The sequence below is a fragment of the Poromitra crassiceps genome (assembly GCF_964638095.1).
Source record: "Poromitra crassiceps genome assembly, chromosome: 2".
In the NCBI taxonomy this organism is placed as follows: domain Eukaryota; kingdom Metazoa; phylum Chordata; class Actinopteri; order Beryciformes; family Melamphaidae; genus Poromitra; species Poromitra crassiceps.
In genome coordinates this window covers 51,211,762-51,355,940 of record NC_139624.1, presented here as the reverse complement: position 1 = coordinate 51,355,940, position 144,179 = coordinate 51,211,762, and positions in this window count along the sequence as shown.

Sequence of the window (144,179 nt, the reverse complement as noted above, 5' to 3'; positions counted from 1 at the left end):
AGGGGCGTGAGATTTAATATATATTCATATTCCCCACGGTAAAGCCGTCCTTTAAGAAAAGTCTTGTTGTTTGAGTTTGAAGAAAAACTGAAGATGCATAATGAGAATTTATACTGCTGAGAAACCTTTTAGTTCAAAGTAAATCTAAGTGACGGTGTAACTCATTCTATTTCAAGATAAGCCTTATCTCCAATCTCATGTTTTTTCTAGTTGTTATTGTAATAACAATTTCCCACAACAGCATGTTTTGTATTTGTGCATTTCAAATAAAATACTACTTTTCCAGTCATATATTGTCATTATTCAAGTAAAAAAATATTGTTAAAATCGTATCGTTATCGTGAACCCAGTATCGTGATACGTATCGTATCGTGAACTGAGTGTATCGTGACACCCCTAATGCCGACACATGAAAGCAGTGTTATCAGGATGTGAAACGACTCTCCCTGCATCTTTTAACTTTCCCTGACTCGTGTGTCCACGGGGGTAAATCTCTGTCTCTCTCCTCTCTCGCTCTCTTTACCTCTGTAATAACTTTCTATTCTCGCTCTTATTCCCACTGTATTAATTCCCTCTCTCTCTCGTCCTTTCTGTGTGCTGTGCTGCCTTCCAATTAAATTCCCCCTCTCCTGATTCAGAACGCATATCAATCTCCACGTCTGTCAAAGTATCCCGGGGTTATGGAATGACTCAACTCTCCTTCCCTTATTTCTTCCCATCTCTCTCTCTCACACCATCTGCTTTTCTTTCCACTATCACATCTCCCACGCTCCTCCTTTCCTCATCTTCTCTTTTTCTCTTCCACCGTCTATCAGTAGCTTCATCCACCACTGGGTACAGGGCAGATGATAGAAGACTTCCAGATGGCAGGGATGGAGTTTTGTGCTGGTGAGCACTTGAAGAGCTGCCAGAAGACCCCTGAGAGTTTCTTGTAGCAGGTCTTCAGGGGGAGGCCTGGTCTGCTGTCCAGTGCCTGGTTGCATAAAACCACTTGCCCATAGGTTGCCCATACATTTTCATCTAGTATCCCTTAGAAAAAAATTAGTTTAATAAAATCACATAAGGATTCCCTTAGAATCTTAGATATTGAAAGGGAAAACGCTTAGATCTCTAGTGTTTGCCCTTAAGGATTCCCTCATGCGTTGCTAGAAGGTCCTTAGTAGTCATTTTCCACAGAAAATCTTAAGGGACACATAACCGTCACTTAAACGTGAATCTGTGTGAAATTATTTGTTGAACATGGCTGAATTTATGGTGATTCAAGAGGAGGAGATACCACGATGCATTTTTCGGGACAGGCAAAACCCACTGGACATAATGAATGATGCACAACTTTTGAGGGAGTATATGACACGTAGATTTTACTGTCAATCCATCCTCAAAATAGCTTCAAAACTTGAACCGGACCTCGAGCACCAAACCAGGAGGAACCATGCGTTGCCAGCTGTCCAGCAAGTGTTAACTGCTTTAAGGTATTTTGCATGTGGGACTTTCCAGTCAGTTGTGGGAGACAACACAAAATCTTTGTTCGTTCACTCGTTCCCTCCCTCTGAAGATCTGCGCTCATGGTAGCATACGTGTTCGTTGTGAATGCCCGCACTGATACATTTGTTTGTGTGTTGTGTTGAGCACGAGCAGTCGGAAGAGTGAAGCGTAACCATGGCAACTGAAGTGCTCTGTGCCGTATTCTGACAGTAACTACCATAAAAGCCTCAGTCTAAACACTTAGGCAAGGAGAAAACAAGGATAAAAGGCTTTATGCAACACGCCGAAGTGAATCCCTCAGCTTAGGGAAATGTATTGCCTAAGGGACGAACTTAAGTTTGAAATTTAAGGTGGTTTATGCAACCGGGCACAGGTCCTTTGCAGGTTTACTCCTTTTAAGACCTTCTCAACATCCTCAGTTTGTATTTCAACTCCCCTGTCTAAGCCCCATTGGTACTATATGACTGTATGTGGGGACCTACCTCTGCCTTTCCTGAAACACATTCACACAGGATAATGGAATTTGCTGAAATCACTGGTGCATCAGATAGGCCTACTATTTTGTATAATGTCAAAATTTGTTAGCAAATTAGTCAGTTTACCTTGAGTTTGATTCAGTTTTATTATCACAGTACCTCCATCTTCACCAAAATACTGCGCTTTGCGCGCTCATTTCTAGCTTGGCGTGCTCATTATAGCTTGGCGTGGTCATTTCTAGGTTGCCTGCCCATTTGTAGCAAACTCCACATGTGTGAGTTGAGCAATTGTGGGTGTGCGCTGCACGGAACCCCTCCTCCACCTTATTATAGTAGTGAGATTTTTTTTAATGAGAAAATAAAATCTCTTGTGATTGACATAATAGCCTAAATACATTTTTACCGAAGCAAGTTTTCATCTTTGTATATCGAGATAATTCAGTCAGTACCACTTTAGTCAAAAATATAGGACCACTTTAGTTCAAATTAAAGCTTTTATTTGCACGTTATATTTGGCAGTATGGCTCTGTTCTGGAGGCTTCCTGCCCTTCCATGAGAATATAGGCTATGGAATGCCTAAAGCCAAGGGCAGTTAAGAGTCCAGCGATTTATCATAGCCCGACGGGCATCGCTGAACGTGACGTAAATTCCAGTATCGCTCGACGCTGATTTTGGATGCTGTCGCTCGTAAAAAGTATAAACACCTCGGCGATAGGAGAACGCATCGCAGAGGCGCAGAGCAGGATGTGTTGTGATATTTTCACATGGATGAATGCCGAACGGACAGACAGAGAAGCTAGCCAGTCAAGGCATAACGTTACCGTTTTGATTGCAACATTACAAAACTGTCTGCTTGCTAACATGCTGTATGATTCTCCATGCTAACGATGTGTTAGCTGTTACTTACCGTCTGTGTTGAAAATGTCCGCTTTCCAGGCATTTGCCTTTTTAACAGCATCTTTATAATCTGCCCGGTCGTTAGTCCAAAGGCACGGGAACCGTGTCATTGTGTTTAATAGGTTTTCGACAAATATGTGATCTTCTTCTATTGTTAATTCAACTAGCTATAGCACAGCCTATAATATTATAGCCTATGTATATAAAAAAACACGGCCCGGTACCAAATTCCCAATTCCCAATTCCCAAATTCCCAATTTTCCCCCGGGGATCATTAAAGTCTTTCTGATTCTGATTCTGATTCTGAAATGCGTTGCGGCCCGGTACCAGTCCGTGGCCCCCGTGGTTGGGGACCACTGCCCTATAGCACCTACAGACTACAAGATCCATGTGTCATCAGTCTCTCTTCCTTTCACACTATACAACTGTCTGTCTTGTAATCAGGAGTCCTTGAGTCATTTTGGTTTTCACACTATATGACTGAGCTGCGACAGGGATCACACATTACAAGATATTTCACCAGGAGAATCTCCGACAAGTCCACAAACGCAGTCTCACCCTGGCTTTATTCTTTAAAAACACATGCTCGCACATCGATGGGTCATTCTCCAAAATTGGTTCAATGTTATGTAGCCCAGTCTAAAAAGTATTTCATTTTAGGCAAATAAATATGTAAATAAATAATTAAGATGAATAAATAATCTTGAAATGTTTAAATGTATGTTCAACCCTGTTAAAACAGTTCATAGTGACTTACAGTAAAAGCATGATATAAGCAGATGAATATATCTTTGTCATTATTTGGGTGATGGTCCTTAATTTAGGATTCATGTAGTTTGTTTGCTGTGCACAAGAAGCAGCGTGGTTGACGTTCAACCTAGCCTAGAAAACGTAACCTTGTCAATCATTCCCCTTATATCATTGGTTGTTACTAACGTGTTTATCCAATCAGAGAGGTGAAGGGGCGGGATGTAGAGGAGACCCTGTTTGGTTTTGACACAACTGGTTTGTCAGACGACGAGAGGAAAGCAGAACGTATGAACATTGTATAAGTTGCTGGAGAGTTTTATGTCCGTTAATGAGGTGGATGCAGAGTTTACCGAAGGTCAATGGATATATTACAACTTGCAGAAGGTAAATAGCCTCTGTGTGTGTATTGTTTGTGGCACTTCATCATGATGTAGTGTGTAAAGTAAAATGCTATTAGCGATTAGCATGCTAGTGATATTAGCTCATGCTTAACTGTAGTATCAGCTGATGTTACTGTGCGTTGGTAGTGTGTGTTAATGCTTTTCACTGGTTTGAAGCTCAACATTAGTTTTACCTTTGGGGACAGAGCCTTCAGCGTGGCTGCCCCCACCCTCTGGAACTCTCTCCCTGCCGAAATCCGTAATGCCCCGACCCTGGACAGTTTCAAAACACACCTCAAGACACACCTCTTTTCCATGGCCTTTCCACATTAGTTAGTTCAGTTTAGTTCAACCATCCCTGTTGTTTGTTTTCCTCCCCCTCTCTCCCCTATCTGTATCCCACTCTTGTGAAGCGACCTTGGGTTTTATGAAAGGTGCTATATAAATTAAAGTTATTATTATTATTATTATTATTATTATTATTATTAATATGAGTTAAATGACTAAGAAAAACTGACATGTACATGTTATACTGAGGACTCCTTGGACTCTTTTGGAAGAGAGAAGACGTCTACAGGCTCAGCTATCATACTTCAGGACTGGGTCCCGTCGGTGGTCGGCGTCGATCTCACTCATCGTTCCCCCTCACCTTACATCGCCAGGTTACCCCATCTTTTGCCCTGTTTCACCAAAGGACCTGTGAGTAACAACTAACAGTGCACGTGCTACATTTTATTTTCAGCTTGCTTGGCAAGTGAAGCGGCAGGGCTCGACATTAACGGATGCCCGGTTGCCCCGGGCAACCAAAACAAATAAATGGCCATATCTTGGCCTTTGGTTGCCATAGTGGCAACCACGTTTTAACATGTAAAAAATAAGTACAGCAGCAAACAGCAAAATGCACCAAATACATATTTTTTAATACTTGTGAGTGACACGCAGACATTTTATTGCTGTTACAATTGGAATGATGTTGCTAATTACCAGAAGGAACCCAGTAGACACGTGCGGTGTGTTTACTCAGGTCAGACGCTGCGCGCACACCGGCTCAGCTGCAAGCACACGTTTGATATGGCCAAACAGATTTGTCTGGCTGTGTGAAAGCCAACTAACATTAACCTGGTGTGGTGTCAACATCACAAATGAACGAGCAAGAAAGATGATTCGACGGACAAATAACGAGATGAACCGCTTGCACGAAAAAACAATGTAATTTGAGAAAAAGAGAACAACCGTGTCAGGGGAAACAGACCTACTCATAAATTATGGACTATTTCAGAACGAACAAACAGCGTGCTCCGAGACAACAGCCGTGGCTCAAAGGTGTGTACTTTCATTTGAGATTGGTGAATGTAGGAAGAAGAAATAAGACCGCAGACTGTGCCGCTTCTGGGCCTTTTGGGGCCCCATGCAAAATCTTAGAGTGGGGGCCCCAAACCACTGTCATCATAGTATCCCTGAATGAACATGAATGAGAGGCATATCATCCTGATGCTAAAATCATATTCTGGGGCAGTGTGGCATCCAGGGACACGTTGGCCTCAGTACAGCCCAGTGGGCAAGCTCTGCCCTTTTCCCAGAAAGATGCGGAAGTCTTTGTTTAAGCTGTAATTCCTCGAATGGCCACTTGAGGCAGGGCTCAGAAGTTCCGTCATTCCTGTTAAAATGCCCCACTTTGTAACAGTAATTAAGCATCTTTACAGCCTGGGCCTTAACACGATTTTGCTCTGTTATGACCCGGTCTAGGGGTTTTGACCACAACATAAACTTAGACACTGACAACAATGAAAAGGTATGTGTGATTTTATTTTCACACATAAAAAAGATAAACGGGGACACTGGACTCTCTACTCTCACGCTAACAGAACAAGCTAACTTAAGCCTGAGGAGTAGGCCGAAGCCAAGGCTAGAGCAGGCATTGGAAGCAGCAGCTAATACAGGAGGTTGAGTCCAGCATCACAACACATGACAAAATGTACCAAACAGATTAACAATATAAATAGAATAAATTATTACTGCAATGTGGCTAGACAGAGCTACCCCAGCTTCCCAGTTGTCTAAGCCCAAAGACAAAGTGGCTAAGACAGAGCTACCAAGCTACGACAGCTTCCCAGTTGTCTTAAGCACAAAGATAAACACAAAAATCACAGTTTGGAGGAGCAAGGAGGCAACATGGAGGGCCAGTGTTAGCACTACTCAGCTAACACCAATCCCCCCCAGTGCCATCTTGAAAGCACAGGAGTTATATAGGGGCCTGTCCCTGGAGTGGCCAATCCCCAGCGACGATGTCATCAGCCAATCTCCACTGGCCAGCCAATCCCCTACTGCAAACACACCTGCAGGGAATAAAGGTGCTCACACAGCAGTCATCTCACTTGCCTCCCACACAAGGAGCAAAGATCCTCGCAAAGAAATGACGTCTCACTCCACACAGTTACAGAAATGTACAAGGAATAAAATACAATTACGGCCTAAAGCCGTAACATGCTCCATATAGCTATTTTCACCTTTTCATAAGAACTATAGGGGGGTAATTCTTTATATAACTTGCCCGTTTGGAGTAAAATAGATGATAGAAAAGGGGGTGATTGACAGATCACCTGTCCAGTCACCCTAACCCTTGCGAAGCTTGCCGATCATGGACCAATAGCAGGCGGAGCTGCGGCTCTGGGAAACCCCCATCTCACGTGAGCTGCGCAAGACTCAACCCATTCCCTTCCACTCTGCTGACGAAAAATGAAGATGGCGACGAATCAACTCCAAACGACGGGCCAAAATGAATGGGATAGTTTTGTCCATATTTTTTAGGTCAGTGGTACAGCCAAACAGGCAAAACACTGCTCAAGTGGCTGAGTATGTTTGTGATGCCAGATGCATGGTTGGTGTAATTCAGATGCCGGGCAAGGTGGTACAGTAATTTACTGCAGAACGCCAAAGTTAAATCAAAATACAATAGATCATTTCAGCTTGGATTTTTACCAGCTAGCCGCGGGTGAAAATCACTGACAAGTTTGTTCTGGATGGAATGAAAAAAAAAAAAAAAAAAAAAAACATTCGCCTGAGTGGTAATTTCCCTTGCTAATTCTAATGCTATCCGGAGGTGGCTTATCATTCTCTATGCACCAATACCAGTTGGACCCAGATAACTCTTCACACAATCATGACCTACAGCTGTAGAGTCTTGAATATTTACACTAAATCTTCCATATTGAGTTACAGCTCCAATCTTAAAGCAGCTACGAGCAAGATTTTCGATTGTTATTAAACAGTATAATTACAATATTGATGCATCACATCTTACCTATAATAGTAGCTGAGACCAAAGCCGTGTGAATCGGAGATTGCTCTCTTGATGATTATAGAGTCTGTGTCTGTCTAACCTCGCGTCACCAGGGGGCTCTCTCTCTCTATCTGTCTACCGGCGGGCCGGATAAACCCGGAAGTGAAACGAAACGGTTCACGGGTCGGCAGCTGCCTGCCTTCCGCCGTTTCGCTCTGCCTAGCAACAGACCATAAACAAGGAGAACGCCATGCAGGGGCTTGCTACTCTCGCGAACATCTCTCGTTATATTCTAACAGGTTTTTTGGAAGTTATTTTGTGGTTATGGCCGAAGTGGCTGCTGCAAACCGTTTCATTTCACTTCCTGATCTGCCCTGGCCACAGACAGACTAACACTGGCCGATTCACTCGGGGTTCAAGCGAGACTACTCTGCGTTGGTCTAGTCTACTATTAGAGGTAAGATGTGATGCATCAATATTAAATTTAGACTGTTTAACTCATTGAGTGCCATGGACGAGTATGTTCATCATTTCGTTTAGTAACGTAGAGTGCCAAGGACGAGTATGTTCGTCAATTGCGTTTTTTGACGGTGGGACGTGGATCAAAGCCTCAGGCATCTCCTGTACAAATATGGGAGCTATTGAAGGTGTATAACCTATTTTACGGACTCATTAGGTGGCGACAGTGCTCTCCAGATTACAGAAAGGTCCGGAAAACAGGAGGAAAAAGCCGTGATCAAAGAGAAACCGATGCATGCTGCAGCCAGAGCCATATAGATTGCTCTGTCTGCAGCTGACGTTGTCTGCGAACCGCAGTCAATCCGCGCCCACAACTGAGCTCCTCTGCCTCTGTCTGTCTGTCTGCATATAGTTTCTCCACACGATTACCCACCAGAAAGGCAGCACCCGACGCCGAAGGGCCAAACCTTTCCCTGCAGTCCGGTTTGGCATTTCCGTGCCGCCCGGCGCACAAAAACGAAGCGCTCCGAAAATAGACTGGGTGCGTGTAGGCTGTGTGTTAGTGTGGGGAGGAGTTTGCAGCTGAGGGGGGGAGAGGGGGGTGGGGCACGCAGGCACCACACAACTACACCATGTCACTACATCAGAAAATATTAGCTAGAGTCAGTGAATGTGCTTGAAATGCTTCATTTCACAAAAGGCTTATAATTTGAAACCTGTCTTTTTGCTCAAAACAGCCTATCTTCTCCGGCTCATATCTAAAGAACGGAAAATGGTATCAATAAACTTTTTGCAGATGATAGAAGAGAGTCTCATCGTTCTTTGTGCGTGTTCGGTGTTTACATAGTAATATCACACAATATTCTGTGGGCCTCGAGAAATCACTGAAAACGCTCTGAAACTCTGGCACTGGGAGCGTCCGTTCTCCAAAAGTGGCTGGCACTCAATGAGTTAATAACAATCGAAAATCTTGCTCGTAGCTGCTTTAAAGATCCTTCTTCACTCGTCGGGTTTCTCTTTACCACCACCCCCCCACACACACACACACCTTTGTGATTGGTATTGATCTAATAAGGGAAATCAATATGGCTTTTACCTGGAATCACCTCATCAGTGCACTTCACGAAAAGTGTCAATAATATTTTGTACATTCACTGTAGAGTGACATGTAGTCTACTGTCGTTCACTGTCTTCACTGTATATGTGAGGTCTTGTTTCCGGTTTGTCTTTGTACCATGTACTGTATATCAATGAGTGTGTGAAACCTCTGTTGTTATTGTGCTTCTGCACCATTATCGTGGGTACAAAGTCTTCTAAAAAAAGTACCTTGCAATCAAAGTGATTCTACTTAGGGCTGACCTTCCCAGCAAGCATCCCCCCGCTGCGCCCTACACTTCTCTCTCAAGATGGCGGCCTGTCCACAGGCAGTGTCTGCCTCTCCTGTACCCAGGAGAGTGAGCTGGAGTCGGGCTTTGGCCTCTGCAGGAGAGCCCCTGGATGGCCTGGATGAAAGCGGGAGTCTCGCTGGCAAGATCAATCCATGCGAGACTTTGCTTTCAGGGCAGCGGAGGGCAAGAGACAATGAGGCAAGAGACAAGAGGGTTGGAATGAAGAAAGGTAGAGGCATGGTGGGAGAGAGGAGGAAGGAGGGGTACAGCCATATGGAAAGTGAAAGACCGCTGCTCTGGTAGGTAGGCTACTTTACAGTGTGAAAATAGTGGACAACCTCAGAGGATTATCCGGTTTATGATCATCAGACCTCCAGAGAGAGACGACACGTCCCTGCCTGGCAAAAACACTCCACACACTGCAGCTGCAGCCCGAGAGCCTATAGCCTCCCCAATAAGCCAATGTTTAAGTATCTCATGCAATTACAATGATAGATAACATTTGACACTATGGGGCCCTATCTTCGTACAGGCGCTATCCGCTTTTTGGGCTTGCACACCTGTTTGCGTGCCTTAACGCGTGCCTTATACTATCGTCCCTGCAGGGACGATAACAGTCCACCTCGCACAAGTGTCCAGGTGTTATGCCGAGTTTTGCACCCCCAAGGCCAAACGCATCCCCACCTCACAGGAGCATATTAGATAGATAGATAGTAGGGCTGTGCCGATTCACTTATCTCCCGATTCGATACTATCACGATACTTGGGTGCCGATTCGATATATATTGCGATTCTTAAGTATTGCGATTCTACGATTATTGCAATTCGATATTACGATTTATTGCGATTTTTGTTTCTTTTCTTCTTTTCTTTTTTCAGTTTGTTTGCTTTTTTACACTAGATTAGAACATGGGAAAATGTAACCATACACTTCTAGAGACTATATTATATCATGAGTAGGGCTGGGCGATATAGTTAAAAAGTATATTGATATAACATCTTTCATATCAGTCTATATCGATAATTATTGATAATTTTAATTACCTGTTTTTATTAATAAAAAAACATAAGAAAAAGGTTGCATTTAGCCACTTTATTTTTAACCACCTTATTTTCAAGGCACACAGGTAGGTCTAATTTGTCACACATGCTCTAAGTGCAACTGCAAGCATTATTTACAGACATGGTGACATTTTACTTTGATGACAGCCTAGCGTTGCCAGCCTTCTAAAAAAACGTTTGGTAACGTGTATTTCAGGGTTGTAGGGTTAACGTTAGGTGAATCAGAGGTGTGGAAAAGCCTGGGTTTTGCTTTTGACTTGCAAATATGCCATAGGCTTATGTAGGGCTGGAGGGCGACCGCGCTGGGGACCGCGCGCCGTTAGTTGGGCGAGAGAAAGCCTTGCCTCGCTGAAAATGCGGTACATTTCTCCATATCAGTTGTATATACCCATCAAGACTCCGCCCAAGCAGAATACATAAAGTCATAAGCTGTGTGCTCAATAGATGACACAATGAGTTATTCCTGTGCCAAAGTACAAGTAAAACCTTTCCAACACTTTGTCTCTGCTCACAGAAGGGAATTGAGCTGCGGGTGCCCCACAGCTCAATTCACTGCAAAGTAACGTTGCAGACGTCCGTATTTGTGAAATTGGTGTCTTAACATTAACGTTAATTTCCCGGGCGCTTATTAATAGAACACATGTTAACACGTTACGTTAACACGAATTATTATTATTATTTTTTTTTATAACTTTATTTTTTCAAAATGTGGGACACCACAGTGACACAACAGTCAAAAAATAATACCAAAGTTAGCCATAATGACACTGACAATAATAATAATAACAACAACAGCAAAAACAACAACAATAATACATTAATCAAGACATGGCAAACACCAAAATAAAAAGGACATCAACACCCCTCCCTCCCTCACCCCTCCCCACACGCACGCACACACACACACACACACACACACACACACACACACACACACACACACACACACACACACACACACACACACGCACACACACACACACACACACAAAAACCAAACCCCCCCCAAATGTGCTCCCCTATTGGTTGTTGACTAATCTGTTTATCCTATTAGCCATCTATTGGCAATCTATTAAAATTCTGAATGTTATATATCTTTTATCAAACTAAATTGCAGTTTTTTCCTCCTGTATTATTTATGTTAATTTCTGCTGCTCCTACTTTCTACATAGCTCGCCCATTTGGCCCACAGTATGCATCTCAATCTGACTTCTCCCCTGATTGTAGGCTATATGTCAACTGCTCCATTTCTTTTACCTGTTCCATTAGGTCTATCCATTTATGGAGTTAGCTTGATAACTGAGGTTCAGGAACACAAGATCACACCATGTCCGCATCATATCTCACCGCCACCTACTCTAATCCATCACCCATTCACCTGCGCTCCTCCAATCCAATCACCGAGCCACACCGGCTTTCTATCAGCTCAATCACCTGTAGCCTTTATATAGGCTACTCACTGGCATACCACTTCTCTCCCGTTTGTCATGTCTTCACGACTGCTTGTTCAAGACGCACTCGTTCGTTCCGACCCATTTCAACTCAAGCGAACAGTTCATTAAAATAGTTAAAAAAGAAAAGTCAGCTGGCACGCGCCGTTGTATGTCCCTCGCCCGGGCGTCAAATCTTCGCCATCCAGTTCCAGCCAGACACCGCCCTCTACACCGCTGCCGTCATCGGAGATCCTCAGGCGACACGACAGCCGTGTCCTCCACGCGCGCCCCGCGCCGACACGTTCCAGCCCAGCTCGAGCCACAGCAATGCCGAGGCCACTCCATGGCCAACCACCATCTCCGACTGGACCGTCGCTCACCTCCAGGCTCCAGCTGACCCTCCTTGGCGCACACCCATCGCCTTCACGGCCAGGTGTACCTCTTCTGTTTTTCATTCAAGTTTAGCTTTCCTGAAACTCTTCCTATACTATCTGACGTGACTTACAGTATATTGACATCGCATCTCACGCGATTACCATTGACTTCAGCAACTCCAAACCATGCATTTACTGAATCAACACTACTACCTGTATGAGGGGTGAACAGTGCCAATGTTTACCTCACTAAGCAACAGCCTCTCATCCCACTTGCTGCTGCTGCCACTACTACGAAGCGACGTCATGTCACTACCGATTACAGCTACTACGACTGCTACCACTAGCCGCTCCGACTACTACCACTATTACCACGGCTACTACTAGACGTGGCTACTTACTAGGCTACTACTGCTAGATGCCGTTGCTGCTGTAGTGCCGACAACAGTCTGGTGCCGTGCACCACAACAACAGTCCGGTGCCATGCATCACAACAGTCACTACTGCCGCTACTACTAATACAGTACTGCTACAGTACTGCTACTACTGCTACTAAGTACTCCCTAAGAAAACAAGACCGTTAAAGGGACAGTTCACCCCAAAACAACATTAGCTCTCAGTGCACACGCTTCCCCCCCTCCCCTCCCATCCTCCGCCTTCAGCCTTGGCACCGGGGCCCCGCCAGCACACGGACCCGGGTCTGCCCAGCTCGCTTCGGATCACGCCGCTGCTGCCCCCGTCGGGCCCAGGCATCGTTCCCGCCTCCCCTCCCATCCCAGCAGGCTCACGCCACCACGGCCACAGCCTCCCCTTCCCCCCCCTCCCCTCCCATCAAGCTCACGGCACTGTGGCCACAGCCAGCAGACTCACGCCACCACAGCCACAGCCTCCCCTTCCCTCCCCCCTCCCTTCCCTTCAGGCTCACGCCACTGTGGCCACAGCCAGCAGGCTAATGTCACCTCGGTCGCAGCCTCCCCTTCCCTCCCCCCTCCCTTCCCTTCAGGCTCACGCCACTGTGGCCACAGCCAGCAGGCTAATGTCACCTCGGTCGCAGCCTCCCCTTCCCTTCCCCCTCCCTTCCCTTCAGGCTCACGCCACTGTGGCCACAGCCAGCAGGCTAATGTCACCTCGGTCGCAGCCTCCTCCTTTCCGCCCTCCAGCCGCAGCGCGGCGGGGGCGCACCCATAGACTCCTGCGCACACGCATCCTCTTCTCCCCTCCCCTCGCAGTCTCTTCCTTCAGCGCCAGCGGCCTGTTTGTCCCCCCCTCAGTTGCCAGCGAAGCCGCCCACCTCAGCAAGGGCGGCCTACCGCAACATTCCTACTTTTCTACCCCCCCTCGATGCCCTCCCACCCCCTCCCCCAACCTACCCCTTCCCTCCCCCTCCCCTTCCCCACCAAAATGTAGTTTACAATGCATTGTCTACCTTTCTTGCCTCTCTCTGTCCACCACCCGCTCTCCCGGGTCCCCACGCACACGCATCCCACCCCTCCCTCCCCGCTCAGCCTCTTCCTTCTGCCTCCGCGGCTTGCCCCTTCCCTCCGTGGCCTCCGCGGCCCCTCTTTCCGCCACGGCCTCCGCGGCCACTGGCGTCATCCCCTTTCCTCCTGTTCTCCCCCTACCGGATACCCTCCCCCCCCCCCCCCCCCCTCCCCTTCCCCATCACCCCTATGTTGTTTTTCCCTTGTCTGCCCCTCCCCTCCCCAGTTCTCCACTCCCCTCGAAGTCTCTTCCTTCAGTGCCAGCGGCCCGTCTTCCCCCCCCCTCCAGTTGCCAGCGCAGCCACCCGCCTCGGCAGCCCACCGCAACGTTCCCACTATTCTACCCCCTCTCGATGCCCTCCCACCCCCTCCCCCAACCCCCCCCCCCCTCCTACCCCTTCCCCAGCACCCCAATGTTGGTTTTACTTGTTTGCTCCCCCCCCCCCCCTTCTCAGTTCCATCCCGGGTTGCAGAGCCACGGGAGCTCCGTCCAGAGCCGCAGTCTTCATCCTGGGTTGCAGAGCCACGGGAGCTCCGCCCAGAGCCGCAGTCTTCATCCTGGGTTGCAGAGCTACAGGAGCTCCGCCCAGAGACACAGTCCTCATCCTGGGTTGCAGAGCCACGGGAGCTCCGCCCAGAGACACAGTCCTCATCCTGGGTTGCAGAGCTACGGGAGCTCCGCCCAGAGACACAGTCCTCATCCTGGGTTGCAGAGCCACGGGAGCTCCGCCCAGAGACGCAGTCTTCATCCTGGGTCGCAGAGCCACGGGAGCTCCGCCCAGAGCCGCAGTCTTCATCCTGGGTTGCAGAGCTACGGGAGCTCCGCCCAGAGACACAGTCTTCATCCTGGGTCGCAGAGCCACGGGAGCTCCGCCCAGAGACGCAGTCTTCATCCTGGGTCGCAGAGCTACGGGAGCTCCGCCCAGAGACACAGTCTTCATCCTGGGTCGCAGAGCCACGGGAGCTCCGCCCAGAGACGCAGTCCTCATCCTGGGTCGCAGAGCTACGGGAGCTCCGCCCAGAGACACAGTCCTCATCCTGGGTTGCAGAGCCACGGGAGCTCCGCCCAGAGCCGCAGTCTTCATCCTGGGTTGCAGAGCTACGGGAGCTCCGCCCAGAGACACAGTCCTCATCCTGGGTTGCAGAGCCACGGGAGCTCCGCCCAGAGACGCAGTCCTCATCCTGGGTTGCAGAGCCACGGGAGCTCCGCCCAGAGACGCAGTCTTCATCCTGGGTTGCAGAGCCACGGGAGCTCCGCCCAGAGACGCAAGGGCCTCTCAGAACACACGGTCCAAACCTTGGGCCGCTGGAGAAAAGAAAAGCAAAAGGAGAAGAGAAGAAAAGATAGGAAAGAGAGAGAAAAGAAGAAAAGGAAAAAAGAGAGAATAGGGGCTGCAGCGCGTCCGGCTGCCGGTTCCTCCACACATGCTCTTTCTGCGGCGGCGCCCACTCCAGGGTCGCTTGCCCCCATGGCCCCACCACCCACGCCAAATGACTCCGTCACTTTTCAGGCTTCCCTCCCGGCTGAGAAGTTCAACCGCACTTCGCTTTACATCACCAACCACCCCCTCACCATGCTCCTGAAAGGACTCCGTAAAAAACGAAGGTCCTCCCAAGCATACCACAGCTACATCCGCGACGACCCCGACGACATCCGACGAGCCCATCTCCTGCCGTGTCGAAGCTCTTTTGGGGGTGGGTGGAGATCGTACGTTATCCTGGGACACCGAGCCCAGCGGGCTCCCACCCAGGATGCGATCTTCATCCACGACGACCTCGACGACATCTGACGAGCCATCTCCTGCCGTGTTGAAGCTCGCTGGGGGTGGATGGAGATCGTCCGTTACTTCGGGACACCGAGCCCAGCGGGCTCCCTCCCAGGATGCGATCTTCATCCACGACGACCTCGATGACATCTGACGAGCCATCTCCTGCTGTGTTGAAGCTCGCTGAGGGTGGACGGAGATCGTCGTTTATCCCGGGACACCGAGCCCAGCGGGCTCCCTCCCGGGATGCGATCTTCATCCACGACGACCTCGACGACCTCTGACGAGCCAGCTCCCGCTGTGTTGGGGCTCTTTTGGGGGTAGGTGGAGATCGTACGTTATCCTGGGACACCGAGCCCAGCGGGCTCCCACCCAGGATGCGGTCTCCATCCCGGGCGCAGGACCTAGCAGGCTACGCCCGGGTGCAGGACCTAGCAGGCTACACCCAGAGACGTACCCCCACTCAGAGTCTCAACCCCCGGGTTCCTGGTTCCTGACACGGCCGTGCCGCGTACTAGATGAGACTCCAAGCAATCCTGGTTCCGGACACGGCCGTGCCGTGTACTAGAAGAGTCTCCAAGCAATCGCACCACACTCACTTATCAATAAACATATATTCATTCTAACCATGGTGTGATCTGTGTTAGTGAAATGGAGTTAGCTTGATAACTGAGGTTCAGGAACACAAGATCACACCATGTCCGCATCATATCTCACCGCCACCTACTCTAATCCATCACCCATTCACCTGCGCTCCTCCAATCCAATCACCGAGCCACACCGGCTTTCTATCAGCTCAATCACCTGTAGCCTTTATATACTCACTGGCATACCACTTCTCTCCCATTTGTCATGTCTTCACGACCCCCCCTCCACACCCCTTAGTTCACATCTCGCTACGGGCAGCACGAGCGGAGTTGCAGGTTTCTCCCCGTGCTGCGCGGGTTTTCCCCAGGCACTCCGGTTTCCTCCCGCAGACTGTTAAAGATATGTTTTGCACATGCCTAATCTGCTTCTCTGTCCTTTGAACACAGGAACCAGGGGGGGTAGGTGGAGATCGTACGTTATCCTGGGACACCGAGCCCAGCGGGCTCCCACCCAGGATGCGGTCTCCATCCCGGGCGCAGGACCTAGCAGGCTACGCCCGGGTGCAGGACCTAGCAGGCTACACCCAGAGACGTACCCCCACTCAGAGTCTCAACCCCCGGGTTCCTGGTTCCTGACACGGCCGTGCCGCGTACTAGATGAGACTCCAAGCAATCCTGGTTCCGGACACGGCCGTGCCGTGTACTAGAAGAGTCTCCAAGCAATCGCACCACACTCACTTATCTATAAACATATATTCATTCTAACCATGGTGTGATCTGTGTTAGTGAACTCTGTACTAGGGCTTAGCTTCTGAAGCCAATTTTTGGTTATAGGTTTAAGAGCAGTTATCCTTAATATTCTAATAAGGTACTTATCTTCAATTCTAATTATCTCCTTTGGCATCTTCCCTAACAATAAACTCAATGTTAATTTTGAGGTCCATTTGTAAAACAAAATCAATTTCAGTACAGATATTTTTCCAAAACATTTTCAAGACGGGGCATGACCAGAAGATATGACTATAATTAGCATGAGTTTCTCCACATTCCCTCCAGCATCTTGATGTTACTGAATGGTCAAATTTAGCCTGTTGAATAGGTGTTAAAAAATATCTCATTTGAAGCTTCCATGAGTATTCTCGCCAGAACTGTGATGCTGTTGTCTTATGTGAAGATAAGCTTAAATTTTCCCAATCAAATTTAGACATCGTTAAATCAAGTTCTTCTTGCCATCTTATTTTCTCTCTCAATTCATCTGGTTTATTGTCCCTCTCCAATATATTATATAGTGCTGAAATTTGATGTTTGATACTCACACATTTATCATTTTTAACCAAAAACTGTGTCAGAGGGTGGAAATCTGCTGTAGTTTTCTTCTGTATTTCGCTTTTCTCTATATAACTTTTCACTTGAAAATATTGAAAAAAATGAGAATGTGGCAAATCATATTCTTTTTGTAGTTTTTCAAATTTCACAATTTTTATTGTCTATAAATTGTCCGAGTATACTCAGACCTTTTTGATTCCAGGTGTTAAAAATGCTTCCCTCTTTGTTCGGGATGAAATCAGGGTCTCTCCTTATCTCTCTCAAGACCAACAATTCGTTATTAATCTTTAAGTCCCTCGTGACTTTGTTCCAAACTGTGAGTGTATTTTGATACCATTTATTGTCAATTTTTTGTTTTGACTTTTTTCCAAGGAGTGGGAGTAGTTTTCCCATACCTTTGCTTGTGGACAATTCTATTAATCTCCATTTTGCCTGTATGTCATCATTTAACCATATTTGTAATATCTGTATTTGGGCTGCGTAATAATAATTTTGCAGATTGGGGAGAGCCAGCCCCCCATCCTTTTTGGCCAATTTAAGGGTTTTCATTTTGACTTATTATTATTAATTATTTGTAACGCCGGGTGAGATCAAACGAGTGGCGTCAGCGGAGGACTAAAATGCAAGACTCGATCATTAGCCAGGAATGGGTCTCGCGCTACTTTTGCATGCTAAAATAAAGCTGATAATGTACAATTTCATTCAAGGGGGAAAAACCCTTTCATAGTACAACACAAACTGTCTATTTTGCTGCAACTCGACAGTGCTGCATCCAGGAAATGTCGGGACTCTCGGCTCTGGATCAAGGGATATGATTAGTTGTGTGTGAATGGGGGCGGGTGCACTCGGAGTTTGTCTGTTAAATGATTGGCTGTTTCCGTGTCACTTGTACTAACAAGGTAGCCTACATGATTGGCTGTATGAGCCACGGAGCAGAGGGAAGCGCTCTAATGTGCTGGATGAAAGTGGTAACATTTCATACATAAACAGAAAAAATGCGATTATCAATTCTGGAATAAAAGATCGATTAAAAAAATCGTGACATTAAAAATCGCGATACTTAAGTGAATCGATTTCCCCCCCCACCCCTAATAGATAGATATGCTTTATTCCAGACTCAAGGTCCATATGAAAATACAATCAAATACACACAATACAAAAAAGATTAAAAGAAAACACAAAATAAAAAATAGTCTAGTGACTCATTTTAAAAGACACCTATATAGTGGGGCTCAAAAAATGCACTTTCAATGTCAAATAGACCCTTCTCACGGGGGCCATTTTGGGTCGAAAAGACAGGGTAAACACAGGTGCAAGCAACACACTAATGAGGGTTTCCAACTTCCAATGATTGGAATTTGGAAACCCTCATTAGTGTGTTGCTTGCACCTGTGTTTACCCTGCCAATTTGAGACAAAATGGTCCCCGTGAGAAGGGTCTATTGGTCGCTTCCGGAAAGAAGCGCCAAAATTTGCACAAATACTCCTTGTGGATTGTTATTTTGATAAAAGCCATTAGCCACGCAAAAATCTTGATTTTCCCCCCCAAGATGGCTGCCATTTCCCGCCCCAAAAACACTATTTTGGGGGCAACTTTTGGTAGAATTGTCCAATACGAATGATCTTGTTATCAAACCATACATTTATGACCACAGAGAAGCCAGATTTGTTCCATGTAAATTTCAAAATGGCTGCCATTTCAAAGATGGCTGCCATTTCAGCTATTTTTACCATAGGATTTCACTGTCCAGGGCGATTTTGATGATTCTGGTGTCAAATGACAGGTTTTTAACTATGGAAATTTCAGAATTATGCATCAGAAATCATTTGTATATTTCCTTTTGCCATTTACTCTGCATATATTTTCAAAGTAATGTGGAAAATATGCATAAACAACAGTATTTTAGCACAACTTTAGCAAAAGAGTTTTGTTATTGGTGTACTGCTAGGCTTGGGGGGGGGGTTTGTTTACAAGATTACCCCCCACACACACAAAGAAGTGCTGCCCCTTTAAATCGGCTGTCACTGCGCTGCCAGCTGTCATTTGGTGGTCGCTTGGTTTGCCAACTTCTGTCTAATCTACTAAGAAAATTCCTAAACTACATTCTGTGTCTGTAAGTAATAAGTTACATTTATTTTTAGATATTTACCGTCATGTGATTCTCAGCTTTGATACTGTATACTTGAAAACTTGAAATATTTCTAGTTTTTTTCTTTGACTGTAAAAAAGCTAGCTAGTTAGCATAACGGTTATAGTACACAAGCTAACCATATACTATGTTGTGTACAGTATACTGTTGTAACCTACTTGTTGCCTCATTATAGGCTATGTAAATGCAAAGAAGTTATACACATTGTCAGTGTTATGCCGCAACCCTTCAATAGATTGGTCTTCAGCAACTATGGATTGCTTTTGGCCAAGGCCGGAACCTGAGATGGATCCACGAACTCCTTTCGTCTGTTGGATTGCAGAAAAGCAAAGGATGCCTTCTTCTTCCATGCCTTCACTGGCTGCGATGTTGTGTCAGCCTTCCGTGGTAAAGGCAAGAAGACTGCATGGCAAACCTGGAACATTTACAACGAGGCTTCCGATGTTTTCAGCAAACTCAGCCAGTATCTAGCAACAATAGATGATGCTGACATGAAGATCTTGGAAAACTTTGTGGTCATGATGTATGACAGGTCCAGTACAGCTGATCGTGTTAATGATGCAAGGCTGGACATGTTTGCTCAGAAGCAGAGGCCATATGAAGCATCACTCCTACTCAAGCTGCTCTACTCCAGCATGTAAAGCCTGCTGCCTACCAGGCTGGATGCATATGGGCTCAATTATTACTTTGCCAACCAGAAGCACAAAGTCCTTCCGACTGGGGATGGATCAAGAAAGGCGATATGTGGCAGATCTTGTGGACTGATCTCCCCCCATTGCAGAGAGTTGCCAACAACTGACCAAGTGTGGTTGCAGATTTGAATGCCGTGGAAGGTGCAAATGCTACAGATTTAGTTTTGTTTGCACAGCACTGTGTAGCTGCAGATGCAGATGTGAGGAATAGGCTCAGTTTCAACCCAGACTATAGGTTAGTTGATTATATATGCACATTTTCTATAACATAACTGTTGATACACAAATGGTCAGGTTATTAAGGTTGCAGATGTCTTCAATGCATTGTATGCCATGTGTCCAGTCCATCAGAATGCTGTGTCCCCTGTGTGGCATCAGAAGACTTGGATGTCAACGTGGCCATTTTGAAATTTTCATGGAATAAATCTGGCTTCTCTGTGGTCATAAATGTATGGTTTGATAACAAGATCATTCATATTGGACAATTCTACCCAAAGTTACCCCCAAAATAGTGTTTTCAGGCTGGAAATGGCAGCCATCTTGGAAAAAAAAAATCAAAATTTCTGCGTGGCTAATGACTTTTATCAAAATAACAGTCCACAAGGAGTATTTGTGCCAATTTTGGCGCTTCTTTCCGGAAGCGACCTAAAGGTGCTGTTTTGAGCCCCACTAATACCAGTGATCCCAAAGCTGAGACGTGCAGCGTGTGGCACTGTACGCAATGTTCACCAGCACCACAACAAGTTGATTTTCAGAATCATTTAACCGACAGATAAACCTATACATTACATTTCTCAAGACAGCTTGCAGTGTGTTCACTCCAACACTCACAAACATCTCACTCGCACTAGTCCATCTGGGCCTTTTTAACAGTATTCTCAGAGCGTCATTATATGCCACTTGCAGTCTCTGAAGGCTGGCTTTTTTCTAGTTCAACCACAGATGTGCAGTGTACAAAGGTGAACAATACGTTGTAAACAGAGTCAGCTTCACTCCATCAGTGCAACAACCCAAATGTACATGACAATACATTTGCCCGCACATACAACATACGACACTGACGATAAATGTCCTCGTCATCTGTCAGTTGGTCTGTGATCACGTGACCAAGATATTTCACTTCACTGCAGACATTCAGAACATTACCAGACAGTTTAAAGTCAGGAAAGGTCATACGTCTTATCTTCCACGGTTCTGCAAATCATAATAGCACTTTTTGAATCGTTATATTTTACATCCTGTTGTTCCCCATACACAGAGCACACATTAAGGAGCTGCTGCAGACCGGCTGAGCTCGGCCTAAAAATGACACAATCATCCGCGTACATAAAATGGTTCATCACTGTACTACATATTGTAATGATTTATACAGAAACCTAACTGTTTAAAAATTATATAATTGTTTGGGTAGACGTGACCTCCCTGTTTTTAAGTTAAAACAGCCCCAAAATATGGTGGGGATGCAATACTTGGCGGGGGTGCGTTACTCAGCACAACAACGGGTGCAGGCGCAAATTGGAGGCGTGCCAAGTCATTTGTGCACATCCCGGGGCAAATGGGATTTGGGCGTTGTTAACGACCAGAATTATTCACAGGTGTGGCCGCCAGGGCATTGCATCAATCAAACCAATCAGATTCCCGTCTCGCAGTCCCTGTAATACAGTTTGCGTGAGGCATATACAGTATGCTGTAATTCTCTCCATGCATAATTTGGATAGGCCTATCTCCATTGACTGTATATATTATCCCTATCTCACAACAACACAATCACATCATATACCCGTTAAAAACATCTGTGATTTGATGCAATTCTGGTTCTTTTATTGACTGGAATAGAAACGTGTTAGCAGCGGGGAGGAGACAAAAGAAAACATGGGAGGATTTAGAGTGGACTCAATTAAAACTCGGGGAAACAGTGAGCTGCCGAGGACAGAGAGAGATGGAGAGAGCTTGTCGACAGATCGTCTGTGCCTCCGGGTTATGGGATAGGTGAAGGTGTACAAGTTTTCACGAATCATTTCCCATTAACCCATCTTTGCAGATTATATGGGACAGGAGTCTGTCTGTGGTCCAGCTTTGTTCGGTTAACAGCAGACAGCAGCTAATCCGATTTAAAGTCACTCACCGTCTTCATTATTCCAAGTCTAGGTTGCACAAGATTTACCCTGCTGTCTCACCACTATGTGATAGGTGTCACATGTTAGAGGGTACACTGTCCCATGCTTTTTGGTTTTGCCGTTCTCTATCTGGATTCCTGGCCAAAATATTTGATTGGTATTCTAAGGTAGCCTGACTCCGCCAGATGGGGGCGGCATTGTTCCACAAATTCACAATCCCACCTCCGTCTGGTCCCGGCTCAAGATTGGAGTTTAAATCGGCCGCCACCCAGGCGAACCAATCAGCGTGAGCTACGAGCGGGCTTTAGGCGAGACCGGGTGTGAAAACACCGAGAGGTGCCTGTGCGTTTGTAGTTCTTTCACTATTCAACATGGTGGCGGCTACCGAGGCTAGCTCCAATGGGCTAGTCAAACATTCTATTCAAAACAATAAGCTAACCTAAACTTTAAACACTTGATCTTACAGTGAGTACGAAACCGTAACTGTATTGCTGTAACGTTATCAACTATGAACGTTAGTAAACAAGACATTGTTGTAGAATTTCGGGAGATAGCCTTCAGACCGTTGCTAGGCTGGGAGAACTTATTAGCAAATGAAAGTAGAGGAGGTAACCACTGCGCTCAGACAGGTGCGTAGTCCACTGTAGAAATGTCACAAGTAAATGAGAAGATGGGGACCGCACTCGAGGAATATCGTTTTAATTTTCTTTAGCAACAAAACGTTTTCGGCCGTCCGGCCATCATTTGCACACTGATGAAGGCCGGACGGCCGAAAACGTTTTGTTGCTAAAGAAAATTAAAACGATATTCCTCGAGTGCGGTCCCCATCTTCTCATTTACTTGAGAACTTATTAGCAGCCATCAGCTAGCTGTAAGGCTAGTGAATGGCTAGCCGTTAGCCATTCACGCAAGTCACACAAACACAAAGCCCTTCTCACCACTGCCCAGTAAACATGCAATCTGTTAAACCATCATCTTTGTTCCAAATAGAAATAAATCATAACGTTAATCAAAATGCCACTGAAATATTAGCTAATCAACACAGAACTGCAAAGATCAGTGTGATGTATTGACATATTATGTTATACAGGCGAGATTAAAGATCTCAGGTCAGTTTATCTGATATTTTCCCCCGTATGACGCTTGCATAAATTATACTGTGAAGTGTGAATATAGCTCTTAGAAGCATATTGTAGTCCTTTATGTCTGATATTCTGGAGCTACTCGAGGAATTGGTTTATCGATAGAACATAGCTTAAGATTTTGCACTTGTACTTTAGATAGGGGGTAAACAAACGGCATGGGAGCCAATACTAGGAATAAATAAACAACATTGTGTCTGACAATAAAGTGATGATGATGATGATGAAGGAACCATTCTTAAAGTTTGAGATTATATCCAAATACATGCTGCATGGTGTAACCTAAGGGTGTTTTTCCTCTTCTCTGTGAACCTTGGTACCTTGACGTCCTCTGGGCTCCAGGCTCCCTTTCGCAGATTCATCTGACATCAACATCTTTATGAATTTACATCATCTTATCATTTTACCCAATCGTGCCTCAAGACAGCAGATTATGTAACAACACGGCCGTCTTTTCTCCATTTAGTTTATTATCACAAAAGTAAGCAAATAACATTCTCCAGTCATGCGTAAACATCTACCATTCCACAGATATGCTAAAATTCACCAGTCCTTAATGCTAAATAGTAGCGTTAAATCATTATAATGTATCAAAGCATTTGGCTGTTATTGCCATGATCATAAAGGCTAGAGACGTTAGCCGTCCAGGGTGCGTGCCACTCGGTGTCATATCGTGTCATCAATTCATTGAAGAAACAAACAACGATATGTGTTAGTGAATGAATCACTGTTAACGTTAACATTAATCATCAATCATCAAACGTAGCACCCCAACCTCCGGGCGGGCGCCGCCCGTACCGGGAGCCCCCCCCCCCCCCCCCCCCCCCCCCCGGCCGCGGGCACCCAGCACAGCCACCGCCCACGCCAAGAGCCCCTTCGCGTGGGTGGTGGCTGCCCTGGGTGTCCGCGGCCCGGGAGAGGGGCCCCCGGCACGGGCGGCGCCCGCCCGGAGGCCGGGGCGGCTGCTAGCTAGTTGTGGATTGCTGCTGCCAAGCTAACTCGCAAATGTTGCTAACGTTAGCGTAACATCAGTTAATCCAATCAGTTACATTTAACGTGCAAAATGGCCTACCTGCACTTCATCCTCAGTCAGACATCTGCAGTAATTCTTCTTTCTTTTGGCAAATTGAATAGTCAATGGTTGCACCCAATATTCACCTTACAAAAACAGCAAAAAATCTGCGACCTCCATGCTAACTATTTAGCAATTGTAGTCCTAGCTGTTCGTGTTTACCAGGCGCTGCTACGTCATGAAGGGAAGTCGATCTGATTGGTTGGCGTTGGCAAGCCCAGACGGTGACAGACAGACGGTCCATCCAATCACCTGCCTAGTAGCTTGAAAAAAGTGACCGCCCTCTTCAGCAATGTAGCTTGGCCGAACCCAGATGGATGTTGGTTGTGAAACAAATGTGAATGAACTTACATCCATCTGGCAGAGGCGGAGCTCGCCATCTTCGGCTGCTCGGAATCCTCTCTTCTCCTTCCTACGGCTGTGCAGCAGTCTTTGACACAGGGGATGACTGTTGCCAAGAGACTCATTCTGAAGGAGTGGAAGTCCCCCTCTCCACCTTCCTTTCAGCTGTGGCTGACGGACATGATTTAGGTTGTGCGCATGGAAAGACTTAGGTTCATGAGGTCCAACTCACTTGGGAAGTTTGAAACTGTCTGGGATCCGTTTATGGCCTACCTGGACGAGGTTAGAGGTGGCGAGTAACTCGCCCAACTGATTTCCTATGGACTCCTTGTGTGGGATTGTATGCCAAAAAATAAATACAAATCTGTGCAGCACATGGATACCCTACGTGGCTGGTAGCATCAAGTTAATGTTGTAATGTTGATGATGTTTTTTTTTCTAGTGTATGAGAAAGCTGAGCTTATTTGTTGTTCTTGTTTGTTCTTATGTTCTGAAAATTGAAAAACAAAATATAAAACCTCTTTGCGATGTGATAAAGTTTTTCAGTGAATTATAGTTGATTGTCTCACTGAATAATCTGCTGGTTACCCAATTTTAGCAGCAATTTGATGTCCTGGCGTGGCAGGTCTGTACGTAATGAGGTATCCAAAAGGAATTCCTCTGCACTACGCTGTGCTGCGCGGAGATTATGGTGCGCTCAAGCGCAGCAGGGTATCTTTGTGCTTAAAGGAGAACTTACCTCCAAAACACTTTTTTTCAGCTTTTAACCAATATATATGACTTTGGGGGTGATGTGTGAAGAATTCTGGTCAGAATTTCCACATTTGACACAAAACTGTTGCCATTTTACCATTTGTATCATTTTTCAGCAGCATACCTGGCATAAGCGCCCTCTAAGGGTGGAACACTGCTTTTTTTTTCCTCAAATGAATGGGATATTTGACACGTCGTGACGTCACCATGAACCAAAGACTATGGGATTTCAAGATAGTTACTCCCCTACCCCCCCTGTACCCTTTTGGCTCCTCACAACTCCAAGCCTATTCCCATGATGTCACTTGACCTGTTAATTTATTACAATCGCCTGCTATTTTCCTACCAACTCCTATGTAACACAATACTATCAATAAACGCCACTATAATCATAAAAGGAAGGACATGACATTGTGTTGCTGTAAAATCATTCCCAACCTTTTATAAATCTCCAAAACAGCAACTTTTCAGGAAGTTTGCTCTTAAAATACTGAACCAAACGTCGTCGAAGTTGGCACGTCTTAATTATAGTTAGTTTCCTGCTGAATCTGTCATTACTTTATTAATATCTTACCTGGATAAGCTCGAATGATGATGTTTATATTATCAGTCCGACTTGGAAGCACTTTCTCCCGGCCAGGAGAGAGTCTGCTCTCATGCACCCGCGGGGGCGCGCGCAGCAGCAGCAGTAGTACGCAGCACAGTGCTCTGAGCCTCTCAGTCATGAGAGGCGGGGGCTTTTGCATGGGAACAGTCTGACATTTCCGCAAACAAATCTCGTCGCAGTTTAGCGCACATGTAAAATATAACGCTATACTACGACGTGACAACGTGACAAAGCTGGTCTAAACACATCAGCTACTATAATATCGTCACTGTGTACAAGCAACGCCAACTTTTCAGGAAATGAAGTCAGCAGAGCAGAGCGACTGGCGACTGGGGACTGGAGCAGCACACTCTCTGTCTGTGTGTGTGTGCTCCTCGGGGGCATTTGCATGGGAACAGTCTGAGATTTTCGCAAACAAATCTCGTTGCAGTTTAGCTCACATGTAAAATATAACGCTATACTACGACGTGACAACGTGACAAAGCTTCTCTATGATTGATTGATTGATTGATTGATTTTTATTAAATGTGTCATGCACTTGACAGTGCCCAGCCCTCATGGGCTTACAAGACACACATATGATATATTATGCAGTACAACATACGCCAACGCCGCAGTAATAAAACTAAATCACAGCATAACATAACATACACCATATCAGCAAAACAAAATCATTACATCATTTTCTGAACATAACATTTTGCCTTAGCTCCCATGCCTGGGAAAGAAAGTTTCCAATAAAGAAAGTGCCTTTCTTAAAACACAACTCGAGTTTTTCATAATCGTCCATCTCAAAAAAGTCAACATAAATAGAGGACATTTTACTGAACAGTATCTCCCTTACCTCATCATAGACAGTACAATAGAATAGAAAATGAATCTCATTCTCAATTTCACCCAGGTCACAGAGGAAACAAAGTCTGTCTTCTTCAGGGGTAGCATTAAACCCATGTTCTCTAAACACATCGGCTACTATCATATATTTCTCTGCATCCCTCCTACTGAGATTATATCGGTATTGATTTTGGACAGACTGAATGTGCTGACTGAGGAGAAGAGCTCTGCCCTGCGCTGCCTCCTGCGCCCTGAGAGGAAAAATCAGAGGTGCTGTAACTTTTAACAAGAATCACGAAAAGCCCCAAAACGCAAATTAAAAACGGATTACATTGCGCGGTTTATCTCTAGTTAGACGAGGGAATTACGTGGAGAAATCTCGCATTGTGTTACCCCAGAGCGGGGGGTTTGTCCTATTGTGCGGTGTGCTGCGGTAATGAGCCTCACGTCTATGCTCTTTTAGCGATAGATACTAGGGCTGTGGCGATTCACTTATCTCCCGATTCGATACTATCACGATTCTTGGGTGCCGATTCGATTTATATTGCGATTCTTAAGTATTGCGATTCTACGATTATTGCGATTCGATACTACGATTTATTGCGATTTTTGTTTCTTTTTTTCTTTTCTTTTTTCAGTTTGTTTGCTTTTTTACACTAGATTAGAACATGGGAAAAGTTGAATCATACACTAGAGACTGTATATTATATATCATGAGTAGGGCTGGGCGATATAGTTAAAAACAGGGGTGGACTGGGATCATAATTCAGGCCGGGCATTAGATACCAAGCTGGCCAGGCCGATATGGGCCGATGCGCGTGAAATTTGGGCCGTTTGAAGCCCAATTTGGGCCGTTTGAAGCCAGATTTGGGCCGTTTGAAGTCCAATTTTACAATGAGATGCACCCACTTTAACCCTGAAGTGTAATTAATACTTCAGACTAACTAATAAAGTAATAAAACCACTAGTAAACCAGTAGGCGGCGCCTGGCCTGCTGTTCAGTGAGTGGCCTGACTGCAAGCAAAAAAAAAAAAAAAAAAAAAAAAAAAATTTTTTTTTTTTTTTTTTTTTTTTTTTGCGATTATCGATTCTGGAATAAAAGATCGATCCAAAAAATCGTGACATTAAAAATCGCGATACTTAGGTGAATCGATTTTTTCCCCCACCCCTAATAGATACACGCTACATACAAATACATGGAGAAAAATAATTAAATTTCTAGTTCGCCACTGAATTACCAAATTGATATAACTTTCAACCATTTTGAGCAACGCTGTTTCCATACAACCCACCAGCGTTGGCTAGTTGTTGATATTTATAAAGATATTGCCCCTCTCAAATAAATTATTTTTGAGGCAGTAGGCAAACTGTAATGGCGTCGATTTCCGAAAAAAAGATCTTGACTTGAACACAGCCAAAGAGTCTAGTATAGACAAGAGTATATGTCATTTCTTGGTTTTTTCCATAGGTATTTTCAAATCACTGTTCTGATACATATCTAGGGGGTAAGTCCTCCTTTAAGAGGTGCTTTTCAAAGCTCTTAGCACAAAGTAATTGCGCGTATGCTGATAGGAGAATGCCATCTGTGCCCCCGCATTTAACCCGGACACGCCTGGTTTGGCATGTGGCACGCCTACCCCATGCATGTCCAGTACAATTATAACAGGCATAGAGGTAATAGGGCGGCAGGGAGAATACAAATGTGCTTGTGCACACCCCCAATTTGCAAGCGCAAACGCTAAATTACCGCTTTTGTGACGATAAGGCCCTATGTCGTGTCCCACACTGTGCCACAGCAACACTAAAATAATTACATTACATTACATTACGTCATTTGGCAGACTCTTTTATCCAAAGCGACTTACATTAACACATTTTTGTCAGCAATAGAGCAATCAACTATGCAACACAGTCTATGACAACTACAACCTCTGAAGGAACAGTGGAACAAGTTTAGTTTAGGTTAGTTTTTTTTTTTTTTTTTTTTTAGAAAGAGAGAAAGAAGTTAGATCAACAAGGGCCCAGATGGAGCCTGAAAAGGTGTCTTTAGTCTTTTCCGAAAGATCGGCAGTGATTCAGCTGTCCTGACCGAAGGTGGAAGCTCGTTCCACCATTGAGCTGCACAGGGACGAGAAGAGTCGAGATCGGGATGAGCGACTTTTGAGCCCCCGTAGCGAAGGAGGGGCGAGGCGTCCTGCACTGGTGGAGGAGCGAAGGGAGCGCTGAGAGGTTTGGAACCTGACCATAGATTGCAGGTACAGGGGAGCTGACTGGTGTACTGCCCTGTAGGCCAATACCAGTGTCTTGAATTTGATGCGTGCCGAGATGGGAAGCCAGTGGAGGTCCTGGAAGAGGGGAGTGACATGAGAGAATTTGGGTTGGTTGAATACCAGACGGGCTGCAGTGTTCTGAATGAGCTGAAACAGTCAGATGTCGGTGGCAGGTAGGGCGGCCAGGAGCACGTTGCAGTAGTCCAGGTGAGAGATGATAAGTGACTGGACCAGGAGTTGAGTCGCTTCTCTTGTGAGAAAGGGACGGATTTTGCGGATGTTGTAGAGGGAGAACCTACAGGAGCGTGCTGTCGCAGCTATGTTGGCTGAGCAAGACAGCTGGTTGTCAAGGATCACCCCAAGGTTCTTAGCTGTTTGGGAGGGAAGTACAGTGGTATTGTCAATGGAGATGGAGAGATCAGCGAGAGGGCAGTCTTTCCCTGGGAGGAAGAGTAGCTCTGTCTTACCAAGGTTGAGCTTGAGGTGGTGGGCAGACATCCAGTCGCCAATGTCTTTGAGGCATGCAGAGATGCGAGCCTCGATTTGAGTGTCGGAGGGAGGGAAGGAAAGGAAAAGCTGGGTGTCATCAGCATAGCAGTGATAAGAAAAGCCATGAGATGAGATCACATGGGCAAGAGATCTGATATAGAGAAGGAAAAGTAAGGGGCCCAGGACTGAGCCCTGGGGGACACCGGGGGTAAGAGGGCAGGATCTGGAGAGGGACCCTCTCCATAAGACCTGGTATGAGCGGTTCGAGAGATAGGAAGCAAAACAGGAGTGTGCAGACCCTGAAATGCCGAGGTCAGACAGAGTGGAAAGAAGGATTTGGTGGTTGACTGTGTCGAAGGCAGCAGACAGGTCAAATAATGTGTGCATTAATAAGATAATTTAAGCAGACTTTTAAAAGTAACACAAATATTACTTCCCTCAGTAACTAAGGTAATTACTTTTATTATGCAGTAATGTCAAAGTAATTCATTTACTTTTTGAGAGAAGTAACCTAACTCTAACTAATTACTAATTTTCAGTAACTTGCCCAACACTGGAAATGATTGCCCCTACATGTGTCTGATGATTTGACTTAACATGATGTTGACCTTTGGCAGTGCCATGGGTAGTGAAGCTTTGTGGACATGATATATTCCCACGCTCGGGAATGGAACAGAACACTTGCAGAGTTGCGTTATCAACTACGCCTGGAGTGATTCTCGCCCGTGTGTTGTCTATGTGGTTCGGTACGGTTGGTGTTCACATTTGCATGTGTTGCGTCCCTGGGATGCCAAAGCATTCTCCGGGAATGCCAAAGCATTCCCCAGACAACCTTTTCAACTGGACCCTGTCACGGTATGCTGTTCCGCACCCGGGCACGGAACGTAACGTTCACAGTCATGATATGAACCGCACCTGGGGTCAATTTGGGGACAAGTGTGCTCGGAAACTGTGTGAAAGCACCCGTAGTTTGTTGGGGGGGATTAAGTCGATAACACAATAAAGGACAAAGCGATTGGTAAACTGGGAACCAGAAATCATATGCACACACAAAAGAGAGAGAGAGAGAGAGAGAGAGAGAGAGAGAGAGAGATGAATTGACAATAGGAAAAGAGGAAAAGAGAAAGGGGGGGGGGGTGGAGAGCTACTCTGCTAGCTGATGGGCCTTCACAGCAGCCATTTGGTGTCTAAAAGGCAGGGTAAAAACAGGTGCAACCAAAAGATTAATGAGGGCCCCAGCACTGGAACACCTAAATGGATTGTAAGTTGGAGGAAACCCTCAATGTGTTCGTTCCACCTTTACACTGCCGTTTAGACACAAAATGGCTAATGTTCAAAAGGCCCATTGAGTACACTGAGTACATTGAGTTCACAGCAGAGAGAGAAACATGCTCTGCTAACAAAGAACTGGTAGATTTTATGATCAAACTATCTCTCTCTCTCTCTCTGGCAAGCAAATCCTAAGATCCTCGCCATCAATACTCAGACATCCACTGAAGAAAAAAAGCATTCTTCTCAAAACAAGGAAACATTCTTACGTGTGTGTGTGTGTGTGTGTGTGTGTGTGTGTGTGTGTGTGTGTGTGTGTGTGTGTTTGTGTGTGTGTGTGTGTGTGTGTGTGTGTGTGTGTGTGTGTGTGTCTGTGTCTGTGTCTGTGTCTGTGTGTGTGTGTGTGTGTGTGTGTGTGTGAGAGAGGGAGAGAGAGTGTGTGTGTGTTTGCATGTATTTTTGATCAGATGAATTGTCTAGCTTTCATCATCTATGGATGTGTTTATCTGCTTTGGATCACACTGTGGCCACTCTGAGCCCTTCTCTCTCCAGACCAGGATTAAAGGAACGCTGCAGCCACTGGCTAGCTCAAGCTTTGGCACAGGGAGCCACGGAAGTGATACTGAAAACTGTAGTTCCTCAAATGGCCACTTGAGGCTGTACTCAAAAGGGAGTCGTTCCCCATTCACCCCATGTTAAAATGCCTGACTTTGTAACAGGGTTAAGCATGTTTACAGCCTGGCTCAAAACATTTTGTTGGCCTGTCTCAAGGAGAAAACGTAGGTGCTCTTGAAGAAAAGGGTTCAAAAACATCACTGGAGCCAGAGGCAGACTTCAGGCACTCATACGTGGAGCAAGGAAAAAAAGATACTGGAATAGAGTTAAAAATCCTTCTAACATGTTACAAATAACAAATAAAAAAAACGGCCGATTTCGACCTGCAAGGTCTTCATCAGGGCTTTGATGAAACCCTCTGTCTGTCTGCACTCACCGAGCTGCCTGCCCTGTCTGCAGTCACCGAGCTGCCTGCCCTGCAGTCACCGGGCTGCCTGCCCTGTCTGTCTGCAGTCACCGAGCTGCCTGCCCTGTCTGTCTGCAGTCACCGAGCTGCCTGCCCTGTCTGTCTGCAATCACAGAGCTGCCTGCCATGCAGTCACCGAGCTGCCTGCCCTGTCTGTCTGCAGTCACCGAGCTGCCTGCCCTGTCTGTCTGCAGTCACCGAGCTGCCTGCCCTGCAGTCACCGGGCTGCCTGCCCTGTCTGTCTGCAGTCACCGGGCTGCCTGCCCTGTCTGTCTGCAGTCACCGAGCTGCCTGCCCTGCAGTCACCGGGCTGCCTGCCCTGTCTGTCTGCAGTCACAGAGCTACCTGCCCTGCAGTCACCGGGCTGCCTGCCCTGTCTTTCTGCAGTCACAGAGCTGCCTGCCCTGCAGTCACCGAGCTGCCTGCCCTGTCTGTCTGCAGTCACCGAGCTGCCTGCCCTGCAGTCACCGGGCTGCCTGCCCTGTCTGTCTGCAGTCACCGAGCTGCCTGCCCTGCAGTCACCGGGCTGCCTGCCCTGTCTGTCTGCAGTCACCGGGCTGCCTGCCCTGCAGTCACCGGGCTGCCTGCCCTGCAGTCACCGGGCTGCCTGCCCTGTCTGTCTGCTGTCACCAGGCTGCCTGCCCTGCATGGAGCCACGCCTGCGTCTGTGTAAGTTCAGTCACCCTAACTAACCCCATCTTTCTCCACAGATGCTCACTCTCTCCCCTCCTCCTCTCTTCATTGGCAGATTTTGCCAACATCAATTTCCCCTCTTCTTCCCACCCCCCCCCCCCTCTCTCTCTCCTTCACAATGTCTATGCACTTTGCTGATGGGTTGAGATCATGTTAGGTGATCTGCAGGAGAGGCAGTTGAGGTAAACCCACTCAGTTTGCCCACCTTTTTAGGCTGACGTCCATCTTTTCTTATCAATTTTTAATACACATCATATGGCGCAGTATCAAACTGATATGAGGTCTTTTAAAGTGGAAAAAAGCACAAATGAATGCTTTTCTGAAAGTATAATGATGCTCTTTCTTGACACCTGACTTGAACCTGGGTGAGTGACGTATAATCGCACAGCACCAAAACACGTTGGCGTAAATGTTCTGCAGATGACATCATCCAAACCACCTGCCGAGGTGTGGGCAGATGCATTTGGATACGTTGAAAACAAAGTTTAAATGCAATGCATCTCCAATCCACATACTGTATAGAAGCTATGAATGGAAATACACTTTTATTGTGAGGATCCAACCAGGAGAGAAAACAAAATAACAAAACACACACGCACGCACACACACACACACACACACACACACACACACACACACACACACACACACACACACACACACACACACACACACACACACACACACACACACCACAAAAAAACAAGAGTGGCAGGCAACTCATAGATAGTCACATTCTTGTCAAAAATGGATTGTCAGGATTCTCATATGGGAGAAAGCGAGACGAGGTGTTTGTTTACTGTCAATTTCAAAGGATGTAAATATTGCGTGGTGTGCATGACAATGTGGGTTTTGGTGAAGGAAAAAGAAAACTGATTTCAATTTGTATACCGGAGACATATTTGAATGACTCCAGTCCAGCCATCAGAGCTACACACAATCCGGATATGAAATATTTAGGGTAAAGGGATCTATTTTGTGTATATTTGTGTATGGTTGTGTAAGGATGATGAAAGGTAGAGTTAATCCACCTTTTTATTTGTCATTACATCAGTGATGATCTCTGCCTCTCGCCTGCGCCTCTTCTTTCTCTCCCTCTCTCTTCTTTCTCTCCCTCTCTCTCTGCTTGCTCCTCTCTCTCTCATTCACTCCCATGCATCATCAGCAGAGCAGCCAAGGAGCAGCGGGGCAGAGAGCTCCCTCTGCTTAATTAAAGGGTCAGAGAAGGGAAGGGAAAGGGCGCTATGATTTGACACGGGCCTAATCTCATTATAGCCCATCATCTCCTTCTGGTCAGGAGAGAGGGAGGGAGAGAGAGGGAGGGAGGGAGGGAGAGAGAGAGAGAGCTCCTTCAAACCGAGGGTGCAGTCTCACTTGGTCACAATGATAGCAATGTGGATGTAGCCTACCAAAAACTGCAGTTCCTCGAATGGCCACTTTAGGCTGGCTGCAAAAGGAAGTCAATCCCCATTCACCCCCATATTAAAATGCTCAACTTTACAGCATAAATAAACATGTTTACAGCGTGGTTCAAAAAACTGTTTTGGTCTCTATGACTAATTTCACCTTTCGTGACAACTGGAGGGGGGGGGGGGTTATATAACTTATCCATTTAGAGTAAAATAGACGATAAAAAAGACTGTTTTGACCGTGATTGACAGCCCAAATCACCTGTCCAGTGATGGCACAACTCGCTGATCACGGACCAATAGCAGGCGGCGCTGTAACTCTGTGGTCAGCCCCTGGTCTGAGCTGTGTGAGAACCAAGATGGCAGCTTTTTATGAAGCTGCTGGTTCCAGCTTTCCATAGAATACAGTCAATGCTCTAGCTCTGTAAATATGGTACTTTAAGCTCCAATAATCCATACGCCTGTATGGAAATCAGATTGTCGTTGTCAGAGTTTGACTAACTGGGAGCCAGTGGGTCATCTCAGCTTCTAGCAGCCAGACTCTGCCAGATAACATCGTAATTGTTATTTATTTATTTATCCTTTATTTAACCAGGAGAAAAAAACCCATTGAGACATGTAGTCTCTTTTGCAAGGGTGACCTGGCCAAGAGGGAAGCAACATAGAGTCATACAATTAAGAACAGTACAATTGCAAGAATACTAAAAACAAGGGATATACACAGATCTGTTCAATAAAACAATAAAACAGCACCTTATGAAAAACAGTTGCATTCTTCCTTTACAAAATTTTGGGCAAGCATTTTGAACTCCCCAAGAGTCACTAAGGCATCAAGGTGGAGTACGTTTTGCAGCCTGTTCCATGCCTCAGGAGCACTATAGGAGAAGGCGGACTTCCCTAACTCTGTGAAGGCCCCGGGTGCTTTGAGTAGCATCCACTTAGAGGACCGAGTCAGATAAGTGGGGTGAGAGAAGGAGAGCAGGCTACTAAGGTACAGGGGGAGCCTACCAATAAGAGCCTTATAAATAAAAACAAGGAAGTGAAATTGCCTCTGTGCATAAAGTGAGGACCAGTTCACCAATTGATACAGGCAGTGGTGAGCAAGTGCCTTAGCAGTGGTAATAAACCGCAAGGAAGCATGATACACAGGATCCAGCCTCTTTAACACTGAAGAGGCTGCGTGCAGATACCGTATAAGACATCACCATAGTCGAGCTTTGAAAGGAAGGTAGCCTGCACCAATTTCTTTCTAGCTTCAAAGGTGAAGCAGGCTTTGTTTCGAAAATAAAAAATCCAGCATTGGTTTAAGTTTCTTAACTAGATTGTCTACATGAACATTGTAAGACAGCTTGTCATCTAACCAAATACCGAGGTATTTATAAGCCGAGACTTTCTCAATGGGTTTACCCATAGCAGTCTGGATCAATATCACTGGTTCAGTGCGGGCTCTGGAGAACATCATCAATTTAGTTTTCTGGGCATTCAGGACCAACTTAAGATTGTCGAGTGCGGTCTCAAGAGACTGAAAGGCAGTCTGGAGCGCTGCCACTGCTTGAGCCACAGAGGGAGCACAACAGTACACGACTGTGTCATCCGCATAAAGATGCAACTTCGCTGGCTGCAGTCCATTTCCAAGGTCATTTATGAAAATGGAGAACAGCACAGGAGCCAAAACTGAGCCCTGGGGCACACCTTTAGAGATGTCCAGAAAACTAGACTTATGATTGTCTGCATAGACACACTGCGTTCTATCAGGAAGATAGCTTTTAAACCAGGCTATTGCCATTTCACTGAGTCCCACATCACTTAGCCTGGCCAACAACAGTGTATGTATGGTCAACTGAATCAAAAGCCTTTGATAAATCAACAAATAATGCTGCACAGCTTTGCTTTCTATCCAGAGCATTGATGATGTCATTTGTCACTGCCATAGCTGCAGTAACTGTGCTGTGCCCTGATCTGAAACCTGACTGAACCCCAGTGAAGATGTTGTTCTCAGTTAGACAATCTTTTATCTGGGAGTTCACAAGAGATTCAAGGACTTTGGCCAAAATAGGCAACTTAGAAATTGGGCGATAATTGTTTAACTCTGCAGGGTCTCCACCCTTAAGAAGGGGTAGGACGAGACTTCCGGTCGGACAGCGTGCTAGATGGCAGCATAAGAAACTAGCTCCCGATCACCACTCGATGAAAACCCCCGAATTCAACCATTCCAAAAGAAATACGCGTCTATGAAGCAGGAATGCGAAAGGGGGGGTGTAGGAAAAGTAAAAGATTGATCAAACTCAAGGAAAAAGTAGTTAATTTGTCAGAGGAAAAAGGAGACGATATGGCGACGCCAGAGGAAGAGCACATGGAGGCGGACGCGGCCAGCGTTGTACGCTCGGGTCTTAACGATATCGTTAAGGAACTGCGAGGCTTTAAGACTGAGTTGAAAGCAGAATTCATCACGTTTAAAGAGGAAATTAAGAAGGAGATGAAGGAAGAACTCGAGGGCTTCAGAAGAGAGGTGAATCAAAGACTCGCGGAAACAGCAAAAGAAGTCGCAACACACAACACGAAAATCGATGGAGCCGAGCAGAGAATTGGCGAAATAGAAACCTGGAACACGGAGGTGAAGGACGCCCTTCTACAGGCACTGAAACAACAGTGAGTGTTGCAAGACAGGCTTACGGACCAGGAGGGGCGAAACAGACGGAATAACATCCGTATTTTCGGCTTGAAAGAGGGAGAAGAGGACGGCGGCTCCGCCATACAATTCATTCAACAGTTTCTTAAAACCGAGCTCTCTCTGCCGCCAGAGATGAACCTGCAAATACAACGAGCACACCGGGCTCTAAACCCGAAACCGCCCGCAGACAAACCTCCAAGATCAATCATAGTGAACTTTCTCCAATTCACCACGAAATAAATGATTTTGAAAGAAGCCTGGAAGAAGAAAATCATGTATCAGGGACGTGCGCTATTATTTGACCATGATTATGCCACAGAAATAATCCAGAAAAGAAAGGAATACATCTGCATTAAAAAAGCCCTGAAGGAGAAAGGAATCCGTTTCCAGACACCCCTGTCGAGAATCAGAATCCACTGGGGGAACGGTCCCCGGATGTACGAGACTGCACAAGAGGCTGCAACGGAGCTGAACAGGAGAGGGATCAACGTGGAGAGGCCAGACAGAAGCGCTCCGGAGAGACGCGTGCCAGAGAGAGAGGCAGCATCAACGGAGATGGAAGACCGAATACAACAGGGGTTTCCATGGCAACGAGTCAGACATGCAGAGGGAACTGGCGCACGAGCTAAGGAGAGGCTGCAAGGATTTCAAAGGAAATAACGGTATGACTACATCTAAGAACTAACTAAACACATTGAAGAGGATGAGCCGGGACTATGAGTGAATACACCCCTCAAAGTGATTACAAGGTCATCTTTGTTTTGTTTTATTGATCGGTTAGGCCATGTTTTGTTTTGTTTTCTACTAGGAGGTTAATGAGTAGTCATCTGACCAAACCTGACCTACCTAGAGAGGGGCCCTCATATAGTATGGGGAATTCCCCTCCACCCACGGGCACAACGTGGGAGGCATACGCCTATAGTTTAGGAAGTCTAGTTATGTTTTTTTTCATTTTGTTGCCCGCAGTTACTATTAGGCTGTTACTGGTTGTCTTGCTTATATTATTGTTTCAAGCATATACATCCTCATAAGGAAAATAGAATGAGTGATATCTCACTGGTATCAATGAATGTGAATGGGCTGAATAACCCGATCAAAAGGAGCAAAGTAATTCTGAAAATGAGAAAAATTAAAGCCCAAGTTATCTTCCTTCAGGAAACGCATTTATGCCAAGAAGAACATGAGAAGCTAAAGAAATTTGGTTTTAAAAACACATTCTTTAGCACATGTAAAAGTAAAACTCGTAAAAGGGGAGTGGCAATACTTATACAAAACTCAATTAACTTTGAATGCTTGAAAGAAACTACGGACAAAGAAGGGCGATTCGTTATAGTTAAAGGAATGATGGAAAACAAGATGGTCACTCTAATTAATGTGTATGCCCCCCCAGAGAGCGACAAACATTTTTTTAAATCACTGTTTTCAACTATAACATCAGAATCAGAAGGTATGGTAATGTGTGCAGGGGATTTTAATGTGACACTGGACCATAGAATAGACACAACGAGCACAAAAAGAAACAAGACTCACTTAACCAAAATCATAAAGGCTTTCCTGAAGGAACAGGGGATGGTAGATGTGTGGAGAGAACTCCACCCATTGGAAAAAGAATACACACACTACTCAATCATACATAATACCCATTCTAGAATTGACTATGTATTTATGAATAACTGGGACCTGTATAGGGTGAACGACTGCAAAATTGGAGTAGCAGATATCTCAGACCATAATGCAATCCATGTAAATATACATCTGGATAATAGAAGGAAAAGTACGACCTGGAGACTAAATGTAGGCATATTGAATAGCAAAGCAACAGTTGAACAAACCAAACTTGAAATAAAGAGATATATAGAAGAAAACAATATAGAGGAAATTAGACCGATTATTTTATGGGATGCTCTGAAAGCAGTCATCCGGGGAAAATTGATAGCTACCACGTCAGTGTTAAAGAAACTTAGACATACTGCATATCTTAACTTAGTTGAAAAATTGAAAAATCTGGAAATTAAAAACCAAACTAAACATAGCATTCAATGTTTACAGGAAATAAAAACTACTAAGGGGGAAATAGGCAAGATATTAGAAGAAGAAGTAGAGAAAAAACACAGATTTGTGAGACAGACATACTACGAAGTTGGCCCCAAAGCTACTAGGCTATTGGCAAGACGACTTAGAAAACAACAGACTGCAAATACGATTCATAAGATTAGGGACCTGCATACAGAACAACTGGTATATGATGCCAAAGAAATAGAAAACACATTCAAGGAATATTACACAAATTTATACGCTCAGCCCCCCTCATCTGGTGAAGATGTGAAAAGACAGTTCCTTAGCTCTCTTGATTTGCCAACTATAGGAGAACTGCAAAACGAGAACCTTACAACTCCTATAACGCAGGAAGAGGTGTCTCAGGCCATATCCAGACTTAAGGCTAATAAATCACCTGGGAGTGACGGGTTTCCATCAGAGTGGTACCGAACTTTTAAAGAGGAGCTCATTCCTCTTCTTACATTATCTTTGAATTTCACCCTCAAGGAAGGTCAACTACCACCCTCTTGGAAAGAGGCAATTATCTCCGTGATTCCCAAAGAGGGAAAAGATATAGAATACAGTAGTAACTTTAGACCTATATCTGTTCTTAATGTAGATTACAAGATATACACATCTATAATAGCAAAGAGATATGAGACATTTATGACCGATCTAATTGATGAGGACCAAACCGGTTTTATTGTAGGACGACAAACACAAGACAGTATTAGGAGGACTTTACAAATAATGAACTCAATACAAAACAAAAAAACATGTGCTATGTTGATAAGTCTGGATGCCGAAAAGGCTTTTGATAGTGTGAATTGGAACTTTCTTTATTTGGTACTAGAACGATTCGGACTCAATGATGATGCGATTAAATGCATTAAAACTATCTATCAGGATCCTTCTGCTAGAATAAAAATCAATGGTAGCTTGACCGATAGGATACGCCTACAGAGGGGCACTCGTCAAGGATGTTGCCTCTGCCCCCTTCTCTTTGCTTTATACATTGAACCCCTGGCCCAGGCCATACGGCAAAATGAGGATTTAAAAGGAATTGATATCAAGGGACAGGAACATACAATCAGTCTATTCGCAGATGATATTATGATATATCTGGAGAACCCCAATACAAGCTTCACTCAGTTGATGCACCTTATAAATATATATGGTGGTCACTCAGGATACAAGGTAAATGTGACTAAAACACAGATTTTGACCTTTAATTACAGTCCATCCCAAGAAATTAAGAGAAATTTTCAACTGAAATGGGACTCAAAAACTATCAAATATCTCGGTGTAACTTTAACAAAACAACTAACTCATCTATATCGAACAAATTATGACCAGATACATTTACAAATTAATAGGGACATTGAGAGATGGTCAGTGCTACCATTGGATTTCAGCTCAAGAATTGAAGTAATCAGAATTAACATTCTCCCTAGGTTGTTGTACCTTTTCCAATCTCTCCCAATCAAGATTCCTGAGGAGAAGTTTAAAATCTGGGATAAGATGATTTCAAGGTTCATATGGGATGGGAAAAAACCCCGTATAAAATACAGTACAATACAATTGGCCAAGGACAAGGGTGGCATGGCACTTCCAAATCTGAGAGAATACTATTATGCTGCACAACTTGGACCAGTGATCAAATGGTGTGATAATACTTACAATGCAAAGTGGAAAGATATTGAGAGGAAGATAGGAGGTATCCCAATTCAGTCTTTACTTGGTAATACCAAATTAATAAAAACAATACAGAACTCAATTGACACGATAAGTTCCCACACACTGAATATTTGGTTTGATTTCATCAAAAAGTACAAGTTGGAAAAAGAGGTGAGGCTGCTGAGTTGGTTTGCTTACGATGATAGATTTAAACCAAGTCTGAGTGATTTAACCTTTAGAAATTGGGAGAGAAAGGGGATTACGGCAATGTGTACAATTATCAAAAATGGAAATATTATGAGTTTTCAAGATCTAAAGGAGGGGTATGGTTTAGAAAATGAAGACTTCTTTAGATACCTACAGTTGAGGGACTATTTCACAAAGGAGATACAAGACCCAGATACCCTGAATGGAGTGATTGGTGTAATCAAGCAGACGTACAGTGGGGCGAGATTCAAGGCAATTTCTATATTATACCAAAATCTAAGAGACTGTAAAGCCTCCTCTACTATGTATATTAAAGCTAAGTGGGAGAGGGAAATAAACAGTGAAATTACAACAGAGGAATGGCTTAGCATGTGTGAAACACAACACACAACAACAAATTCAAGATCATGGAGGGAATTTGGGTGGAAAAACCTGACACGCTACTTCATTACACCAAAAATAAAGAGTAGGCAGACCAACTCACAGCAACCGTGTTGGAGGCTATGTGGGGAGGGAGAGGTGGGTCACCTACATATATTTTGGGATTGCCAAAGATTATACTCTTTTTGGGAAAATGTGTCAGTTACAATCAAGAACATTTTGGGATATGAACTACCTAAAGAATTCAAGAAGATGTATCTCGGAGATATAAATGACTGTGTTGATGTTGAAGATAGGTATCTAGCCAAGATATTACTGATCACTGCCAAGAAAGCAATAACCAGAAAGTGGTACAAAACTGAACCCCCGACAGCGGACCAGTGGTTGGAAATTGTAAAAGAGATATGTATTATGGAGAAATTAACATATAAGATCAGAGTGAGAGAGGATGTTTTTGATAGAAAGTGGGAGAAATGGTTGGCTTATGAAACAATAGAAAATACACACCAGTAATGTTTTAATTTATACTTGTTCTGACTTCCATTTATGTTTGTTTTTCTATTCTTTTTATTGACAGAAAACTATTGATCAACATGCAATGTAAACTTGTTGTATACAAAAACTGAAACTTAATAAACATCAAAGTGTTAAAAAAATGAAGGGGTAGGACGTAAGCACATTTCCAAACTGTGGGAACTATATTTGAAAGGAGGCTCAAATTAAACATGTGGCTCACAGCCTTCGCAATGACATCAGCGGCTGTCTTTAAGAGGTAAGGATCCAAATTGTCTGGACCTGCTGACTTTTTGGGGTCAATACCTTTTATGGCTTTAAGAACATCTTCATGAGAGACGGGCTTAAGGTTAAAAGAGTTTCTGTTAAGGACATTAACAGGGCTCACAGTAGCAGAGATGATAGGTTGGGCTTGTCTCCTTCCTGTATCAAAAACTGCACCAGCAGATATGAAGTGCTAGTTAAAAGTAGACAAAATATCAGCCTTATCCTTCACAGGTCATACAGGGGAATATCCGATGAATTGATCTTTGCAGCTCTGTGGTGGTTAGCTAATGTCTCCTGCAGTAGCATTTTGATTAACGTTATGATTTAACATTAATTCCTTTTTGGACCAAATGTTGTTTTAACAGACTAAATCTAGTGAAGTGAAGCTTCATGTAGATAACGTAATGTAGCCTACTGGGCAGCACAGCGCTGCCTCTCTGGGGCTCTATGTGCCTGCAAGGTTAGTTTTTCTCTTCTGTGTATATCGTTACAACAGCTACAAGAAGAGGAAGCTTGTGAACAACATCCCTACACTCAAAGCACTTCGCTGAGCTGACGTAAATCATATTAATATAAAAACTCTCCTCATGTTTTACTCCAAATAAAACCTCCAGTCCAGTGTCTGTTTATGTGACTCCAAAGGCAAAAAACACACGTTAGCTGATGGCTGTCATGCTTGTGTGCTAACTTGTGTGGTCTCCATGTTATATGCCAATGGTGGAGGAGTTGTATGAAACACATCGCCTAGCATAGGCAGGCAACTGTAGCCTACCTGGTAAGTTCTGATAATATGTGTCTATTACGTTATTCCAGGTAACGTTAACATTATCGTTTGTTCGTAACGTTATGCCGACCGGGAAAGGCTAGCGGTTGAGCTAACACAGCCTGTTCATGGCAAAGTACGTTACCACCGATAACGTTAGCTGGAGTAAAACACATTATTTTCTTAACTTACCACTTCAGTCCTAAACGTTACTTCCTCACGCATTTTTCTCCAAGCCCTCTCCTTTTTTATTGCTGTCCCAATCACACGTAGTAAAAGTAACATTAGCTCGACCATCCTAATCAGTCTTAATACGGTCAATGGTCCTAACGTGTTGCATTGCTGTGTTGGGGAAAGGCAAAACATATACTGGAACAAAGGGTGTTGTACATTTTATATTGTTCACTTGTACTGCCGTATTTGACTTACTGTGTGGAGGTTTGGGGGAATGCCTATAAAACAACTTTACAACCATTATGTATACTCCAAAAAAGAGCATTGAGAATTGTACATCATGTTGGGTACAGGGAACATACAAATATATTATTTCTGAATTCCAAGTGTCTCAAGTTTATGGATCTTGTCAAGTTCAAAACTGCTCCAACAATGTACAAAGCAAAGAATCATTTACTCCCCTGTAACATTCAAAAGTTATTTAAGGACAAAGAATGTGGGTATAATTTAAGAGGGAAAAATAATTTTGAGAAACGCTATGTTCGTACAAATTTGAAGAGCATGAGCATTTCATTTGGTGGAGTGACTCTGTGGAACAGTTTGGATGATGAAATAAAACAAAGTAGAACTATTATACTGTTTAAGAAAAAGTTTCAAAATATTATGATCGAGGGATACAGAGAAGAGGAGGCGGCGGGGGGGGGAAATAAGAAAATATGAAAAGTAATCAAATAGAATGTTGACAGAGACCTGATTTAAGTTTATTTATTTTGGAATTAAATAGGGGTAGGACCAGATAAGCAGAGGCTTCCTTCCTACTCCTTTTCGAACAAATACTGTTATTTTTATTGCAATTATGATTAATATTGTACATTATTGTTTTTTCCTTTTTTTGTTTTAAAATGTTTTTAATGTATTGTGTATTATTATTATACTTATTATTTTTTATATTGTCTTTTATGTTAATGTTCGAAATAAACATTCATTCATTCATTCATTCATTCAACGTTACACAACTTCTTGCTGTTCCTGAACACAAGTATGCAGGGCTGTCATGAGAGGAGCTGCCAGTGACGGATTGAGACTGGCTGTCAAAGCTGTCAATCACCCATTTTTATGTCAATTAACTACTTAAAAACAAACTTATCAGAAAAATGAACACAGATATTGGCATGATAAGACCTACCTAACACCATCTTTGGGAAAAAATATTGTAAAAATAACCTTGGGGTGGGGGGGGGGATTACCTTTGATTTGGGGGGGGGGTTGCCTTTATGACAGTAGGTTGACAGGAAAGGTGGGGAGAGAGGAGAGGGGATGACATGTGGCAAAGGACCGCGGGCCACGCAAAGGGCTAAGCCTTAGTGGCACACTCTCTACCAGGTGAGCCACCAGGACGTGACCTTTGATTGTTTAGTTTCGCTCATGTCCCATCCACTTACATGGCGGAGGCGGGACGTGTGACCTATACTGGGACCGACCACCAGGGTGGCGATCTAGATGTTTTGGTTCACTTTTAGAGAGCTATCTGTGTACACATAAAAGTCTATCTGGGTAAAAAGAGAGTAAATGGAACGTTTTTTTGTTCCCTGCAGTCTGGCCAATATGGGTATGTAATGTTAGACCCCGAAACACCCCACGACCCCAGTTAACATCACTGATGACGCGTCTCAGCGCATGCAGAAGTATGTATATTTGAACCGAAACCCCTGGCTCCCCCTGGCCAGTGACACTTGGGAATAGACTAGGTGACAACCAAGTATAGTTTGGTGACAAGCTGGAGAGACAGTTGACGGTCGGAGAGACGGCATCCGGTACGGGATGGGTTTTAGCACCCCAGCCTGGCTCTCTCGTGAGGGAGAAATCCACAAACGCTACGGATCAGCCTCCTGAAAATCTGGGTAAACATCGGCGCGGCCTGTGGTCCTTCAGGCTAGAACGAGGTGCTCGCCGCAGGTGAATGACGTGCAGCGCACAGGCCTCCTTGAGGCATCCTCCCTGCCCATGGTACGGCATGGTAGGATTGCCTTTTTCCGCGGGAGGTTCTGGTGAGACGAAGGAGGTGCCCGGCCTGGAATCACCCCACAGAGCCTTAGACCTCCATGCACCGAAGGTCTTGCAATACTGCGGTGTAGCACTAAACTCTATTGCAGCGGATTGGGCGTGATCAACCCTTCCGCGGGCAACGTTGCAGACAGAGTAGGAAGGCTGATCCGTGAGCGGCTGCTTCTGGGACGCGGGTCGGGGTCGTAATCGGCCTCGGCTGGGTCTACTGGGCGAGGGTATGATGTTGACAGACCCGAAACACCCCACGACCCCAGTTAACATCACTGATGACGCGTCCCAGCGCATGCAGAAGTATGTATATTTGAACTGTTAATACATTTTCCATTGAGTGAGGTTATTCTTACAATCTTGACAATATAGGTTGTAAAATTGGAAAACCCAGGCCCTCAATGGGCATGTTTGACTAATTTTTACCATCTAACAGGCTTGTAAAACTTACTGCTGACAGCTTTTACAAGAGTTTTCCCAGCCTGTGCAGTAACTCACTGCTGCATCCATAAATACAGCAATTTCTATCTGGAGCTCCACATCTGAGATGAAAAATGCTCCTCAAAGTGGATCAGATTTCCAATAAAAGCGGTGGGAGATAGCAGACAGGAGAGACCAGTTAATGTCCTCTGCACTATTGGTTGACATAATATACTTGTAGCTCCACTTCATTTTCTCTGGCTTCAGTTTCCCACTACAGCACATGGCCGTAACTAGCTATGAGGACGGGGAGGTCCGGACCTCCCCTAATATTTCAGAGAAAAAAATAAAACAATCTGCATGGAAAAGCATGAAAAACACGGGATCGCTTTTATTTTGAAACGAAAGGCAGGTCAGGCAGGAAGTCATCTGACGCCGCGTCCGCGGTAACTTGATTCCGAGAGAGCAGCAGCATGGTGGTGAGTGATGACTGTCTGTCTGCCTGGCGAGATAATTGAAGGTGAGCGAGCTGCGAGACAGTGAGCGAGTGAACGACAGACAGTGAGTGACACTGACAGATTTTTTAGCAACAACCAAGAAAGTAAGTGTCTAGTCTGTCTCTTAAGTAATGTTACCTGTGTGACACGTTGGGATGCTACTGGCTAATCATGCATGATGCCAATTGCCAAGCTCCTGAAGTCAGGTATGCAGGTGGCTATATGCATGGTTTCAGTTTCATGACCCAATAAGTAACAAAAAGAGGTGGTGTAAAGTTAAAAACAACATAATATATTTTATTTTATTTTTCAATCGTTCCTATCAGGAATAAATAAATGTCCCTCTGTATGTTTTTTTTTATTATCGATGATGACTTTGTCAGCTCACTTGCTGGTGATAATTCAAATGTACAGGAGGAATCAGCTTCCACTTATTGTTGGTAAAGAAAACACGACTGCTAGTAACTAACTTTATTAGTCTAACTTGATAATCATAGGTATAATGAGAACATGTGTGTAGCTCACAGGACTTAGAGGGAACACAGAGGGTAGCAATTAGGCTGGGTATCGCCACTGACTTCCCGATACGATACGATTCCGATACACAAGGTCCCAAGCCGATACGATTTCCGATATAATACGATATCGATATTTTAGTTACAATACCAGTTTTGCTTTGATAATGGAAGATATTCTGAAAGAACTAATGCTATAAATTGTACAAGGAACCCTCTAACCTGGTGCATTATTAAAAAATATTAATATTTACTAGGGCTGTCAGCGTTAACGCGTTAATCGCGCGTTAACGCGCGCCGATCATAACGCGTAACTTTTCTTTAATCGCGTTAATCGCATGCCGCTATTTTGTCCCTTCGCGCACCCGTACTTGTAGTCAAGCCGTTCGGTTTCCTGTCTCCGGCTTGTGCAGGCAGGCATGGAAGAGAACGACAGCAATACGCTTTTAAATGGCTCGTTTTACTTCCCAAATGGCACAGTGGATAAGTCAAGAGCCGTAGTTTGCACCTTGTGTAAAACAGAATTAAAATATCACCGAAGTCCATCAAGTTTGAGGCGTGCAATCACCTAAAAGTAGCTAGCGGCCAGCTAGCAGCCAGCTAGCAGCCAGCTAGCTAGCGCGAGACTCCTCACTCATTCTTCCTTCAGAGTCTCGGATGCGCGGGTCCTCTAACCACTGGGAGGTTGGCTCCAATGGCTTCACGCGATATATACGTTATCAATACACAGTTTCCAATACCGAGCCATTATTCACATGGAAGTGCCAAAGTTTTTAGCTCAGACACAGCCTTCTTCGGCTGTGTCATTTTGGGTTTCGACTGCTCCACAGCGCCGCCGCCGGAAGTATCGGTTCTGGAGTGTTTACAATTATTGTGCATTTATTTTCTATTCAAGATGCATTTTGTAGACATTTTGTGACCTCCTGTCTACATTGCACTTCTATTGAATTGAAAATAGATCTAAAATTCAAGATCACAAAGTACATTTATTTGCATTAATTTGATTCCCAATCACGACACACTGGTAATAATTATTAATATCTAATTAAAAATGCTTTGCAATGCAAAATGATAGCATTTTAAACATGCGATACAAAGATGCGATTAATCGCGATTAATTATAGTTAATCGCACGATTAATCGCGATTAAGAAAATTAATCGTTTGACAGCCCTAATATTTACATTAAGAATTGACCATAAAGCAAGCAGTTACATCATGTAATTATTTTTTTATTTAAACATGACCAACATAGTCATTCAACATCTATCTTTCTTTACAGTCTTTCTCTTTCTTTACAGTCTTCTGTGAGAAGCCAAACAAATTTAGATTTCCACTATACAACAGAATCATTGAACAGCAGCATGTTGTAAACAGTGTTTCATAAAGTATAAATGCTTTGTAAATCAAATCAAATCAAATAAAATACAGCTCATGAACATTTCCAGTTCACAAACATTATAGTGCAAACAGATTTGAGGTCTGTACATCTGGCTCATGGTGCATGCACAATGCACATGTAGCCTACAGTATTTATGTTTTTGTTTCAACTACAAACATAAATAAACGTCAACATGAAACTATGTTTTAACTACCACACACAGCCTATAATATTATAGCCTATGTTTATTTAAAAACATTTTATTTTTTATTTTTTTGTGCATTTTAAAAGATCGATACTGGGATTTATGTATCGATACTTGTTCCTTCACATGAATATCGATTCAATATCGATATATCGATTTTTTTAACCCAGCCCTAGTAGCAATCAGGACATAAACAGTTTTAATTACTCCGCTCTGGTTGCAAAGCAATGCCTGATACTATAGTTCAAACCACACAATTCAATAGTGTAGCTTGGCCGTGTGCCTCCCTCTCCTTATACTGACAAACAAATCCATAAATGAGTTAGGGAAGTAGTAAGAAGAGCTTTATTCTGTCTCTCCCTCCTGACCAATAACCTGATGCACCATCTGGGACCTCGTCCTTGACTTTGGACCTGGCAGGCAGTGTTGCCAACTTGGCAACTTTGTCGCTATTTAGCTACTTTTCAGCCCCCTGGTGACTTTATTTCTCAAAAGCGACTACGACAAATCTGGCGCCTTTTTCTGATCATGGGAAGCAATGTTAATATTGTAGCGTATCGCTGATACGCCAAAGAACGGAGAGTTGTAGTTGGTACAGGGTCTTTATTCACAGGCTTCGTTAGCTCCTAGCAGCTAGCTTCACACCGCTAGCTCTACCCATAACAACCGGTCTCCTCGCCGCATGGCACTGACTGGCTTCCGCCCCGGCCGCTGGTCACATATATCCCCTTCCCCCTAGGAACACACCCACACATATCAGTTCCTAGCTGTGATCCAGACACTTAGGTTGCACATCACATTACAGGTAATACTTGGATTACCCAAACACGTTACACTTCCCCCACACAACTTTAATGTCGCTTCCACGCGACATGCATAACCCACACACATCCCCCTGTACCAAAACACACCCAACACAACATTTTTCCCAACAACCAGTCTTTTCTTTTCAGCACCCCCGTCATAATGTCCAGTTTTCATTAGGTACTCCGTAATGTCTAGTTTTCATTATTTCCTTCCTTTTCACACATTCATTTAAATTCAACACAATATAATTTCAGTTCGACAACAACCCCAACATTTACATCATTCTTTTTCCATTACCTTCTTTTAAAGCTTCTGTCCCATCTGAAGCACATTACAGTCAACACATGCACTGCAGTGTAAGTCAGCACGGTCCCCCCTCTGTGCCCCACAGTCCTCACACGCATCGCAGTATCTTCGCACATCCTCCTTTTGTTTGCCCCAGTAGAAATGTCCACGGATGCGGGTGAGTGTCTCTTCGGGCCCAAAATGACTGGAACCAGGGCCCTTGTGTGCCCCCTTAAGCGCCAACTCTCGCAGGTAACCGGGTACAACCGCCTGCCTCCCTTTTACCCCGTGCTCTGTTCTCTCCAACAGCCCGTCTTCATCTAGCCGCAGGTCGGAAAACATGTTCCACAGTCCTTTCGTGGCACCGGAAAACATGTGAGTCTCCTTCACAGGGGGCCGGCGTCCGGCCGCCACCCACGCAAGCACCGGACCGATCTCCGCGTCCTCCGCCTGCCTGCGTTTCCACTCACTCACGTCGACATCCTTGATGGTCGCTCTGTCGTCCTCCAGATCCACATCTGGACAGTCCTCCTCGTCTTCCTCCACCTCCTGCACTCGGTCGTCCTCCCGCCCCCCTTCCTCCGGGGGCGGCGTGTTGAGGACAGCAGGGCGGACACCATCGGCGTCGATCTCCACCTCGACTTTCTGCAGCGCAGCCGTGGGGGTTGTGTAGCGGCCTGGCTGGGCCGGCTCCTCCAGCGTTGACCCCTCTCGCTCCCCCGGGGACACGAGTGCCGCTCCCCCCACTGTAACAGCATTGCAGGTGATGTCGCTCACTTCCCTCTGGCTGTTCAAAACGATTCCCATTATCTTGATGGTCTCGTCGCTGATGGCGATCTCCCCCACCACTGGCTGGCATACAGAGCAGCTAGCCTGGGCCGGCTCAACAGTCCCTTTCCTGCCCAGAACAATCGGCTCTATACTGCCCCGCTGTTCCGCCGCTTGTTGCTCAGGCGGCTCCACTGCTTGTTGCTCGGGCTGCTCCCCCGGCTGTGTGTCTCCTCCAGCGTTCACACTCTTAATGCAGTCTCCAGCCAAATGTCCAGGCGACTGGCAAGCCCAACAAAGCCTCACCTGTCTCTCCTCTCTCGCTGTCCTCCAATCCCCGACAGCTTCTTGACATTCTCTGGCTAAATGTCCCATCGCGCCGCATGCCCAGCAGGCTCCCTGCTGTCCATATCGTTGTCCCACATACCCGGTCCGTATCCCGGGCTCGCCTCGGCACCACCTCGCCACGTGGCCCGGTTCTCCACAGTTCCAACACAGTCTATTTTGTGTCTCCTCCGTCCGCTTCTCTCCGTGCTGCGCGACCTCTCGTAGCGTCCGCAATACCTCCACTGCCCAGGCAGGAGTTCCTTCCACCAGCCGTCTGACTTCTTTCAACACCCGGGCCTCCATGCCCGCCAGCCTCGAGCTGATCTCTGTCATCAGCCCTTCTTCTCTCCCGTTCACCGACAGGCTTTCTTCTAGACGCGCCATCACACGTGGCGCTCGTAGCAGCTAGCTCACACAGCTAGCTCGCTACAGCTAGGTCGCTCGAGCCTTTGATCTCCAACTTTTCTCCGCTGTTCCTCCTCACTCTCTCCTCTCGACCGAAAACAGAGGCGCTACCGCTTCACTTGCTGACACCAATGTAGCGTATCGCTGATACGCCAAAGAACGGAGAGTTGTAGTTGGTACAGGGTCTTTATTCACAGGCTTCGTTAGCTCCTAGCAGCTAGCTTCACACCGCTAGCTCTACCCATAACAACCGGTCTCCTCGCCGCATGGCACTGACTGGCTTCCGCCCCGGCCGCTGGTCACATATATCCCCTTCCCCCTAGGAACACACCCACACATATCAGTTCCTAGCTGTGATCCAGACACTTAGGTTGCACATCACATTACAGGTAATACTTGGATTACCCAAACACGTTACAATATGTTGAATCCAGTTGAATTGCAAAGGATTTTGCCTATAAATTGGTGCGGGTGCTGCCAGGTTTTCTCTCTCTCCTCTCTCTGCCTGTCTGACACACACAGCGCTCAGTGCAGCCCCTCCTCTCCCTTCTCCCCTCCACCGAGAGCAGCAGGATAGGGTTTAGCCTACTTGAAATTTCTAACAGCGTATGCCGAATCTGGCCCAGGCGGGCGGGTCAGCACTTAATATTACAACCATACAGTCAATGATTACAACGGTTACGCCGATGCATGTTTTGTTGTTGTTGCATAATTTGATATGCAAAATAGCGTGTGACGTCATCTAGCAACTTCTAGCGACTTTCTGAGCAGCCAATAACGACTTTGTTTGGAAAAGAGTTGGCAACACTGCTGGCAGGTGATTGGATGAACCATGTGTCTACCACCGTCTATCACGGGCTCGCGTCTCGCTGTCGTCACACCTAAACCCCGCTCGTCGCTGCCTCTGGAAGCTGATTGGTTCAATTGGTTTCAATGGATTTACTCAGGTAAGGATGTGATGCGATGAGATTCAGTCTGTGGCCATATCAATATCAGATGAGGAACGGTGGAACATTTTGTCTTTGACTGTTTTGGTCTGTTTTGTTGTTGTTCATATTGATACGCTTACTCGCAAAGGGAGCTGAAAGCAGAAAATGCTGTAAACCTCTTCTACATCCTTTGTTATTGGTAAAAGCTGTGTCCTTTTCCTTTGCATAAAGCTAGTGGCCTACTCCCATTGATTTTCATCACATAACGGGTATTATCCAATGGGTCAGTCATGTCCAGAATACTGTGTTCCTTTCAGATTGGATTATACTGTATGTCACACACACTCTGTGATGGATCAGTGACATGACTTTTACTCAAGATGTCCTTGGACTCAGAACAGAGGGGTGTACCACGAAGCAAGATTAGTGGCTTAGTGAGGTAGCTTCAGATTTAACCATAGGTTTGCCGTACCACGACGCTAGTTAACTTCTTACCGAGATAGATCACCATAGCAACTTATGCTCTACGGCTAACCTGCTTTGTAGCAGGTTAAGTTCAGAGGATAAGATCAAAACCCATGAAGGACCCACCTGCTTACCAATCAGCTCTCTGGAAACAGCGAGTCGCCATTCATATGGTCCCCATATGAAAAATACATTGCATTCAAGTGAAAAAGAAAAAGAAAAAAGAAAAAAAAAAGGCTCTTGTTGAATTAATCAAGGACTGAAGCCTTGCACTTGTTGCAGGCTACATTTAAATTATGCCCTACTTACCACTTTGGGATATGTTTTTATATATTAGTTTTTGTGCTCTCAAGTAGGCTAGATACATTGTTTGACCCCGCCGATCGATTGCAGCTGAATGGTGAGTGGAGAAATATCACTAAACCGGCGTAAAAAGGTTACATAAACGTCTCCAAAGCGCACGGTGCCATGTGCACAACGGAGCTGCGGCTGACGTTGGGTTGGCCATGGTCATACATGCCAGAATAGACTACATCTAAGCAATTTAATATGGGATTGCCTGCACACAGATTATTCATATCTAGGCTACTCCTGCATTTTGCAGCTGCAACTGTGTTGCTTTTGGCCTGTATGATGTGATTGAACTTCATATTATTTCCAGCATAGTCCTTATATGAAATATGGAGATATGTGACTGCTGCCAATAGCCTATATGTGACCACAAAATAGGCAATTTTTTATAAATGAAATCTATGCCCGCACGTACCGTGTCGATTCAGTTCAGCAGCCTTTTTTAATTTTATTATAATTTTTTTTTTTATTGATAGCCTATTAGCCTATAGGAATTATTCCATCAGTGCGACCAAACACATCATGAGATCATTATTATTCATTGAGCCTAAATGGTCTAAAAACGCCTACGGATTTTGGAAATAGACATGCAGGTTATATTGAGTTTATTGAGAGGGTATATTGAGCTGCTGTAGATAGCCTACGTGGAGGCAGAAATCGCTCTTCAAATAAATTACTGATGTGAATAAAAGTGGTAACTTTAGACAGTCATTCTGGAACAGACTAATAATATCCAACGCGGATTTTGATTCTGACATACATAGTAAAGCTTCACGATTTGCGCTTTGAATGAATGAGGAAATAGGCGTTTCTGGCGCTGTTGAAGCTGGAGCAGTCCATATTGCATTGTGATTGGCTAGTTGTTAAAAACCACGCCACTTTTGCGGGCACGAGCTCCTGTGCACGGGCATTTTCATGCCGCTCTCAGCTTGATTAGAAAAACCTGGATCCCCTTAACGAGTTGATAACTACATTCGTGTTATCGAGTTAGCAGATGGCAAGGGACAGATCCTGGATCCTGGATCCTGGATCTTCTTATACAACATTCATGGTACAGCCCTCAGATCTGTGATGCATCACAACAACGGAATGTCATTTCATCTTTCTCTGCATGTGACTATATGCCGTGACACCCTCTGTCTCTCTCCCTCTCTCTCACACATGCACGAACGCACGCACACAAACAAACACACATCCTATATTCTTGTGTTTATTTAATTGGACAAAACAACAAACCATCTGGGTCCATAATTTAAAGTTGGCACCGCTGCAGTCCAACTGGCATCTGTTGAAGCAGTGTGACAGTGAGAGCCCCAGCATGCTACACACAGCAAGACATGAGTACAGAGGAGTCGTCTTCACTCTCAGCCAGGTTCAGTGCATTACACTTGAAGAGGATATAATACTGTAGAGCAGCATGGTTTGAGACAGAGTGTGTGCTCACAATGTGCTCACCCCCAAAAAAGTCTTGATTCAATTCAGTCTGGTGCTGGATCACTCCATGGCAAGAGGTTTCAATAGAATATAAACGACCCGCACTCAGGAAAAACCGTTGATTTATTTTATTTTTCTTTACATGATGTCCATGGTGCAGCCAAAACGTTTCGGCCAACTGTCTTCTTCAGTAGCTGCAAGTGTAACAGAGACAGAAACATCTCCGTGTTTTAAAGCATTGAAGATTTACAAGGTACCTTGATGTTAGTCTCAACGCCAGACCCATGAGAGTTCTTACGCTGATACACTACGTTACTGCATGCTGCAGATCTCTCTCTTGGTCTGGGACACTTTCCCTCAGAGGGCTGGTTATGGGAGGGAACCGTTCACTTGGCCAGTCATATGCCAGTGATGGCTTCAGTCCTCTCCAATCAGTAACGACTTTGCGATCAGACAACACGGGAGGCGCAGCCCATTTTTCGAACCGCTCTCCCATCGGTGCTACGACCTGTCACTCATTCAATTTCAACCCGCCTTCAAAACCAGCAGTGGCTGTTGGCACAGACTCACTTATGTAGTATGCGGAGCGCAGCGATTCAACGTAATATTTGAGTCTGGGAGAGACTACCTTGATTTGAACCTGAAGTGCCTCGCTGAATGAGCACACAAAATTGTTTTTGGCATTCTTACTGTAAATAACATTGAAATAGATAAACAAGCGCGCCCTGCAAAATTGCATAGGGTGGGTTTCAGGGAGGAGCCAACATGTTGGAGATGTGAGGAGGTCCCGGGCACCCTTGTTCATATTGTGGTCCTGTCCCAAGGCTCAGAGCTGGTGGACAGCAATTCATGAAAATATCAAACTCAGGGAGTTCCCCAAACTTTTGAGTAGCCAGTCAGATTGAAAAAGTAGCCGGCTCATGTTCGCAGCGTTTGTTCCAGTGGTACTTTTCTCCCCAATTAATAAACAAACCTCAAATATGTATCCATGACCGTGCCAATTGAAATAATACAAATAAACATTCTTATAAAGGCCTAATGCTCAATTTAATTAAAAACAATCCATATTTCAAAACACAAACAGGCAATGTACATTTGTTAAAACAAAGAAAACGTTCTCTAGTCTATGAAATAAGGGGGCACAATTACAATTTGATACAGAATGATATAGCATGTATTCAATATGAGTCTATTAATCTCTGATACAAGTCTGTTACAATTTAGTTTAATTCAATTCAAAGTATTATCATGATGCAACATGCATTTCCTACCAGAATGGCTCACTACAGCTCATTGGCTATTGTAATGTAATTAGGCTATAATAAGCCTTTATTTAGACCTTTATAAAAACTGCTTTCCATTTGTATGTACAGCTTATGCTTGTTGATTTATTTTTACTTGTACAAGCACCATGTAACCTTGTTAACTCATTGAGTGCCAGCCACTTTTGGACAACGGAAGCTCCCAGTGCCTGAGTTTCAGAGCGTTTTCAGTGATTTCTCGAGGCCCACAGAATATTGTGTGATATTACTATGTAAACACCGAACACGCACAAAGAACGAGGAGACTCTCTTCTATCATCTGCAAAAAAAAGTTTATTGATCCCATTTTCCGTTCTTTAGTTATGAGCCGGAGAAGATAGGCTGTTTTGAGCAAAAAGACAGTTTTCAAATTATAAGCTGAGATATTCAGCCTTTTGTGAAATGTAGCATTTCAAGCACATTCACTGATGCTAGCTAATATTTTCTGATGTAGTGATGTGGTGTAGTTCTGTGGAGCCTGCGTGCCCCACCCCCCTCTCCCTGCCTCAGCTGCAAACTCCTCCCCACACGCACCCAGTCTATTTTCGGAGCCTCCGTTTTTGCGCCGGGTGGCTCCCGGCCGTCTCCCAGCGCGACAAGGAAATGCCAAACGGGACTGCAGGGATAGGTTTGGCCCTTCGGCGTCGGGTGCTGCCTTTCTGGCGGGTAATCGTGTGGAGAAACTATATGCAGACAGACAGACAGAGGCAGAGGAGCTCAGTTGTGTGCGCAGATTGACTGATGTTCGCAGCCCGACGTCAGCTGCAGACAGAGCAATCTATGGCTCTGGCTGCAGCATGCATCGGCTTCTCTTTGATCACGGCTTTTTGCTGCAGTTTGCGGGACCTTTCTGTAATCTGGAGAGCACTGTCGCCACCTAATGAGTCCGTAAAATAGGTTATACACCTTCAATAGCTCCCATATTTGTACAGGAGATGCCTGATGCTTTGATCCACGTCCCACCGTCAAAAAACGCAATTGACGAACATGTTCGTCCTTGGCACTCTACGTTACTAAACCAATTGACGAACATGTTCGTCCATGGCACTCAATGAGTTAAGAAAGGTGCCATAGAGACAGTCCGCATGTCTGGGAACGCCCACAAAATGTTAAACGGCTGGCGCGCGAGTGGGGTAAAACCGCCGATATATCTCATGGGCTGACTCACCAAAAGACGGTGCTGCGGCTCTAAACTACATGTTTGGGGGTTCTAGAGCAGAACACAAGACGTCTGCTCAGATGTGCGTTTACTGCGGTGGTTAAATCCCCGATCGTGTCTGCCTGGGCTGGGCTATCAGCTAAATTCTAACTTTGCTGAATGGATAGAACGGGGGAATTTACCCCACCCTGACCCCGCCGCCAGGCTAACCCAGCGTCTATTGTGGGCGTTCCTAGAGCCTGTATGGGCGTTCCCAGACATGCGGACTGTCTCTATACAAATAAAGTTTATTATTATCATCACATGTGTGGTGGAAAGTGGAATATCCCACAGTGCGACATCAGGCATAACGTTATTAACGCTATTAGTTTGATAAAGGAAGCAAGGACTGTTGAAAACCATAGCTGTGTAGGCTAACGTTATTCAGATCGCTGATATAGATGGTCTTTCTAACAGACAGCATAACGTTAGCCTGATTGTCAAGCTAGCACTTGCATTGCTAATAACGTGAACATTAGCTGTTAACTAACTAGCGTGAGCGATGTCATAGATAGGCTAGCCAGCTAACTCCATAAGTATCGTCTGCTGCAGCGATAGTTTTGTCTCCTGTGTATATCCATCATCTGACACATTTTAATTCCATCTGTTTTTGTGGCTCTTGTCTTGCCAGCCAGCTAACGCGTATCGTTACAGACACTTTTGTATGGATGTTAGCAGCCGAGTGACTGAGCTCAGACGCTCAGACTGAGCCGAGCCAGCCAGGGTAACTTCCACTGACGAGTCGATCACATGCTTTTTTCAACGGACACCATTGGTTGTGCACAGTGCTGCCTTCACACACACTACCTGCCTGCCTCAACCATACATATAAATACGTATTTATTATATTTAGGCGTTTACAGTATATCTATGGCCTCAACCCTCCAAAAATTCAATCTATAAAGCAGCCGGTCGCACATTGGCCACTAGGCGGAGAAATCACCGGTGGCCGGGGCTTTGCCCCCTGCAAACTGGTAACGGTTCCGGACATGCCATTTTTACCTAGCCTATATTTACTGGGGGACTCTGCCCCTCTAAGAGGGATGCCGGAACCACAGATAAGGTGGATCCTCTCAGCCATCATGCTCGGCCGAAAGATCCTTGTTAGAGAATGGAAAGCAGTGGACCTCCCTCCATCCAGCTTATGGTTCACTCAGTTAAGCATAGTGGCAGCATTTGAAGAGTTGACATATAGGATGGTAAAGTGGTTAGACCTGTACCATGCTACATGGGGAAACTATATTGACCTTATCACAGGGCCTGATGCCCATTAAGACACACCCCATACGAGGTTAAAGCAGATCTTTTAGTTTCTTTTTTCAATTTTTTTGCACAAACAGGACAGAACAGGCTCAGATACCAGAAATAAAAGAAAACAAAAAAACAAACAAACAAAAACAAAACAATAGATACATACTGTATATAATATATTAGACATTCAATATTACAATGTGGTGCTACTAACTACACAAAGTGTTTATGTGCTTGTAAGGAACATTATGCATGGAATCCCACGCAATGGGTCGACGAGAAACCAGCCAGGCAAGTCAACTGTCGCCCCTAACCTCATCGAGGTAGGCCAGAAATGAATCCCAGACAGCCGAAAACTTCTTGAGTGAGTTGCTCCTCACGAACCTAAGTTTCTCCATCCGTATAACAGAAGTCATGTTCGTCAACCACAATTGACCTATCGCTAAGTCACGCCCCGAACGCAGATGAGCAAATCACAGCGCATGTAGCTCCACAATACACTCGGACAACCTGAGCCTGGAGCTCCATAGAGAAGCATAGAGAAGCAGAAGAAATCGGGATTCTCCTCTGGTTTTATGCTGTTTCACACAGTTAAGTAGAAAAAAATGGTCAAACGATGTGCATGGAGGTAAATGCAACATTACGAGGTATCCTGGGAGGCCAGGCAATGGATAATAGGAAACTAGTAAACGTAGATCCACTCACATCCACAATGCTGCTGTTTTGCACGTTAAATCTGCAATCGTGGTGACAGTGAGATGAGTCTTCTCCCTCATTTGCCTTCCATGATCCAAAGGTATCATGAAATCATCATGTATGCCTCTGCCTATTTAACTTAGACTGTAAATTTCATGTACATTCAATGTAAACTCTTATTTACAGTAACTCCGACTGTAAATTCATGTAAATCCACTGCCTATTTAACGCCTATTTAACTCAGTCTGTAAATCTCATGTACATTCAACGTAAATTCACATTTATTATCCACGGAACACTTCACCACTCATGTACATATTGTATATATTTACTCGATTTGATTGCACTTGCAACTTTGTGATTGTCTTTAGTTATCTTTCCTACTTCTTATCTCTGTATATTGATGTGACCGCTACGCTGCATACAGACACTAAGACAAATTCCTCGTATGTAACTTGCATACTGTGGCAATAAAAGTGATTCTGATTCTGGTATTCAGAAAGTCGGCAAAAGAAAATGCTGAATTATGCGAGTTTCCAGCCATTATGTTAGGTGCGTAATGGAGTTGGTTGAAGAGGAGGCGCATTGATTGATGTGATTAAAACATCGTGACACACAGGTACGGTAGTCTAAAGATAAAACATCCAGGAGGAAAACTGTTTTCCTCCAACATGATGGAAAAGGTGGTCTGCTGTAGGTTATGCCTCTGCTGATCTGCTACACTGCTCCACCCATGCGTGCGTGCTGTTGTCTCGCTATGAAAAACATTGACACTATTAATTTAAAGTTTCTTGATTATACAGAGGTAGGCCTACATGAAATAGATATACAGTATATAATCCACGGAGAGGTTACTCTAAGTGAATAAAATGTAAATTCTGGATGTCAGTCGCCTGTTATCCCCACTGGTTATCTTGCTGTATTCCTTAGTTAAAAGTGCATGTTTTTGAATGGAGTTTGGTTATAGATTTGCTAAAGTCGTTTCCTTGCACTTAATTCATTGAGTGCCAGCCACTTTTGGAGAATGACGCTCCCAGTGCCAGAGTTTCAGAGCGTTTTCAGTGATTTCTCGAGGCCCACAGAATATTGTGTGATATTACTATGTAAACACCGAACACGCAAAAAGAACAAGGAGACTCTATTGTATCATCAGCAAAAAAAAGTTTATTGATACCATTTTCCGTTCTTTAGTTATGAGCCGGAGAAGATAGGTTGTTTTCAGCGTTTTCAGGCATTTCAAATTATAAGCTGAGATATTCCGCCTTTTTTGAAATGAAGCATTTCAAGCACATTCACTGACTCTAGCTAATATTTTCTGATGTAGTGACGTGGTGTAGTTGTGTCCTGCCCTGCGTGCCCCACCCCCCTCTCCCCTCCTAAGCTGAAAACTCCTCCCCACACTAGTAACACACAGCCTCACGCACCCAGCGTCTATTTTCGGAGTGCTTTTTGTGCGCCGCCTCCCAGGCAGCGCAACGTGGAAAAGCCACACGCGGACTGCAGGGAAAGGTTTGGCTTTTCAGTGTCGGCTGCTGCTTTTCTAGCGGCTAATCGTGTGGAGAAACTATGCTGACAGACAGACAGAGGCAGAAGGGCTCAGTTGTGTGCGCGGATTGACTGTGTTCGCAGGCACCGTCAGTTGCAGCCAGAACAATCTACATGGCTCTGGGCTGCAGCATGAGCGGGTTCTCTTTGATCACGGGGCTTTTTCAGGCTGTCATTGGCACTCAATGAGCTAAATGGGTGACTATACTATAAATACTAAACGTGATTTAGCGGGTTCCTTTTATCAGTTTGACTTGAAACAATGTCACAGGCTGGGAAAGGGTCTGATCTAATGTAAACAAGCAAAACATGAAAGTACGTCCGAGTACGTCTTTGGCACAGAACGCCATTGTAAAAAGTACATCCGAGTACGTCTTTGGCAGAGAATGAGTTAATCACATTTCTTTTTATCGATAGTTTTAAATGTTGTACATCACCCTCCATGGCATAGTGAAGTACCTTATGATGACTTCTATAGACAATATCAGGCCTCAAAACAAATACACATTAAGAACAAATCCAAAACTACATCTTACTCTGGATAGTGATGATATCGAACAGGTCAGAGATGCTAAATTATTGGGGGTGGTAATTGATGAAACGCTTTCTTGGTCAAAACAAATTAATTGCATGGTATCTAGAATGAGCAGCACTACTTCAATGATCAGAAGGTGTGCTAATCTGATGTTGACTCGTAGTACAGCTAAACTAGTGACTCAATCTTTAGTCTTATCTCGCCTAGACTACTGCCCAACAGTATGGTCCAGTGCCTCTAAACACGACCTGGCCAAACTCCAGCTGGCCCAGAACAGGGCGGCACGCCTCACTCTCCGCTGCTCTATGAGGAGCAGTGTAGAGGGGATGCATGCCGCACTGTCATGGATCAAAGTGGAACAAAGAATAGCATGCAGCTTGGTAACCTTTCTGTTTAACATCTGGAACACTGGGAAACCACAGGGCTTACATTCACAACTGTACCCCACTAAGAGTAGACATGGCTATACTACAAGACAGGCAGTAGATGCTCAATTCACTCTACCTCTACCAAAAACCAATGCTCTGAAAAGAACGGTAATGTATAGAGCAGTTGCGTATTGGAATAATCTACCTAGTAATATAACGGTGGCAAGTAACAAATTTTTGTTTAAGAAAAAGTTAAAACATGCAGTGATGAATAATGTGATAACTTTGGGTTATTAATTATTGTACACATATGTTGAATTGTATTGTATTGTACTGCAATATTATATTATATAACACTACACTGTACTAATTCATGAACTTCTAAAAATGTTTGATTTGTAATAGAGTGAGGTGATTCACTCTCTTTTTGTCTTTGTTGTTATAATTATCAGCAATGTTACTGTATTATGTTTTTTTATGTTATGTGTTTGGACCCCAGGAAGTGTAGTCTCACCTTGGTGCAGACTAATGGGGATCCACAATAAACAATAAACAATAAACAATAAAACGTTGTTTAGAGCCTCTTGGGATATAACTTTGACAGTCACGGCTGCCATTTATTCTACTCAGCGTGCCCTGTGTTTGTCCGAGTGAGCACGGGGGGTGGGGCTTAGCGATAGATCAATTGAAAAGAAGGTGAAGATGGGGACTTCCATTCTTTCAGAATCAGTTTTTTTAAGGCAGATCTTTTCTGCCAAACAATGAAGTGAATGACAAGTTGTAACCACCATACAAAGTTTTGAAACTGTGATGTAGTCTTTGAACCCCTGTAGTTAGATGCTGACAATAATTTAAGCCTGTGAACAATAGACACCTGAACACTTCAACATAGCTGAATTCACTAGCAAGGACCACGCCACAACAAGAGTATCGTTAACTCATTCACCGCCAATGACGTCTTTGACGTGTTATCAGCAATGGCCTTCCCCGCCAAGGACGTGTTTGACGTGTTTTTGTTTTTATTGGTGCAGCGCCTGCAGCAAACACTTGCCCAGCCTGTGACACAGACACAGGTCCCTGCCTTCAAAGGGTAGCCGACAGCACGCGATCAAACACATACCGCAGCTGTTGTTTTGAAATTGAGCAAGAGGAAAAGCAGAGAACGGGTAACGCTTCCTTGTGCAGACAGGAGAAACGCCATTGAAACGCCCTCGGCGCGCTGCACGAGCTGGAGTCGCCTTCCTCTGTGCCAGCCAGGAGAAAACGGGAGAAAGTAATCAAGAGATGTGTTTGATCATCGGAGGAATGAGGAAATGATCGATCAGTTTGCGAGGGCGGTGAGGACGTGTTGAATAGCCGAGGGGAAAACGGGAACGATCAAATAGCAGAGTTGATATGACAGGGAGACATGGACGAGGACGGGTATACCAGAACAAATCAAAAATAAACACAGGAACAGCTAGGCAGCAGCGGGCAGAAGGCACTCACAGCAGCCCGCTGTCCTTCTCAAGAGCTCTTCAGTTGGTTCATGAAATCGCTGGGCTGCGTGCCCTCCAGTGTTGCTCCTGGCCAATCCCAGCGCCACAGGGCGTGGTTATTGCTTATCCTATGTTGGGTTAGAAATCTAAAAGGGGGATCGTGTGTGTGTGTGTGTGTGTGTGTGTGTGTGTGTGTGTCTGTCTGTCTGTCTGTCTGTCTGTCTGTCTGTCTGTCGGTGTGTCTGTCTGTCTGTCTGTCTGTCTGTCTGTCTGCACACTCACACCGAGTAAACTGTATTGTTGAATGTAAAAAAAAAGCACTTCATGTGTGTATATATATATATATATATATTATTATTTTTTGTCATTTGTGTCCTAACGAATAATATTTACATGTCTGATGTCAATACAGTTCAAAATAAAAGAATTGAGAGTGAGTTATGCCTGAGATTGTGCCCTTTTACAAAAATGCTTTTTTCTCCCTTTTCTCTTCCCAGACAGGCTTTTTTGGTGAACATGGGGTGTATAAAAAGGGTTATAAGTAGAGTACAGAACATGCTAAAAGCTAACTTTCTTTTTGGGGGTGAAAGTAGAGACCTAGATCTTCATTTCGAGGTATTGGACATCACTGTAGTCCTAGTACAGAATTTACTGTGGGTCTTGAAAGATGACCAAACATTATGGAAATACTTGGCCTGTGCCAAAAATGCCAGTCAGATATTGGCAGTGAATGAGTTAAGGTTCTTTACTGAAGAGAATGAGTTGTGTATGGTGTAGTGTGGGTCCAGGAGGTCACGTGTTCCGGGGGAACGTCCTGATGACCGGGGCAGAGGGAGACTCAGGGTGGGGGTTCCGTCTCAGACGTGGTCTGCCCGAGCGGGTCTGGCGTGAGGTGTGTTTCAGCCAGAGCAGATTTCAGGCCCCCAAAAACAAGTCGGATTAAGTTGAGCTGAGTTGCACGTGAGCTCGACAGATCCTTGAGATCGTTAAGATCATTGAGATCGTTAAGATCAATGAGATCGTTAAGATCATTGAGGATGCAGAAGCGACATGCGAGAGATTACGAAGGGTCGAGGGCTCGATGGTTTGGTTCGATGTGCTCAGTCTGACGTCTATGGAGGAGTGGCTTGAATAGTGTTCTGGAGATAAGCCTGGAGCTGAGGCTCGGTGTAGGTACTTCTGGAACCAGAATAGTGTGGCAATTCTTCCCGTTTCCATGAAGAGAGTGGATGTTGAGGTGATGCCTGTGGCATGCCTGAAACTGTTGTATTTAGTCGCTGGCTTGTATAACTAAGATAGGAGTTGAGGTGGAAGTAGGTCGGGAGACCGATTCTCTGCTAATCTATTGCTCCGTTGGAGTGGCAAGTGCAGGTAGTTATGACCGATAGACTGGGACGAGGGGAAGACCATAGGCAGGTGAGGTCAGTAATTCGGGGGACCTCCGCAGCCTGAATCCGGCGTAAGCATGGATTTATGAGTAGCTTAACCATTGAAGATATGTTGACCGAATGTAGAGAACTGATACAGAGGCTGAGTGGAGAGAGAATGGCGAGTAAGAGGCCTTTTAAGATGGCTTCTAGGAGCTAGTAGAATGACGTGGCTGTTACTGAGATGAAGTGTCTGTATTCCTGTTAGGAGGAGTGAGGGTGGATGAGTTGGAACTTCCCAGACCCTACATGCCCCCCCCCCCCCCCCCCCCAAAAAAAGGCCTATCTGAGGCTGATGTGGCGAACTGCCTCTGCGGCAGCTGATGATTTGAACTGCCTTCTGTGCAGTGACTGAGGAGTGAACTGCGTCTGAAGGAGTGAACTGCGTCTGCAGCGACTGATGAATTGAACTGCGTTCTGTGCAGTGACTGAAGGAGTGAACTGTGTCTGCAGCGGCTGATGAATTGAACTGCGTTCTGTGCAGTGACTGAAGGAGTAAACTGCGTCTGCAGCGGCTGATGAATTGAACTGCGTTCTGTGCAGTGACTGAAGGAGTGAACTGCGTCTGCAGCGGCTGATGAATGGAACTGCACTCTGCGGTGGCAGATGGAGCTAACTGCATCTCGACAGCTGACGGCGTAACTGCTCTGCTCTGTGCCGTAACTGAAGGGGCAGACTATCTGCGATAGCTGATGGAGTGAACACTACTCTGTGCGGTAGATGAGGCTAGTCTGTGCATTAGATGAGGCTGACTGCGTCTGCAGTAGCTGATGGAGTGAACTCTACTCTGTACATTAGATGAGGCTGACTGCGTCTGCAGTAGCTGGTGAAGTGAACTCTACTCTAGTCTTTGCATTAGATGAGGCTGACTGCGTCTGCAGTAGCTGATGGAGTGAACTCTACTCTACTCTGTGCAGTGGATGAGGCAGACTGCGTCTGCAGTAGCTGATGGAGTGAACACTACTCAGCGCGGTAGATGAGGCTGACTGCGTCTGCAGTGGCTGATGGTTTGAACTCTACTCTGTGCAGTAGATGAGGCTGACTGCATATGCAGTAGCTGATGGATTGAACTCTACTCTGTGCAGTGGATGAGGCAGACTGCGTCTGCAGTAGCTGATGGAATGAACACTACTCTACTCTGTGCAGTAGATGAGGCTGACTGCGTCTGCAGTAGCTGATGGATTGAACTCTACTCTGTGCAGTAGATGAGGCTGACTGCGTCTGCAGTAGCTGCTGGATTGAACTCTACTCTGTGCAGTAGATGAGGCTGACTGCGTCTGCAGTAGCTGATGGATTGAACTCTACTCTGTGCAGTAGATGAGGCTGACTGCGTCTGCAGTAGCTGGTGAAGTGAACTCTACTCTAGTCTTTGCATTAGATGAGGCTGACTGCGTCTGCAGTAGCTGATGGAGTGAACTCTACTCTACTCTGTGCAGTGGATGAGGCAGACTGCGTCTGCAGTAGCTGATGGAGTGAACACTACTCAGCGCGGTAGATGAGGCTGACTGCGTCTGCAGTGGCTGATGGTTTGAACTCTACTCTGTGCAGTAGATGAGGCTGACTGCATATGCAGTAGCTGATGGATTGAACTCTACTCTGTGCAGTGGATGAGGCAGACTGCGTCTGCAGTAGCTGATGGAATGAACACTACTCTACTCTGTGCAGTAGATGAGGCTGACTGCGTCTGCAGTAGCTGATGGATTGAACTCTACTCTGTGCAGTAGATGAGGCTGACTGCGTCTGCAGTAGCTGCTGGATTGAACTCTACTCTGTGCAGTAGATGAGGCTGACTGCGTCTGCAGTAGCTGATGGATTGAACTCTACTCTGTGCAGTAGATGAGGCTGACTGCGTCTGCAGTAGCTGATGGATTGAACTCTACTCTGTGCAGTAGATGAGGCTGACTGCGTCTGCAGTAGCTGATGGATTGAACTCTACTCTGTGCAGTAGATGAGGCTGACTGCATCTGCAGTAGCTGATGGAGTGAACTCTACTCTGTTCAGTAGATGAGGCTGACTGCGTCTGCAGTAGCTGTTGGAGAAACTGCGTCTGTAGCAGCTGACAGATAAACTGGTGAGGATAGACAATGTGGACCAGGCTGAAGCCATGTGGGCCGGGCTGAAGCCATGTGGGCCGGGCTGTTGCCATGTGAGGAGAGATGAAGGGGCCGAGGGGATGAAGGGATGAGGGATGAAGGAGTCCAGCGATTGCTGGATGTAGGTTGCGGGGGGGGGGGGGGGGGTGGCCTCCTGTAGCCAGGTGCTCCTGCCTAGATTGGCTGCTGCCAATGCTGGAACTGGATGGCGGGGCTCTGTGTCATTCCCTGAGTGAAGCGGGCTGACCACGACGACCGTCCTGTGGTATGTCGTCGTGTCTTGTTGTGTTCTGTGATTGAGCTCACTAAATTGAATTCCTGTCAGCGATGATGAAAGGCAATGAAGTATTGGAACTTGAAACTTGTGGTAGCGGCAATATCGGTTCTGATGGGGACTGACTGTAGGTGGCGCTGTAGTAATAACTGAAGCACCGGCCGTAGGTGGTGCTTTGGTGAAGGCTGGAGAACCTGCTGTAGACAGCGCTATGCTGAAGCTGGATGACCGAAAGCAGGAGCGCTGAGGTAAGGCTAGGGATGGTTAGAGAGACAGCCAGGTGAGTTATACATTTGGGTGATGGGGAAGGGAGGGGGGGTTGAGGGGGGGGGGGGGAGGGCGACAAGGAAAGACCAGTTGGAAAAGAGGAGGGTTGGGCTGATTAGCCGAAGCCGTGTTGGCTGAGACAGAGAAAGTGGGGGCAGAAGCCATGTTGCTGTTCTTGGCTGAATGAAAGTTAGAGGAATTGAGGGATGTAGGGATGAAAGGATGCATGTGTACAGGGTTTTTGTGCAGCCTGCGGGACTGGGATGAGAGGGAAGCTGAGATCAGCTGAGAGAGATGGGAGACATAGGGGGCAGGCACGGGATATGACTTGAATATCATGTTTTGAATGAATGTAAACAATAATACATGAAGAGATGAGATCAGCTGTGAATGTCTGGCAGACGGAGCCAGGGAATATACGACCTGGCTGCAGCCGTCTGCAGCTTCAGTGGCACTGTGACATCAAGCCGGACAGCGCTGACGGTGATTGGCTCATGGCTCTCGCAGGTTTGGCTCTGGATTGGCTCTGCCAAGCAGGACCCGGAAGCGCTGTCTGCTCGGAAAGTTTGTTGTGATGGACGGGATATGTCTTGAATATCATGTTTTGAATGAATGTAAACAATAATACATGAAGAGATGAGATCAGCTGTGAATGTCTGGCAGAGGGAGCCAGGGAATATACGACCTGGCTGCAGCCGTCTGCAGCTTCAGTGGCACTGTGACATCAAACCGGACAGCGCTGACGGTGATTGGCTCATGGCTCTCGCAGGTTTGGCTCTGGATTGGCTCTGCCAAGCAGGACCCGGAAGCGCTGTCTGCTCGGAAAGTTTGTTGTGATGGACGGGATATGTCTTGGATATCATGTTTTGAATGAATGTAAACAATAATACATGAAGAGATGAGATCAGCTGTGAATGTCTGGCAGAGGGAGCCAGGGAATATATGACCTGGCTGCAGCCGTCTGCAGCTTCAGTGGCACTGTGACATCAAACCGGACAGCGCTGACGGTGATTGGCTCATGGCTCTCGCAGGTTTGGCTCTGGATTGGCTCTGCCAAGCAGGACCCGGAAGCGCTGTCTGCTCGGAAAGTTTGTTGTGATGGATGCTGAATGGCATGAATTACTATCGCTTTTCCTCTCTCTCTTATGTTGAAAGGGGATGCATTTCCTTCTCTGGAACGTTAGGTGCAGGTGACGGTAAAGTCTGTATTCGGCTCCGTTGTGTGAACGTGGAGTTTGGCACGTGAAGACCGGGGTGCGCCGTGTTGAAGGGGATCCGGCATGACACCGGGAACGTAGTTGAAGAAGATGCGCTGCCTCGCTGGAATGGATCGCCTTCCGCGTTTGTCGAGTCGATTTGGCCCAGGAATATTGACTGATGATGCCATCTGGCTGGCCGTGGAGACTCTGCTTTGGCACGGAGGCTGTGATGTGACGATAGCATGTCTGGTGGACGCTGCTAATCGGTAGCAAATCACGCAGTCGCCGTCTGAATCGGGTGGATTGCAGATCTGGATTGCGGTGAGTTTGGCTGTTTGAAATGGTAATTCCAGCGTTTGGCAAGTTTACTGATGTGTAAAGTGTGTGATGTATGTGTGCTGCCTGCACAGGCTGTCTGTCGAGAGAACGAGACAAACAGGGTGAGGCAGGTTAACCAGGTGTAGTAATATTGCCACGTAATTAGAGGAGTGGTTTAGAGGGGTGGTTAGGAAGTTGGGGGAGTGGTTGAGGCGTGGCCCAGCTCCTGAACTTAAGTTAAACGTTAACCTTCATTTATGTACACTGCCATTTTATTTCAATTTGTCTTTTATTTTATTTTTCAATTGTCTCTTTCCTGTCATGTCCACTCCTCCCCCCCCCCCTTTTCTACTACTGTGCAACAGTAAATGTCTTGTTTCGGTTTATGTATTGTTTATGTAATGTTTTACCATTGCTCTATATTATGTTATGGAAATATATGGAGAGAAAAAAAATTGTCATAAAAATAAGAAGAAAAAATTGTGAATTTGCTATATGCATGTGTGTGTTATCTGGCTACCTGGCAAAAATATGTCAGGCAGCTGGCTGCCGGCCACGGATGATGCCATTTTGTCCTCAGGGTTGTGAGTCAGTCAGTGAGTCAGTTAATTAGTCTGGTGATACTTAGCGAACAAAGCCAAGAAACAACTGTTAGTTAGTTCCCCCCCACCCCCCAATTTGGCTTCCAACACTTCCTAATCATGAAATATAATCCATCCTCTTCTGTTTCTGAATCCATTTACGTTTCTTATAAATTAGTCGTGCTTTGTTTGTCTTATTTTAAATGTAATGCCCTCTTTTACTATATCTTGTAATGGAGACACTGAAAATGGATAGGACATGTAGTTTTCGGTGCAAAACGCTTGTCCAATTCTGGACACTTCATTCATTTCATGACGCTGTCCTGTACTTCACAATGTTACAGCTGTACAGGCTAGGCTACTCAAGGCTCACATACCACCAGATCTTTTTACTCCTCACAGATACCAAAAGTCTCTGCACTACTGTGTGCGTCAGGTGCTCCCTTTATTTGTATTTAACTAATATTATGCTCCCTTTATTTGTACTTCACTAGGAACTGTCTTTGGATGTATGCTATCATTTAAATTCATTATGATTGTCTGGCACCTGCAGTATCTATGGCGTCCACCCGCTATGCCGACCACCGGCAATGCCGACCTTAGGTTTAGGCATGGGGGGTGGGAGAGGTTAGGTTTAGGGTTACGCTTAGTTCACACAGACAACCTACGCCTTGCCTTGCCTAACCCACGCCTACGCCGAGCTGGGCGTGAACCTGTTACACGCCTTTTGGACGCCGAACCTGGAGCCGAGTCACAAGCGCCTCTCCTCTCTCCCGACTGTATTTTTTCACGTGTTGTCCAGAATTGTCATGGGTAGCCTCTAGGTAAAATAAATCTGATATATTTAATATTCTATTGATGCTGGATATGTATAACCAGGTCTGACTATAGTCAGACATTTTAGAGAGGTGATCTTGCAAGAATATGTGCTGGCACAACAACATTGTCCATCTTGCTTCTTCGGTCGCTATTCTCTCTCATGAAGATTTGTTTGCCGAAGGGGAGAAAGCCCCACGTGATAGCCACCCGTCAATCTCTCTCTCTCTCTCTGCTCACACTGTTGTAGTAACTCCATTTTATTTTGAAATTCAGTTGACTTTGCCATTTCCGACGGATATTGTGCGTTTTTCTTTCATGGCTTGACAGAACAAGTCTGCCTGCACGCGCCTTGTCGGCTTCAAAATAGAACTCACGCCTATTCGATAAAATCGGCAAGGCACAGGCAAGGCGTGGGTACACGCAGGGTTCACGCTCAGGCGGCCGGTGTACACAGCCTCGTTGACTAAACCGGACGCCTATTAAAAAGCGTGGGTAAAGGCAAGGCATAGGCAAGGCTTGGGTCGTCGGTGTGAACCCAGCCATAGGGTCTGGGGGAGGTTAGGTTTAGGCGTGGGGGGTGGGGGACAGGTTAGGTTTAGGGTTAGGGTCTGGGGGAGGTTAGGTTTAGGCATGGGGGGAGGTTAGGTTTCGGCGTGGGGGCTGGGAGAGCTTAGCTCCAGCCGGGTCCACCAACACGCTGCACGCCGCCTCGCTCAGCTGGTTCTGCTTGTGGGCTATCGGCATTGCGGCCTGTCGGCACTGCGGCCTGTCGGCACATAGACGCGGCACCGTATCTATTAGGCACTGATTTGTGCCACGGTTTTAGATAATTGCCCTGTCCTATTGGCTGATTGTTTTCTCCTGTTGCCTATTTAAACAGGTCTTATTTCTCTTTTGTACCATAATTATGCAGTGTTTCCCACAGAATTTTGAGTATTTGTGGTGGGGGACCGCAGACCCCCTAGGGGGGTGCGGGGGCATGCCCCCCTGCAAGATTTCTTTTTAACATTTTAAAGTAAAATGCATGAATTTGGTGTACTTTGAGAAAGCTTAACTTTCACCAAGGTTTTTTTTGAGGATTCTGGCTCATCTTTCAAGAGCCGAGGATTATTTTCTGCTAGGACTTTGTGAACACAAAATATCTCAAAATGAACTAATAGAATGTGTGCTTTCTCTGTCTAAAAGAGTTAGTTTGTAGTGTTAGTAGTTATGTAGGCATTAGCAGTTGAATACAGCATGGTTTCAGCGTGTGAAAATGAAAGCTGAGAAAAATGCCTTTTTGTGAAATTCGATAGAACAGTCACTTTAACCATTTATTTTTGGCATCAGTAAGACAAGACATCTAAACAATAGTTCTGAACAGTAATTTCCTCCATAAGAGCACCCCCACCCCCCTCTCCTTCAAACTCCTCCCTCCATGGGTGTGTCTCTGGTGGCTTTGCAGCGTTTGTCACGGGCGACGAGTCTCTGCCTGTCTGTGCTGCCTGGCTGCTGGCGGCCGCTCTTCGGGCGAGTCTGGATGGGGCTCGCTCGTTTCTTGGGGTTTCGGTTGAGAGCTTTGATGAAGCTTTTGCGATTCTGGGCTTTATGCTGCGTGTTTCAAAGTGTGTTGCACCCAGTCTATTTTTGGAACCCCCCACCGTTGTGCGCCACCGTTGTGCGCCAGCGCGAAAGCGTTTTCGCCAAACCATTCTACAGTATGAGAATGGCTTCCTCACGCTTTCCCCTGCAGTTTTGGCTCGGCTTTCTCTAGTCTGTAGAGCACTGTCGCCACTTAGTGGGTCGGTGGAATGGATTGTACACGTGCCGTGGCTCCCATATTTTTATAGGAGACGTAGGGGGCTTGGATCCACGTCCCACCGTCAATTTTTTTTTTTTTTTTTTTTTTTGACGAGTTAACTCGTCCACGGCAGTCAACCGTTGGTTTCTGCTTGACGAGTTAACTCGTCCACGGCAGTGAACGCGTTAAGAGCAAAATTAAAAGGCTAGATCTATGAAGAACATGTCATCATTACTGTGCTGTGGGTTTACAATGACAAACTAAATTTCTCCCTATAGGTCAGGGATACTCAACTTGCTTTGCCACGTTCGTGAAATGATAGAAGGCGAGGGGCCAGTTAATAAACAAACAATATACATTTTTCTGTAGCGGATTAGGTTTTTGGGGTGTCAGCCAGAGTTTAGGCTGACAATGTTGTGCACACCGGATAGTTAGTTAGGTTAAGTTAGTTAGGTTAAGTACATACATAAGTGCCTAAAAGCAGATTTAGCAGCTAAATCATAGATTATTGAAAGATATTCCATATTCCAGACTGAAATGCTATAACAGAAGTATTGGCCAGAATGACATGAACATTTGGACACTTATTCAGCAGGTATCTTGCATGTTGCGTTCAGGTGCACTGTAAAAAAAAATTGTTTTTGTTTTTTGTTTTTTTGGTCAACATCTTTTTGTGGCGGTCAAAATCCTTTTGTGGCGGTGCGCCACAAAAGGCTTTATGTATGGGAAACACTGATATGCCAGATGAAGGTCGGTTGACCGAAACGTTGCATTTTTATTGAATACAAATCTTGCTTAAGGTAAAGTCAGTGTGCGGGAGCTTTCTGCCTCTTCAACTACTCCTCACAGATAGTAATTTCTGTTAACTGTCATCCCGTACATAAGAGACCGGAACCCAAAATGCAATCTAAAAGGTTGACGCTTCTTGTCTGCCATTGTTTCCATGTCTGAATATCTATAAATATTTATGAAATTTGACATTTAGCTTCTGAAATATGTATGAATTCACATCACTTAGTTGTCTTCTGGCAGAGGCTCAAAGCAAAGATTGCGCTGAAATCATGTTGTGTGTGAATTGAGCTGAGTACAACTCAAGACTGTTTTGTAGTAGAGGAGGCTATAGGGCCAAACACTCTGTCAAAATAACCTCATTGTGAAACAAATCTACTTTATTGGAGCCTTCATTTCTACTTTCAGCATTGCTGAATTAACCTGCATGATGCATCCACATCCCAACATGTCTCTTCTCCCAGCCTGGTTATTGTGTATTATTAGCTGTTGTTGCATAAACCTGTTTCAAAGACTTCCATCCGGGAAGAGGTTCCGGTCCGTCAAGACCAAAACCTCACGCCATCTTAACAGCTTCTACCCCATGGCTGTGAAGCTCTCCAACAAGCCCCCTGCCCCCCATTGAATCTGTGTGTGTCTCCCACACATCCACAGGGGAGCCCACCAACAAAAGCCCCCCAAACTGACCTTGAGTCTCACTCTCTCTCACACACACACACACACACACACACACACACACACACACACACACACACACACACACACACACACACACACACACACACACACACACACACACACACACACACACATGCTATATCATGGTATCATCACTGTACATAATTATTATTACTCTGACTGTCACTTATTTCACAAAGTTCACTTACTTTTGCTACCTCTGATGCACCTGGCCTGCCTGTACATACTCTGTAAACAGCAAACTTAAGCTACCTCACCTAGCTGACAAGTCTGTTTATACTCTCTAAATACTGTTTATATCTGTTAATACTATCTATATAGTCACCAGTCCGTCAAGCTCCTGAAGTTCGCAGACGATACCACCCTCATAGGGCTCATCACAGACGGAGATGAGGCGGAATACAGACAGGAAGTTGACCATCTGGTGACTTGGTGCAGTCAAAACAACCTTTGATTTTTGATTTGATTTATTTCTGGGTAAAAAAACAAATGCAAACATCACAGGATGCAGGTATTGCCCAAAGGATAGCACATCAAAGTATTTACACACTTGTTTCCAATGTGGTCCTTGGTGTCAAGACAGTACATTGAATGACATACAGTACATGCAGTCAGTAAAATCTACAAAAATCACAAAAAACATAAAACATAGACGAGAATATACTCTAAGAAAAAATAGCTCTAATCATTAATTGACCTCCACAAGAGCTGCTTCACATGCTTTCTATACACACCTCTGCTCTGGTACTGTTTAATCTGTAGGGGAAGGCTATTCCATAGGGTAATGCCAGTGTAGAAAAAGGTCACTCTGCCAGTATTATTCACACAGGGAATTTTGCAAGACATTACGCTTGCCCGTGTATTGTGGCTGTGCTGATTGTGTACCATTTCTATATGAGTATCCAGGTACCGTGGTGCATGTCCATTTATAATGTCATACATTTTCATTAGTTTCAGCTGCTCGACTCTGCCCTCTACTGGTAACAGGCCAACTCGCCGTAATTCATGTGAGCCAACATGAGTCCTCGGCGGAGCATTTAACAGGAACCTGACCATGTTGTTTTGCATCACCTGCATTCTGCTTTTGAGCTGCCGGGACAGGCCACTGTACCAAGACACAAAGGCATAGTCAAAGTGGCACTGAATAAGTGCTAAAACTAAAGATTTTTTGACCTCCATACTAAAACACCTTGTATTACGGTATAGAAATTTTAATTTGCTAGAAGTCTTTTTAAATATTTCAGCAGCAACCAGTTCACCAGAGAGACATTGATCCAGAGAAAGCCCAAGATATTTAACACTTGTCCTTGCTTCAATGGTGTTACCTGCACAATATACTTTTAATTTGTCTGCCTTTTGTAGTCTACGCTTTGTACCAAATAAAATAGACTCCGTCTTCCCCAAGTGTAAGGAGAGCTTATTATCTACAAGCCATTGTCCAACAGAGTCCATCTCCCTACTTAGTGTATGTTGTATTTGACTAGTGTCTCTTCCTGACACAATCAGAGCTGAGTCATCAGCATATAAAAGAAGTTTGCACTTCACTGCAGCTGCCATGTCATTGACATATATCAGAAACAAGAGAGGGCCCAATATAGATCCTTGGGGTACACCACAGTTAAGCTCTCTTGCCCCCGATGTTGTGTCTCCTACACTGCATACTTGCTCTCTACCAGTCAGGTAGGACTGTAACCAGTTTACTGCTACCTCATTGAGACCCATGCATTTCAATTTCATCAGCAGAATACTATGGTCTACAGTATCAAACGCCTTCAGTATCAAACGCCTAACCTGGTGTTAAATGCTCAAAAAACAATGGAGATGATTGTGGATTACAGGAAGCACAAAGCCCCACCTTCCCCCATCACCCTGGGTGACTCCCCAGTCAACACTGTGGAGTCCTTCCGCTTCCTGGGGACCATCATCAGCCAGGACCTAAAATGGGAACTGAACATCAGAGCTCTCACCAAGAAGGCACAGCAGAGGATGTACTTTGTGCGGCAGCTGAAGAAATTCAAAGTGCCAAAGGCCACGATGGTGCACTTCTACTCCTCCATCATTGAGTCCATCCTCACCTCCTCCATCACCGTCTGGTATGCTGCTGCCACTCTAAAGACATCAACAGACTTCAGCTCATCATCCGCTGTGCTGAGAGGATAATCGGATGCAACCTGCCATCCCTCCAGGACCTGCACGCAGCCAGGACACTGAAGCGGTCTCGCAAGATCATGGCTGACCCCTCCCACCCTGGCCACAAACTCTTTAAGACACTCCCCCACGGCAAGAGACTGAGGTCTGCCAAGACCAGAACCACCCGCCACAAGACCAGCTTCTTCCCAACCGCCATCAGCCTCACCAACAAGGCCCGGAAACCCCTTCCGCCAAGGGCCTCACCAACAACCCCCCCCCCCCCACACACAAACTCACTACCTCCTCCTAAACTCAACTGAACTCCCCCCCCCCCCCCCATAAAACTGGAACTCATACTGTATCTAATTTAATGCCTGTCTAACTGGGACTGGTAAATTGATGTAAATTCCCTGCACATTAATGCCTATTTAACTTAGCCTGTAAATTTCATGTACATTCAATGTAAACTCTTATCTAACTCTGACTGTAAATTCATGTAAATCCACATTTAACGTATATTTAACTCAGTCTGTAAATCTCATGTAAATCCAACGTAAATTCAATAGATGGCTATTGGATAAACAGATTAGTCAACAACCAATAGGGGAGCACTTTTCTTTTTGGGGGGGGGTTTGGGTTTTTTGTGTGTGTGTGTGTGTGTGTGTGTGTGTGTGTGTGTGTGTGTGTGTGTGTGTGTGTGTGTGTGTGTGTGAGTGTGTGTGTGTGTGTGTGTGTGTGTGTGTGTGTGTGTGTGTGTGTGTGGGTGTGTGTGCGTGCGTGTGTGTGGGGGGGGGGGGGAGGTGGGGGGGAGGGAGGGAGGCTGAGCGAGTGAGTGTATGTGTGAGGTTGGGTGAGGGAGGGAGGGGTGACAGTATGCATGGGTGTGTGTTCTCTCCCTACCCAAGTGTTGATGTCCTTTTCTTTTTGATATTTGTCAGATCATAATTACTGTACTATTATTGTTGTTTCTGCTGTTGTTGTTATTGTTGTTGTTATTATTATTATTTTTGTTATTATTGTCATTATTATTATCCTTGTTATTATTTTTGATTATTATGTCACTATGGTGCTTCACATTTTGAAAAAAAGAAAGTTATAAAAAAAAAAAAAAAATCCAACGTAAATTCATATTTATCATCCACAGAACACTTCACCACTCATGTACATATTGTATATATTGACTCGATTTGATTCGATTTGATTGCACTTGCAACCTTGCGATTGCCGTTAGTTATCTTCCTACTTCTTATCCCTGTATATTGATGTGACCGCTACGCTGCATACAGACACTAAGACAAATTCCTTGTATGTAACTTGCATACTGTGTCAATAAAAGTGATTCTGATTCTGATTCTGATTCTATATCAGTTAATATCTGAATCCTTTTATAATATTTAATACTCTCTTTAGATCCTTTAGATCTTATTTGTTTATGTCGTGTTTATTTGTTCTTATCAATGTTGAGCACCAACCACACCAAGACAAATTCCTAGTATGTGAAAACATACCTTGGCAAATGAAATAATTCTGATTGTGATTCTGATTCTGATAAATTCAATATCCAACTGACCTCCACAATGATCCTGATGTCGTTAGCTATTTGTGACGCAACTGCAAAGCCTCTCCAGAGATGACCCCAACTGAATTTAACTGAGCTTTGTCAAGTTGATGACACGTTTATTTTCTTGCATGCATTGTCTGTCTGTTCTATGGCCAGCAGCCAACACAAAAGCATAAGGAGGGAGATCGTTAGAGAGACCATTACCTCCTTGTTTCTTGGACGACAGTAGATGAGAATCGCATTTTATATTATGAATGTGTTGCTTCTGAGCCAACGACTGAATTTATATTCCATAATGGCTCTATACTGCCCTGCAAAGCTAAAAGGGGGTAACTCAATTTTTGTCAAAAATGAGTTTTTGTCATTTTTGGAACATTGAAGATCTGCTTTATCATGTGGAAAAATATCTTGAGTCAATTGTGTTGTTTTTTGGAGAAAATAGGGGGTCATATTTACAGTAACTTCCAAAAGCCCTAGAAAAGCCAAGCAAGACTGAGGTAACATCAGTTACGGTTGTTTGGTTTGGTTTGACTGCACTCTGAATGCTCTGCCCTGCAACGCAAAAAGGGGGTAACTCACCAGAATGCTCAGGTTGAGTTGAGGTATGAGTTACATTACTGGGCAGGCCTAATGTCATGATTGTGACATCGGACCAATACCACCCCCACCCACACAGACACCCACACCACCCACATTAACTCCCTAGGTTGCCAGCTCATACGGCATTAACCCCCTAACCCTTATACATTAACCCGCGAGGCACCTCATATGACATTAACCCCTGAGGCACCAACTCATACCACATTTACCCCCAAAGCGCCAGCTCGTACAACATTAACCCCATAACGCCAACTCATATGACATTAACCCCCGAGGCGCCAGCTCATACGACATTAACCCCGAGGCGCCAGCTCATACAACATTAACCCGCGAGGCACCTCATATGACATTAACCCCCGAGGCGCCAGCTCATACAACATTAACCCGCGAGGCACCTCATATGACATTAACCCCCGAGGCACCAGCTCATCCCACATTTACCCCCGAGGCTCCAGCTCGTACAACATTAACCCAATAACGCCAACTCATATGACATTAACCCCCGAGGCGCCAGCTCATACGACATTAACCCCCGAGGCGCCAGCTCATACCACATTAACCCTGATGCGCCAGCTCATACAAATTTAACCCCTGTGGTGCCAGCTCATACAACATTAACTCCTGAGGCGCCAGCTCATATGACATTAACCCCCGAGGCGCCAGCTCATACCACATTAACCCCGAGGCACCGCGCATATGAAATTAACCCCGGAGGTGCCAGCTTATACGACATTATCCCCCGAGGGGCCAGCTCATACCACATTAACCCCTGAGGTGCCAGCTCATACCACATTAACCCCTGAGGTACCAGCTCATACAACATTAACCCCCGAGGCGCCAGCTCATACCACATTAAGCCCCGAGGCGCCGCTCAAATAAAATTAACCCCAGAGGTGCCAGCTCATACAACATTATCCCCCGAGGTGCCAGCTCATACAACATTAACCGTCGAGGTACCAGCTCATACAACATTAACCCCCGAGGCGCCGCACATAGGAAATTAACCCCAGAGGTGCCAGCTCATATGGCATTAACCCCCGAGGCACCAGCTCATATGACATTAACCCCTGAGGTACCAGCTCATACCACATTAACCCCCGAGGCGCCGCTCATATAAAATGAACCCCAGTTGTGCCAGCTCATACGACATTATCCCCCGAGGTGCCAGCTCATACCACATTAACCGTCGAGGTACCAGCTCATACAACATTAACCTCAGAGGCGCCGCACATAGGAAATTAACCCCAGAGGTGCCAGCTCATATTGCATTAAACCCCGAGGCACCAGCTCATATGACATTAACCACTGAGGGACCAGCTCATACAACATTAACCCCCGAGGCGCCAGCTCATATGACATTAACCCCTGAGGTACCCGCTCATACAACATTAACCCCCGAGGTGCCGCTCATATAAAATTAACCCCAGAGGTGCCAGCTCATACGGCATTATCCCCCGAGGTGGCAGCTCATACAACATTAACCCTCGAGGTACCAGCTCATACAACATTAACCCCTGAGGCGCCGTGCCTATGAAATTAACCCCAGAGGCACCAGCTCATATGACATTAACCACTGAGCTACCAGCTCATACAACATTAACCCCCGAGGTGCCAGCTCATATGACATTAACCCCTGAGGTACCAGCTCATACAACATTAACCCCCGAGGTGCCGCTCATATGAAATTAACCCCAGATGTGCCAGCTCATACGACATCAACCCCCGAGGAGCCAGCTCATACGACATTAACCCCCAAGGTGCCAACACACAGACACACAACATGCCAACAAGAGTCCCACCAAACTAGGCTTTAACGATGTGTAGCCTGATAATCTAGTTATATTATATTTATACATATATTATATTAAGCGTAATTGTGCCATGAACATGAGACTTCATGTCTATGTTATCATTATTATCATATATACTGGTTTTATATATTGATAAGCAACCAAATGAAGGATCAAATTGAAGTTACTGTCTTTTTGTTTGGCATCACCCCTTATTATTTTGCAGACAATGCAAAGCCAGAGTAAGGTAACTTCCAAATAAGGGTCAAAGGTCAAGTTTGAGCTAAAAAAAATTATGTAGATAAATAACTACATTAAAACAACATTTAATTAACACATTTCCAGTTTTCTTCCTACAATACATTTGGCTGGACAACAACAAAACTTTAAAGTCATTTTTCTCAGTTCTACACTCTGGCGAGTTACCCCCTTTTAGCTTTGCAGGGCAGTATAGCTCTCTCTCTCTCTGTATCTCCCTCTCTCTCTGTATCTGACCCTCTCTCTCCCTCTCTCTCTTTAGCATCTTGCATATATCCTATCTGTTTCGCAGGCTCAATTTTAATTTCCTGTCCATTGTCAGGTGTAGACGATCTCTCTGGCAGAGTGAGGGATAATAGAGAATATACTAGACTCGCAACATGAATTGCTGCCTTGATGTTTCTGTGGGAGTTACCATGGTCTAACCTCATCAGGAGCATTGTTAAAGTGTAACTTACCCCCAAAACACTTTTTTTCAGCTTTTAACCAATGGCTTTTGGGGTGGTAGGTCAAGGATTCTGGTCAAAATCTCCACATTTGAGACCAATCTGTTACAATTTTACAAACCCCTATCATTTCAGCAGCATAAGTGCCCTCTATGGGTTCAAACATGCTTTTTTTTGTGCCCTCAAATGAATGGCCGATTTGGTACATCGTTACGTCACGGTGGTATTTGCGCATGCCCCACTCATGTGAAAAATGCCCCCCCCCCCCCCCCCCCTGTGATAGCAAATTATTGATTGAGTGCTTATTGATTGATTGATTATGAACTATGGCCCTTCTAAGATGTATTTTGTGAACTATGTTCTTCATCATTGCAGAATATTGCTGTACAGGGAGAACATGTATCTTGTTTTGGGGGAATAGACTGGATTGTTATGTCTTGTGAACATCAGATTAACTATTGACGTCATGGAAATATACTGAGTTGGAGAGAGGTTGAATGAAGTGGAAAAGTACTGCCCTCCAGGGTGGGGGGCGGGTGTCATAGTTTCAGTATATGATGTGTTGTAAACGATGATTCGGGGCTCCTCTGACAACGTGGTCGGGGAGACCTCTGTGCACAGATGTTATTGTAGAATAAAACCTCCTAAAAACATGTAAAACGGATATCTCATTATTGATGGATCAGCAGGGCATTTCAGCAAATTTTTCCATCACACCCCCCCCCCCCCCCCCCCATGTGATTATTACTGTAGTTCACGCGGCGTGAGCCCTTTAAAGGATAATTTCGTTTTTTTAACCTGGACCCCTCTCCTCACATTAATTATGATCTGACGACTCACCCAGTGATCTCCGCAGCGTTTCTGGCCATCCTACGCGTTGTTTTGAGATCAATACTCTCCAAGCCAGTCGTAGAATGGAGCTCCGTGGGGGCCAAGTGGCAGCGTGTATTTCCTCGATCTAAATAGACAGTTTTATTCCCGTTTTCGCCACATATCGTCATAATCTCATCCCTCAACAACCACCAGACTGCTATTTTCCCTCGGGCTCTTTACAGCGGTAAAGAGCGCCGAGCGGTAGTTGTTACAGGCATGCCAGGAATTCCAGGCATCCCATTTCCGCCTGTCGGGTCAGTGAGACTTTCCTGAGGAGAGTTGTGTCTCACTGACCCGACAGGCACAAATGGGATGCCTGCAACCACCAGTGAAAAGAGCCCGGGGGAGAATTGCAGTCTGATCGTTCCTTAGGGAACAGTTTATGATGATATGCGTCGAAAACGGGAATAAAACTGTCTATTTAGATAGAGGAAAACACGCTGCCACTTGGCCCCCACGGAGCTACATTCTAGGACTGGCTTGCACACTATTTCGATCACAACAACGCCTAGGACGGACAAAAACGCTGCGGAGATCATTGGGTGAGTCGTCAGATCATAATTAATGTGAGGAGAGGGGTCCAGGTTAAAAAAAAACGAAATTCTCCTTTAAGAGCAATGCATCATGTGTAATTGCCTACTGTGGCTAATGTTAGCGGCTAGCTAGTTATGTTACATGGCAGTAAAACGCCACTGAATGACCAAATTGATATAACTTTTAACCATTTCGAGTAACACTGTTTCCATACTGATCACCAGTGTTAGTTTGTTGTTTATAACGTGGCTATATTGATCACGTTCTCTATCTATCTATGTCTGATACACTGAAAATACTGGGAGGCGGGCCATAGCGTCTCTGTCGATGATTTGATTTGACAGTTCTGGGCAGTGGCGTTGGCGTTGGCCAATCCTGGCGTGGTCCACCTCCAAATCGATTGTGTTCTGGCACAAAGCGAGTGGGTTCCAGGATGAAACAGGCTCGAGCCAACTACATTATCTTTGGAGCAGCGCAGTAAATACAATATTCCTGGAATGCGAGTTTAACTAAACAGTTACATGTCCTCTGCATTCTACAACAAATAAGACATTACTATTTGTTTTATTTTGTTTGTTACATACTTATTGGCCAAGTTATGTTAGTTTATGGGCTAGGAATTCTACAGAAGGGACTATAGGCGGCCATCTTGCAGAGTTATCAAATCAAGTAGAATACCGTTTTGCAAGAAATCTGGGGGGGGTCAGTCCCCCTTTGAAGGAGCATAAAGGAGAACAAGACACTACACGCACGCGCGCACATGTGTGTTTCATTGTCACAGACTACTACAACACACACACACACACACACACACACACATACACACACACACACACACACACACACTCACACACACACACACACACCCACACACACACACACACACACAAACAAACACAAACCCAAAAACGGACAAACTTAAGTTATTTCATCTTGTATCCAGACTTGTCAACCTCTTTTTCAGGATAATGTACGTTGTTTCAGGATATGTATGAGATATGAGATATTTATGAGATCGTCTTACCAGGCCTCAACTTATGTGCAAACACAGCACATAATGGCTTCATTGTGTTGAATGTTGAATGGCATAATCACATGGAGATGACTTTGATTTCACAGCCCATTGAGTGCAGCATGTGCACATGGCAGTGTGTGGCTATGAGCCACAGCTCAGCGGGCTAACAGTCCCAGGTCTGTTCCCTGCCACAGGCAAGCAACAGGCTACAGTTAGAGAGAATGCATTCATATCAAGCCTTTGATCCAGCTTTTGTAATTATCCTGTTGTGACACAGCCTGTGTGTCTGCGTGCATGTAGGCTACACTTCCAGTCAAATGCCGGGACTCGGGACACACCTGATCAAATGTATTATGCTTTTCAGTCTGTTAAAGTCACTTTGATCTAAAAGGCTTACAGTACATTTTTAGACAAATATAAATTGTGAAGTTGCCTATGTATGAATTTCTTTCCTAAGCCTTTAGGCCTTTCCACCATGGCAAAGGGAAGGTACTTTAAATACTGTAATTTAAAATACCGTACTAGATAATTTTTGATTGTGTAACACCTTTTCGGTCATTGCACAATTCCATGTGTGTTATTTCATATGGTTTTGATGTCTTTACTATTATTCTAAGCAAGAAATAGTAAATATGTAGAAAAATGACTGTGTCCATGGTTTTGACTGTATCTGTAGGTTTATTGTGCAGGCACATGGACCTGTGTGCAAGCATATAGCCTATCCTCTCTTTATCTGCAACGCATGGACGTTGTTAGGCCTGTGAATTGGGGGCTATTCACCTTTTTCCTGGACTTACGTTTCCCATGATTCTCAGTGGTAGCCGGTTGTCGACTTCCTGTTTAAAAAACATCACTAGCAAGGAGGTGCGCGCCGCTGTCAAACAGTGGCTAAAAATAGTAGTGTTGTGTGGTTGCATAGTGGCGATATTTTACAAAAACGAGGTGAATGTCAATTCACTGGTAGGCCTACTCTGCCCTCCAAATCAAAACCGCAGTAACTACAATTTTGGTCAAAATTGAGTTATTATTGAAATTGAACTTTTAGATATCTGTTTTATCATGTGACAAATTTTCTAAGTTCAGTCTCGCTCTATATTTGAGAAAACACAGTATAAAAGTTGCAGTAACTACGAAATCCAACCAAAAACCAGACAAAACTGCAGTAACTACACTTACTGCAGTTTGATTTGCTTTCACAGAGCTTCAGCTGGACTTAAACAGAGATAAACGCAGTAACTACACTTTGAGGTGTAGTTACTGCGGTTCAGACTGGTTTTTGGTTGGATTTTGTAGTTACTGCAATTTTCCCGCTCTTTCCATAACAAAGCCCAACATATCATTCACTCATAATGGCACAATCTGTTTAGTTAATCCAGTCAATTCCCAATATGAGAGTGCAATGACAGCTGTCCAAATTGTTAATGAATGAGTCTTCAGTGTCTTTAAAATCGTAAATGCTGTATTCCTAGCTAATAATCCATAAGAGATCATCCAATAAAGAAGGGAATTGTGTTCTCCACTGGGAAGTGTTAATCTGGCTGTAGATAGTGATAACTGTTTGGTATCACTACCTAGCTCATCAGGACAATCTTTTTAATTGCTGCATAAATTATCAGCATTCAGACTCAGTCTGTAATTCATTTTATTCAAAATAATTGTAATATGCTATGTAATATACTGTATATGTTCTTGTATGAATTATCAATTGTGATTTGTAAAGAAAACCTGTTCTAAATTAAGATAATAAAACAACTGTGCTCATTAATTAATTGTGTCAGAATGATGACCAAAAAGCAACACCAGTGGTGAAGATTACATCAACTGACTTCAGGATTCCCTGAATTTATCTGTTACTCATCCATTTAAATGTTTTAAACATGTAAACAATAAAACAATTAAATACAGATATGATGTGGTATCGAAATCAAAACCGATTACAATTGTCTCATGAAAAACAAGACAGGAGAAGCACATTAGATTGTAGTTACTGCGCTTTTCCCTTGTACTACCTACACATCTGTTTAAGGTTTAACACAGACAGAGTGCAGTATCTGCATTTCTGGGGTCATAGGTCAAGTAATTGATAATTGTTTTGCCCCCAAAAAATACTTTAACGTATACATATTTAATAAGCACATTGCCACTTTTCAACCTATATCTCATTTGGCTGGACAGTCAAAAAACTTTAAAGCCATTTTTCTCAGTTTCAGTGTTGGCGTAGTTACTGCGGTTATGATTTGTAGGGCAGTACTGTATGGGCTTATTTTAGCCAAAATTGCTAAAAAATAGTATGTGGTTGCATAGCGGCCACTTTTATTTTGAAGGCTAAACGTCCAAACCGGGGCTCTTATATTTGGTCATTGAACGGAGCTTTTGCGGTCTCTCTCTTTCAAGATTAGGTACAAAGTCACAACAATTATTATGATTATTTTCAGTGTCTTTCGCTATGAACGGTCCTGGGCGGAAACAGGCAACCGGCAGCTGGAAACAGGGAGGGAGGGTGTCATGGAAGCGCCCTCTGTCTCATCATGAAACTCGTGAATAGCCCCGAATGTTTTATGAATACCACCCCCCCATGCATTGTTTTTAAATTACCCCAGCCCCCAGATCTTCATCTGCCATTCATGCTTTAAAGCCCTCAAAAATAACATGATATAGTTATCAGAAATGCAACAATTTGCTTCCTCTCTGTGTGCAAGTAACCTATATAGCAGGGGTATTCAATTAGAATTCAGAGAGGTCCAGTTCGAGAAAAATTCCTCAAGCAAAGGTCCGCAACATCATAATGTCTAACCTGCGTTATGATTCAGTGCCATAAAGTACCCTAGTTGTATCAATGTCTTTATGTAGTCAGCAACAAATTTCAACAATGTTTATTTTCAGTTTTCACGTTTAACTGTAGGGATTTTAAAATACTCAAATAATAGGCTAAATAATTCTTATTTTCAAGCAAAATAAAGGCTACATTAAAAAAAACACATAGAGCAGAAAGCTTTTGAAAATTTGCATCTTAAAATAAGTGCTTAAGAAAAATGAAATAAAAGTAGCAGCTTGAGTTTCCCTTTTTCTGGTTTTTGCAGTCTTATCTCAAAATATTTAATAATATAATAACAATTGAACAGCTTACTCCTCTTCTGTTCTGAGAGTAAATGACTAGCTGACTAAGAAGTCATACTTTTGCAGCCTGGGGACAGTAGTTGTAGCCTACTGGGAGGGAGGGAGACCAGCCAGCCACAGACATGCACGCACGTACACACACACACACACACACACACGGATGGAGCGGATATGTTTTCTCAAATGATTCACAGTGCTTCGTTTGATAGTGGCGTTTCACAGTGCCGCTTTTAATAAGTGCAATGGTCTCGCAGCAGATCAGACAGACAGGCTTTGAACTGCCCGTGGGGAGGGTAAACATGTACAAATCTGTCCAATCTTTATTAAAAACTCGGTTCTCTGTGTCCACTTTTCTCTTTTTAGAGCACGCCATACTTCTCACCTATGTGCAGGGGCGGACTGGGATCATAATTCAGGCCGGGCATTAGATACCAAGCAGGCCAGGCCGATACGGGCCGACGTGCGTGCCGGCGTCCGAAGGGCGGCGGCGAAAAATTTGGGCCGTTTGAAGCCCAATTTGGGCCGTTTGAAGCCAGATTTGGGCCGTTTGAAGCCCTATTTGGGTCGTTTAAAGCCAGATTTGGGCCATTTGAAGCCCTATTTGGGTCGTTTAAAGCCAGATTTGGGCCGTTTGAAGCCCGATTTGGGCCGTTTGAAGCCCAATTTGGGCCGTTTGAAGCCCAATTTGGGCCAAGTCCAATTTTACAATGGAATGCACCCACTTTAAACCTGAATAAAGTAATAAAACCACTAGTAAACCAGTAGGCGGCGCCTGGCCTGCTGTTCAGTGAGTGGCCTGGCCTGGCCTGCAAAAAAAAAAAAAAAATTTTTTTTTTTTTTTTTTTTTTTTTTTGGCAGGCCAGGCCAGGCCAGGCCAGGCCACCGGGCATTTGCCCGACGTGCCCGATTATGCAGTCCGCCACTGCCTATGTGTCTCGGTTTTTTCTCCCCCGTGTGTGTGTATCGCTGCTCACTGACACCAGCTGTGACAAGCAGAGCGGACCCGCACTGAGGAATTTTGGAATGGCTGGAATCAGAGCCATGTTACGGCCCAATTCCAATTCGCCCCCTTACTGACTCAAGCCCTTAGAGGCGCGTTCACGTGAAGGGAGTGAGGGTTTAGGGATGTCCCACGGTGAAATCGCAAAGTGAACGAGGGCTCAGAGTGAGCCCTTTCTGCCCCCTTACCGTAAGGGAGCAGCTATGGCCACTTAGGCAAAGGGAATTGCCCACAATGCATAGCGTTGTGAGGTATAAAACGGGGAAGGCTGCAAATATCAGTCAAAAAAATAAAAGAACACACGCGCGAAACGAACGCGGTGTTTGCGAGTGCGCTGGAATGCCTTAATTGACAATGAAACATTACATTAATAGGGATTTCAGATTAGACAAAAATATTATATCAGAGGAATGCAAGTAGTTATTTTACACAATCCTAGAATAATCATCAATCATTTCTATTACAATTGCAATCACAACTTTTTTGATGAATGAGAAATAGTTTTACCGAATCTGTATTGTACAGTATTGACATTGTGTATAATGTTGGGTGACATGTCATTATTATGCTTATTTTAATTATAATTCCACATGTTGCAGATTGCAGATTTTGCAGTAGGCTACATTTATTTTTAAATGACAGAGCCAGAGCCTGGATGAGAACAGACTCATCAGGGAGTCTATCCCTCAAACACTTTAGGCATCTTGACAATAAACAATATATAGCGAGCCCCAAACGTGCCAGAGTCAACATCATCTTGTCAAGTGCAAAGGGCTCTGCTGTCCCAATCCTCATATTTATCCAATGTGGATCCCTTCCACACTTGATGACTCAACCACTTTCAGATGGCGGCCATTAGAGGGACTGAGGGGTCAGGGCTTGAGTCTTTAGGGGGCGGATTGGAATTGGGCCGTAGATAGAACATTTCATTGGCTGAGTAGCGTCACGTGGGACTCCAAACCAGTACCGTAAATGCTAGAATAGCCAGAAAAGCTGCGCCATTTAAAAATACAAAGCACTGCAACATTGAAGAAAAATCTCAATATAATAACAGCTTATAAGTCTGGGTCCACATAGGACGGCGTCTCGGTCCGGATTCGGACCGCGGTCCACCTATTAGTGACCCCTGCACTAAAGCATCATACAGTATCTGTGTTGTTTCACCTTATTGAGAAATGCGAACCACAGATTGCAAAATTCAAACGCTGTGATGTGAGCGATGTCTTACCTTCTTTATTCACCTCATGCAGCCCCGCCCACTTGACCCATTGTATCACGACTTCCTGTTCAAAACGCCGGCTGTTTTACCTGCTCAAACTAGTCTGACTCACCTGGTCAAACCTAGTTTGACTCACATTATGAGTCAGACTAGGTTTATGAGTCACAGGAAGTGTAAATACAATCAGAACTTCCGATTGTATTTACATTTCCTCTTAGTCTCTCAAGCCAGACGGTCTCTTCTGCATAAGGGGAATAGGTTCCTTGTCTTCTTGTCAATCAAGGCTATTGCTGAAGTTTAACAATTCATGAATTTGCTATGGGGACTGCCTGGAACCCTCTAGGAACCCTGGTGGTCCCTGGACCCCATCATTCATCTCAAATTGCTCGAAAATTGTGCATTTAACCCATCGCCCCCCTCCCTAAAGATTGCTGGGCTAAGCTCCCAATGTCTTCAGACCCTAGAAACGCCCCTGCTGCTACTTGTCATATTAGCGAAGCCCTCACATGTGCAAGTATAGATTTTCAGAGAATTTGCACTCCCCTCCAGCAATAACCCGTTGAGGGAGTTCAGTCAATTTGTTAAGATACTTCTTATTCGTCTCCCTGGCTGCCTTCCAGTATCTCTCCGTCCCCACGCAAGGGAGTGTGAATTAACTCCATAAAAGATGAATGTGAAAGAAGCCCAGCGGCATAAGAAATGCAATTTTAGCAGGCTATTTGACGGCTTAGGACTGCTGAGGGTGAGCTGTTGAAGCAAGTCTTTAGGCTTATTAGCTGGGAGGGTGTGACAGAGGGAAGGAGAGGAGAGTGGCTAACTGATTTCTCCCACACTTGGCTGAAAAGTTGGGAGGTAATTTCCCACAACTTTATGTGCCAGGAGTCCTTCAAAGATCGGCCCCCTCCACTTACCCGAGTACTGGAAAGTGAATGGACACTTGTTCACGCACACCCACAGGCAATGCATGCGCAGTGCAAGCGCACGCACGCACACGCAGGCACACACACACACACACACACACACACACACACACACACACAGCAGCAGCGCGCACATTTTAAGTTTATTTTAATCTTCTAAATTAAATTAGATGTTACATCATATTCAAACATTAAGACATTTAACACAGCTGAAGGGCATATATAGGGGATATAAACCATTCTCTGCCACGTGGCCCGGCCACTTTCTCCCATAAGACTGAATTGAAATTTTAATATTATTGCCTTTTATTTTTTTTACCTGCAGGCTTTTTTAACACATTCACTGCCAGCCGTTTTTTTTTTACTGTAGGTAGCTTCTGTCAGAGGGTTTTTTTGAGGATTCTGGCTCATCTTTCAAGAGCCGAGGATTCTTTTCTGCTAAGATTTTGTGAACACAAAATATCTCAAAAGAACTAATAGAATGTGTGCTTTCTCTGTCTAAAAGAGTTAGTTTGTAGAGTTAGTAGTTATGTAGATATTAGCCGTTGAGTACAGCATGGTTTCAGCATCTGAGACTGAAAGCTGAGATAATCGCAGTTTTGTGAAATTCAATCAAACAGGCAGAACAGTCACTTTAACCATTTATTTTTGGCATCAGTGAGACATCAGACATCTAAACAATATAGTTCTGAACCCCCTCTCCTTCAAACTCCTCCCTCCGTGGGCGTGTCTCTGGTGGCTTTCAGCAGCGTTTGTCACAAGCGAGTTTTCTGCTGCTGCTGCTGCTGCTGCTGCTGCTGCTGCTTTTGCTGCTGCTGCTGCTGCTGCTGCGAGTTTGAGCAGCCTCCCTCCCTGGCGGCCCCCTTGTCGGCGAGTCTGGATGGGGCTGCTCGTTTCTTGGGTTTTCGGTTGAGAGCTTTGATTAAGCTTTGTGCGATTCTAGGCTTTATGCTGCGTGTTTCAAAGTGTGTTTTGCACCCAGTCTATTTTTGGAACCCCCCACCGTTGTGCGCCCGTGTGCACCAGCGCGAAAGCGTTTTCGCCTACAGTATGAGAATGAGGCTCGTTCGTTTTCGGTTGTGAGCTCAGCTGGAATGAAGCTGCTTGCGATTCCTTTCTGCTGGTGTTTCAAAGGTGTTTCAAAGTGTGTTGCACCCATAATCTATTATGCAAATTTGCAATCCCCCACCGCCAGCTCCCAAGCGCGAAAGCGAAAGCGTTTTCGCCAATCCATTTTCATGAGAATGGCTTCCTCACACTACTTTTTGCTTGGCTTCCTCTAGTCTGAAGAGCACTGTCGCCACTTAGTGGGTCGGTGGAATGGGTTGTACACGTTCGGTGGCTCCAATATTTATATAAGAGATGTAAAAGGGTTAGATCAACGTCCAACGTTTTTTTTTGACGTATCAACACGTCATTGGCAGTCAACCTTTGGATTTTTTTTGACGTATCAACACGTCAATGGCAGTGAACGTGTTAACAGGAGGCAAGTGAACATGTCAAGTGCTCCCAAATATCCGGCCTGCCAGCTTATAAACGTACCTAAGAGACTCTGATAGTGTGCAGCCAAGGGCTCCTGGTTCGGTTAGTCTTAAAATGCTTGTTCCATGTACAGTAAAGGGCAAATGCTCACCCTGGATGACAACAAGCACTCTCCACTCTTTACCTACAAAAACATCATTATGGGTGCGCTGGGAATGTTTGTTCAGATAATTGGTAACACCTCCCTGATAGCTGTAGCAGTATATAGCGCTAATATGGGACTTTGTATGCATATAGGCAAGATTATTATTGAAAAATACAGCAGCCCTCTTTTCTGCCAAAATCTCAAAGTAGAGCTGCAGTAGAGAAGGTTCCCATTATCTCTAATTTGTAGATCCCCTCTGTTTAATGTGGGTATGCAAATAAGTGTATTGTGCAGTTTACTGACCGAGTTACCAGAATATTTAAAGGAACACGCCAACATTTTGGGATATTTGCCTATTTGCCAGAACTAACATGGCTGAACTAAAATTACGTCCACGTTGACTGAGGCGCATGATGTGTGCAGTCATCAGTACTTCCTGGTATGTATTTACTTGGAGAATTACCGTTTCCCATAACTTTGGATGATTATTTCATGGCGTGGTGAGTACACGAGTCACAACATGTACATGTGAGTGTGTTGGCGCTGTTGGAATGTGTATTTTTGGTGACTGAACAGGGGTAGGCTGCTGTACTGTTCACTACCATTGTAGTTAGCAGGACGGGTGCGGAGCTACTTTCTAATGCACGCACAGGGAAGAGAAAGGCATCTCTCTTCTCATCTCACTATGTCGGCGTGTTCCTTTAAGTTAAACGTTTTTAAACAGGTACATGCAACATGTGGTCTAGAAGTAGACATTGAACTGAATCCGAGTGTACAACACATTGTGGGTGATGGATGGCTGTCAGGATCCCATAAGGCCCAGTTGAACTTAGCTGGCAAAACCCTGAGATCTAGCTTTGAAAGTGAGGCGGATGGTGGACTGATAGTAACTCCTGCAGGTCTGCACAGAATAATTGGCATACTCCAGGGAAGTGGAGTGAAGTGGCCCGTGCAGCCGCCCCCACCGTTACTCTGGCTGTTTGTTTTCACAGCCAGGAGAACGCTGCTTGATGCTGTGTGTCCTATAGAGTGTGTTGTGAGTCATTATGTTTAGGCATGGCCTCCAACTGGGGTCTGAGGATCATTCTGTCAGAAATACAAGCTTAAACTGTGTTTCCACACACACACACACACACACACACACACACACACACACACACACACACACACACACACACTATAACACGCATTTGTCTTAAGATACTTGTGAGGACCTTCCATTGACTACATTAATTTCCAACCCACACCACCCAATCACCGCCCAATCTTTAATCTTTAACCTAAACTTGATCATAATTCAAACCTTAAAGCATAGCTCCGGCCATTTTCAACCTGGACCTTATCCATCATATCGATTGATTCAGACCAAAATGTCAGAATCAAAATCTTGTGTATAATTTTCAGTTCATCCTTGACCTGACAACTTTCACGACCAGTACTTTACAGCAACCCGTGTACAGTAGGCAGGTAACAAAAACATTATGTTGTTTTTCATTTTCATCTTCATCTTCTTATCGACATGCCCTATAACAGAGTGAATCGGTATGTTGAGAAACACATGCTTTTGGGGTCGGTTTTTGGAGTGTAATGGCTTTATTTTTGTCAGCATCAATCCAAGTCCTCCGCAGGCCACTAAGACAGAGAGGAGGTAGCTCTCTGTTGATAGAGAGGAGGTAGCTCTCTGTTGATAGAGAGGAGGTTGCTCTCTGTTGATAGAGAGGAGGTAGCTCTCTGTTGATAGAGAGGAGGTAGCTCTCTGTTGATAGAGATGAGGTAGCTCAGCTGTTGATAGAGATGAGGTAGCTCAGCTGTTGATAGAGAGGAGGTCGCTCAGCTGTTGAGGAGGTAACTCAGCTGTTGATAGAGAGGAGGTAGCTCAGCTGTTGATAGAGAGGAGGTAGCTCTCTGTTGATAGAGAGGAGGTAGCTCTCTGTTGATAGAGAGGAGGTAGCTCTCTGTTAGAGAGGAGGTAGCTCTCTGTTGATAGAGAGGAGGTAGCTCAGCTGTTGATAGAGAGGAGGTAGCTCAGCTGTTGATAGAGAGGAGGTAGCTCAGCTGTTGATAGAGAGGAGGTAGCTCTCTGTTGATAGAGAGAAGGTAGCTCTCTGTTAGAGAGGAGGTAGCTCTCTGTTGATAGAGAGGAGGTATCTCTCTATTGATAGAGAGGAGGTAGCTCAGCTGTTGATAGAGAGGAGGTAGCTCTCTGTTGATAGAGAGGAGGTAGCTCTCTATTGATAGAGAGCAGGTAGCTCAGCTGTTGATAGAGAGGAGGTAGCTCTCTATTGATAGAGAGGAGGTAGCTCTCTATTGATAGAGAGGAGGTAGCTCAGCTGTTGATAGAGAGGAGGTAGCTCTCTGTTGATAGAGAGGAGGTAGCTCTCTATTGATAGAGAGGAGGTAGCTCAGCTGTTGATAGAGAGGAGGTAGCTCTCTGTTGATAGAGAGGAGGTAGCTCTCTGTTGAGAGGAGGTAGCTCTCTGTTGATAGAGAGGAGGTAGCTCTCTGTTGAGAGGAGGTAGCTCTCTGTTGATAGGGAGGAGGTAGCTCTCTATTGAGAGGAGGTAGCTCAGCTGTTGAGAGGAGGTAGCTCTCTATTGATAGAGGAGGTAGCTATCTGTTGATAGAGAGGAGGTATCTCTCTGTTGATAGAGAGGAGAGAGGGAGCGTACCTATGTTCCCCGGGTTCTATGTTCCCCGGGTTCTATGTTCCCCGCTCCTGCTAAAAAGGGTTCTATGTTCCCCGGGTCCTATGTTCCCCGCTCCCGAAAAAGGGTCCTATGTTCCCCGGGTCCTATGTTCCCCGCTCCCGAAAAAGGGTCCTATGTTCCCCGGGTCCTATGTTCCCTGCTCGTATGCGTAAAGTCGGCGAGTAGCACACCGCCGCACGCCTCCACAACCATCCTTCACTTCACCCCCAGCACCCAACACCCACTGCCCAGAGACAGCGCACCTTTTTCAGCGTGACTCCATACTACAGTGCACTGCCTCAGGTCTCTGGCTCTCTCTGGCTCATCTTGAAAATATGGGGTTCGGCTTGCAAAAGTTCCAGTTTCAGAGCCGCATTTAAATGAGAAATAAATACACAATTTAACTTTGAAACAACAGTATTTATTGTGTTTATTGCGTATTTTCGGGGATATGGATGTTTCTGATGCGCTATGGCGCAGTAGGCTATGCCTCATGTTTTCCTGGCACAATGCCACGATAAGAAAGTTTTCCCTAGCAATTTGCAACATTTATACAGAGGCTAGAGAAGCATATGTCGGCCACGTATAGTGATATAACACTTATTATTTCGCTTTCTTTTTTCTTCGCCATTATGCTTGCGAAGTAGCCTGTGGGAAGTAGCCTGTTGCAGAGGAAAGCGAAATTAAACAATTTATTTGAATGGCTTTACAGAACTTGTGCATGTCTGTGGGTTATATAGGCAGAGGCGATTTGTGCTGCGTGAATGTTGCAAATATTGATCTCTCTCTCTCTCTCTCTCTCTCTCTCTCTCTCTCTCTCTCTCTCTCTCTCTCTCTCTCTCTGAAACATGTAATATTATGGATAGCATGTTGCTGCTCCTGCTGCTGAATGTGTGCATATATCTGAGCCTATAAACTCGAGCTTTCCCTCATGCAGTCTGTCAATGAAGTCTCACAACCTCGATATATTGTGGTTTGCACTCGCCGACTTTACGCATACGAGCGGGGAACATAGGACCCTTTTTCGGGAGCGGGGAACATAGGACCCGGGAAACATAGGACCCTTTTTCGGGAGCGGGGAACATAGGACCCGGGGAACATAGAACCCTTTTTAGCAGGAGCGGGGAACATAGAACCCGGGGAACATAGAACCCGGGGAACATAGGCATGACCCCCTCTGTTGATAGAGATGAGGTACTGTAGCTCTCTGTTAGAGAGGAGGTAGCTCTCTGTTGATAGAGAGGAGGTAGCTCTCTGTTGATAGAGAGGAGGTAGCTCTCTGTTGATAGAGAGGAGGTAGCTCTCTGTTGATAGAGAGGAGGTAGCTCTCTGTTAGAGAGGAGGTAGCTCTCTGTTGATAGAGAGGAGGTAGCTCTCTGTTGATAGAGAGGAGGTAGCCCTCTATTGATAGAGAGGAGGTAGCTCGCTGTTGATAGAGAGGAGGTAGCTCTCTGTTGATAGAGAGGAGGTAGCTCTCTGTTAGAGAGGAGGTAGCTCTCTATTGATAGAGAGGAGGTAGCTCTCTGTTAATAGAGAGGAGGTAGCTCTCTGTTAGAGAGGAGGTAGCTCTCTGTTGATAGAGAGGAGGTAGCTCTCTGTTAGAGAGGAGGTAGCTCTCTGTTGATAGAGAGGAGGTAGCTCTCTGTTGATAGAGAGGAGGTAGCTCTCTGTTAGAGAGGAGGTAGCTCTCTGTTGATAGAGAGGAGGTAGCTCTCTGTTGATAGAGAGGAGGTAGCTCTCTGTTGATAGAGAGGAGGTAGCTCTCTGTTGATAGAGAGGTGGTAGCTCTCTGTTAGAGAGGAGGTAGCTCTCTGTTGATAGAGAGGAGGTAGCTCTCTGTTGATAGAGAGAGAAAACTATCTGGCCCTCCAAATCAGATTCTTAATCAGCAGGTTATAGCCTTCCCATTTCAATAGAGACAGCGTACACATGCACGCACACACACATCCACATGCACGCGCACCCACACACGTATGTACGTACGTATGCATGGACACACACACGCACGCACGTACATAGGCACGCACACACACACACATTGCTATTTTCTTTTCGCTAGTGATAGCAGCGACTGGGTGAGTTTGATCAATAACGACATTGCATTACTGCATCCTGCTGGTGCAACAAGGTAATGAGAAAGCTCTGCTATCGAATTCAAAGTGCTGGCTCTTTGCTGAAGTAAACACACTTTTCATATCATAACAGGATTGATGTTGGTTGTAATGTTAAGGTTGAATTCATAGCAGTGAGAGAGCAGTAATAGATCATGTGCACGAGTGCCCTTTCCACTCATGTACTTCTCATCAGTCTTCCCTCCCCAAATCAGCAAGACTCTGCTACATTCCTGATTCAAGAAACCACCTCAAAGACTCCTCCTCTCGCTTTAAAATCTTTGAGTATTGATTACTCTCTACATCTACACTCAACATCTTTCTTCTCCTCCCTCCTCTCCACACACACACACACACCTTGACTGAGTGCAATAATTCGGTTGTACTGTATTGTTGTATTGCCACTTGCACATACTGCTGCACAACTTGCCCTGACTGCACCTTACCGACAAACTGCTATTTTTTATTATTCTATCTTATTTCTATTCTATTGTGTTTTTATTGTGTTATTCTATTGTTTATGAAAAAAGGCGAGACACGCACATCCAAAACCTGTGTAGGGCAGGTGCAGAGCTCGAGGCAAGAATACAGAAAATAAATAAAGCTCGCACACTGCAGAGGCTCCAGTTTAGGTGTTTTTTTATTTGACACCGGTGGTTACGTTTCGGGCAGCATGCCCTTCCTCAGACAATGTGACATAGGAAGACGCCATCTTAAATACATGCATGGAACAGTCACATGACACAGTCAAGTGGGTCAACTCGGTCATGTGACAGGAAAAGCTTGGATGAAGAAAGTTACATACAAATACAATTATACATTGTGATCAAAAGTGAAATTAGCACAGTTGTGTTATATTGGCTATACTCCAGACTTTTGATTCAAGATTCAAGATTCAAGATTCAAGATTTTTATTGTCACTCCATGGTACAAGTATCACGTGTGAAATTCTTGTGCTGTGGACTCCGTTTACGACATAGTACAAATAGGCAACAAGCAATGAGCAATAGGCAATAAGAAATAGGCATCAATAAGCAATACTAAGCAGCAATAGGCAATGCGGCAGAATAGCGATAAGACAAGTCAGTGGCATATTCATTGCACATAGGTGCACGTCATGTGCATACGTTAGACGTGTTCGGACATTTTAATTCGACGTATTTGACATACATTACAGTGCAAGTAGCATGTACCTTATTAAACATACAATTAAACATTAGGCATTGTGCATACGTTAGACGTGTTCAGACATTTTAAATTCGACGTAATTGACATACAGGTGCAAATAGCATGTACCTTGTTAGACATACAATTAAACATTAGGCATACATAATGGTAGCAGCTGCAGTACGGTACGGTACGACTACTACACTATTTGTGTATGTTAAGGAGTCTCGTGGCCTGCGGGAAGAAACTGTTCCTCAAGCGATTTGTGCGTGCTTTTGGAACCCTGTATCTCCTCCCTGAGGGTAGCAGGGAGAACAGGCTGTTGTGGGGATGGTTTGTGTCTTTGATGATCTTCAGGGACCTCCTGAGGCACCGCTGGTTATACAGTTCGTGCAGTTCTGGCAGCTCGTCTCCTGTTACGTGCTGGGCCGCGCGCCTCACCCTCCGTAGCGCCCTGCGGTCCATGGTGGTACAGTTCCCGTACCAGGCGGTGAAGCAGCCAGTCAGCAGGCTTTCAATGGTGCCTCTGTAGAAGTCCCTGAGGATTTCTTTCCTTAGCCCAAACTTCTTCAGGCGCCTGAGTCCGTGTATTCGCTGTTGGGCCTTTTTGACAACAGTGGCGGTGTGGCCGGCCCAGGTCAGGTCCTGGTGGATGTTGACTCCCAGGTACTTGAAGCTGTCCACGCTTTCCACCACTGTGCCGTTGATGGTGATTGGGGGGTGTGTGCCCCCCCCTCTCCTGTAGTCCACAATGATCTCCTTGGTCTTGGAGACGTTCAGAGAGAGGTGGTTGTCCTGGCACCATTGTTCCAGGACCCTCACCTCCTCTCTGTAGGCCGTCTCGTCGCCCCCCGAGATCAGCCCCACGACTGCTGTGTCGTCTGCAAACTTCACGATGGTGTTTGAAGTTTGAGTCGCCACGCAGTCGTGGGTGTAGAGGTCGTACCAGAAGGGGCTGGAGACGCACCCCTGGGGTGCTCCTATGCTGATGGTCAGCGGGGAGGAGGTGAGGTTGCCCACCCTCACCACCTGGCGGCGGTCTGTCAGGAAGTCCAGGATCCAGTCGCACATCGCTGTGTTTAGTCCCAGGTCCCTGAGTTTGCTTACCAGCCTGGAGGGTACTATGGTGTTGAATGCTGAGCTGTAGTCCACGAACAGCATTCTCACATAGGTATCCTTCCCCTCCAGGTGGGACAGGGCGGTGTGGAGCACGTGTGCCACTGCATCCGCTGTGCTCCTGTTGGGGCGGTATGCAAACTGCAGCGGGTCGTGGTCCGGGGGGAGTGTGGGACGGATCTTTGATATGACCAGCTTTTCAAGGCACTTGCTGGCTATTGGTGTGAGGGCTATAGGGCGCCAGTCATTGAGGCTGGTCACTTTTTGCTGTTTGGGAATGGGGATGATTGTTGCTGCCTTGAAGCAGGAGGGAACTCGTCGGAGGGAGAGGGACTGGTTGAAGATGTCTGTGTACACGGCTGCCAGCTGGTGGGCGCAGGCCTTGAGGACCCGCCCAGGGATGCCGTCCGGGCCGGCCGCCTTGCGTGGGTTGATACGCAGGAACGACCGGCACACTTCATCCTCAGTGATGGTGAGGGGGCGGTCTGTGGGGGGTGGAGGGTGGGTGGGGTTGGTGGTTAGGTGGGAATGGGGGGGGTGCGGGTGCTGAGGGGTGGGGGGGAGGAAGGGGGGAGGGGAGGTGATCGGGGGGTGGGGGGGAGGAAGGGGGGTGGGGGGGAGGAAGGGGGGAGGGGAGGTGATTGGGGGGGGGAGAGGAGGAGGGGTGGTGGGGGGGCGGCGAGGGGGAGGGGTGATGGGGGGGGAGAGGTGGCAGGGGGGGGAGGAGGGGAGGAGAGGGGTGATGGGGGGGGAGAGGTGGGGGGGGAGGAGAGGAGGGGGGGTGGGGAGGGGAGGAGGAGGGGTGGTGGGGGGGAGGAGGGAGGGGGGGGGTGATGGGGGGGACAGAACCAAAGTCTGACCACAAAGAAAAAACAAACACATCTCTAGGGTACCCACACCTTATGACGGCCCGCCAGCCTGACGGTGGTGTTGGGCCGCACTATTGAGCTTTCCTCCTATTACTGTATGTACATATAGTCACACATATATTTATATATCTCCTTCACAACATGCAGATCTCGTTTTCAGACATTAATACCACTTTGGAACTCATTTAAATTAGCAGTACAATGCATATGTGAGTTGCTTTATTTGTCATCTATATCATAATATATGTGACATCTGTATTGTTCTATTTTTCTATTTTTGTATTCTATCTCTGTACACTGTCATCCTGGGCACCTCTAGTGGATGCCCAGGCCCATTTTGTGGGAGATGTGTTTGCTTTTCTTTGTGGTCAGACTTTGGTTCTGTCCACACAAAAGTCTGGAGTATAGCCAATATAACACAACTGTGCTAATTTCACTTTTGATCACAATGTATAATTGTATTTGTATGTAACTTTCTTCATCCAAGCTTTTCCTGTCACATGACCGAGTTGACCCACTTGACTGTGTCATGTGACTGTTCCATGCATGTATTTAAGATGGCGTCTTCCTATGTCACATTGTCTGAGGAAGGGCATGCTGCCCGAAACGTAACCACCGGTGTCAAATAAAAAAACACCTAAACTGGAGCCTCTGCAGTGTGCGAGCTTTATTTATTCTATTGTTTGCCTTACTTACGTAATTTACACACAATTTACACGTTTACCTGTCTACCTGTCTACCAGCTCAGTGGCCTTGTGGTTTGAGTGTCTGCCCTGAGGCTGGGAGGTTGTGAGTTCGATCCCCGGCCGAGTCATACCAAAGACTGTAAAAATGGGACCCATTTGCCTCCCTGCTTGGCTCTCAGCATCAAAGGGTTGGACTTGGGGGGTTAGATCACCATATGATTCCCGAGCGCAGCACTGCTGCCGCTCACCACTCCCCCAGGGGATGGGTCAAATGCGGAGACCAAATGTTGCACAGTCAGGTGTGTGACAATCACCTACTTGATTATGTACAGCACTGCTTAATTACTTGACCAACTACTGTTGTTTTTTACTTGTGCTATGTGGAGCCCCCTAGCATAAGAATTTCACATCGCGTACTTGTATAACAGAGTGACAATGTCGGGTTTTACGAGGGAGAAGGAGAGCTCTCACTCTAGTGCCATATTCGCTGCGTACGCAGCCCACTGGAAGACTGTTATTTTTGCTAAAAAAAATGACCTTTAATTATAAAACCGACCACCCACCAGTAGGTGGCGTGGAGCCCCCTGGGGCTGAGGCGGCCACCCGCGTGACTACGTCACGCCCGCTCAGTCCAGGGATAGCCACTCATTCTTCCAGCCCGCTGAGAATCGACGCAACCAACGACGCATCGACGCAGCAAGACTGGGTAGTGAGAGCTCTCCTTCTCACTCGTAAAACCCGGGTTGTAGTACAACCCTAACGTTTTACTTCGTTTCGAACTCGAGCTCTCACTCTAGTGCCAAATTCAACCGCCCTTGCTGTCGGGAGCACTCCTCAGAGCGACCCGAGAGGCATCGGTGAACCACGGCCACATGGCAAACGTTCATGCCCGACCGTATGACATTTGGAGCAGCAACGATACTACCTTCTTGCCACTGACAGTACTGCATGCGCGAAACGCGAACCGGACATGTCAAGGCTGTAGTACCTAACAAACGTGTGATGAGAGGACCATGAGGCCGCAGCGCACATGTCTTCCACTGAAACACCACGCAACAACGCGGAAGATGTCGCAACGCTTCGCGTAGAATGCGCCTTGATACCCTCCGGGGGTACCTTACCCATGGCAGAGTATGCCAAAGCGATCGCCTCCGCTATCCAGTGTGATATGCGATCCTTAGAAAGGGGCCCACCCTGACAGACCAACAACTGGTTTGTAGTGCGTAATGAACGCGTCCTGGCCACATAGGCCGAGAGTGCCCTTACGGGGCACAGCATGTGCAAGCGCCTCTCCTCGCCCGAACTGAACGGCGGGGGACAGAATGCTGACAAGTCTATGACCATAGACCTAAAGCTGGCATTAATATTCTTAGGTTGATAAGCCGGGTTAGGTCGCAACGTAACCCTGCGCCCATCATCCCCCAAAACCATACAGGCCTGCTGCACCGAGAGGGCAATCAGTTCACCAACTCTCTTTCCTGACGACAAGGCCAGCAGCAGCGCGGTCTTCAATGACAGAAATTTCAACGGATGACCCGTGAGCCCGTCCAGCACCGTAACCAAGTCCCATTTGGGAAAGACGCACCGCGACGGCGGGCGCAGCCTACATGCTCCCTTCACAAAGCGCGAGACCAAAGGGCATGCCCCCCACGGGGCTCCCTTCAATTCCCATGTGGCAAGCAGAAATCGTGGCTACGTACACCTTAAGCGACTGCGGGGACTGGCCGGCGTCAAGCAGACTCTGAAGGAAACAGAGAACTGGTCGCACACCACAGTTCACTGGATCCACGCCCTTGTCCGTGCACCAACGCGAAAAGACCCGCCACTTGTATGTGTACTGAGAGCGGGTCGAAGCAGCCCTAGCACTCTGAATAGTGCACACCACATTATCGGGCAAGCCCTGGGGTAGCAAATGGTCCCGTTCAGGAGCCAGACTGCTAGCCTCCACCTGCTGGGGGAGGGGTGGAGCACCTCCCCTTCTGCCTAGGATAGAAGATCCGCCCGCACTGGCAACGCCCAGGGCGGACCTTGCGCCAAGGAGATCAGGTCCGCAACCCATATCTGCTTGGGCCAAAGGGGGCCACACAAGAGCCGCAGGCACTGTTCCCCCGCACCTGTCGAATCAGGGGGATCAGGGGGAACGCATAGCGCCCGTCCTGGGGCCAAGCGTGCGCCTGAGGGTGGAGGCCCCACCCTGTCTGACGCGAGTTGCCCCGAGACAGCAGGCCGACCCTTTGAAATCCGCCGGCCTAGCACATGAATCGCTGACAGTGAAAGAAATGGGGATACGCCCACCGAGGATGGCGGGCTTGTCCTTAGAGCTACAAGCCAAAGGCTGGCACTGAGCCCAGACCTTTGCTGGACGTGTAGCCCCAGCAAGGGGCGGTACATCCATTGTAGACCACGGAGCCATGTTAGCGCAAGCGGCTTGGCCTCCTGTGGCCTTCCCCACACCGCCTGGACAGCATGAGTCATGCAGACAGGCATGTGACAGAGAAAGGAGACGGGGATACGCCCACAGGTGAATCCCCGCCGCTAACTGGTTCAGAGCTGCGGACCTGTTTGTCCAGGTGGGCGATCCCTGCCGTATTGTCCGAACGGATCAGAACATGGTGCCCATGTATCAACCGTTGGAAGTGAAGCAGAGCCAGGCGAATTGCCTCCAGCTCTAGCACGTTTATGTGGTGAAGCTCCTGAGCTCCCCACCGGCCGTACGCCGAGCGGCCTCTGAACACTGCGCCCCACCCCCAGAGGGAGGCGTCGGTGCGAATGACCAACCTGAGCAGGACACGGCCCAACAGAGTGCCTCTCTTGAGAGGTAACGGGGGCCCGCCGACCTGCTCAACGCCCGCCAGGCCGGAACGTCAGAGGAATCCTGCGATAATGGTCCCTGGCCTGGTCCAGGCGATATCTGAGAAACCCGATGCGGAAGAGGTGGGTGTATAGCCATCCCAGCGAGAACACGTCCACCGCTGAGGCGTGATTTCTAACCCCACATAGGATAAGCAATAACCACGCCCTGTGGCGCCGGGATTGGCCAGGAGCAGCACTGGAGGGCACGCAGCCCAGCGATTTCATGAACCAACTGAATAGCTCTTGAGAATGGACAGCGATTTCGAGAGCGGACATTGAGAGCGGACATTGAAATGAATTATGGTCACCTACCTTCCTTAGCATAGTAATAATAATAAGCATAATAATTGTAATCTACACAATGTACACAATCTACAAAAACATGCAATAATATAAACGGTGTTGTGTTCACGTTCATAGCTCATATTATAATGTATCATATCGTTAATTTCAAGATCAATTCTTACCCAGAGAAAAGGTACAGCACTGAAAATGTAACAAGCAATAGTTTTTTAAACATCTTTAAAAGATTAAAAACCCCTGGTGCTTTAGTCCCAAGCTTCAATGCTCCTGGCCAATCCCGGTGCCACAGGGCGTGGTTATTGCTTATCCTATGTGGGGTTAGAAATCACACACCGCTGAGGCCATAAGTCCCAACGTGCACTGATGCACTGACACGGAGAGACCCAGACTTAATGCCCTTGCCGCCCGCATGGTGCACGCCTGTCGCTCCGGCGAGAGGCATGCCAGCATGGCCCGAGAGTCCAGCTCGAGCCCCAGGAAGGTTGCAACCTGCGCTGGGACGAGGCAACTCTTCTGCCAGTTCACCAAAAACGCCAAGGTCTGCAGGTGATCTGTCACCGCCGTGGCATGCTCCATAGTGCGGACCCTCGAGTCCGCCACTATGAGAGCATCGTCGAGATAGAGGAAGACGCGAATCCCACTCGAGCGGAGGGGACCCGGGGCTGTCTCCACGCACACATCGAAGTTCCATGGGCTCAAGAACACGCCAACGGCAGGAGAACTTGTAAGCTTTTCCCAGGAAGGAGGTCCTCAGGTATTTCCTGTGCCTCTGAACCACGGAGACATGGAACACATCTTCCAGAACCATGGAAGTAAGAAATCCCGCGGCTTCAAAATTGAAGGCGGGGAAGAGAAGCATTAGGAACGGGAACCTCCCTCAGCGTCCCGTTGTGGCGCCAAGGTCCAGAATCGGACGCAAGTAACCGTCCTTCTTGGGTACGGCAGGGTACCTGTGATAGAAAACCCCAAGCGCTCCTCCGCCTTGGGGACCGAGCATATCGCCCCCTTAGCGAGCAGTGTGGTCGGGGGGAAAGCAGGGTGCGAGAGGCTGCGCCCACCTGTCCCACGGCTAGCTCCGCAATGCTAGGCATGCCGGGACTATAGACGCGTCTGGGGAACGCGCCAGGTCGGGCTGCTCCTCTTTTGAGCCAGAGACCGAAGACGGGCGTCGTACGCCATTGACGGCGGGCTCGCAACTACACTCGGCGGCCTGAACCGCCGTGGAACACCCTGGAGGCCGCACACGGATCCCATGAAGGCTCCCAGCTGAAGTCGGGCCCTGGGCTCCGACGATGGTGAGCCGGTGTCCGGGGGCGTGGTCCACAGGAGAGCTCCCGACCGATGACAGGCGCAAGGTGCCGTCGACGGTGGGCTTGTCCTGGGCTCCCCAAACCGAGGCCCGGCCGTGGCCATGGGCCAGGGGTGCCTCAACGAAGGGGGCAATTTTACCATTTACTGACGAAGGGAATGGGACCCAAGGAGAGCTCCTAACCGAACTCGGGCCCTGGGCACTGAGGATGGTGGGCTACCTAGCTACCTAGCTACCCTAGAGCTACCAGCCGCAGGCTGGCACTGAGCCCAGCCTTGGTGAGCCAACCGGTGGGCTTGACCTGAGCGCTGCCAACCGAGGCCAGGCCGCGGCCATGGACCAAGGTGCGCTGGGCCCCCTGTCAGGCTCCTTGCGCTTGCAGGGGGCGCCCCAACAAAGGGAATGCGACCCAAGGAGGGGGGGGGGGGGGGGGGTGGGGGGGGGTTCAGGTTCATATGGAAGCTGATCTTCCCAACTGCAGAACCAGATATTTTTCAGCTACAAAATGACATACCATTATGATATGCCCCATCTTCAGAACATAACATTCACCATGTGGTATCAGATGGATTTTCAACCCTACAAACTTTCATTAGGCTATTCACCTTATGTAACCATTTGACCTGGTTGTGTGGCCGTACCAAAACTTCCGGCTAAAAATAATAATAAAATAAAATAAAAAATGGCTGCGCTGCTCCAATATCATCTAACTCTGAATTAACTAATAATTTAGCCAATTGTATGTAACATACCAAATAAAAGCAAATGGCAATGTCTAAGAATGCAACGCCATGTAACTGGCTCGTTAAGTCTCGCATTCCAGGGAATTACGTTAACGTCTGCAGGTCTTTATCGTTAATGGCTCGCGCTGCTATCGCGCTGCCTCGGAGGAGAGACATCTATCTGAAGCTTTCTTTGTTGGAGTCCAGTAGGGCTGCAACAATTAATCGATTAAATCGATTAAAATCGATGATCAAATTCGTTGGCAACGAATTTGATTATCGATTCGTTGCCTCGCGATTAGTTGGACCGCAGAGCCATCTGTTTTGTTGATAAAAAACAACAGCTGACCGCAGCAGCTGCGGCGCAGTGCTGGCTACGTCACTCCCTGGCCCTGCTGTCGCGGAGCCGACTACGTCACTCGCCTTGCGCACGCGCAGTAAACAACAAACAACTTGGAAACATGGCCGAGGAGAAAGCAGATCGACCCAAAACTTCGCAAGTTTGGGAGCACTTCATATTAACTGGAAATAAAAAGTCTGTTACGTGCAAAATGTGCAAAGCCGATCTTGCATGGCATGGCAGCACAACGGCCCTGCGTGAACACCTTAAACGCAAACATGTTGGATCATTGGATGGTGCCAAGGGAGCTCAGCAGCGGGGTAAGTTAACGTTATTCTACTACAAACTCGATATGCATGTAAACTAATGTTACATTATTAGACCCATGTGTATTGTTGTTTGAAGTGGAAATGTTCGTCTCACAGCAGATAGTTTGTTTTGTTTATCTAACGTTAACAGTCGATGCGCATTGCGCCCGCATCCAGGTCGACAACATTAACGTTATAGCCGACCGGCTAGTTAACGTTACGTTAGCTTGCTAACGTTAGTGGTAGAGCAGACAGCAGATAGTTTGTTTTGTTTATCTAACGTTAACAGTCGATGCGCATTGCGCCCGCATCCAGGTCGACAACATTAACGTTATAGCCGACCGGCTAGTTAACGTTACGTTAGCTTGCTAACGTTAGTGGTAGAGCAGACAGCAGATAGTTTGTTTTGTTTATCTAACGTTAACAGTCGATGCGCATTGCGCCCGCATCCAGGTCGACAACATTAACATTATAGCCGACCGGCTAGTTAACGTTACGTTAGCTTGCTAACGTTAGTGGTAGAGCAGACTTGGTCTGTAAACTAAGGCTAAAAGAGATGTTGTTGTCCCTTGTTCATTGGTGTGTGTGTGTGTGTGTGTGTGTGTGTGTGTGTGTGTGTGTGTGTGTGTGTGTGTGTGTGTGTGTGTGTGGCGCGCGCGTATCTTAATGTAAGGAGTGTTAGGCATACTCGCTCATACTGTCTTTCTCATTTCAGAAAAAAACAACTCACCATGAGGCGTTTCGTTGTGGGGAATGCGGCTTGTACACCAAGGCAAGCAGCCATCATGACAGACAGTGTCCTGAACATGCTGGTCACCGACATGAGGCCCATGTCAATGGTTGGAGATGCAGGCTTCATTGCCATGATTAACACCCTCCACCCTGGCTACACTTCCTTCAAGAACATTCTTCACAAAACTGATGGAGCGAAAATATGAAGACACATTCCAGGAGCAGGTCCGTTAAAGCACTTTATTTAAGAAGATATGAAGATATCTGGAGAGAGGGGTGGTGAAGGGCTAAAGGAAGTAGGCAGTGAAGGAGAGAGGAAGTGAAGTGGTGAAGGGCTAAAGGAAGTAGGCAGTGAAAGAGGAGGTGAAGGGCTGAAGGAAGGAGGCAGTGAAGGAGAGGGGAGGTGAAGGGGTGAATCTGTTATCTTCAATTTAACTTTTGTGTTTTAAATTTAACTGTGATTTTGTGATTCCCATTTTTCTTTGCAAGTTTAAAAGAAACCAGTGTGAATACAGTATACTATAAACAAGAGGGGACAAAGAAAAAAGATGTACCACCAAAAAAAACTCTTCATTTTCTTTGCAAGTTTAAAATAAAGTTTACCACTGAATACAGTAGAAGAGGGGACAAAGAAAAAAGATGTACCACACTGATGGACAGTCAATGACAGAAAAAAGAAAAATAGCACTGGTTCGGTTCATGTTCTTGAGTAAATAAAAACAGTTTTCTACAATTTAACTTGGTTGTGGTTTCCCCCTTTTTGTATGCAAGTTTGAAGTGTTCCAATATAAACCACTAATGAATACAGTATAAACAAGAATGTTTTGATGCAGACTTATGTTGCAGGGACTACTAGAATCATCGTAATGTTGGAATTGTATGCATCAAAGGGTTAAATCGAGCATTTCTGAGCGATTTCAATATATCCGATTAATCGATTAATCGAACAAATAATCGACCGATTAATCGATTATCAAAATAATCGTTAGTTGCAGCCCTAGAGTCCAGGTATGTTTTACAAGAAAGTGCTCGTCATTGTCGACGATAACGTTATCTGACCTGGCTAACAGTGGATACTCGCTTGCTTGCTGTGTACCGGCTCAAAGTAGTAGGCTAGGCTACGTTATTTATTTTACCCCTTCACTGTCCGCTCCAAAAACAACTCTTTTATTTTGCGCCGTGACCGCCGGAAGTGTTCTGAAATCCAGTCCTCTGCATCCAACCCCAGTAAACTGTTCTCCACCTTCTCTACGCTCCTCAACCCTCCCCCCCCCCCCTCCCCCCTCCCTCTCTGCTGATGACTTTGTAACCTTCTTTACTAAAAAGGTGGATGACATCAGCTCCTCCTTCCATCCTCCAGGCACCCTCACTAACACTCCCGACTCCAATCCTGCTCCTCGGCCCGCTGTCCCTGGATTTCCTTCCTTCTCCCCCCTCTCTCCCGATGAGGTGCTTAAACTCATCAGCTCGAACCGAGCCACTTACTGCCCCCTCGATCCCATCCCTTCCTCTCTCCTCCAAACCATCTCACCGGACATATCTCCCTTCCTCACTACCTTCATAAACTCCTCTCTGTCCTCTGGTCTTGTTCCGCCTGCTCTAAAGGCTGCAAGAGTCAAGCCTCTGCTTAAGAAACCCTCCCTTGACCCTACTGCTATTCAGAACTACAGACCTGTCTCTCTTCTCTCATTCCTTTCCAAAACCCTTGAACGAGCAGCGTCCGAACAACTTTCTCTCTATCTCTCCCAGAATGACCTCTTGGACCCTCTGCAGTCCGGTTTCAAGGCTTCTCACTCCACTGAGACAGCTCTTCTTGCTGTCACAGAGGCCCTTCACACTGCTAAGGCCTCATCCCTCTCTTCTGTCCTTGTCCTCCTTGACCTGTCTGCTGCCTTCGATACAGTCAATCACCAAATCCTTCTTTCCACTCTGTCTGACCTCGGCATTTCAGGTTCTGCACTCTCCTGGTTTGCTTCCTATCTCTCGAACCGCTCATACCAGGTCTTATGGAGAGGGTCCGTCTCCAGATCCTGCCCTCTTACCACTGGTGTCCCCCAGGGCTCAGTCCTGGGCCCCTTACTTTTTCTTCTCTATATCAGATCTCTTGCCTATGTGATCTCTTCTCATGGCTTCTCTTATCACTGCTATGCTGATGACACCCAACTTTTCCTTTCCTTCCCCCCCTCCGACACTCAAATCGAGGCTCGCATCTCTGCATGTCTCAAGGACATTGGCGACTGGATGTCTGCCCACCACCTCAAGCTCAACCTTGGTAAGACAGAGCTACTCTTCCTCCCAGGGAAAGACTGTCCTCTCACAGATCTCTCCATCTCCATCGACAACACCACTGTACTGCCCTCCCAAACAGCTAAGAACCTTGGGGTGATCCTCGACAACCAGCTGTCTTGCTCTGCCAACATAGCTGCGACAGCACGCTCCTGTAGGTTCTCCCTCTACAACATCCGCAAAATCCGTCCCTTCCTCACAAGAGAAGCGACTCAACTCCTGGTCCAGTCACTTATCGTCCCTCGCCTGGACTACTGCAACGTGCTCCTGACTGGCCTACCTGCCACCGACATCCGACCGCTTCAGCTCATTCAGAACGCTGCAGCCCGACTGGTATTCAACCAACCCAAATTCTCTCATGTCACTCCCCTCTTCCGGGACCTCCACTGGCTTCCCATCTCAGCTCGCATCAAATTCAAGACACTGGTACTGGCCTACAGGGCAGTACACCAGTCAGCTCCCCTGTACCTGCAATCTATGGTCAGGTTCCAAACCTCTCACCGCTCCCTTCGCTCCTCCACCAGTGCAGGGCGCCTCGCTCCTCCTTCGCTACGGGCGCTCAAAAGTCGCTCATCCCGATCTCGACTCTTCTCCTCCCTGGCACCCCAATGGTGGAACGAGCTGCCACCTTCGGTCAGGACTGCTGAATCACTGCCGATCTTTCGGAAAAGACTAAAGCTTCTGGCATACTCTTCGCGCCCAGCCAAGCGCATAGGGCGCACGGCGATTATGACGACATCGCACGGGGCGTGTCGGGGGGCGAGGCCTGAGCGCAGCGCGGCGCGTCCATGGAGATTTTTCTATCAGCGCGTCGGTTTTGCTGCCTGTGCCTGTGAGATCTCCGTGGTAGGCTATCAGCGGATATCTGCTGTGATTGAGTCCTCACCGTCATAAAGTCGCCTTCAAAGCATGCTGTTCGATTATAACGAACTAGTTGTGTGGCTTAGCCTTCCCAAATGTGGAGGGGTCGTTTTTTATAATTTAATACATAGAATTGGGAACGTTACATTCAATTTCATTCAGACTGCCTGGAGCCTGGAGCTGCGCACTGAGTATGTTCTGTTTTGGCCCGCGCAGAGTGCGCGCGCCCTCCTCTGAGCCCCGCCTCCAGCGCGTGCGCGAAGAGTATGCCAGAAGCTTAAAGACTCACCTTTTCAGGCTCCACCTGGGCCCTTCTTGATCTAACTTCTTTCTCTCGCTTCTTTCTCTCTCTTTATTATAAGAAAAAATAAATTAAAAAAATAACCTAAACTAAAACTCGTACCACTGTTCCTTCAGGATTTGTAGTTGTCATAGACTGTGCTCCATAGTTGATTGCTCTATTGCTGACAAAAAGTGTGTTATTGTAAGTCGCTTTGGATAAAAGCGTCTGCCAAATGACGTAATGTAATGTAATGTAAAAGTGTTAAAAGGACCCGGAAGAATTTGGTCCACTGTAAGGTCTGAACATAAGGTGAATAGGCTATTATTTTGTTTAGCTAAGAAATTATTTCCTCACATTTTTGTCTCTCAGATGCTCTCTCTCTATCTCACTCACACACACACACACACACACACACACACACACACACACACACACACACACACGAAACCACCTGTCTTATAATCTCCTGTACCTCTCTCTGTCTCTCTCTCTAAAATTTGTATAGGCTATTTTGCTATGAAATCATTTTCCGCACAGCTGTGATTTTCTCATGTCCATTGATTATCAGGAAAACACACTATACCTACTATAGCCTTTACAAACAAATAAATAAATAAATACATTAATTAATTAATTATGTAGTCTATAGCATTACTCAATTCTTTATTTTTGTTGCTCTTCTCACCATCTCATCCGGGGTGAAGCGCTTGTAACAGGGGCTGATGTTGTATAGTTTGCAGGCACACTTGTAGGCTACTCCCATGCTGTCTCTGTGTAATCTGAGATATTGCATCTCGCCATCGGGTCAGAAACGAGTGGTATCTTCCTCCCCGCTCTCATCATCATCATCATCATCACGACCTTGAAGGCTTCATCAGAGCTAGCCCCCGGACAGCCCGACTGCGAGGTGGAGCCGCTGTCAGAGTCGCGCACCAGTCACCTCTCCCTCATCATCAGCAGCTAACGGAGTGGTGAAATTATCTGAAATTATCTGTCCAATTGTTGTCTGGTTGCACCTCTAACAGGAATTGAATTTAAAAGACGAGCAATGTCTTTATTGCGCAAATTCATGGTTATCAGTCGCCTGTCGCTGGACTTCACAGCCTGTCAAAAGGGACACATGACAAACACTCGCTTTTTCTCCTTTTCTTTTTTTGACTCTGAGGAAGACACTTTGCGTGTCAAAACGTTAGTCTGCTTGTTGCACCTATTAAATTGCCTAAACTTTGACAGTGTGCTTCAGATTACTTTTTTCGGGATCATGTCTATGTTCCCCGGGTTCTATATTCCCCGTTTTTCACTTACCTCTCCCAGCCCCCACGCCAAACCTAACCTCCCCCCATGCCTAAACCTAACCTCCCCCAGACCCTAACCCAAAACCTAACCTCTCCCACCCCCACGCCTAAACCTAAGGTCGGCATTGCGGGTGGTCGGCATAGCGGGTGGACACCATTTGGGAAAAACGGGGAACATAGGACCCGGGGAACATAGGACCCGGGGAACATAGGGATGACCCCCTTTTTTCATGTGTTTACTCAGTCCCTCTTCTGAAAACCACATACGAAAGGCACCTGTCTGGCGTGGATCGTTAGCTGAGGCGCGGTTTCTACTCGCTTCTTTTATTTTCCTTTTTCTAAAACACGAGAACATGTTCATCAATAATTTTAGTGGACGAAAGTGTAGGAGAGGGTGGGAGAGGGAGAAAGACAGAAGCGCGGGGAGATGGGTTGCCAGGCCGTTTCGGTTTAGTCCGCCTGGCGGAAGATTTGGAAGAGGTTTAACGTTATACAAACTGCTCAAACTAGTCTAAAATAACAAACCAATAACAAAACTCCACAATACAACCCTGACTAACTTTATCAACAGCATTTTAAATCCTACAGTAGCTTATTATAAGCCTACCATTTACAAGTACTTACACCCAGTTTATCTGGCAACAATAACGGAATGCGAGGCTGCAGGCAGCCTGCAATCACAGAGAGCGGGGCAGAGAGCGGTGTACTTTCACATTTTCACTCTTCCTTTAAGAGCTTAAAAACTATATTTATCGTTCAAATTTCACAATAATCTTTACACAGAATGAAAGCCAAGGCTTTATTTTACTAGAATCAGGTAAAACACGAAAACGGCCGACATCCGACTCATTTTGATGATAGTCACAAATAGTCAAATTTCAAGTAAAATAGGCAATAAAGCAGACTATGTTTTGGGGCGTGATTGACAGGTCGCCTGTCCAGTGATCACGCAGCTCGCCGAATGCGGACCAATAGCAGGCGCCGCTGCTGCTCTGTGGGAAACGCCTGGTCTCGCGCGAGCTCCCTCTGACAAATAACCAAGATGGCGACGGTCAAAACTCCAAACTCAAGGCTTTAAAACAGGAGTCCAAAAACCAATGGGTGAGCTTACGGAAGCTACGTCCATATGTATTATACGGTCTATGTTACCACTACATATACCTCACGGAAGCTACGTCCATATTTATTATACAGTCTATGTTACCACTACATATACCTCACGGAAGCTACATTCATATTATTATACGGTCTATGTTACCACTATATATACCATATAGACCGCTCCTCTCTCTCTCTCCTCTCTCCCTTCATCTGTTTGGTACCCAGCCAACTCTTCAACCTCCCGGTGGCATCATTAGCTTTGGTGGCGCCAACGTTATCGTCACACTGATTAACTTCACAGGGACATGATAGGCATTGATGAAAGGATACCAACTCTCGGGTGTATAATAAATACTCTGCCCACTGAGTTCACACAAAGCTGCTCTTATCTCCCCATGTATGGATTTGTAACAGCTTTTGTTAGTTAGACGCTTGACTGTCTTTTTCGCTTTCTCTCTAGTTGTCTGTCAACATGTCTTTGGTGTGTCCATTCATTTATCTAAACATTTCACCCATCCATAAATCAATTAATCTATCCTTTCATCAATGACAAAATGGACCTTTATTTGTAAAGAGCTAAACAAGGTCATTTTATATTGGACCTATTACACATAAATAGAAACCCCAGGGGTGTCAAACTCAATTATGGTTGGCATTATGGTTGCCCTCAAAGCGCCGGTTGTAAATGTAACACGATATATACATGTATCTAACCTACTTATTATAATATTACATAATTGCCTCTGATTCAATTATTATTGGTTTTACTAGCTCTGAAAGCAGAATTATAGGAAAAATAATGGCAAACAGACAACTAAGCTTACAACTATTAGAACTAAAATTGTATTGTGCAAATTGTATTATTTGCTAGCTCTCACGGGCCACATAAAATGGGGTGCAGGGCCGGATTTGTCCCCGGGCCTTGAGTTTGACACATGTGCCTTACACCATCCAAATAGCCCAGTTGATCCTATGTCACTCGATTTAGCACCCTAGCTTCAATGCTATTGGTCGGTTGATTCTATTGAGTTGCATGACAATTGGCGGGTGCAAAGAAACCGCAGACAGATTTACCATTCATTCACCATGACAGTTCTCTAACATGTAAAGAGATGGGGGCCCTATCTTACGTTGTCATTGCTAGTTTCTAACGCTCAAAATCTCCCTTTTTTTACTACGGTGCTGGACGAGAGGTCTCGCCGGGGTGATAAGATGGAAGAGTCAGGACAGTTAGTCAGTCAGTCAGTCACTTAATCAGTCATGGAGGTTTAGTGAGTTTAGTGGTTAAAGGGCGGTAGCTAGGGATAGGTTCAGGGGGCCAGGAACTAAAACATAATTTAGCCACCTAAAACAACGCCCACCTAAACAAATCAATATCAGTGTACATGCACGCTCTATTTTGACAATTTTCAGCGCTTTACTTTACCGTCAAACAGCCCTCTCATTCGGCACTGCATTTCCTCCCAACCGTAGAACTACCGTATTCCTCCGCTAAACGCCTGCACCCTAACCCTAACCCGTCCAGAAGGCTTTACCTATTTCAGTTAGTGTATGGAACTAGCTGATAGGACCCCACTTCAAACAAACCCAACTATCCCTTTAACTCATTGGGTGCCAAGGACGCCGTACGGCGTCTTTTTATTAATCTCGCTTGGGTGCCAAAGACGCCGTATGGCGTCTTTTTTTCGAAATTGCTTTTATTCAATTTTTAGATCGTTTAGGACCTTGGGCAAGTATTCAACATGAATCCCTACAAGAATCGGATGCGTAAATCGGCGCAATCTTGACGCGATGCAGTGCTGCCCCCCCCCTTCCTGCGTCAGGGCGCTGCCTTTCTCTTCTTGAGAGCGCGACAATCGGCCATTCCTTCCTTGTCTTCCCTTCCTCTCGGTCCGTGTATTTCCTCTTGAGCATATCCATAGCATAGCGAGTATTTAGCGAGTATTTAGCATAGTCATTAGCGATAGATTATATTTAGATCAGTTTGTGAGATTGTGTGGTGAGTAGATTTGAGTGTTTGGCGTGTTTGGTGAGTGGTTTGTGTGTCTGAGACACACAAACCACACACAGTGTGTGTGTGTGTGTGTGTGTGTGTGTGTGGGAGATCGCGTGTGTTAGTTAGCGTTAGCAGTAGATTAGCTCTTAGTTAGTAGTGTGTTTGTGAAAAAAACAAACAAAAAAAAACAAAAAAAATAAGTGTCGGTGTTGGTGTTGGTGTCGGTGTGTCTGTCTGTCTGTCTGTGTGTGTGTGTGTGTGTGTGTGTGTGTGTGTGTAGTTGTCTCTGTCTGTGTGTCTGTGTTAGCTAGTTTATAGCCAGGTGTAGGCGTGTAGCTATAGATTAGCTATGCCCAGGCGCAGACGGCCTAGGCCCGGAGCTGGCCAGCTTACGCTGGAGCAGGCCCTCTGCCGTGCCGTGAGGAAGAGAGATCTTCCGGAGACTGACTCCGAGGACCCCTCATCCGATCCTTCATCGGATCCTGTGGAATCCAACACGAGGGATGGTGACTGGCATCCACCACCTCGTCAGGCCCACCTGGATTCCAGCGATGGTGAGATGAATCGATTTTCAAAAAATCATCTGATATTGAAAACACATATCATGTATCTTATTTTTATAAACTCTCACTTTGACTACAGACTCTGACGAGTTTGATGAGGAGGAGGAGGAGGAGGAGGAGGAGACTGATCTGGCGCCTCAGAGAGGCTCAGAGGAGGGGGATGTGGCGATGGCGTCTTCTTCAAGAGGTGAGAACCTATACTTTGCAGGAAATTCATGTCACGTATACAGCCAGCTACATCTATAATAATAATAATAATAATTGATTGGATTTATATAGCGCCTTTCTAGACACACAAAGCGCTTCACATATCAGGGGAGGGAGGGGGAGGGAACTCAACTCATCCACCATGTATTTGTCAGGACAAAAGGAAACCATGAGAACAATCTAAACATGTGACTTACAGTACAGTATCTATATAGGAACAGGCATCACTGGCCAGCAAGTAAACAAACCATTGGAGGTAATAATGTAAAAAAAAAATAAACGCACACACTTATTCATCAATTTATTTTTGTCAACACAAAGCTTGGTAAGAATAACAATCCTGAATTAGCCTACTAATACCATGTAAAATATAAAATTTCAGAGTTGCAGCACAGCTCTGAGGAGGGGACTGACGATGAAGGGGCAGGTGCTCCCGCCAGCTTTCGTCGTGCCCGCTTGCAGTCCAGTGACGAAGGTGAGATATAAGCCATTTTAGAATTACAATTATTCATCTGATATTGAAAACATAAACTTTTTTCCCTCAAGAATGTATCATATTTTATAAACTCACTTTGACTACAGGGGAGGAGGAGGAGGAGGAGGAGGTGGTGGAGGAGGAGGAGGAGGAGGAGGAGGTGGTGACGACTGAGCGCGTGCGGGCATCTGCAGTTGGGAAGAGAGGGTCTTCAAGAGGTGAGAATCTATAGATACTTTACAGGAAATTCATGTCACGTATGCAGCCAGCTCATCTATAATAATAATAATAATAATATCAATTATTATTATTATTATTATTGTCAACACAAGGCTTCTAATTATTGGAAAAAAGACAGCTTTTTTACATATCACAATTGTCTGAAGAAAAACCTTTTATTTCATTTTTCAGCGGGCAAGCCTCGTCAGGAGGACTCTCCACGCTGGCATACTATGCCAGACTGGAGCCCCAAAGTCTTCCCCTTCACAGCAATGCCAGGTCCCAGGAATGCGGCTGCATCACTACAGTCAGACAAGCCGGCAGATTTCCTGGAGCTGTTCCTCGGTGATGAGCTGCTGCAGATCATTGTTCAGCAGACCAACATCTATGCCAAACAGTGCATCGCCGTGCTGGATCAGCTGCACATGCCCTACACCCGGGTAAACGCCTGGCAACCGCTGTCTGTGGGAGAGCTGAAGCGATTCCTGGGGCTCCTCTTCCTCACTGGCCTTGTCAAGAAGCCCAAGATTGCGGACTACTGGTCTCTTGATGTGGCGATGGAGACCCCATACTTCAGGAAGACAATGTCCCGCAACAGGTTCCAGCTGATATGGCGCTTTCTCCATTTCTGTGACAATGAGAGGGTCGATGCCACCGACCGGCTCCACAAAGTGCGGCTCATCCTTGACTTGCTCCTCTCCAAGTTCAAGGAAATGTACCAGCCCTCACAAAACATTAGTGTGGATGAAGGGATGCTGTTGTGGAGGGGGAGGCTACGTTTCCGTGTGTACAATCCGGCAAAACCGATAAAGTACGGAATAAAGAGCTATATTCTGTGCGATTCAGAAAACGGGTATTGCTATGCAATGAAACCCTACTGTGGAATTCACAGCACCCTACTGGACACCGTGCAGTTCCTCATTGCCGGCCTGGAGGGATATGGCTACCGTCTCTGGATGGATAATTTCTACAACAGCGGGACCGTGAGCCGACGTCTCCTCAGCCTCCAGATGCACTCAGCTGGGACACTCCGGGTGAAGAGGGGCGAACCTGCGTCCATCCGGCAGGTGACCATGTCGGATCTGCGAGTAGGTGAACGACTCGCTCGTCATGACGATGGGGTGATGTTCCTGGCATGGCGGGACAAGCGCATCGTCAGGATGATCTCCACCTTCCACCAGGATGTCATGAAGACTGTGGCGGTGAAAGAGAAAGGGCAAAGTGAACGGGTCCTGCAGAGCAAGCCAGCATGTGTTGTCGAGTACAACCAGTACATGAGTGGGGTTGATCGACTTGACCAGAAGATATCCTACTATCCATTTGTGAGGAAGACGTCCAAATGGAGCTCCAAGTTCGTGGTCTACCTCATGCAGATTGCAATGAGCAATGCATTTATTCTGTACAGGAAATGCAACCCCACGTCCAGCTGCAAAGTCCTCAAAGAATTCACCCTGTCTGTGGTGAAATCGTGGACGGAGGCGACATCTGCTTGCCCCCCCCCTCCTCCTCCAGCAGACGAGCCACCTCCTCTTCCTCCAGGAAGGACGCCAAGACACACACGCCAACGGTCCAATTCAGTGAGGCAGAATGTGGACTTTGCGGGTCATGTGCCACAGCCGGTGAAAGTCCCGCCCACCAAGAGCAAGGCAAATCGAAAATGTGCTCACTGCGCAGCGAAGGGACACCGAAAGGAGACCAAATTTGTCTGCCCCCAATGTGACCATGTGCCTCTCTGCCTCTACCCCTGCTTTTTTGAGTATCACTCACAGTGATTGTTGTATCTTTATACAACAATCACTGTGAGTGATACTCAAAAAGAGACTAGATAACAGTACTATTATTATTCTATAGTTATTTATAGATTATTATTATATATTATTATATATATTATTATTATATATTATATTATTATTATATATTATTATATATAGATAGTTATTTATAGATTATTCTATCCTATTCTATAGTACTACAGTACTATAGACTCGCCCCCACATCTCAAAGCAGCAGTTATAAAAGATCTGTATGTTTTGTGCTAACTCCACACAGGTCATCTGAATATGGCTGTCCGGACAGGGGGACGCCCAGAGAGGCCACGGCCCATTGTTTATAGTACGGTACAAGACAATAATATTTTCTATAACAGTGATGCTGATGTCATAACTGTCCTCAATGTCATAGGCTCGGATGATGTCATCGGTACAAGTGTCCAGTGATGTCAGCAGTGATGATGTCATCGCTCGTGACCTTTTTTTGCCTCCAATATACAGCATGTGTTCATTTCCAACTCCTGTGAAGGTTATTTTCAAGAAAATAAAACAATGCAGGAAATTTTGTGTTTGACTATTTTTATAATGTTACACAAAAAATGAAAGCTTAGAATGTGTAGTTTCATCCAGAAAAAGAAAAAAAGTTGATATCTTCTTTCTTTGTGGAAATATGGACTTCAATATCCAGCATGACCCCGTGAAAGTGAGCATTTTGATGTTAGACCAAGTGGTATACTAATATTTGTAGAAAATAAACAAAACATTCTTTTGACATACTTTTTCCCGCAAGTAAACTAGACATTCTAACCTTTCATTTCAGCTATAGCATTTTGTTCAACTCAAAGGAGAATTCATTATTTGGCCTATGTTTACATAAAGTTGTCTTCATTTCCAACTATTTTGAAGGTCCATGTGAAGAAGATAAAACAGTGCAGGACATGTTGTGTTTTGAATATTGTTATTATGTTACACATCAAATGAAAGCTTTCAATGTGTAGTTTCATAAAAATAAAAAATAAAGTTGATATCTTCTTTCTTTGTGGAAATATGGACTTCATTATCCAGCATGACCCCATGAAAGTGAACATTTTGATGTTAGACCAAGCTGTAAACTAATATTTGTAGAAAATAAACAACACATTCTTTTGACATACTTTTTCCCGCAGGTAAACTAGACATTCTAACCTTTCATTTCAGCTATAGCATTTTGTTCAACTCAAAGCAGAATTCATTCTGTCGCCTTTCTAACATAAAGATGTGATTATCTCAGAAACTAATTTCACCATGCTGTTTTCGGTCGAAAACACTCTTTTTCAGAGGGGTGTATTTCCAAAATGGAACAGTTTATAAACACACTTTTTTTTTTTTTATGAAACAGAAGGGTTCAAAGTTTCATTGAGGCTATTGGTTGTCCATATAAGAGGAACACAAAAAATGATATGGCTATATTAAAATGCATTGCGGCCTATGTGGCACAGTACAGCAACCTTTTGCCCAAGGGCCGTGGCACCCAAAGTGTTAAGGTGCTTATGTACTTAGAAGAGATATTGTCCAAAGAATCCCATGCAAGGGGTCCACGAGCAACCAGCTGGGCGAGTCACCTGTCACCCCTAACCTCATCAACGTAGGCCAGGAATGGGTCCCAGATGGCCGAGAATTTTCTGAGTGAGTTGGTCCTCAGGAACCTAAGTCTCTCCATCTGTATACCCGAGGTCATGTCCGTCAACCGCATTTGAAAAGAAGGTGAAGAGGGGGATTTTCATTCCTTCAGGATGAGTTTCTTGGCAACAGTTGTCCCCTGCATCAGAGACTGCTGTACAGCTGTAGGGAAGTTCAGAGAGGACTCCGAGCAGCCGAAGATGGCGAGTTCTGCCTCCAGCTGAAGGGTTATTTTGTAGGCCTTAGAGTACCAGTCAAATATTTTGGCCCAGAATCCCGTTAGCGAAGGGCAGAACCAAAAGGCATGAGATAGTGTACCCTCTGAAACTTGACACCTGTCGCACAATGGTGAGACAGAGGGGAAGATCTTGTGTCATTTCTGCTTGGAATAGTGAAGACGGTGAGCAACTTTGAATTGGAACAGCTGGTGTCTGCTATTATCTGAGCGGAGTTGTACCACAGATAGACTCCTTTCCCCTGATGCCAGATAAATCAGTACCAAGTTACCCCTGCCACGCTTCTCTAATCCTCTCAGTAGAGGCCATAGTGCAGTTGTCAAACAGACGTACAAATCTGGAGATAAGATGCTTGGAGTGAAGAGGGATCAGCAAAACATCAAAAAAGGCATGTTCATTTGGAAGGGCTTCAAAGGTATGAATCTTAGATCGAACATAATCTCTGATGGAGATATCTGAACCAGTGCATGCCAGGCAATTCTAACTTCCTCTTCAGTAGAAGGATGCAAAATGACCATCAATGTATAGGTCTTTGATGCAAACCAGCCCCTTCTCACTCCAGGCATGATAGTTTCTGTCTGACCAAGGAGGCAAAAAAGAATGCTTGAAACAAATTCTTGTGTGGACAGAGACATCTGGTAAACTCAAAACTTTCCTAACTTGGTTAAGAATTCTGACAGAGTTTCTCACAACAAAACCTACATTTTGTAAAGTCCCAGGCTTCTCTAGCTTAGAAAATAACATGGCTGGCAGAGAGGAGTTGAAGAACTGTACAATAGAACTGGCCTCCATTTTCAGTCACAGGGGGGCCCCGAGAGTTAGATTGTCAGGAGTCCCTTGCTGCCAAAACATTAGAGCGCTAACATTGGCGGCCCAGTAGTAGTGCCTAAACACTGATAAGGCCAGCCCTCCTTCAGACTTGGGTTTTTGCAAGTGAATTTTTGAAATTCTATGATTCTTATAATTCCAGATGTACGATAGAATTATAGAGTCCAGTTTTTTGAAAAAAGGCAATGTAAGGAAAATGGGAATGTTTTGGCACAGATAGAGGAACCTTGGAATTGAAAATTGTTTTTTCAATACTGTAGGTAGCTTCTGCCAGGGAGGTTTTTGAGGATTCTGGCTCATTTTACAAGAGCCGAGGATTATTTTCTGCTAGGACTTCGTGAACACCAATCATCTAAAAAGAACTAATAGAATGTGTGCTTTCTCTGTCTAAAAGAGTTAGTTTGTAGAGTTAGTAGTTATGTAGATATTAGCCGTTGAATACAGCATGGTTTCAGCGTCTGAGAAGGACAGCTGAGAAAAATGCAGTTTTGTGAAATTCAATCAAACAGGCAGAACAGTCACTTTAACCATTTATTTTTGGCATCAGTGAGACATCAGACATCTGAACAATAGTTGTTTTCAATAATAGAGGAATAATACAATAATAAAATAAATAAATGTCAAAATAAATACAAAACAAGAGCAGACCACAGGTCACTCAGCTTTTTTTTTTTTATATATATATATATATTTTTTATAGGTTTTTTCGGTTCGTGATCAAACCGGTTTGGGCTCGTACACCGAATCCAGAACTGCTCCAAAATGTAATGGGTACTTCCTTGGCCCATGTTACACCCATCCACAAAGTTACATGAAAATCGGCAGGTGCTTTTTATGTATTCCTGCTAGCTAGCAAACAAAGAGCATCAAAAACAGGCAGTTTTTTTTTTTTTTTTACGACCCATGCCTACTTGTGCCACTGAGCATAGTTCTTCTGTGAGTGGTACGCCTCATAGCAGCCAGCCCTGTGTAATGGGACATCACATTCGACACAACGGGAGCGTGTCTCGCTTCTAAGATTATTCCTTGCACAAACTCTACACCTCCTCGTTGGGCCATCTTTTCTGCGTGAGGCTGGATACATGGCCAGTACATGGCCCGCTAGATTGACCTCCAGCCTGCTTTGAGGGTCCAGGTATGGTGCCCGGCCCGGCCTGGTTGCAGGTTGGTCACTGCCCTCCCCCCCACCCCCCACCCCAGCCCCCACCTCCTCCCCGCCACCCCCCACCTCCTCCCCGCCACCCCCCTCCTCCCCCACCCCACCCATCTCCTCCTCCACCACAGGTCTGGTCCATGCACCGACAACACTCAGGATGAAATCCATCAAAGTTTTACACTTTCTCTGTGGGTGTTTAGCTTTGTACAGAACAAAGGCGTTATAAAAAGACATTTGAAACATGTACATGACAAACTTGAATGGCCACCTGGATGTCTTCCTGGCAAAGGGATAGTATGCGATGTTCTGGTCCAATCTGTCTACCCCATTCATGTACTTGTTGTAGTCTACAACGCACTTGGGTTTTGCGTGTGGGACCCTCTCTCTGCTGCCTTTCTGCCTGACCTGCACTGTCTCCATCGTGTCGTCGTGCATAGTGGAAACCATTTTCACGATTCGTTTGTCGCGCCAGGCCAGAACCATGGTGCCACCATTGTGGCTCATGACCGTTTCCCCCATCTTCACGGTGTGGTTGGTAACCTTGGTAGCAGGTGGCTCGCCCCTGTTCCTCCTCAGAGTGCCACAGACATGGGTCTGACACTTCAGCAGCTGTGCACACATTGCAACAGAGTTGTAATAGTTGTCCATGTATAAGTGGTAACCCTGCCCTGCCAAGTCCCCGAGGAGGAACTCCACCGTCTCGCCTAGGGAGGACCGCTCACCACAGTATGGCTTCATGCTGTAGCAGTAACCTGTCTGGGAGTCACAGAGGATGTACGACTTTATCCCATACTTTATGGGTTTCTGTGGGTTGTACACTTTGAAGGCCAACCGCCCACGCCACAGGAGCATCCCCTCATCAATACTGATGTTTTCACTTGGTGTGAACATGGCTCTGAACTTCTCTAACAGGTCATTCAAAACTGGCCGGACCTTGTACAACCTGTCTGCATCGTCAACATCATCATTGTCACTGAAATGGAGGAATCGTGTTAGGAGTTGAAAGCGGTTGCGAGACATGGTTCTGTTGAAGTGGGGGGTAGCAAGCAGTTCATTTGTGGACCAGTACATGGACAGTTCAGGCTTCTTGACGATCCCAGTGAGGAAATATAGTCCCAAGAAGCTCTTGATTTCTGCCACTGTAGTGTCCTTCCACCTCCCAAGCCTTGAATGTGGCAGAGCCTCACTGACCTGACTGATGCACTGGTGCGCATACAAGTTAGTTTGGACTACAATGTCCTGGAGCAGCTCATCATTTAGGAAGAGCTGGAAGAAGTCCACTGGTTGAGCAGCACCACCACTATGAGGACCCGGTTCTGCTGTGAAGGGGATGTGGGTTGGCTCCCAGTCAACGTCACACCACTCAGGACCTGCAGGCCGAGGACGTTTCCCACTTCCAGCTCCATCTGCAAATTATAGAAATACATAATTACCATAAAATAGTGTTTTTTATATGTGTGGTACTGAATTCTGGAGTTCTAGAATTTCTGGAATTCTGGCTGGAACCTGTGATGTGAAAATAAACCTGATTCTGAATTGTGATCTTACCCATTTTCCTGGCACCAGAGGCTGTGGCACCAGATGCTGTACCGCTACAGCTGGCTGCTACAGGCTCATCTTCAGAGTCTGAAATTCAGTAAAATGAATTGACTGACTGCTGGCTTTTGTACAGTCATAGTAATTACATTTACACAAGTTACACAAGTCATCTCAAACATCGTCTTACCACTGCTCTGTGGAGCTTCGCTCCTGGACGGGGCCCATTCTTCTTCAGAATCCTCCGCGTCTGGGGAAGATGTGAGGTCACTCGACTCGGAATCAGTCAGCCCAGCAGCCGCAGCCGCGACATGCATGGGCTCAACCCGTTCATCATCCGAGACCTCGGAATCGGTCTCCGGCACAAGCTCATTTCGTACGGGAAAGAAATCGAGCAATGATCTCTGATCCGCCGATCGCTTGCGTTTGGCCGCCGAAGACAGACCGCTTGCGTTTGCCCGGCATGGCACAAACACGCCACCCACTCCCAACTAAACTGAAATAAAACAACTACTGCTACTAAACTGAACTGAAATAAGGCTAATCTACCGGCTACCAACTCGATCAAACTGAACTAACGCTAAATACTAAAATGAACTGACGCTAACGCTAATGCTAAATACGAACTGACGCTAACGCTAATGCTAAATGAGCTAAGCTAACTACAGTAACTACGCGCTAACTAACTATCTAAACTAAAGATCTACTATAAAGACTATACTAAACACTACTACTGAACTAACAACTACAAACTAAATCAACTACGCTAACCAACTCACTCTAAATCTGACTCTAAATTGCTAAATTGCTGAAATTCTCTATCTATAAATCGCTATGTAATGCTGTCTGTCTCTGTATCTAAACCAACCTACTTCAACCCACCCGGAAGAAAGGATCCCGCCTTCCTTATATACAAATCTTTGTTAGAGTACTTCCGGGGCAGCGGGAGAGGTCGGATCCACATTCACCTATTGCCCAAGGGCGCCAGCTAGTGGAAACCACTGAAAAAACAGTTTGACGCCTCAACTCGTCATTGGCAGTCAACCGTTGGATTTTTTTTGACGCCTCAACTCGTCATTGGCAGTGAATGTGTTAACTGAGTTTATGCGACCAATCATGGACAAAGGCAGGATTTTCAATTTTCTATACACTGTTTAAGTCATAAAACAAAATCACCAAAATTCAACTTAAATCTTAGTTTAGGATCCCTGGGTATAGTCAAGCCAAGATAGGTAAGGCGGTCTTTTTTTCCAGGAAACCAGGACTGAAGACATCAGAGAGAGGCATGAAGTCTTTGTCCAGTTAATTGTGTATCCAGATAGCTTACCGAAGGAGGTGATTCATTCTAGGAGAGGGGGGATCGATTGTTCTGAGTTATGTAGATATAATATGTCGTCAGCGTACAAACTGATACGCATCTCGATACCTCCAAACTTCAGGCCTACAATACCTGGATGACCACATATTTTTAAGGCGAGGGGCTCAAGCACCATGGCGAAGAGCGCCGGCGAGAGAGGGCAACCCTGCTGGACCGAGCAAAGTAATGGAAACCTAGTTGACTTATCGCCATTGGTTATAACTGCACATGTCGGACTAGCATATGAGCTTTACCCAGGATATGAATGAATCGCCAAACCCGACTCTGCGCAGTGACTTGAACATATAAGGCCACTCAACCTGATCGAATGTCTTCTGTGCGTCAAGTGATAGAATCGCTGTGCCCCTGATCTTACTATGATCTGTATATATGGTGTTGAGAAGGCGTCTGACATTGAAGAAAGAGAACCTATTTGGGATGAACCCTGTCTGGTCAGGATGAATGATGGATGACAAATGTCTATTTGGCCAGCGTTTTAGTATTTAGTATTTATTACTTTTCTGTCAAAATTCTGGAGTGCTATAGGTCTGTAGCTGGCCGGGTCTACTTCCTCCTTCCCCTTTTTTAAGATGAGGGAGAATGGATTTTTTTTGGGGTGGGTTTTTGGTTAGGTTTAGGGTTAGGGTGTCTGAGGTGGTCGGGAGACGCCCCTTCGGGGGTTGGAGACCCCCCTTCTGGGGGTCGGAGACCGACCGACCCCTCACCCACGCCCCATGCCTAACCCAGCCCCTAACCCTAACCTCTCCCACCCCCCTAACCCTAACCCTAACCTCTCCCACCCCCACACCTAACCCTAACCCAGACCCTAACCCTAAACCTAACCTCTCCCACCACCACCCCCACACCTAAACCTAACCTCTCCCACCCCTCTAAAAACCCCAGTTTCCATTTAACAATTTTAGAGCAGAAATTGTGAAATAGAAATGTTTTTGGCTGTGGACCAATGTTACTATTTCACAATTTTCTAAGAGACTGTGTTGGAGATAATCCACCATTTGAAAAACACCTGATACATGCTCTTACAGAATGATGGATAGCACAAAATTAAGAACAAAGTAATAAAAAAGATACACTACATAATGGATTGTTAGTCCTTGATTGACACTTTTAGAGGATCCTCTATTTGTATTGAATAGGCATATGTCACTGGATTTTTCACCAGAATTCACAAACAACACAAGCATGGATCAGTTTGACAAGAGACTAGCAGAGGAGGCCCACCGTCCGCTACCAACACCTCTGATTCATCATCAGAGGAGGTCCACCGTCCGCTACCAACACCTCTGATTCATCATCAGAGGAGGTCCGCCGCCTGCTATCAACACCTCTGATTCATCATCAGAAGAGGTCCACCGCCCGCTACCAACACCTCTGATTCATCATGAGAGGAGGTCCACCGTCCGCTATCAACACCTCTTGTAGCGAAGCTTGTGGGCTTGCCTCGGGTGATGCGGGAAGTGGCCTGGGCCTGGCCTGGCTGGGTGTACGGCAGCCAGTGACCAAGAGTGATCGGTCAGAATCGCAATCAACTTGTAGCGAAGCTTGTTGGCTTGCTGGGGGCAAAGCTTCTGGGCTTGCCTCGTGAAGTGTGCTGGATCGTGTATGAGGGCTCACGCGCTGTGATCGGTCAGAATCACAGGGATGGAGATAGGGACCGACATGTCGGTCCTGGGACGCGGTTGAAATACCACTGGTATGACTGGGTGTAAGGCAGTCGGTCACCAGGGCCTGGCTGGTTGTAAGATGGCCAGGATTCAGTTCGGGTCCGGATTTGGTTGTGCTAATGGTTGACATTATGAAGGGGTAAGAATACCTGAAGAAGTATGGAAGTCGAAGGAATCTCGAAGGAATCAAGCATAGCGTCACAGAACACCTTGTTTATATGGTCGCGTTTTGGTGTATGACATCACGTCATTGGTGATGTCACAACGTTCGAGGGAGCTATGACATCATCGGTGTTATGTCTGACGTCGCCGATGACCTCACAGGTGAACTCTATGCTATGACATCATTGTCATCGTTGATGATGTCATCATCATTACGTCGTTGGCGTTGTTGGCGTCGTTGGCGTCGTTGGCGTTGGTGGGCATCGACTGCCCCAAGAACAGGCCTGACGGTGGGCCATTATGGGCCCTTTTCTACACCTCTTATTCATCATCAGAGGAGGTCCGCCGCCCGCTACCTGCACTTCTGATTCATCATCAGAGGAGGTCCGCCGCCCGCTATCAACATCTCTGATTCATCATCAGAGGAGGTCTGCCGCCCGCTACCAACACCTCTGATTCATCATCAGAGGAGGTCCGCCGCCTGCTACCAACACCTCTGATTCATCATCAGAGGAGGTCCGCCGCAGCCCATGTTGCATATCTTGGCAACATCAGCAGAAGCTCCTTCTCTTGCTCCTCCTGCTCAATCATTCATCAAACTCGTGCAGCTGTTCTTGTTCAAATACAATCTATGGACCTTGTTCAACATCGCCATCTAGTGTATTTAAGACTAATGATGTGATGTGTGCAATACTGCGGAGGTACAAATGCACGGCACATCTCCATGTATTCTACACAAACCACACAGACGTGAATGTGTCACAGAGGTATAAAAAGCCTTAAGCTAAAGGTCTAAAGGACTTTTGAGTAGGACTTGTCATCCATGACGTTCAGTCAGAGAAACCCACTGATCATGGGCAGAAACTTAAGCCTGCTACAGCGTCTGCAGTTTACAGCTTCACTGCTTTATCATCAAGTTGTCTGAAAATGTATGGCTCTATCAGAAAAGCCTTAAGTTGAGTGAGAACTTTAGGAATTTATTCACATTCATTCACAAGGGGCTGTGGGGTCTCTGCAGCTCATGGTCACTTGGACAGAGATGGACGCTGGTTGGTGATTGAAACTAGCTGCAATCAGCAGCTCTATAAGTCACTCTGTCGGTCCACATAAGTTCACCACCCTTTAGCAGGCACAGATTTCGCCCTAGGAGGCTGACATTTGGCGTGGAGGTCAAGTGTGTGTGAAGGTGTGTGTTTGTGTTCATGCCAATTGGCTAAAAGGTTGCCGTGGGGGGGTGGATTTCAAAATGCAAGGTGACAGAGGCTGCCCCAACCATCCTGCATTTCGGAAATCCACATGTGGCCGCAGCTATTATGAATTCAAGCTTGTTTTTCATCTCCTCTGTCCTCCACATCACCTTTGGAAGAACAGGACAGGAAATGTCAGTCAGGATCGTTAGTAGGGAATATATGGTGCTCCATCCCTCTGGAATGTTTGTATTGCTCAATAAGCCACTTATAGTAAGAGGGAGGAGAGCCATGCAGGCCTGCAGATGCTCCACACCCTCCACTAGGGATCAGGGGGGAATGCGGTGATGATGATGAGCAGCCTGTGTCAGTGCGTGGGTGTTGCTATTTTGTAGAGGAGGCATTGTGTGTGTGTGTGTGTGTGTGTGTGTGTGTGTGTGTGTGTGTGTGTGTGTGTGTGTGTGTGTGTGTGTGTGTGTGTGTGTGTGTGTGCGTGCGTGCGTGCGTGCCTGCGTGTGTGTGTGTGCGTGTGTGTGTGTGTGTGTCTCAAAACTGGGGACTCACGCGCGACTTACAGTAAGACCCAGTGATTGGGGACGGCGGTTGCAATTGGGGACAAAACCATGTCCCCAGTTAGTAAAAAGCTGATTTTGGGGACAGTGGTTAGTGGTTATGTAAATACCCGAAAAGTGACATAAGACTCTGCCTGAGCCCAGACAGTGACCGCAATAGGAGGTTAGAGGTCACAGTGAGTGATGTCTGGAGTGGACCATTAAGATGTGGACCAGTGAGTGAGCACAGACAGATAAACGGATTGGGATTGTTATAATGGTTGTAAGTGAGGAAAGCAGGCATCCTTAAAAGGTAGAAACGGGTGAAGGATCACAGATGCGTATTAGCAAAATGCAGTATTTAGAAGCTCAGTGAAGTGATGTGTGGGGACAGCAGAGCAAGAGAGAAAGAAAAGGCTGTTTTCACTCACTAGTGACTGCATATACCTCACTATCTTATCTCATTTAAGTAAAGCATGTGCACATGTACATGTATGTGTGACACACATTGTGTGTATATATGTATGTGTATGTATGTATGTATGTATGTATGTATGTATGTATTGTAAGATTCAATCTCATGGTGCGTTCACACCAAGCATACCAGTTTGAACTCTGGAGAGTTTACAGTAGTCTTTCTGTTTGATTTGTTTGGCCAGGTGGAAACAATGCCACTCTGGTGGCACCAATAACTGCACCGAAAAGTCTGAAAATCTGGGAATTGGAACATAACCAAACCAAGTCTCCAAACAACCCCCAAACATAAGGTTTTATGGGTACAAGGAGAGGGATGTTGATTGATAGCTAGCAGTTACCCATGCATGTTTGGATGCTAGGAGCATTCTAAAATGAAGCAGGTTAACCTGCAGCCTGGACTGATGCTATTCAGCTGTTTCTTAATGTGTTAATAACTGGTATGAACTGCAGAGAACTTCATGTGTTAAAGGTACTATAAGTGATGTTTTTGTGTTAAAATGGGTCTAAAACAGCTATTCCATTATGAATCACTATTATAGAGTATGGGGTCTATGGCATTAGTTCCACTGTGCCTCTCCTTCTCTGTAAACAGCAGAGAAAGTTTCTGGGTCACCCACCCACTTTATCCAATCAGAAGACAGAGCTCCACAAGGAGGCTCTGTGTGCATCCACAAATGGGAGGGTGCTGCTCAGTGATGTTTGAAAAATGAAACCTAAGAATCCAGACAAACACTGGTTAATAACTGGTATGAACAGCAGAGAACTTCATGTGTTAATAACTGCTATGAACATCAGATAACTTCATGTGTTAATAACCAACAGCAGATAACTTCATGTGTTAATAACGGCTATGAACAGCAGAGAACTTCATGTGTTAATAACTGCTATGAACAGCAGAGTACTTCATGGGCTCTATCTTCCCCCTCGCCTTAGGCGCTAAACTGGCGTTAAACGCAAAAAAACACGCTTTGCGCCGGCCTACCCGTGACTCGGGAAGATAGCATCCTGTTTTTAGGCCCCAAAATGCGTTTTACGCTGAAGTGGCGTGGCGCAGTGCCAGAATAGGCCAGAATGGGCGTTTCGGCATAATACCAGCCTAAAGCTATCTTCCCAACTGGCGTTAATTTAGAGCTTAGCGCTTTTCAAAACCAGGCCTTATTCAGTGCGCCGACTCCCCTACCAAACGCCACACACAGACACACATGTGCATCTCCCAGCATGCATTGAGGCTTAATACATTTAGACAAGAAAAAGCAACCAAATCAGCCTAAGTAGGCTAAGTGGTAGATAGAAATAATATTTATGTTAACACAACATGCAATTCTAGAACATTTCAATATTGGACAAAATAAAACATAAAAATCAAAACACAACCGTATGTAAAACATACATGTAATCCATGGCCGTATATATATCCGTCGCAAATACGTGGTATAGTCAAGTCAAGTCAAATTTATTTGTATAGCACATTTCATACACAGAGGCAATTCAAAGTGCTTCACATAAAATGGTTGACAGGAAAATAAAAGAATAAAAGAAGAGAATAAAATGGACATTTAAAAGCATCACAACAAAACTTTAAAAAAGAGTATAAAAAGTGCAGTAAGCAACAGGGCAGCAGTTGCAAAAAGAGCTAAAAACTTATAGAGGACTCATTGGGTTTGCATAGTAGCTGTCAGCAGTTAAAAGCGACGGTAAACATAAAAGTCTTTAGTCTATTTTTAAAAGTAAGTAAGGTTGGGGCAGATCTGAGGTCTTCAGGCAATTTGTTCCAGCTAGCAGAAGCATAGTGGGTAAATGCAGCCTTCCCATGATTTGATTTGATCCTAGGGACAGTTAATAAGCTGGACCCTGCTGACCTAAGAGTTCTAGACGGTTCGTAGCGGGGGAGCAATTCAGCTATGTATTTTGGGCCTAGGCCATTAAGTGATTTATAGACTAATAACAGTATTTTAAAATCTATTCTATGACACACTGGCAACCAGTGTAAGGACTTAAGAACTGGAGTGATATGATCAGCTTTCTTAGTCTTCGTTAGAACTCTAGCAGCAGCATTCTGAATGAGTTGAAGTTGCCTAAGTTCTTTTTTGGAGAGACCAGAGAAAAGGCTATTGCAGTAGTGACTACTGCAGGCGTGAATTAGTTTTTCTAGATCCTGTCTGGACATGTATCCCCTAATTCTTGCTATATTTTTAAGATGATAAAAAGCTGATTTTCTGATTGACTTAATGTGGGAGTTAAAGTTGAGATTGGAATCAATAATAATGCCAAGATTTTTTACTTGATCCTTAGGCTTCAGGGATCGAGACTCAAGGCGTGCAGTGATTTTAAGCCTTTGTTCTTTGGGGCCAAAGACGATCACCTCTGTTTTGTCTTTGTTTAGCTGTAGGAAATTCTGGCACATCCAGTTATTTATTTGATCAATGCACTGGCACAATGATTCTATGGGGGCATAGTCAGCTGAGGAAAGAGTTATATACAACTGAGTGTCGTCTGCGTAGTTATGATAGGCTACTTTGTTTTTTTGCATAATTAGGCCTAGAGGGAGCATATAAAGGTTGAAGAGAACGGGCCCCATAATGGATCCTTGAGGCACCCCACAAGTCATCCTAGTTAGGTCAGATGTGTAATTGCCAATGGAGACAAAGTACTTCCTGTCTTGAAGATAGGACCTGAACCACTGGAGGATCGTACCCGATAGCCCAACCCAGTTTTCCAGTCTGTCCAATAAAATTGAGTGGTCAACAGTGTCAAATTCAGCGCTAAGATCCAGTAGCACTAGAATCGAATTTTTGCCTGAGTCTGTGATCATTCTGATGTCATTTATGACTTTAGTAAGCGCGGTTTCTGTGCTGTGATGGGGGCGAAAGCCTGATTGGAGTTTATCTAGGAGATCATTTGAGATTAGGAAGCTATTGAGTTGTAGGTAAACAACCTTTTCAATTATTTTGGCTATAAAGGGGAGATTAGATATTGGTCTGTAGTTACTGATTACCGATGCATCAAGGCTACGCTTTTTTAGTAGGGGTTTAATAACTGCAGTTTTCAGGGACTCGGGAAAAGTGCCGGTCAAAAGGGAGCTATTAACTATTTGCAATAGGTCCGACGACAGACAGTTATAAACGCTTTTAAAAAAGCTTGTTGGAAGGGTATCGAGACAGCACGAAGATGATTTAAGGCCTTGCACAGTTTCCTCTAAGATGTCGTGGTCGATAACGCTGAACTGGGACAAATTTATCGAACTAGGGATCTGCGGGTAGGATGATGTCACAGCATTTCTTTGTGTGGAGCCACTAATAGCCTGCCTGATATTAATAATTTTGTCCGTAAAAAAGGCAGCAAACTCATTACATTTGACAGTAGAGAGGAACTCAGGTGCTACACAGAGAGGCGGGTTAGTCAGTCTATCAACTGTGGCAAATAGAGTGGCATTGTTCACATTTTTGTTAATTATATTGGAAAAGAACGATTGTCTCGACCTTTTCAGTTTGAGGTTGTAGGAGTGAAGGCTTTCTTTGTAAATATCATAGTGAATGTGAAGATTAGTTTTCCGCCATTTACGCTCAGCTTTCCTGCTATCTTTCTTTTTGCATCTAACGGATGCAGAATTTCGCCAGGGTGCTTTAATCTTGCCAGACAGCATTTTTAACCTAACAGGCGCTACACTATCAATAGCATTCAGAATTGTTGAATTGAAGTTATCGAGAATGTCATTGACAGAAGCTGATGTGGGAGGAGATAAAGAAAATGTCTCCATAAACAGCGCGCTGGTGCCTACATTAATGTCTCGTCTTTTAACGGTTTGTGACCTATTAATGATCTCAGGGGAGATTTCTATTTCCAAAAAGATGCAAAGATGGTCAGACAACGCAACATCAATAGTCAACACAGAAGAGGACTTAAATCCCCTAGTAATAACTAAATCCAGGGTATGGCCTCGGTTGTGAGTAGGCCCTGAAACATGTTGAGACAGATCAAAAGTGTCAAGTAAGATATTCAGTTCTTTGGCAAAATTATCATTCGGGTTATCAATATGAATATTGAAATCCCCAGCAATAGATATACAGTCATGTTCCATGAAAATTAAGGAGAGTAGATCAGCAAATTCAGCGAGAAAGCTGCGTATTTTGGTGGTCTATAGATATTCAGCAGTAACACAGTAGTTGAGCATTTCAGAATAGCAGCAAGGTATTCGAACGATGAGAAGTCTCCAAATGTTACCTGCTTACATTGAAACATATCAGAAAAGACAATCGCTACTCCCCCCCCCTTATCACCTCTGGGAGTGTCAATGAAGCTATAATTAGGCGGTGCTGATTCGGACAGAACAGCCACTCTGTTATTCATATCGAGCCAGGTTTCGGTGAGGAACATTAAATCCAGATTATAACTGGTAATCAGATCACTGATGAGGAGAGATTTATTTGACAGCGATCTAACATTAAGGAGTGCGGCTTTAATATTTTTAGAGCCTGGAACTTGTATCGTTTGCTTTACAAGGGGAATGGAGATTAAGTCTGATTTAGAGACAGATCGTGTTGAGGGGAAAGTATTATGTCTGTATGAAATCAAGACGGGAATCGAATGGAAGTCAGCATTTCCGCCGTAGCCAGTTCCATTGCTAGACTGCTTTGATTGATTGATTGATTTATTTTGGTGAAGAATTCAACACAGATAAACAGACAGTTCACCGAGGATAAAAACACAATAAAGCCTTGCGGCTTATTTCCATTGCGGTCCTCAACGTACAACATTTAGAGACATAAACACACACGAATGGGAATCACCATTCAATACTCGAATTAAGACTATTTACATTATTTCTAGATTGAAAGGAATAATGGCACGCTTGAATATAATACAATACATAAACATTTGTTGTTACATGTAAGGAATTAACATCCGTTGCAAACAAACTAGGTGGGGGAGGGAGTGGGGGTTGCGGGGGGGGGGGGTTTAGCAGTGGGAGAGGGGAGGAGAAGCTCGCTCACGCATGATTGAAGGCCATGCATATCGCGCACGGCAGCATCCACTTGGGCTCCAATGTGTGTGACCGAGAGAAGGGGGGGGGGGGGGGGGTGTGGCGTCCAGGTTGAGGTTTGCAGGGGGGGGGGGGGGGGGGTTGCCGAGTGTGCGGGGGGAGTTGCTGGAGGCGGGGGGTGGGGTTTAGGGGAGGGGGCGGGAGGGTGGGGGGGTTTGGGGGAGTGCGTGCGTGACCGTGTGTAGGCCTGTGAGTCCTTAGGGTCCATGGGTGTTTGTGTGTGTGTGTAGTCTGAGCCTTCTTCGGCTGAGCACAGCGTTGCTATGGAGATGGCCTCGTCAAATCAGACCAGAGTTCAGGCGTCAGATGTCGGGGCGGGGGGGGGGTGACGTTGGAGACGCAGATTGCACTCAGGGCTTCAGGAAAGTTTTGCTGCTAGTGTGTCCTTGACAGCTTAGCTGGTGGCCAGATTAAATCCGTTTGTTTTGGTTTTCCCCGGTGGGTGAAGGATCAACAACATTCCTCACACGAGTTAGTCCTGATCCTCGGTTTTAAACACTTCGACGCAGCGGCAGTGATATCTCCAAGAAGTAATCCATTTTTACGATTCAGATCAGAAATCGCAATAGTCCAAGTACTCACTGCCCCGCTCATCTCGTTTATCGTGACGTGCAGCCTAGGGTCAATGACTGCTGTCTTCCCGTATCCCGCGGCGGTCCCGTCTGGGCAGAGGGGGGGTTCCCTGGACCCCACAATAATTTTGTCGAATTCGTTGAGAGACCAGCAATATAATCCATATTTGTAGTTTCGAAGAGACAAATGCAAGATTGGCTCCAGGTAGCAGAAGCAGAGGGATGAGGGGGAGAGGGAAAGGGAGTAGGAGAGGGAGGACTGGAGAGAGAAGAAATGCGACCGACTCCGTTGAGCAGCAAAGTGGACCCTGTGTGGGCCAGTTCCATTGTCGAGTGACAACCATAACACGGTTGTACTGTGATGTCCGCTCCAACAAGACTTAGCTTACTTGACACACACTTTTTCAATAAAAACACATTTATGCCATGACTTTACCTAATGTAGGCTATATTTATGTAGCATCGTTTAGCCTGTGTGGTGATGTGCAGGAGCAGCAGGTAGCCTACAAGTTAGAAAACTACCTGCCCTGAATGAGCCGAGTGGGGGTGCTTGTTCACTATTGTGAAAGTTATGTTTACAACATAAAGATCATGGAATTGGATGGTATCAGGAATGTCATCGATAGTTAACATTTTATATTGCAGGCTACAGGGAGACCATCAGCCCTGCTGAATAGATCTGTGTTTGCCTGGCTGTAGGTTGAATTGTTTTATTCAGGCTATGATCTGTGATGTGCTGAGATATCCAAATTGGCATGAAGAGATGACAGCATGCAGCCGCAACCCGGACTGGATCGAGTGGATCGGAGCTTGGAAAGGAAGAATGTCATTGCCTAACTGAAGTTCACCAATGGCCACAGTTGTGAATAATTATACGCTTAAAAGTCATGGTTAAATATAGCGCCGGGTTTAGCGCAGAGGGGAAATTAGGGAATGCGCCTGACCCAGGCCTGGTTCTACGGGGGTGCAAAAGCATGCATTGCACCCTTATTTTAATTGTCTGCATGCTCAGTTGAAAAGTTAAAAAAAAAAAAAAAAAAAAAAAAAAACTTTTATTTTTTTATTTTTTATTTAAATAAATGCTACAGCTGCACACTTACTGTTTAAACTTGAATTATAGTTGTTGTTTTTCTTTGTTCTTTGATGTGATTTTATGGCTTTTTGGCACCTATATGTAACCTTTTAAGGTTGAGATAATTGTATTATCATTATATGGTCCAAATATTTCAGTAAAGCACTTGAAACACTTGAAATATTCTTGCTTGGGTGGTATCATTCTACTTCAAATGATGGTCAAATGCATTATTTTTAGTAAAATAACATGTCAAATTTTTCGGGCGGCCGGCCTTCGGCCGGGCATCTGCACCCCTTCCTATCAAGGATGCACCCCTAGTCATCTTGTTCTGGAACCGGCCCTGGCCTGACCACGCTCACTAATAGCGCTGCACCCGGCGTTAAATGCTATTTTAAGGCCAGGGGGAAGATAGAGCCCCATCATGTGTTAATAAGTAACAGCAGAGAACCTCATGTGTTAATAACTGCTATGAACAGCAGAGAACGTCATGTGTTAATAACTGCTATGAACAGCAGATAACTTCATGTGTTAATAACTGCTATGAACAGCAGATAACTTCATGTGTTAATAACTGCTATGAACAGCAGAGAACGTCATGTGTTAATAACTGCTATGAACAGCAGAGAACTTACAGCAGATAAATTACAGACAGCATTCATGCTTTAGCTACAGCAACTGGAATTAAATGGTTTAATAAGCCCTGGTTCATCCTAATTGGCCAGTGTGAACCTAAATTAACCAAATACAAAAACACAATGAACGATGGTTCGGACGAATGAAAACAAAGTGATGGTAGGTCCAGAGAGTAATTGAAGTCCCTCTTCACTTCATCCACTACTGCCTCTTCAAAAGCAGAGCTGCTGTCTCTCCTCTCTGAAAAGTGCTCTCAATTACAAACTGATTAACTGCTAATTGGATTTGCTCGCTTAATTGGCTTGAAATAGCACATTTTCTGCCCCTCTCTAAGTATTATTCAAGTGTCGTTAAGCCCTGATTGTTCCTGTTGATAGCAGGGAGAGGCTTTAACACACCGGAGCTGGCAGGGAATCCAGCAGCCCAAGAGATGCTGAAGTGCTTTTGATATCCCATCCTGGCGTCGGTAGATTCCCTGCCCACTCACGAGGGTCGCAGGTTCGAGTCCCCGTGTTAGCCGTGTTATATCATGTACAGTGGGTCTACTACAGTGTTATTCGACCATTTTTGTGCGTTGGAAAAAAATCCCATGGCACACTGCCATCAGACATGTTACAAAATGAAACATAGCATCATAGCACGGTGCTGCGAGGTCACCATTTTTGCTTTCTATTGACCCCCACTTGTAGTGGGCAGAGTCTGTATTTTTTATTTTAATTATGTATCCATCTTTGTTGTTAGCATTGTCACTTGTTCTAACCACGTCTACCTGAATCTCTTTCTCTTCTATTGTTTGAAATCAACAAGGGCTGAGTTTCCCAACAAAGAAGCTTCTTAAGAGTTAAGAAGCTTCTTAAGGAGTTAAGAAGCTTCTTAAGGAGTTAAGAAGGCTCCAAAGAAGTGTTTCCCAAACGCCTTCTTAACAGTCGAGAAAAATAAAAAAAATAGAAGGCTCTTAAGAAGCATCTTAACTGGAGCGGCTCACTTGATGGCACTCTGAGCCCAGCAGTGGGCCACGACTCAGTGGTTGAGAAACACTGTTAACACCTAATCATGGTCATGTTAAACTTTATTAAACATTATTTATTTCAGACATGGACTGCAGTTCAAATTGCTTTATATACACAGCATACAACAAAACAGAGAAACACTACAGAATTTAAGCGACCTTGGGTTCTGTGAAAGGTGCTATATAAATCCACAACATTATAAAAGGAATCCATTCTGATTAGAGAAATATACCCTACGGTAAAACATTTAAAACACAAGTAACCATACATACAGGGGAGATTTTCAAGTGTTCCCCAATTTTAAACACTAAAGGGTGCATGAAAGAAAGGAAAAAGGGAAAAACACAAGAGGAACAGTGGACACAAGTATCTCCTTTTGCCTGATGCGGCTGGATCTGCCAGTGTTTTGTCATTAAGAAGGTGTTAAGAAGGCTCCAGACCCTTCTTACAAAACCTTCTTAACGAAAGATCATCTTAGCGCTAAGAAGCTTTTGGGAAACGCAGCCTTCTTAACGGAGGATAATTGGAAGATAATTTTAGGCTAAGAAGCAATCGGGAAACGCGTTGGCTTCGTTGGCTTCTTACGGGAGCCTTAAGAAGGGTCAAAGAAGCTTCTTAGCGCTAAGAAGCTTTTGGGAAACGCATGCCTTCGTAAAGAAGCAATTGGGAAACGCGTTTGCTTCTTAAGGGGGCCTTAAGAAGGGTTGAATTAGCTTCTTAGCGCAAAGAAGCTTTTGGGAAACCCAGCCAAGGTCATTAATAGGCTACTAATCATGCTACCGCCACCCACAGGCATAGAAGTGTAGTGCAACTATAGCACTCAATGAGAGCTGTATGAAATAAATCCATTGGTTTGGCACAACTTCAGATTCATTTTTATGGCGCAAATTAAACAATTTCACACGGCACACCTAATGCTCTCTCATGGCAGTGAGAGAATCATCCTTGTGAGAGAATCATCCTTGTGTAGCAGCAAAGGCAAATTCCCATCCTAGTCTATTGTATTATTATTATTATCACTTTTTAAAAGTATATTATAATTTATTTAGAATAAAGTGAGCCCCTGCTGTTAATAAGCTCCCCTTAGCTCCCCCAGCCACAATTATGTGCAGCAGCTGCTGTGCACAGCCCAGTGGGGAGGTCAGCGCTGTGAGAGAAGAACTCATGCATCAAACATCCATTCCCCAACACACACTTTGCATTTCTCTTGGTCTTTCTTTATTCTTATTTTTCTTTTTTCTTTTCTTTATGTGTTTCTTTTTTTGTTTCTATTTTGCATTTCAGTTTGTGTTGGAGCTGTATACAGTATGGCTGGCTTAAAAACCTTCTGTCTGACCTAGAATAACTCCAAAACAAGACTTGTTTTATATTTGATTTACTCTATTTCACCATTCCCCATGTTTAGGGCCTTCTCTCTGTGAGCTGAAGACATTGCAGAAGCCCCAGTTTTCACGTTCACAAACTTGCTGCACACTGCTTCATTCTCTTGAGAAATTGTTTGGAAAATCGTATGGTTTAATGTAGGATGTCCGCAGGGTGTTGGAACTCTTGCAGTGGCTTGCACCATAGATAGTAGCTAGTCGATGGGCTCTATCTTTCCGACTTGCGTTAGCGCCCGTTTTGTGCTGGAATAGCGCAAAGCCCTAATCGGCCCGCTGTGCTTCACGTCATCTCGGCGCACATCTCTGTATAGGCGTGCCCATAAAACCACAGCGTCATGTCAGCAGCTTCCTCCTCACTCAGAGGGAGAGTGAGAGAGAGAAAGAGGGACAGAGAAAAGATAGCCTAGAGGGAGAGAGGGAGAGAGAGAGTGCTCATGCCCACCTGTGAATCACCTGTCTATTATTGCCATTTCACGTGCTGAAAAAGGGCTGCTGCCCAAACGTCTCCTTTTGGGGCTCTCTTCTCCTGCATCTCCACTGCGGGCATATACTGCATGCGTAATTGCGCAGGTACTGAGAGCCGGCGATGAGTGATGCTGCTCTATTTGAAGTTGAATTTCGTTCCACCAGCACACATTTTATTAATCAGCTATTTTCTATTTGTTTCTATTAATATATATACATCGAATCCCGCCAATTTAGCCTGTAATTTTCCCCTTGGCGCACATAAAGACACATGCTTCCGTCACTGCCTGCTTGATGGGGAGAGGGTGTCTCTCTCTCTCTCCCCCGACGAGGGAAGTGGAGAGGGCTATTGCTGTGCTATTAAACGTATAATGGTTGGAAAAGATCAACATTTGCTTTTTATTTTCTCCTACCCTCTCCTACCTAAAGTAATCTAATGTTACACCACAGACCTGTATGGTCGGGAATTATGTAGCCTAATAAAACCATGACAAACGATTTCTCATTTTTAAATCGAGGTGTTTTTTCTGCAATGTAGGCAATAGTTGAAAATCAACTGGCATTCTGAGGAGAGAAGAGTGTGCAGGCGTGAGTGGAGTGACATCCATGCCATGCGTAAAATGGATCCAATCAAGGATTTCCTGCACTGCACGGAGATGTGGAGACTGTCTGCGCTCAGGCGTACGTCTGCGTTTGCGCTAAGACCAGCTATTTCCTGGCGTTAAAATTGAGAGCACCCAAGGCGATCTTTTTCTAACACATTGCGCTGGAAAGCCAATTTTGGAACGGGCAACTCCAAAACCTCTCTTTGCACTCGCCACATACCGATGGTATCTTCCCCACAGCGCTAAATGACACTTGCGCCAGACACATGATAGGCTAGAGGCCCACCGACACGCCTGGGCCACGCCTACACCTGTGTCATGACAGCGCAAAACTGGACGGTGGAGGCAGATATCTGGGAAGATAGCAATAAGAGGCGCGCAAACACAGCGCAAAGGCAGCGCAAACGATAGCGCTGTACAACGATAGGGCCCGATGTGTTCATTCTCTCTTCAAGGCTTGGGTTCACTGTCTTTTCTACTAGCCTGACACATCATCGATTGTGGCCTACCTGTACTTGTCATTTGTTTATTTATTTGGATCCCCATGCGTCCCTCCTCCACCCCATTCTCCTCCAGTCCTCTCCGAGGTCTTCAGATTCAGAAGCCTTCTCCAGCAGACCAAGACTACCTTCACCACCACCAGGTCTAGACTCCACGGGGGGGATATTCAATCCTACTCCTGACTGCATCTACCCCTGCTGATCATGACGTCATAATCAAGCTGACGTAAATGGTAAATGGCCTGCATTTATATAGCGCTTTTATCCAAAGCGCTTTACAGTCAGTAGGTACATTCACCCATTCACACACCGATGGCGGCAGGCTACCATGCAGGGTGCTGGCACAACATCAGGAGCAATTTGGGGTTCAGGATCTTGCCCAAGGACACTTCGACATGCAGACTGGAGGAGGCGGGAATCGAACCACCGACCTCTTTTATCCAAAGCGATTAGTGGACAACCCGCTCTACCTCCTGAGCTACAGCCGCCCCCTGTCATGATGGAGTCTAATCGCCAAAATATATATATATCTTATGTGCCTACAGGCTCATGTATCTAATCATCTAATAAATAATTGTCATTCTAGAAATGTGTCTCTCTGGTTGAAATACATGCGCGCGCACACACACACACACAAACACATGCACACACACACACGCACACACACACACAAACACATGCGCGCGCCGCACGCACACACACACACACACACACACACACACACACACACACACACACACACACACACACACACACACAATCCAATTAGCATGTATGGATCTGCTGCCCATGCTATAGTAGAGACATTGCTACAGGAGTGGATGCATTATAATTAAACCTGCCCAGTCGCCAGAAAAAAATCTTTGCATTGTACAATCCTAGAATCCAGGGAATGTAAAATATTAACATTTTATGAATGGAAAAACATTGCATGTTTCTATATGTGAATATGAATCTTATACATGTAGCCTATGTGTACTGTATAACATTAATATTCACGTTCATGGCTGAATGTTGAAGTGCGGACGCCAAAGGGAGTAGGGGTGGGTTTAGAGGACCTGTATGTGTCAGAGAATAGATTTTAAAATACTGTTATTAGTCTATAAATCACTTAATGGCCTAGGCCCAAAATACATAGCTGAATTGCTCCCACGCTACGAACCGTCTAGAACTCTTAGGTCAACAGGGTCCAGCTTATTAACTGTCCCTAGGATCAAATCAAATCACGGGAAGGCTGCATTTACCCACTATGCTTCTGCTAGCTGGAACAAATTGCCTGAAGACCTCAGATCTGCCCCAACCTTACTTACTTTTAAAAATAGACTAAAGACTTTTATGTTTACCGTCGCTTTTAACTGCTGACAGCTACTATGCAAACCCAATGAGTCCTCTATAAGTTTTAGCTCTTTCTGCAACTGCTGCGCCTGCTGCCTATTGCACTTTTTTATACTCTTTTTTTTTAAAGTTTTGTTGTGATGCTTTTAAATGTCCATTTTATTTCTTCTTTTCGTTTATTTTCCTGTAATACACTTTTTATACTCTTTTTTTTTAAAGTTGTTGTGATGCTTTTAAATGTCCGTTTTACTCTCTTCTTTTCTTTTCTTTTCCTGTCAACCATTTTATGTGAAGCACTTTGAATTGCCTCTGTGTATGAAATGTGCTATACAAATAAACTTGACTTGACTTGACTTGTATCGGACCCCATCTCATAAGCACGAGAGCCCCAGTTGGTAATGCTTTATATTAAGGTTTTATTAATAAGCGTTAATTAATAGGTAATAAGGCCCTTATAAGGTGCCTGTTAACACTATTATATGTTAATAAGGCTATAATAAGTGTTAATAATAGCATCATAAACTTGTTTATTGGTAGCTTATAAGACATTTATAAGCGCTTTATAAGCATTGTAAAGGCACTGTTCTCACTTTAGATCCGATACCTACAAACCATAGTTAACTGTTAATAAGTGCATAGTTAATTGCTAATAAGGTAATAACAAACTATTTATTACGCTTAATAAAGCAACAAAACTGGCTAGTAAAGGTGCTTATAAAGTCTACTTTCAGTTTTAACCCCAACCCAAACCATAACCCTAACCTTAACCTACTTGTTTTACTTGCCTAAACATAACCAAAGACGTTTTACTTGCCTAAACATAACCCAACGTTTTACTTGCCTAAACATAACCAAAGACGTTTTACTTGCCTAAAATAACCCAACGTTTTACTTGCCTAAACATAACCAAAGACGTTTTACTTGTCTAAACATAACCAAAGACGTTTACTTGCCTAAACATAACCAAAGACGTTTACTTGTCTAAACATAACCAAAGACGTTTACTTGCCTAAACATAACCAAAGACGTTTACTTGTCTAAACATAACCAAAGACGTTTACTTGCCTAAACATAACCAAAGATGTTTTACTTGTCTAAACATAACCAAAGACGTTTACTTGCCTAAACATAACCAAAGACGTTTTACTTGCCTAAACATAACCAAAGACGTTTTACTTGTCTAAACATAACCAAAGACGTTTTACTTGTCTAAACATAACCAAAGATGTTTTACTTGTCTAAACATAACCAAAGACGTTTACTTGCCTAAACATAACCAAAGATGTTTTACTTGTCTAAACATAACCAAAGACGTTTTACTTGTCTAAACATAACCAAAGACGTTTACTTGCCTAAACATAACCAAAGATGTTTTACTTGTCTAAACATAACCAAAGACGTTTTACTTGTCTAAACATAACCAAAGACGTTTACTTGCCTAAACATAACCAAAGATGTTTTACTTGTCTAAACATAACCAAAGACGTTTTACTTGTCTAAACATAACCAAAGACGTTTACTTGCCTAAACATAACCAAAGATGTTTTACTTGTCTAAACATACCCAAAGACGTTTTACTTGTCTAAACATAACCAAAGACGTTTACTTGCCTAAACATAACCAAAGATGTTTTACTTGTCTAAACATAACCAAAGACGTTTTACTTGTCTAAACATAACCAAAGATGTTTTACTTGTCTAAACATAACCAAAGACGTTTACTTGCCTAAACATAACCAAAGACGTTTTACTTGTCTAAACATAACCAAAGACGTTTACTTGCCTAAACATAACCAAAGATGTTTTACTTGTCTAAACATAACCAAAGACGTTTTACTTGTCTAAACATAACCAAAGACGTTTACTTGCCTAAACATAACCAAAGATGTTTTACTTGTCTAAACATAACCAAAGACGTTTTACTTGTCTAAACATAACCAAAGATGTTTTACTTGCCTAAACATAACCAAAGATGTTTTACTTGTCTAAACATAACCAAAGACGTTTTACTTGTCTAAACATAACCAAAGATGTTTTACTTGTCTAAACATAACCAAAGACGTTTACTTGCCTAAACATAACCAAAGATGTTTTACTTGTCTAAACATAACCAAAGACGTTTTACTTGTCTAAACATAACCAAAGACGTTTACTTGCCTAAACATAACCAAAGATGTTTTACTTGTCTAAACATAACCAAAGATGTTTTACTTGCCTAAACATAACCAAAGACGTTTACTTGCCTAAACATAACCAAAGATGTTTTACTTGTCTAAACATAACCAAAGACGTTTTACTTGTCTAAACATAACCAAAGACGTTCACTTGCCTAAACATAACCAAAGATGTTTTACTTGCCTAAACATAACCAAAGATGTTTTACTTTCCTAAACATAACCAAAGACGTTTTACTTGTCTAAACATAACCAAAGACGTTTTACTTGCCTAAACATAACCAAAGATGTTTTACTTGTCTAAACATAACCAAAGACGTTTACTTGCCTAAACATAACCAAAGACGTTTTACTTGCCTAAACATAACCAAAGACGTTTTACTTGCCTAAACATAACCAAAGATGTTTTACTTGTCTAAACATAACCAAAGACGTTTACTTGCCTAAACATAACCAAAGACCTTTTACTTGCCTAAACATAACCAAAGACGTTTTACTTGCCTAAACATAACCAAAGATGTTTTACTTGTCTAAACATAACCAAAGACGTTTACTTGCCTAAACATAACCAAAGATGTTTTACTTGTCTAAACATAACCAAAGACGTTTACTTGCCTAAACATAACCAAAGATGTTTTACTTGTCTAAACATAACCAAAGACGTTTTACTTGCCTAAACATAACCAAAGATGTTTTACTTGTCTAAACATAACCAAAGACGTTTACTTGCCTAAACATAACCAAAGATGTTTTACTTGTCTAAACATAACCAAAGACGTTTTACTTGCCTAAACATAACCAAAGACGTTTACTTGCCTAAACATAACCAAAGACGTTTACTTGCCTAAACATAACCAAAGACGTTTACTTGCCTAAACATAACCAAAGACGTTTTACTTGTCTAAACATAACCAAAGATGTTTTACTTGTCTAAACATAACCAAAGATGTTTTACTTGTCTAAACATAACCAAAGACGTTTTACTTGCCTAAACATAACCAAAGACGTTTACTTGCCTAAACATAACCAAAGATGTTTTACTTGTCTAAACATAACCAAAGATGTTTTACTTGTCTAAACATAACCAAAGACGTTTTACTTGCCTAAACATAACCAAAGATGTTTTACTTGTCTAAACATAACCAAAGACGTTTACTTGCCTAAACATAACCAAAGATGTTTTACTTGTCTAAACATAACCAAAGATGTTTTACTTTCCTAAACATAACCAAAGATGTTTTACTTGTCTAAACATAACCAAAGACGTTTACTTGCCTAAACATAACCAAAGATGTTTTACTTGTCTAAACATAACCAAAGACGTTTTACTTGCCTAAACATAACCAAAGACGTTTACTTGCCTAAACATAACCAAAGACGTTTACTTGCCTAAACATAACCAAAGACGTTTACTTGCCTAAACATAACCAAAGACGTTTTACTTGTCTAAACATAACCAAAGATGTTTTACTTGTCTAAACATAACCAAAGACGTTTACTTGTCTAAACATAACCAAAGATGTTTTACTTGTCTAAACATAACCAAAGACGTTTTACTTGCCTAAACATAACCAAAGACGTTTACTTGCCTAAACATAACCAAAGATGTTTTACTTGTCTAAACATAACCAAAGATGTTTTACTTGTCTAAACATAACCAAAGACGTTTTACTTGTCTAAACATAACCAAAGACCTTTTACTTGCCTAAACATAACCAAAGACCTTTTACTTGCCTAAACATAACCAAAGACCTTTTACTTGCCTAAACATAACCAAAGACGTTTTACTTGCCTAAACATAACCAAAGACGTTTTACTTGTCTAAACATAACCAAAGACGTTTTACTTGTCTAAACATAACCAAAGATGTTTTACTTGTCTAAACATAACCAAAGACGTTTACTTGCCTAAACATAACCAAAGACGTTTTACTTGACTAAACATAACCAAAGACATTTAACTTGCCTAAACATAACCAAAGTTGTTTTACTTGCCTAAACATAACCAAAGATGTTTTACTTGTCTAAACATAACCAAAGACGTTTTACTTGTCTAAACATAACCAAAGACGTTTACTTGCCTAAACATAACCAAAGATGTTTTACTTGCCTAAACATAACCAAAGATGTTTTACTTGTCCAAACATAACCAAAGACGTTTTACTTGCCTAAACATAACCAAAGACCTTTTACTTGCCTAAACATAACCAAAGACCTTTTACTTGCCTAAACATAACCAAAGACCTTTTACTTGCCTAAACATAACCAAAGACGTTTTACTTGTCTAAACATAACCAAAGACGTTTTACTTGTCTAAACATAACCAAAGATGTTTTACTTGTCTAAACATAACCAAAGACGTTTACTTGCCTAAACATAACCAAAGACGTTTTACTTGCCTAAACATAACCAAAGACGTTTTACTTGCCTAAACATAACCAAAGACATTTTACTTGTCAAGACATTTTACTTGCCTAGACATAACCAAAGATATTTTACTTGTCTAAACATAACCAAAGCCGTTGGATGTGAGCTGCCAAAACTGCAGGAACTGTATAATCAGCGGTGCCTCAGGAGTTCCTGGAAGATCATCAAGGACATGAACCACCCGCATAACAGCCTGTTCTCCCTGTTGCCCTCGGGGAGAAGATACAGGGTCCCGAAAGCACGCACAAGTCGCATGCGGGACAGTTTCTTTCCGCAGGCCACGAGACTCCTCAATAAATAAACTGTCAATAAACCCGGATTATTGACATTTGCACACCTCCCTGCACACCTGGACACCTTTTCTTATACATTCCATCTCATTCTATTTAATATTTAACACCCTTACTACCTATTTAATGAAAGTTAACGTTTAACTTAAGTTCAGGAGCTGGGCCACGCCTCAACCACTCCCCCAACTTCCTAACCACCCCTCTAAACCACTCCTCTAATTACATGGCAATATTACTTACACCTGGTTAACCTGCCTCACCTTGTTTGTCTCGATCTCTCGACAGACAGCCTGTGCCGGCAGCACACATATATCACACACTTTACACATCAGTAAA